The sequence below is a fragment of the Equus przewalskii genome, chromosome 6 (assembly GCF_037783145.1).
Source record: "Equus przewalskii isolate Varuska chromosome 6, EquPr2, whole genome shotgun sequence".
Lineage (NCBI taxonomy): Eukaryota > Metazoa > Chordata > Mammalia > Perissodactyla > Equidae > Equus > Equus przewalskii.
The window spans coordinates 62,322,199-62,466,377 of record NC_091836.1 but is presented as its reverse complement, the minus strand read 5'-3'; the positions used below and the strand labels follow the sequence as shown (position 1 = coordinate 62,466,377).

Sequence of the window (144,179 nt, the reverse complement as noted above, 5' to 3'; positions counted from 1 at the left end):
AAGCATAGGACATGCTGACCTAGGTTAAACTGAATGATAAAAATTCATTGAGTATCTAGATCATTTCCAAATAAGATGATAGAATATTAGAGGTTAGTTATTAAATCTGGTTTATCTACTTCTGGCTTCTTATTACAGAGAAACTAAAGTACGTTTGGGTCTATTAGTAAACATACCTTGTTTTTTATTAAAGGTCATTCTATGAAGTAGTAGTTGTTCTATGGTTCTAGAAATTATTAAAAAGTGTTTATAAATTTGCCAAACCACAGAATGCTAATGTAAAAGATGGTTCATAATTGCTTAGTTTTTTAGTTTTCACTAATGTCTGTATGAGTTGAAAACTCTAATTAATATGTGTAATTAAAGCTACTAAAAATTAATAAGGAAAACGTTTGTATTCAAGGAAAGTAAGATGTAAGTTTTCACTAGAGAAGGTATAAAGAATGGAAGTATTTTTGTTTGTTGGGTTAAGAAAGATAAATTTGTCCTAACATACTAGAAGGGAAGAAGGAAACATGGGACAAATTCTGAGTGTAAAAAGAAAGTTATAGAAGGTTTGTGAAAGAGAAATTTTGAAAGGATTTTTATGTCTGGTAAGGTTGGCTAAGATTGAAGTAAATCCAATTGAGTAAATGAGTTTTAATGTCAAAAATAAGCTGGTGCAGGGGCCAGCCATGTGGCTGACTGGTTAAGTTTGCGTGCTCCGCTTCAGAAGCCCAGGGTTTTGCCAGTTCAGATCCTGGACGTGGACATGGCACCACTCATCAAGCCATGCTGAGGCAGTGTTCCATATAGCACAACCAGAAGGACCAACAACTAGAATATGCAACTATGTACTGGGGGGCCTTGGGGAGAAGAAGTAAAAAAAAAAAAAGCGAACACTGTCAACAGATGTTAGCTCAGGTGCCAATCTTTAAAAAAATAATAATAAGCTAGTGCAAAGATTAAAATTTGTTTTTCTCTCTCAAAAGGATAATTTTCTTGAACTTTTGGTCTGCTCTTGATAAAGAGGTTATAAAAGGTTTTTCTTTATTTTTGAGTAAGTCTACCTAAAAGACAGAAAATTTATGTTTTGTTAAAATAATTTCCTGTGTTCAAAAAGACTGAGGTCTCACTATTAAGGTTTTTTCTTTGAGTATTTTAACTCTTTGCCCTCGACTATTTCTGTTATCACTTTGAATGGATACCTGAACATTGTTTCACAGTGAGTGTTGTTTCCTATCTGAAGGAGTGTTTTAAAACATTTTGATATTTTTGACAAGCCCTCTCCCAAAATATATATATTTTGAAGATATATATTGAATAAAAAATATGCATATGTATTCAAGCCCTGAATAAAGGCTTTCTTTTGACCTGGAAGAAGGAAGAGAATTTTTTTCTGAGGATTTTCAGAGGGCCCCTGAGACTTCTCAAAGAAATTTTCTGTCTCTTCCTATAAGGAGGAAAATACTAAACTAATTAGGCTTATTTTGTCTGTTAAATTACCTGCAAAGCATTGTCAAATAAGTGATGATAAACCTTCTTAGGTGGTATTATGTGGATAAATGTTATTGATATCAATGTATTAAAATTATATAACATTCCTAAAATTCTGATCTGTCCTGGTTGTCAGCCATAATTCTAGTTATTATCTTGAAGTGTTGTGTCACAGAAGTAGCCAAGTTTCTTTGTCAATTGCCCTTTGAGTCTTTTGTCATTTGCAGATAGTTGCTGTTTTACTCTGATGCTTTTTGCTTTTGCAAATATGTTTCATCTTCAGAGAAATTCATGGAAAGGATTCTGACACAGGATTCTAGAATACAGGTTTATGATAAACTTTCAGATCATAAAACTGAACTGGGTAAGAAATTACAGAACTCTAACAGAGAAACTGATGATCTCATGAAACTGCTGATAGAAGATTAAGATCAAGAATCGATTACAGCGGACTGAATGAACTGATGAGGATGATTATAATTTATTATGACTTTTGTTTGAAATACTGTTGATTTTTTGAGGTTTTGTTTTGTTTTCTTGGATTTAACAAAGTCTTTTCTCTTCTCTCATGCTAACCATGACACATCAATTTGATAAGTTACACCTTTGTAAGAAGATTTGAAACTTCTATTTATTTTTCTCCCTACCTGATCCCTCCAGGATTTGGAAACTCTTAATGAGTGAATATTGTTTTCATTGGAATATAGTTATTTGCATAAATTCAATAAGAATCTGTTCTCCTTATAACGGGACACAATTGGAAACATTGGTTATATTACCAAGGATTTGACTGGAATGTCATATTTGAGAGAAAGATACAGTCTGAGATATGACAAGACAGCTTTTGGGGAATAAAGCTTGACTTTCTGGAATAAAGCCACTTGGAAATATTGGTCTGGTACCTTTTTTACGGGGATTCCAGCAATCTTACCTGGTAAATAAGGAAGATCACTTATCTGGCAGGTGCCTGGAACCTCAAAATATTTTGAGGGAACTTGAGAAGAGAGGAATCCACCCAAGTCTGTAGGTATTGCAGGCAAAATCTGGTGACAAGTCCTTGGCTTGGCTTTCCTGGCCTTAAGAGGCCTTTAAAGTTCAATCTGAGATTCATTATAAAAAGTTCCAGCAAAGCATATTTAAAAGAGCCTATATGATCAATTGCTATTCTTGCTGCACTTATGGAAATAATTGGACGAAGTTTTATTGAGACTACACTTATTTTGCAAACCAGTTAATCTTAATTTGGCTAGCTTTTGTAGAAAATGAGGGTGATTTTAGAGAGAAAAATTATGTTTCAGTAGAAGCCATAATACACATTCATGGATATTAGATTCTAGCTCTTCTCTTTACAAGATTCATCTATTACTAATCATAATATCTCCTGTGGTCAACCATCTCTGATACCTGGAAGCTCCCTGGCCACAATCAAACCTTTTCCTTCAACTGTACTGCCCAAATACTAGCTAGATTCACCTTGTCACAGGTGGCTCCTAGACAATAAGTTCCTAAGGTAAGGTCCCCAATCTATTGATACACACAAGATGGACTATATCAAATTTGGGACTGACTGGGATAGACAGCCCAGCACATGTTAATTAGCCCCTAACGGCACTCAATGGTTATGTGGCTCCAACCTATGGCCTTGGCTGCTGCTTGGATGGATTGGATGATGCACCCTAGGCTTCATTTGGATACAAGATAGAACTACTTTTACTATATCTTCTCCTGCCAAGCTACAACAAAGCTGGACCCATTCTGTCTTCCACTGGTATAATCAACTTGCCTCAATTTTCCTTCCCCAATTGGAATCGAAAGTGTCATCTGGTACATGGAAGCCCTAAACAAATTTACCATGAAGGCATTGAACAATACACAACATAGCCTTTTGCTGCTCAATTTAGAAGTATCCCAAATGAGTAAGGCAGTCCTCCAAAACCAAATAGCACTGGATGTCTTGATGGTAGCACAGGGGGGGCACTTGTTCCATTATAAAAACTGAATGTTGTGTCTATATTCCTGATTACCATCAAAATATCTCTGGCCTTCTATCCAATATAAGTCATCAAATCAAATCTATGGCTGACCCTACCCTACCCCTAAATGATTAGTTGGACTCCTGGTGAGGTCCAGGTCTCCAGACTACTATCAAATCTTTATTCATTCGGTTAATCATATTGCTTGTATTTCTTATTAAAATTTGTTGTCTGTTTCATTGTTTGTCTTCCACGTGTCAACATATTTTAGCCTCCTGGGCCACTTCTCATCAAATGATTCTCTCGTCTCCAGAGGATCTGTATATCTTGTCTGCCTTGGACTCTCTGGGTGCAACCTTCCAGTCCACTGAACCTCCTGCCTATACACCTTTGGCCCCCATTTAGGGGCAGCTCTATGAACTTGTACAGCCAGAAGCAGTCATGGAAGATTGACCATCATCCACATCCCCAAAGGATTTCAGGGCCAAAGGGGCTCGGGGGGCATTTTATGATGTGTATCAAGGCTGCCCCAGGAAGAGAAGCCCAAGGCATTCTGGCCTACATGCTGATCTATATCATCCCCTGGGAAGTAAAGGACATCCTGAACTGACTCATATCTAAAGTTATACAACCACACAATAACCAGACCCCACCTGCACTGATACCACTTTAACAACCTTTTTACATGATCTTTCCTTTATCTAGCAAAAATAACTCACATATCCATGCCTTATAAATTTAGCCCTACCCTCCACCCATTGCAGCTCTTCACTGCCCATGGGTCCTGTCCTCATACTAGTCTCTGAATAAAATAGCACTACCACTAGACCTTGAGAGTCCAAGAAATCTTTCTTTTGACTCTTCAGTTCACCGAGCCCACATCACATGTCATTATACATTTCTTAAAGATCACTGAATGAACAACACCAAGAGTGAAGCCCAATGTAGACTCTGGACTCTGGGTAATAATGATGTGTAAATGTAGGTTCATCAGTTGTAACAAATGTACAAACTCTTGTGTAGGATGTTAATAGAATGGGAGGCTGGGGGAGGGGGAATTTAGGGAGTGCTCTGTACCTTTCACTCAATTTTGCTGTAAACTCAAAACTGTTCTAAAAAATAAAGTCTGCTTTTTAAAAATGAACAAAGGATCTAAATATACATTTCTCCAAAGAACATTTACAAATGAACAATAATCATATGAAAAGATGCTCAATATCATTAGCCATAAGGGAAATGCAAATCGAAACCATAATGAGATACAACTTCACACCCATAGAATGGCTATAATCCATCCAAAGAGCAGAAAATACATATTTTTTGGCAAGGATTTGAGGAATTCTAACTCTAAGATACAGCTGGTGAGAATGTTAAATAGTGCAGCAGCTTTGGAAATCAGTCTGGCATTTCCTCAAATTGTTCAACATAGAGTTACCATATATTCAAAAAAATCCATGCCTGTGTATATACCCAAGATAAATGAAAATATATGCCCACATAAAACTTGTCCAAAAATGCTCATAGCAGCATTATTCATAATACCCAAAAAATGGAAACACTCAAATTTATCAATGTATAAATAAAATCACAGCACAGACCCTTAGAACTCTGAAGCAAAGCCCTGCCATCCTCTGAGGATAACTAGTCATCTTTTGGGAAACAGTTTTGGCTTTCTACTAGGGCTTCACAGAGACTGAATGCTTAACCCTGGGTACCATATGACCTGGGCTGCCCATCATGAAGTGGGTGTTGTCTGCCCCGATAAGCCATAAGTTGAACATACATAGTACCACTCCATCATCCAATAGAAATGGTAATAGTGTTCAAAATAGCACTGTAGGAAGATCCTGAACTCCCCTCCTCCCATAAACACATCAAATCTACTGCTATATATGGAAAAATTTCCTCTGAAAAAGAACCCTAAAAACTAGCTGAGCAACTCCTACCCATGGCGTAAACCAGAAAAAACCCACATCGAAGTGGGTAGGAGAGGCTGAGACACAATCTCACCATAAACCTTACCACTAGCACAGTGACCCACAATTGAGAGGGAACTCAAAACCCAGAGCTTCTCCCCGAGGAGCAAAGGATTTGAACCCCACATTGGACATCCTAACTCTTAAGACCTGCACCTGAGAGATGAGCCCCCAAAACATCTGGCTTTGAAAACCAATGGAGCTTACATCCGTGAGACCCACAAAGCTATAACAAACTGAGAAATAGCTCTTAAAGAGCTTTCAGGCTGGGGCTTACTCCAGAGACCAGCATAGAGGAGCCAACTGAGAGGCACCGGGACTTTACATGAAAGAAGTTGATTTGCTTACTCAAAGTATCAGCCTGTGGGGCAGACATCTAATTTAACAACAGCTAAGGGCCTGCTGGAGTACTCTCTGGGGATGGAGGCTGGCAAGTGTCATCTTTGTGGTCTCATTCTGCCTCACTCCAGCTCACTGGTATCTCCTGAAAAGGAGCTTGTACCCTCCTCTGGCACACTGATTTTTGCAGCTGCCACCCAGGAGACACCTCTTGATTGCCTGGCTCTGGTGGCCAGCGGGGCTTATGCTTGCAAGTCCCAGAGGACTATAACCTATGAAGAAAAGAGTTCTTAACTGGTTACCATCCCCAGGGCCCAGCATGAGGCAACAGTCCAAGGAGCCCAGTCTTTATCTGAAAGAGGCCTCTTTCTCTTTCACATAGTCTTCCAAAATGGCTGTACTATTTTCCGTTCCCACTGGCAATGAACGTGCGTTCCTGCTGCTCCACATCTTTGCCAGCATTTGCTGTAACAAGTGTTTCAGATTTCTAATAAGTGTGTAGTGATATCTCATTGTTGTTTTAATTTGCAATTACCTAATAACACACCTTTTCATATGCTTATTTGCCATCTGTATATCTTCTTTGGAGATGTGTCTGTTCAGATATCTTGCCCATGTTTTAGTTTGTTTTCTTATTGTTCAGTTGTAAGAGTTTCTTTACCTATTTTAGATACAATTCGTTTATCAGATATGTGTTTTGCAAATATTTTATCCCACTCTGTGGCTTGTCTTTTGATTCTCTTAACAGCCTCTTTCACAGAGCAGAAGTTCTTAATTTTAATGAACTCCAAATTATCAATATATTCTTTCACAGATCATGCTTTTGGTGTTGTATCTAAAAAGTCATTACCAAACCCAAGGTCATATAGATTTTCTTCTGTTATTTTCTAGAAGTTGTATAGGTTTCTGTATCATAGATACTGTAAAAGCTGTAAGGTCTGTGTCTGAATTTATATTTTTTCATGTGGATGTCCAGTTTCTCCAGGACCATTTGTTGAAAAGACTATCCATTCTTCATTGAATTGCCTTTGCTCCTTTGTCAAAGACCAGTTGGTTATATTTCCATGGATTTATTTTTGGGCTCTCTATTCTGTTCCATTGACCTGTTTATCTGTTCTTCTGCCAATATCTTGATCACTATGGCTTTATGTATGTCTTGAAGTTAGATAGTGACAACGCTCTTTGTTCTTTTTCAGTATTGCTTTGGCTATTCTGGTTCCTATGCTTTTCCATTTAAACTTTAGAATGAGTTTATTGATATCCACAAAATAACTTGCTGGAATTTTGAGGGATTGCATTGAATCTATAGATCAAGTTGGAGAAAACTGACATCTTAATAATATTGTCTTCCTATGCATGAACATAGAATATATTTCCATTTATTTAGACTTTCTTTGATTTCTTTCATCAGAGTTTTGTAGTTTTTCTCATATAGGTCATATACATTTTTTGTTAGGTTTATAGCTACGTATTTCAATTTTTTGGCAGTAATGCAAAGGGTATTGTGTTTTTAATTTCAAATTCCAATTGTTCATTTCTGGTATATTGGAAAGCAATTCATTTTTGTTTTTGTTTTTGTTTGAGGAAGATTATCACTGAGCTAACATCTGCCACCAATCCTCCTCTTTTTACTATGGAAGATTGGCCCTGAGCTAACATCCTCGCCCATCTTCCTCTATTTTATATATAGGATGCCTGCCACAGTATGGCTTCATAAGCAGGGAGTAGGTCTGCACCCAGGATCCAAACCGGCAAACCCCGGGCCGCTGAAGAAGAGCACGCAAACTTAATTGCTGAACCACCAGGCCAGCCCTGATTTTTGTATGTTAATCTTATATCCTGTAACCTTGCTATAATCACTTATTAGTTCCAGGAGTATTTTTGCGGATTCTTTAAGATTTTCTAAATAGACAATCATATCATGTCAAACAAAGATAGTTTTATTTCTTCCTTCCCAATCTGTGTACCTTTTATTTCCTTTTCTTGTCTTATTGGATTAGCTAGGACTTCCAGTACAATGTTGAATAGTAATGGTGAGAGGGGACATCCTTGTCTTCTTCCAAAATCTGATGTTCTCCTCTATTCCTAGTTTGCTGAGAGATTTTTTATGATGAAAGGGTGCTGGATTTTGTTAGATGTTTTTTTCTGCATCTATTGATATGATCATATATGATTTTTCTTCTTTAGCCTCTTGATATGATGAATTATATTAATTGATTTTTGAATGTTGAACCAGTCTTGCATACTGGAATACATCCCATTTGGTCATGGCATATAATTCTTTTTAAATGATGTCTTAACTTTAATCAAGATGATTTATAGGTGATAACAAATTACATTTACATTACATTACATTATTATTGCAATACATTACATTATTACATTTCCTAATATTGGATTTGCCTAGTATTTCTATTGTTAAACCACATGTTATATGATGCATTCATCATTTAATATGGTCATAAATTAAACCTAGTTTATTTTATTAAGGATGTTTCTGTCTAGTGGCAGCAGTGTGAAGGTATTAGAGTGCTTCATATTGGAAAAGAGCATGGCTTTGAAATCAGATTGTCCTTGATCTGAATGCTGACTCCACAATTCAATAGCTATCTGTTCTTCAACGAGTTATTTAATTTGCCTAAGACTTAGTACCTTCCACAAAAGACTGTGGGATTAAATAAGATATTATTTATCATGGCACATGCTGAGCACTTGATTAAGTGCAAGTTTTTATTGATGTTAATATTTCAAGTAAGGTTATACAAATATTTTGTACTCTCCCTTTTCCAGATTTTGGTATCAGAGTTTGGCAGATAAAAATCTCAATGTACAAAAAAACAACACATTTATTTTCTTTACATCATTTTAACTTCAATACCAAGCTTCCATCCAGCTCTACAGACAGAAAATTTAACCTCAGTCATCCTTGGGGTTACCTCTTCCCCAGGTTTGGAAGGTTTTGGAGTCTTACATGGCATCAGGGCTTTGGATGAGCTCCCCAATCATCAGTCATAGGTCATTCTCATTGAGACACAGTTTCATATAACCTGCAGGCCCATTCAAGCCAGAGTCTCTACTCTTTCCAGAAGTACAGAAAAACAGTTAGAAAAATAGGCTCAGGAGCCAGATTCCCCAGGTTCAAATCCTGTCTCCATGCCTTCCAAGCTCTCTGAGCCTCAGTTTCCTCATCTATAAAATTGGGAGAATGATAATACTTAACCAATAGAGTTAATGTGAGAAAGAAATGAATTTCACTATGTAACATTTTCAACAGTACCTGACACTATATGAGTCAGCTATTATTATTTTTAAATTAATTATAGCATAGGAACCTTGGACAAGACTAGGAACTCACTGAAGTTTAGGGATGCAGGGCAAGAGGGAAATTGCCAAGGAACAGAACAGAGTGCCATTGTTCAAGGGACCGAGTCTTCCCATAAATCTTTATCCTTTTCCCAGTCTCCTGGAACCTCTCCTCTCCGCCTTGCTTGTCAAAGGACCCTCTCCCTCGTCCCAACCTCTCAGGACACCTAGCAAGATCCCTTCAGAAAGCTTAGACTTTTGGAAAACAAGAGCCGGAAAAGGAAGATGCAGAGTGCCCTTGCTATCTCTCTTACCACAGATCCTGAGGCAAGAGACACAGGGACTGGCTGCCAGCTTCAAAGGGGGGAAAAATGGGGGTAAATGCAGAGAAAGAAAACACAAACTGACACATCAAATATCTATCCTGATGTAAGAATAAAGCTAGCTTCATAAATGACTCAGGAAAATTTCCCTTTTTTTGTCTTCCTTCTCTTAGCACTGGAAGAGTAGTCATCAAAAGAAATTGCCCATAAAATTATCTGGGTGGGAGAATTTTTTGGAGGCAAATTTCTTACATTTAATAGGCAGAAAACAAAACCAGAGCCTACCTATGTAACTGAAACAAACCACACTATGTCATAGATTTCACATGTGCTGGAAGCAGTTCATGTGTAAAACCATTGATCCAGGAAATCTGGTGTAAAAACGATACCATTATCTCTTTATCAATTATTAAGGAATATGAAGAAGGGAAGATGAAAGAGGAATGGAATTAATATTTGATAAGCAATTAACAGTGCCTCTTACCTTGCTAGGCCTTTTCTATGCAATTCACATCTTTATATACGAGAATGATAGTAGTAAGGTAGGTTATCCTCATTTTATGAATGAGAAAACAGGGTCATTGAGATCACACCAATAGTACATGGAGGAGCTAATATTTAAACCTGGTTCTGATTGACACCTAAATCTATTCTCTTTCTACTACACCTCCATTACTTTATAGCAAATTCATGACAAATATGTGAATCTTCCTCCCAAACTTCATTGTTGCAAACTGAAGTTTTTGTTAGATTTAGCTCTTTGATAAGCCCTAAGCTGAGGGAAGACCTATGTGTTTATGAACATCAGAACCAATTTCAGTACAGAACAAAGGCTTCCTAAAAGTTTCTCTTGAACAAGCTGCATCCTGACTAACCTCAGATGAAGATCTTCTGTATCATGTTGGGAAGTTTTGTTTTATTTTAAATAAAAAAGATTTTATTTTCCTTTTTCTCCCAAATCTCCCCGGTACACAGTTGTGTATTTTAGTTGTGGGTCCTTCCAGTTGTGGCATATGGGATGCCGCCTCAGCATGGCTTGATGAGCGGTGCCATGTCCACGCCCAGGATTCAAACTGGCGAAACCCTGGGCTGCCGAAGCAGATGCGCGAATTTAACCACTCCACCACAGGGTCGGCCCCTCATGTTGGGAAGTTTTTAGGAGGTCATTTTGGAAGTGGATTGCTTAGCTAAACATTTGAGTCTTGCATGCCTCTTTAAAGCAGGTTCATGCACATATTGGCTTGGGACTTTTTACAAACCCCCAAATGTGATGACTCCCCCAAGTTACATCCCAGTAAGAAATTAAGCCTTGTTAATGGGAAAGGAATATCACCCACTTCTATTTTCATGCAAATGGTCTCAGTAGAATAAAAGGGGGACAGTGAAAGTGATGACACTGATCTAATTATCTGCAGGCCAGTATCACCAAGTTCTTGAAAGGAACCCACAGAATGGCTGACACAGGCACACAAAACAGCCAGGAAACAATTGGGACCTTAGCAACATGGCAAAAACTGGCTCCTCTCTGCATAAAGAGCTGCTTTATGAGCATTCCTTGTTATTTTCCATTAAACTCCACCACCTCCCCCAAGAAAGATTGCAGCCCATTTTTAATCGATGCCCCAATGCTCGACAGTCACTGACATGTTCCATTCCAACAACTTCTGCTTTCCAGGTCTGTTATCCACTCACACAATTTCAAGGCCTAGTATTATGAAAATGTAACATATAAGAATAAGACTTCAGTGGATACAGAGCATCAGCATCCAGACAGTGTGGTACTTCACAAACTCTCCTATGATCCTCATAACCACAGAGTGAGGCCAATGTTAAAATCTCCATGTTTAAAATCAGGAAAATGAAATCCAAGGAGATGAAGCCCCTTGATAAAACACTCAAAGCTAGCAAGTAGAAAGAAAGGAGCCCAAAGTTTACGATTCTTTATACTGCACTACATTGCAGCTGTGTTGGTAAGATATCGGCAAAAAAAGGAAATGAGAGGTATGCCCTAAAAAGCAGCATTTAGTGCAATTCAGCAGTTTCCTGGTTTACGCTTTAGTTTCCTGAATCTAGCCTGCTTTACCCAGGTTCCAAGGCCTTCCCAACTTTGCCGAGGAGGCTTCTCTCTCAATGGGATGTGCCCTATCCCACTTCTCTCATCGCTGTCTCCCAACCTGCTGCCAGCTATAGCCCTATTTCAAATCCTGTCGCTGCCTTATCCCCAGCCTCTATTGTCTAAGTATCACTACTGCCTGGTACCAGATAAAAATCTTTGCCGCCTAATACCAGCTCTGATCAAATCAAGTTCATCAGAACCCCTTAGGCTCTTGGCCATCCCCCTCAAGGATCAAACCTACAGACAGCTTAGTTCCTCTAGCCTCCACCTTGCCTAAATCCAGCTCCATCCACTTCTCCAGGGCCTGACACTAAGGTTCCACACCCTGTAGCAGAGGCAGTGTGGGGCAGGCAATGACCATAGGCTCTGGAGTCAGGCAGACAGAACTGGATTTGAATCTCACTATGTGAACCGGACAAGTTATTTCAGCTCTATAAACCTCTATTTTCTTACCTGCCTAAGGAGAATGATACTACATGCCTAGGGAGGAATCAGCATGCAGTGATTATTTAATAAAGGGTAGGTATGCCCACAGTCATAACTTTCAACTGCTATATTTATCAAAATTCTTTCTTTTTTTTTTTAAAGATTGGCACCTAAGCTAACAGCTGTTGCCAGTCTCTCTCTTTTTTTTCTCTGCTTTATCTTCCCAAATCCCCCCCATACATAGTTGTGTATCTTAGTTGCAGGTCCTTCTAGTTGTGGCATGTGGGACGCCACCTCACCATGGCCTGATGAGCGGTGCCATGTCCGCACCCAGGATCCAAACCGGTGGAACCCTGGGCCGCCGCAGCGGAGCACACGAACTGAACCGCTCGGCCACAGGGCCAGCCCCTCAAAATTCTTTCAACTGTTATTTAAGAATAACTTTACATTCAAATTAAATGGTGATAAATTTCCTTACTACCTAAAAATAGCTAACACTTTTTAAGGAGTGAATAAATGACTGAATAAATTATTAAATAATTGAGTGAATCAATCAAACCGTTGGCTATACTTGGTATAAATGAATCAATTCAATTAAACAAATATATATTAAATACTATAATGTCCCAGGCACTATGCTAAGTTCCAGGAAAATACCAGTGAATAAGATAGACAGGATCTTTGTTCTCCTAGAGCTTACAGTCTCCTTCCTTTGGTTTTTGATACAAAATCTACGATGACATTGAACGAACTGGGTTGGAATTATTTGCTTGGGAAGCTGCCTCCTCCACTGGCCTGTGAGCACCATGAAGGTAAAAGCTGCATCTTGATTGTTGGCCTCAGGGCCTGGTAAGGATGAATGACTTCATGTACTAGCCTCATTTCCCATTCCTGACAGAGATCTTACTGTCTCCTCTGGAATTGCCTTATGTGTACACATTCCTGTTTCTCTCCCCCTGACAAAAATCCAGGCAGAAGCCTGCCATAGAATTTACCCCTCAAGATCTGATGGGAGTAGGGGTTTTAGCAAGGGAACATTTTTATACCCAGTTGCAATCTATGGATCCAGAGAGTGAATTTTTAAATATATATATATATATGTTATAGGAAAATGCTGACATTGTGACAGAAAAACAAGTCCAAAATAGTATGTCAACTGAAGAGAGCCAAAGGATCGATGAGAGTCAAATCAGGCAACAGGGAGCAAGAAACAGTGGGTTGGAGGAAGCCCATGGTGATGCCCGAATGAATTCTGGAGACCAAGAGCTGATCCTGCGAGTCCTATTGTATCCTCCCACTATGTATTTGAGTAAGTGGGCCCAGGTTAGCTAAAGGAACAGAATTACACAGACGCTGTTAATCTGTGGAGCTTCAAAACTGTCCCAGCAACCAAAGAAAATTTGGACCAAAACTGAGTAAACTTAAGAGTTTTCCTGACAGGCAAATTAGTTTTACCTTCAGAGACTCAGGACTTGACTAAGAAAATTAATTCAATCAGCTGCACAAACAGGATGTGCCAGGGTTTCTTCACCTTCTTTCCGGTGGTCACAGTTGGAGGAAAGACAGATAATAAGGGCTAACAATAATCTGCGGTTACTTATATAATGGACAGTGAACAGGAAGCCTGAATGCAACTGCCTCACCCCTATCAGAACTTGTAGCTGGAGATCTCGAACCTCTGAGAGCATATCGTTTTCAACTGTTTCACAGAGGAACCCTTCAGAGCAAATGGTGCCCAGCAGGTCATTTCCTAAAGCAGATGGTAGCAGAGCTCCTGTGGTTAGGGTGAGGCTACCAGGTCTGGAAGGCCACCTGCTCAGACTCCTCCTTGTCCCTTGCAGTTGGTAGTGAGGATGGGGGGGCAGGCAGGAAGGGAGAGGTGGGGAAAGGATGAGGAAGTTGTGGTTCATAAAGAGAAAACACAACTGCACAAATGCTGCAGGCATTGGAGATTTGATATTCTTTCAGGGTTTTATATGTCAAAACAATGGCGAGCGAGAATGGTCAGGAATGAATAACTGGCTGCCAGGATCCCCGTTAACCATGGTGATTATCTCCCAGCCAAAGTCAGCAGGCAGCAGACCGATAAGAGTCACATCAGCTCTTCGGCTCACAATTCGTTTAGAGCTTTTTTTTAAATGTGGAAGCCAGTTTATTCAAGATTTCCAAGCGCAGTCTCTAGTCAGCACAGGGGCATTTGTCCCTTATTCCTCATCTTCTCTGACTCCTCAAAACCAGAGAGGAAAATGTGCTAAACCAGCTGGTGCGAAAGGTCTGAGTTCACGCAGAACCTTCTTTCAAAGGATTTGGAAGCAGAAGCCCGTGTAACTGCATTGCCTGTGGCCAAGTATCTTCGGAGCCCCCCTCCCACCACACCCCAGCTTGAGGCAGCTGCTTCCTTGCTGCAGTGGTTGCCACCCCTCAGACTGGAGAAAGGGAAATAAACCATTGCCATTTATCACCTGTCAAAAACTCAGACTCCACTTGTCCTGAACAGCACAGCCAGACACAAAACGGCAACCAGCAGTCAGAGGATAAGAAGGATGTGAAGGCGAGACGAGGGGCCTGTATCCCACCTGCAGGGAAGAAGGCAGGAACCTTAACAGAATGTTCCGCCACTGTCTTCCTGTCCTTGAACTAAATAGGAAGGCAGGCCGATCAATAGGAAGGCCTATGTGAGTCTCTCAGGAATAAACAGCTCTAGCTGAGGGTCTCCCTTCCACCCCTTAACTGTGCGCCTTCTGGAAACTTACTTGATACTTCCAAGGTCTGGTTCCTTCATCAGTAGAGGGAGGATAATATGAACACTTGCCTCAAAGTTTTCGTGAAGGTCAACTAAGAAATGTGACGAGCTTTATGAACTATAAAGCACCGTATATCATCTCACAATCCCCTTGTTGCTGTTCCTTCTCGTGAAGGACCACGTTTGCCCAGTGTGACTGAAGGGCTCCTCGAGAGGCAGCACTGCCGGGACAGCAGCGTGATTAGGTCACCACAGCACTGCAAGGTGTAACAGGAGGCTGCGAAGGTTGACAGGTTGGGGTTCAGTACTGTCTCTTACCAGCTATGTGCCCTTTGACACAGCATTTATCTCTAAGTTTCTGCGTCCTAAGTTTCTGTGTGATGTAGGGCTAAGAGCAAGCACCTCCAAGGTAAAGTTTAAGTGACGTAACGTCTAAAGTGCCCAGCTTATGATGGTGTTAAGTAAAGATAAGCATGATCCTGCTTGTCCAGGTCGCTAAGACAGAACCTCTGGGAATCAGGACTCCTGTAATGGGGATACAAATTTAACAAACTATCATTTCACCTTTTCTTTAATTGTTTCCATCTTCCCCAAAAGTTGCAGGACCAAGAGGACTTCAAATTTTCAACTAAATAGTATCTCTTTCTCTTCTGGTTTAAGAGTCTCTTTTGCATATCTTGGTGTCTTCTGGGTAAATGCTTAGGCTTTTGGCTTTTTCCTCCTTCTTTTGACCCACAGCATCTATGGCACATGGGTCTGTGAGGAGGGAGCTACATAGGTCGGTGACAGCTGGGGAGGAGGGTCCTCATATCTCTTCAGGAAGTTTCTTTCTTTCCTTCTTTCTGTTTTTTTTTTTTTTTTTTTTTGGTGAGGAAGATTGGCCATGAGCTAACATCCATTGCCAATCTTCCTCTTTTTCTTGAGGAAGAGTGGCCTTAAGCTAACATCGTGACCAACTCAGGAAGTTCTTTATGCTTCACCCTCATGTCTGGTCCTGAACCGGTACACATGGAAGTGTTGCTGACCCCATCAAATCTTTTAGAATATCACACCTGTATCTACTTCTCTTAAAGTTCACACTATTGGTCATTTGCCTGTGGTTGCAAAATTCCTATTCCTATCTGATCTTTTCTTTATCTCAACCTCAACTCTGCTAGTCCACCCATCCTCTCAGGCATCTGAGCCCCGTCACCAAGCCAAGCAGAAACCTGAATTCCTTGTATGCTCCTCACAGGCCAGGAACCCAGCAGTGCTCTTATACTGTCTGTCTAGACTATTTCTCAGCCCCTGCTACACTGTACAGCTCCTGCCTCCGGTTAGAGTCAGTGTTAACCCAAATGCACAACTTCTCCTAGAGGCTTAAGCATCCCTAGGCCCTGGACCCAGACCACTAGTTCCAATACTTTCAGCTCCCTCATACCAATCTGAAGACTTCTATGGTACACATACACACACACACACACACACACATGCACACACATACTCCCTCACACACACGCCTCAAGGTTATACCCTAAAAGGGGGGCATTGAGAGCTCTGGAGGCTGTCTGTCTTACTCTTTCTCTTCCCTGGTCTCTCTTCTCCTTCCAAAATTAACAATGCTAAGAGAGGTGGAATTTCTTCAGTCTCCTGAGTCAGAGACTTTCCCTGTGTCCCCTGACTGTTCTCTGAACTATGGTTTATGGGAGTTTTTTAATTATATGTTATAAGTTATTAATGTGTTGAAAAATCAATTTAGTGGGTCCAGACCAGCATTTCTGTAAATGGAACAGAATAGAATTGAACAGAATAGAAAGTATTAGGGGCATCCCCTGAAGTAAGGGCAATACTATTTCCTGAAATTTTTGTTTCAATTTTCTACAAATGTATGTGTGTGCATGGGTTTCTGTTGGGTGTGTGTGTGGTTGTGTGTGTGTGTTGGGTGATGATAAAAAATATATTTCTTACCGTCGATTGTGGTCAAAAAGTCTGAAAACCACTCCGTAAAATTACATGTTCATGTTAAGAAATCTAAGCTTTGCTTTTGATATATAGAGATAGCTTAAGATCTTTAGAAATCTATCTTTTCTTTCAAAAATACCTGACTAAACTATTATCTGACAAAACTATTATCTTCCTAAAGATTCGTGAAAGAATTTAGGTCTGAAATTGAAAGCGAAATAAAGGACACTTTGCTATAGGTAGTATCTGCCCTTCCGATGAAAGATGATGACATTGAGTAAAGAGCTGCAAGGCAACAAACTCATATTAAAATTGAATGGTCCAAAAAGTATGACCCCCAATTTACATTTTAGAAGAACATGTGCACCACCAGCAGGCCTGAACCAGGGAACACACCAAGATTCAACGACATGTTACTTCGTAGTGTTTTGCCAGACATCTCAGAAGCAAAGACATCGTGGCTGACTTACATCCTATCACAAATAGTCTATTTTAATCCAGTGATTATCTTCAGCCAAAATGAGTTATTCATTATTCCTAGAACCAAATTTAGGGGTGGGCCAGCGAGGCCACTTCCCAAGACCCCAATTCATAAGGAGAGCTAAAGCAGGTGTGGATCATATAACATCAACACAGATGGTTTTAAACAAGTGAGAACAACCCAGTTTCACCAAAAAGATCCACCAAGAGAGTCAGAAGAAAGGCTCAGAGCACCTTGTGCTATATAGATGAGAAGAGTGCCTTGGAGTCTGGGTTGATGCAGACAAGACCACTTCTCCCAGAATTCTGTGTTCCTGACGGGACCCTGACTTCTCCCTTCTCCCTCTGCCCAACGCTCACAGCCTCACACCGCTATCTGCCTTGACCCATCAGGGTTAATCTCATTTGGCCTTTATAGCTGTTTAAGTCAGACACCTTTTGGTTAGGGCATCCTCATCTTCTTGGCTCTCATCACCAATTTGGCTCTCTATATCCACTTTTTTGATGCCATCGACCTCAGGAGACGTCCGAGGAAACCCTTCCATTGCATGCCCCTGGAAGTCAGAGCCAATGACCAGCAAATCCCATACATCCTCAATCTTGTACTTTCTCTTTGCTTTCTTGTTCTGATAGAAATCTGACCTCTGGGAGAGGACATTGCTTCCCCAGCAACCCTCTCAAGTGGTTGCTGTTTTATCTCCAAACTCCTTTTACCACAGAGCCCAGGTGGGGTAAATGTTCTCCTTGCCCATTGTGGTGCCTCTTACCCCTTCCGCCCTAAAACTCTCAGCTTTAAATAATATCGCCAGACCATACTACCCACTGCCCCCTCTTTGTTGCTACCATCTACTGACCTTTAATTCATACCTCCTCATTTCTTGGAGGTTGCATCTCACTTTTACTTTTACTTAGTTATAAGTCAGTAATTTCACTGAGACATAATTCCGATAATCATATAGATGTTCCTCCCTATGTCTTGGCTTCTGTGTTTCTTGACTTCATCTCCTCCAGTGATACTGCCCTACACCCCAACCTAGCCACTCATTCCCATAGTCATAGCCTAAACCTTATTATTACCAGTAATTGCAATTTTTACCTAATCTCAGTTCCAAGCATGCCACTTTCTGATCACCACTACCTCTTACCCTTCCAGTTTTAGTATCCCAATTCCAACAAGTCTTTGACCCCACAGAGGCCAACTATCTATAGATCCTAGTCATTTTCACTATCCCCTACTGTAGCACCCCACTGTGGCTTCACTCCCCTCTTTATCCAGCTTATAGTCTACAATCCATCATTATAATTTGTCCCATACTTGCACCTTCAATGATCTTTTCCCTTTCTTGCTTCTTTGTACTGTTCTTGAAAAACTCCAACCTCAGCGAGATTCACCTCTTCACTTCCTCCAGCCTGCACCTGAGCAGCTGAACCTGCCCGGAGGTAAAAGCACAACCATGCTGACTGGCCTGACTTTAAGTTCATGACTCCTAAACTGGAGCAGACCCTTAGAGCTGCTCAGGAATCATCTCCCTGATCCATTCACTCTCTCATTTTCTTAGGTAAGTATTTCATACATTTTCCTCATTTTAAACCTCCATCCCCTCTTCCATCATTGCTTCCTCTTTCACTGAGGAAGTAGAAACAGTCATGTAGAACTTCCAGAAGCTGCATCACCACATTTGCCTCACACATGTGCCCGTGCCCATGCCCACGTTCTCTCCCTTCCCTTCCATTATTAAGAATGGACGGTCTTTACTCCTAGCTAAGGCCACCCTGTCTACCCTTATACTGGATTCTTTTTCCTCTTCCTTAATCAAAGGTATCACTTCAGAAATTTTCTTCTCTCTTTTATATCATTGATTACTATCTCTCTATAAAGTCATCCCCATCTGCATAAAAAGCATCTGAAATTCTTCCATTTATTAAAAAAAACAAATATCTAGATTCCACATCCCATTCCAGCTAGCAACCTATTTTTCTGCTCCCCTTCGTAGCAACTCTTGAAAAGATTTGTCCATGTTCACTTTCTCCAATTCCTCTCTTTCTATTCTCCAGGGAACCCACCTTAAAGAAGAATTCACTCCTACCATTTCATAAATACTGCTCTTACCAAGGTCTTTAGTAATCAATGTTAGCAAATCCAATGACTAATTCTCAGTCATCGTTTTCTTTGCCAGTCAGGAGCATTTGATATATCTGTTTGAGCATTAGATATATACTGTTCTTTCTCAGTCTCCTTTGCTGGTTCCTCCTTCCCTTTCAGACCTTTAAACCCTGGAATACCCCAGGACATAGATCTGCTCTCTGTCGTTCATGTACTCACATCCTTGTCAACTTCTCTAGTCTCATAATTTCAAATATAATAGCCAAGCTGACAATTCTTAAGTTTAAAAGTCCAGTCCAAACTTCTTCCCTGAACTTCAGACTTAAATATCCAACTGCTCAAATAACTCTATTTTGAAGTCTAATAGGCATCTCAAACTTAACCTGTCTGAGGCCAGACTCCTGATCTTCCTTTAAAACCTCTGCTTCCACAGTTTTCTCTATCTCAATTAATGAAAACTCCAACCTTCTGATTTCCCAGATCAAAAACTTTGGAGTCAGCACTGACTTCTTTCCTAATACCAGACATTGAATCCATCAGCAAATTCTGCTGGCTGTATTTTTAAAGTAGCTAAAATCCAACCTGTTCTCCACACCCACATCATAACCTCTTTGGTCCAAGATACCAAACCCGGTTTATTGCAATAAACCTCCTAACCAATGTCCCTATTTCCTCTCTTGACCTCCAGATCTACTCTCCAAACCTTTTAAAACGTGTCAGATTGTGTCACTCCTCTGCTGAAAACCCTCCAGTCCTTCCCATTTCATTGAAAGAGCTAAGCAGCCCCGTAGAGTAAACCATTCTCTATTCTCTGAATTCTGTACGTACCGCTGTAATAACACTTCTCACACTGAACACTAATGAGCTTGTTGACTGGTCTGTCATTGCCCACTCTGTTAATTCCTTGAGGACATGGGTTGTGGGCGTTTTCTTTTTCTTTTCAATTTTGGTATTCCCAGCTTCTAGCACTATGCCTTATACATGGAAGGAGATCCGTAAATATTCATTGAATTTTAACTGCATCTGATCACAGTAGGTCCTCCTAAATACCCAATTTTTCCTGAAGAAAAGTTCCAGGTTTATTCCCAACTAGACTATAAGCTCCATGAGGACAGAGATTGCATCTGCCTCATTCATGGTACCTATCATGATACCTACCACATAGCGGGTGGCAGGTAAATGACTACTGAATGAATGCATGAATGAATGATGCATGAGTAATGAAATAAAGATCCCACACCTCATGCTGACTGCCCTCCACCAAATGCCACTGTCATCTCCAGAACAACTCCCTGTACTTTCCTGAGAGAAGGCTTAGAGTTGTGAACTTCTTTTAGCTGTGCCGAGTTGGCAGAGAGGAGCTGCTAGCCTCGTTTCCCGGGCTCAGCTGGCTGTGCTCCGAGCTCCACGGCTGGCCCTGAGAAGAGCTACCATAGATCACTGCTTCAGTGAAGTGAGCAACACTTGCTTCCGCAAAGAAAATATCTTCTTTATTCACCTTCACCTCAACTCAGGAGAGCTCCCTAGCAGCCAGCTTTGTCCCCAGACTCTTTCTCCTCCATCTCAGGAAGCCAGGAGCCAGAGCCCACTCCCTCTTTTCTGGTGTGTGGTCTGAGTTTCAATTCTGTCTGGCAGACAGTATGGAGGACTCCAGGTCAGCAGGGTCATCAGAATGCTAAGAGGAAATCTGATTGATGAGCAAGTGTCAGCAGGAATGAATGGGAGCCTTAATTAATGACTTCTGCCCTGTTTCAAAGAAAGGTTCCCTTACACCCAGTTCTGTCTTTTCTCTGGAAAAAAAAAATTGGGGTGGGGTAAGGAACTGAGGAAGAAAGAACACCCCTATAATCCAAAGTTTTCTAAACAACATAAAGGAGACTTCAAAGACAGACATGGTCAGTTTTTTATGTGAGAGACTGGTTCAGTGATTCTCTCCTCTCTTTGTTTCCATGGACAGCTAGGCTCCATTCCAAAGCTAAAAAATAAAAGGCCACATTGTTCTGAGGGGAGCTAGCTTTTACAAGAAATTTCCTCCTCACCACTGGGGCACATTAACTGCCTCGGCCCTGGGTGCTCCGGGAGCATTTCTTCCAGAGCTAGCCCAGCAGGCCAGCCTCCCACTCCTGCCCTGCTGACTCTCACCAGAACGGAAGCTTCATCCACTCAGGAGACAGAGAAAACTGACCTGCCTGGTGAAGGATCACAGTCAGGGTGATAAGTGTGGTAACAGAGGTCTGATCAGGGTTCATGTGCACCAAAGAGGCAACATTAGGTTACAGAAGGATTCCTCAAACAGGTGGTGTCTAAACTGAGGTTGCATTCAGGACATTTAGTTAGTAACTCCGCACTGAACATCTGCCATGTGCCTGATCATGGAGCTGGATGATGCAACAGAATATAAAGAGAAAACATTCAAATCACAGCTCACCAAGTCTCTTAAACTCTCTGTTCTTAGAATCCCCACCTCGAAAGTGGATGTCATAATATCTGTTTCCAGGAGTTGCTGAGGAAGTGATGAAATGAGATAAAAAAGATAAAATTCTTATGCAGTACTTGGCACGTAGAAGTTAACCAATAAACGGTAGTTGAGAAAGGAGGAGGGGAGTTAGTCCTTGTCTGGAAGCCCTCCCAGCCTAGTGAGAAGAACAAACATGAAAAACAAGCAATTGCATTGTGTCTTGGTCAGTTTGGGCTGCTATAACAAATTACCATAGACCAGATGGCTTATAAACAACAGAAATTTATTTCCCACACTTCTGCAGGCTGGAAGTCCGAGATCAGGGAGCCAGTGTGGGCAGATTCTTGTGAGAGCCCTGTTCTGTTGCAGACTGCTGGTTTCTTGCTGTGTACTCATTCATGAGGGTTCCACACTCATGACATCATACCTCCCAAAGGCCCCACCTCCTAATACCATCACATTAGGGGTTAGGATTTTAGCATACTGATTTTGGGTAGGGGGGGACACAAACATTCAGACCATTGCATTGTGATATTATGTAATCTACAAGAAATGTGCACAAAATATAAAGTATAGTATACACAGTACAGTAAATCTCAAGGGGAAGTTTCAGCACCGGTTTAATAAAGAGGCCAGATTTATCTGAGTGTTGAAAACCGAGTAACAATTCACCAAGTGAAGGAAGCTTGGAGGATGATCCAAGGAGTGGGCCCAATGAAACTACATCAAGCTGTTACTATGGACTGCATGAGTGGAGATTCAGTAACAGATGGGAGAGACATTGGGATGATAGAAGCAACTAAACTTGGCAATGGATTGGACACTGAGTTGAGGGCAGAGGAAGAAGTCAAAGAAGGCTGATAGTGGATTAGAAGGCATGAAGATTGTGATGCTTCAAATAAATCTTACAAGGAACAAGGCAGAGTTGCTCATCCAGGGCAAAGATGAAAGAGCAAATTGAGTGGATCCACAAATCCAAGACCAATGGGGTAATTTAGATGCTCTCATGCCTCTGGAAGTGATGAGCTGGAGGGAGGACACTTGGCTAATTTTGACCCAGCATCCTTAAATTGTCACAGACCCCACTTCTGTAATTCCATCACCTTTATGAATTCCTGTTGAAACTCTCATCAGATATTCCTCTGGCAACTCTGTCAAGCAGGTGAGCACACGTGCTGTCAGTTTAGAGATAAGAAAGCTAAAACAATGAGCAGCCTTTTACTGAAAAATTATGGGTTTGTTAATTAACTTAATTGACTTATCGGATTGTGTTTGAGTTAAAATTCAGATTCAGTTTGCTGAATTTTGCAAAAACACCTGAATCTAGAAGGTCAAATTGTTTTCCCAATGACAAATCAGGTCTATATAAAGTTAATATGCTATAATTACTTTTTACAGATAGTTGTTTTTGACCACTTGTACTTATTTTTTGACTAGAAAATACATGCACATGATTAAAAAATTTTAAAGGTATGAAAGATTACAATGAAAAGGAAATCTACCTGCCCCTCGGCACCACCATTTATCCTTTCCAGAGCTCACTCCCAGTTTCTTGTGTATCTTTAAAAAGAATATATTGTCTTGCAAAACATGTTCTGCACTAATAAAATCTTGTTTGTTTAGTTCCTTTTATTTACACAAATGATATTATACTATACTCACAGTTCTGTACCTATATTTTTCTCCACTTAGCAATTTATCTCAGACATAGTTCCATATCATTATAGATAGAGTTGTTCTTTCTTTTTCACTATTTTAGCATTACCAAAAAAAATGCTTTATTAAATATTCTGGTATTCTGGTATATAAATATAGGTCACTTTAGAGTTTGTAGAATAAAGTCCAACAAATGGGATTGCAGGAAAAGAGGATGTGTGCAATTTTACTTTTTATAATTATTGCCAAATTGCTCTCTGGTTAACATTCCCACTAGCAATTTATAAAAGTGTCTAATCTCTCTCACCCTCTTCAAGGTAATGTGTTATCAAACATTTTTATCTTTGCCAATCTGGTAGGTAAAAATGATCTCTTATTATGAATGAAGTTGATCATTTTTTCATATACTTAATAGCAACTTGTATTTCCTTATCTTATAAATTCTATATCCTGATTGTTGATGTTTTTCTCAGCGAGTTGAAGATTTTTTTTTATACATTTATTTTGTGCCAGGCACTGTTCTAAGCATGTTACATAAATTAACTCCTTGTTTTCTTAAATGAGGAAATGGAAGCTCAGAGAGTTTTAGTAATTTGCTCAGTGTCACACAACCACAAAGTGGCAGACCTGTATTTGAACATAGGTAGTTGGGCCCCAGAACCTGAGAGTTAGCTAACACAGCAACACAGCTTCTGTGCATTGTACCCCTCTTCTTGATCACATGTCATCCACATGCTTTGTGGCACTACATGAAAGAGGGCACAAATGAATATTCAACCCAGTAGGAAAACCAAAAGAGGAAGAGTAAGACTACTCAGAACAAAAAAGTTGCCTCCCCTTTGGACACCATCAAAAAGGAAGGAGAGAAATTGGGAAATTGGTTTAGAGAAGATCAACCTGTTGCCATCCCACAGTGAGTCATTAGGCCCAGGGTAATTTGCATGCGTCTTGGAGTACCTTGGGGAAGGCTGATAAAAGGAGCTTCATTGATCCAGATATTTTAACAAGGGTCTGGAGGGAACTGGAACCACTGTCTTTTGGAGAATGTACTCCTGTACAGAGCAGCTTTCACTCTGGCCTTTCCCCCCTTCTCCTCTCTCCCCTCTCCCCAACCCACAATCACCAATGCATTTCATAACAAAACAGTTGAGAGCTTTTATTTCCATAGGATGTAGAATTTGGAGAAATTACGTGAATTTCAATCAAGAATAATCTTCCACTTGCCCATCAAGATTGAGAAATCGAGACCCCAAACAGAAGTGACTCTCAGCTCCTTTCCATAGGGGCCAGACCTCAAACCTTTGACACTGGTTCCTACCTCAGTAATTTTTACACTATTGGCGAAATATAATTAAAAACAAAATCTCTTCCCAACCCAGAAAACTTCTCTACAAAGGTTGAAGAGAAAGAAAACAATCTGATTATTGAATAAGGCTATGATCCACATCACAGGCAATTCACTAAGAGATTACAAAGATAGAAAGAAATCCCACCTTTTTAAATAGCTGTGATAGGCTGAATATTTTCCCTTCAAATTCATATGTTGAAGTCCCAACCCCCAGCACCTCAGAATGTGACAATATTTGAAGATAGGGCATTTAAAGAGGTAATTATGTTAAAATGAGGCCATTAGGGAGGGTCCTACTCCAATCTGACTAGTATCCTTATAAGAAGAGGAAATTTGGACACACAAAAAGCCACCAAGGATGCATGTACACAGCAGAAAAACCACATGAGGACACAGTGAGAAGGCAGCCATCTGCAGGTCAAGGAGAGTCCTCAGAAGCAACCAAACCTGCCAACATCTTGATCTTGGACTAGCTCCACAAATGTGAGAAAATAAATTTCTGTTGTTAAGCCACCCAGTCTGTGGTATTTTGTTAGGCCAGCCTTAGTAAACCAATAACCAAGCAGATGCAATCCATTTCATACATGTTCTCAAGATAAACAATAACTAGTCCTCAGGTAAGAGGACCTGTCAGCACCATTTGTCACACAGTAGTTCATCTTAGTTGCACCTGATAATTGAGGTTGCCGTCTGCGTTTGCTAACTGGCTTTATTCAAAGGAAAAATCAATTCAGATCTTTATGAAAGAAGGTAGTTTTACAACTTGGAGCAAGGTACCCACATAAGGTAGGCTCCTATCTTCCCACAGAAGCTGGGAGATAGGGGTGCTATCTCCTTTGATGACCACATTTCAGAGAGAGCTCACAAGATGGATAGTGGTGTCGTTATGCAACAATGTGAATGCACTTAATGCCACTGACCCATGCACTTTAAAATGGTTACAATGATCAATTTCATGTTATATATATGTTACCACAATTAAAAAAAGAGAGAGATGGTTCCCAGGTCCTTGAGAAAGGCATTCCTGGGTTGTAAAACTGGCAAGATGCCTTTTAAAAGATTTACAAGAGTCTCGAAGGGACAGGGAAAGAATTTGTAAGTTTTCTAAGGAAAATTCTGCAAGAAAAAGGAGGAAGAGAAGGCTCTTGTCTTACTCTCAACAGGGAGAATTAAACCTCTTATTTTTAATTTATATTTGCCCTTGCAATCTAAATATTATTCCCTAATTTTATACTTAAGGAAACTGATGCCCAGAAATGATGAAAGAACTTGCCCATGGTCACACAGTTGGTGAATGGCAAAGGTTGGACTTGAACTCAGGTGTCCTGACATCCAGGCTAGAGACAAGAAAGCCCCTACACCTGTATCTGGAGATGCAGCATCTTATCTTGCAGCTCACTGCCTGTCTGCTGTGCATGGTAAGAAGGCAATGTCCTTTGGCAGCATCTGTGTGACTGGAGTCAATACAACAACTCCTCTCAGTTTGAGCCAAACACAAACTACCAAGAAGCTTCTCCAGGACCCTCACTCTCTGCTTCGAGGGGAAGGAGAGTGAGGAGGCAAGCAGTATCTGGCCATAGCTTTTAGGGAAGTTCCTCTGCCTCCCTATCTAATCTGTCTTGGCTTGGACAGATGGTATAAATTCTGTACTTCCCATCTGCATCTAGGCCAAGGAAAAGTCCTGTGAAGGCAGCGTGGAGGAAGCAAAGTATGAGGGGGTTAGAGGAGAAAATCCTGATGCTAGGCCCAATGTGGTACCATCTCCAAGAGCCTGGATTATATTGTTCTAAGCACTAACAATAACAGTGACTACATTTCTATAGCACTTAAGGGTTTCCAAAATACTGTAAAACTATTTTTATCATCATAACAACCTTCTGAGTGAAAAAGGAAGGCTTTCATACACACCCAACACCTTTCCCTTCCCCTAACACACACACACACACCACTTAATCCTCTAGTCAAAAATACACACAGACATATTTTCCCCCCACTCCTCATCCTATCTTTCTTTCTTTAAAAATTCCTCAGGACATTCAGGAAGTCAACCAAGATGGAGACATAAAGGGCTCCTGAACTCTCTTCATCCCATGGATGCTCCAAAAATACAGCTAAACACAGATCAATTCTCTCTGGAAAAAATCCAGAAACTAGCTGAGCAACACTTACGCATCAGGCAAAAATACCCATATCAAAACAGATAGGAAAGGTTGAAACACACTCTTGCCATAGAATTCACCCCCAACACAGTGCCAAGCATTTGAGAGGGAACTCCCAACTCCTACTTCTTCCTGAGGTGCAAAGGGTTTGAATCCCGCATTTACTGCTCTAACTTTTAAGACTCACCTGAGAGAAGGGCTCCCAAAACATCTAGTTCTGAAAGCCAATGGGACTTGTGTTCAAGGCTCCCACAGGACTATAGCAGACAGAGAAGAAATTCTTAATGAGTGCACAAGCACTAACTGCAGCTTATACCCCAGGGCTCAGCACAGAGGGAGCAGGCAAAAATGCCTATCTCTCAGTCTTTCCCTGAAAGTAGTCCATCTGCATACTTGAAAGCTGCTGCCTGAGGGTCAGGCTTCTAATTTAGCACAAACCTACAGGCTTTCTGGGATCATTCCTAGGGACTGGGGAAGCTGGTGGACACCTCCTCTACCTTCTCCTTCTAGCCTATTCCAAGTTGCCAGTATCTCCCTGGAAGAAGCCTGTACACATATCTGTGCACCGGCTTTGTGGCCATCACCCAAGGGATGGGTCCCTAGATTGCCTGGCTCTGATAGCCAATGAGGCCTCCTTTCATGAGTCCCATAGGACTGCAGCAAACAAAGAAGTAGTTCTCAACCAGCTATTCTGCCAGGGGTCAGCACAGAGGAAGCAGGCTAGATGAAGCAGAGAAAGGATAAGCAAACTCAAAGACAGGGCAGTAGAATTCATCCCATCAGAGGAGAAAAAAGAATGAAAAAGAGTGAACATAGCTTAAGGGACTTATGGATGACATCATGTAGTCCATGGTCCCTCAGGTGGACCAATATATGCATTATAGAGGTCCCACAAGGAGAAGAAAGACAAAAAGGGTGAGAAAGCCCATTTAAAGAAATAATGGCTGAAAACTTCCCTAATCTGGAGAAGGAAAGAGACATCCAGATCTAGGCAGCCCAGAGAGTATCAAATAAGATAGAAGAGACCCACAGCAAGACATATTATAATTAAGTTGTCAAAAGTTAAAGAAAAGGAGAGAATCTTAAAAGCAGGAAAAGAAAAGCAACTTGTTGTATACAAGGGAATACCCACCCTTCCCTAAGACTATCAACAGATTTTTCAGCAGAAACTTTGCAGGCCAGATGGGAGTAGCACAATATATTCAAGATGCTGAAAGAAAAAAGCCTACCAACCAAAATTATTCTACCCAGCAAAGCTGTCCTTCATAATTGAAGGAGAGATAAAGAGTGTCCAGAAAAGCAAAAGCTAAAAGAGCTCATTACCACTAAACAGAACTCACAAGAAATGCTAAAGGGAATTCTTCAGGCTGAAATGAAAGGATGCTAATTATTACAAGGAAAACAAATGAAAGTATAAAACTCACTGGTAAAAGTAAATGTATAGTTAAATTTAGACTACTCTCATGCTGTAATGGTGGTAGGTAAATCAATTCTAACTCTAAAACACAAACGTATAAAAAAAACTTTACAATAGTTCATTAATGGATACACAATGTAAAAGATGTAAATTGTGACATTGAAAACATAAAATGTAGGAGAGGAGTGTAAAAATGTAGAGCCTTTGTATGTGTTCAAAGTTAAACTGTTATCAGCTAAAAATAGGTGGCTATAAATATACGATGTTTTATGTAAGCCTTATGGTAACCACAAAGCGAAACCTACAGCAGATTCACAAAGGATAAAAGAAAAGAATCAAAGCATACCACTACCAAAAATCATCATATCACAAAGGAAGAGAGCAAGAAAGGAATAAAGGAAAAAAGGAATTACAAAACAGCTAGAAAACCATTAACAAAATGGCAATAGTAAGTCCATACCTATAAATAATTACTTTAAATGTAAGGGACTAAATTTTCCAGTCGAAAGACATAGAGTGGCTGAATGGATAAAAAAACAAGATCTAACTATATGTTGCCTACAAGAGACTCACTTCAGCTTTAAGGAAATACATTGAGTGAAAGTGAAGGTATGCAAAAAGATCTTCCACACAAATGGAAACCAAAAGAAAGCAGGGATAGCCATTAACAGACTTTAAATCAAAGACTGTAACAAGAGAAAAACAAGGTTATTATATAATAATAAAGGGGTCAATTCATCAAGAGGATATAACAATTGCAAATATATATGCACCCAACATCAGAGCAACTAAATATATAAAGCAAACATTAACAGATCTGAAGGGACAAATAGACAACAACATGACACTGTTAGGAAGAAAAGAAAATTACCGGTCAACATCCCTTATGCACATAGATGTGAAAATCCTCAACAAAATTTTACCACACTGAATTCAACAATGCATTAAAAGGATCATACACCATGATCAAGTGGGATTTATTCCTGGCGTGCAAGGATGGTTCCACATCCACACATCAATCAAGTGATACATCACATTAATAAAATGAAAGATAAAAATCACATGATCATCTCAATGGATGCAGAAAAAGCATCTGACAAAATTCAACATCTATTCATGATAAAAACTCTCAACAAAATGGGTAGAGGCAATGTACCTCAACATAATAAAGGCAATATATGACAAGTCCACAGCTAACAACATACTCAACAGTGAAATGCTGAAAGTTTTTCCTTTAAGATCAGAAACAAGACAAGGATGTCCATTCTCACCACTTTCATTTAACATAGTATTGGAAGTCCTAGCCAGAACAATTACGGAGGGAAAAAGAAATAAAACACATCCAAATCAGAAAGAAAGAAGTAAAACTCTCACTATTTGCAGATAGCATGATTTTATACATAGAAAGTCATAAAGACTCCACCAAAAGACTGTTAGAACTAATCAACAAATTCAGTAAATTTGAAGGATACAAAATCAACATACAAAAATCAGTTGCATTTTCAAACAGTAAAAACAAACTATCAGACAGAGAAATTAAGAAAACAATCCCCTTTACAACAGCATCAAAACAATAAAATACTTAGGAATAAATTTAACCGTGGAGGTCAAAGATCTATACACTGAAAACTATAAGACACTGATGAAAGACATTGAAGATACAAATAAATGGAAAAATATTCCATGCTCATGGATCGGAAGAATTAATATTATTAAAATGTCCATACTATTCAAAGCAATCTACAGATTCAATGTAATATCTATCAAACTTCCAATGGCATTTTTCACAGAAATAGAACAAACAATCCTAAAGTTTGTATGGAATCACAAAAGACCGAAAAGATAGCCAAAGCAATCTTGAGAAAGAAAAATACTGGAGGCATCACACTTCCTGATTTCAAAATATATTACAAAGCTACAGTAATCAAAACACTACGGTGCTAGCATAAAAACAAGTATATCAACCAGTGGAATAGAATAGAAAGCCCAGAAATAAACTCATACATTTACAATAAATTATCTTCAACGAGGGTGCCAAAAATACGCAATGGAGAAAGAACAGTCTCTTCAATAAATGGTGCTGAGAAAACTGGATGGCCACATGCAAAAAGAATGAAATGGGACCTCTATTTTATAACATACACTAAAACCAACTCAAAATGGATAAAAGATTTAAATGTAAGACCTGAAACTGTTAAACAACTAGAAGTAAACATAGGGAAAAATTTTCTCGACGTTGGCTTTAGCAATGATTTCTTGAATATGACAACAAAAGCAAAGGCAACAAAAGCAAAAATAAAAAAGTGGGACTATATCAAGGTAAAAAGCTTCTACATAGTAAAGGAAATAATCAACAAAGCGAAAAGGTAATCCACGGAATGAGAGAAAATATTCGCAAATTATAAGACTAATAAAGGATTAATATCCAAAATATGTAAGGGACTCCTACAACTCAGTAGCAAAAAAGGCAAATTTAAAAAGTGGCAAAAGTTCTGAATAACCAGTTCTCCAAAAGGAAGAGAAAAAATATTTAAAGATCATAATAAGGAGTTCAATTATAACAAAAGCCATAGAGACATGATGCTTGGCAACCTTCCTCAACAAAGGCCCCCCAAGAAAATTAAGTCCTACAGAAAATATTTTGAATGACTTTTTTAAAAATTCTCTTAAGGATGGTACATAGCTAGGACCATTTCTAGATGCAATGGAAAAAAGTTAATTCACTGCACACGATGGATACTTTTAGCATTGGGGTGTAATTCCCTCGTGAAATACATGAGAAAGGCTTGAATAGAGAGCCTGAGGAAGAGGGATCGGTCAAGAAGGAAGCCTGGGTTTCAGTCATGGGACTTGAAAAGCTGGGAGTTTTATTTACTGAAACAAGAAGCACAGTACCCGCCCCCCCCCCGCCACCCCGCCTGCACTCCCCACCCCAGGTGCAGAAAGTTCTGCCACATGTAGAGTGCTATTTCTTGAACTTCCTGCCCAATCTGCCTGAATGTCTGACAGACAGAATCACTCCTCATGTCCCCAAAACAAGTTCTCATTTTCCATTTACCCAGATGCCCTCTCTAGCCTCCGTTGACTGGACTTTACCCTGGAGATGACAGAAAGTGTTTTGTAATCATCTCTTCACGGGCAAGATCTAGGCAGACCTATCTCTGCAATCTCGCCTAGTGCCTGCCACGGGGCAGGTGCTCCATACATATTGAGTGATGATTAGGAATGCATTCATGATAACTAAACCATTTGGGACTTTTAAGCAAGAAAGTGATTTAAGACTTATATTTAAAAGGATTACTCTTGCTGCAGAGTGCAGAATCTCCTAGAGCAGTTTTTCTCAACCTTGACACTAGTGATATTTGAACAGGTTAATTCTTTCTTGGGGGTGGGGGAGTGTCCTGTGCATTGTAGGGTGTTGGGCAGCATCCCTGGCCTCCACCCACTAAGTACCTGTAGCTCTCCCCTCCCTAATTATGACATCCAAAATGTCTCTCCAGACATTGGCAATGTTCTCCAGGAAGCAAAATTGCCCCTCGATGAAAACCACTGTCCTAGAGGTAAAAGAAGATGAAAGATCAGTCAGGAGGCTATTCACTAGATAATGTTATAAGAGGAAGGATGGAAGTGCACTCACATTGATAGAAAATGTCTACTGTGTACTGGGCACTTTACATATATTATCATATTTTAAAGAGGGATATCGGATAAGAAAGCCCCATTCCCATACCAACTGCCCCCTGAAATTCCTTTAGGGTTACCTGAGGTTAAGCTCCCAAATGATTAAACCCTAGAACAGACATCATCACTTTCTCTTGATTTGAGCTCAGTGAAGCCTAATTCCCACGCCATGTCAAAGAGGAGTGTTTGACATTGCTCCCTGGATATTAATTTAAGTTATTCTGGGGAGGACTCAAAATCACTTTCCAGCCAGCTCCAAGGGGGAACAGGGCAGAGGTTCTTTGGCACAAGCTGGTCAAACTCCCTCCAGGACATGGGTGTCTTATTCCTTCGCCCAAGTCCTCGGCTACGCTTAGGGACCCTCTCCCTGGGGACCACAGAACAGCTAGGCTAAGAGCTGAATGCTGGAGCTGGCTGGTTTTGTTGGTGAGGTCCAGCTCAGATGGCCCTGGCAGGTGCCTCTACACTTACTCAGCAGCCTGGGGACTTGGTTTGCTCTTCTCTGCTCCCATCAACGCCTGCTGGTTGCTGCTGGTATTAATAACATGAGCAGCAGGAAGCTTTGTACCAGAATTGGGGCTGTCTGGATAATTATCTAGTGGCCCAGGACCAGTCGGTAAATTACTCTGTGACCTGGGAATTCAGCAGGTTACCACCATCACTCAGGTCTGCTCACTTTATTGCTCTCCCCTCCTGCTGCACTGACATTTAATTGTCTAGTTTACATTCAGAGCATCGATTTCATGCTGCTTTGTTTTCTGTCTTAGAGGTGAGAAGTAGCCCCTTTGGGGAGACTGGTTTCAGGTCAGCGGATGGCCATAGTGACATGAGGTGGGAGAATACTGGGAGTTTTTGTTTTCTGCAATCATTTAGCGTGCCTCCAGCTTATAAGCACCTGCTCTCTGTGGCACTCCCAAATATATTTCAGTCTCTTTTGTCAGAGTTGTGACACTCTCTACTAAACTGCCTGTATATGTAACCTTGTATATTGGGGAAGGGAAGGTCAGAAAAACAAATCTCTTGTCACTCCCACTGCACACACTACACTTCGGCTATACCAAATGGTAATAGCACATTCAAGTTAATTTTCCCACACGCAGTGGTCTCTCTCCTTGGCGTATTTGCATAAACTATTCCCTTTATCTAGAGCACTCTTTGCCCTCCTCTTCTTCACACTCTTAGTCATCTTTCAGGTCTTATCTTAGATGTCACTCTCTTCCCAGGAAGCATTTCCTCACTCATCCAGAACATAGTCAGGTTACTCATGCCTCTTCTGGACTGCCACAGCATCCTCTTCCTTACTATATGACTAATTCCAGTTGGTTGCAACTACCTGTTTTCTTGCCTGTCCTTTCTTTCAGATTGTGAGCTCAGTGAGAACAAGAACTAGCCACATTTGTACCAGGTCCCCAATTAAAGTAGCCAAAGAAAATTAATAAATAGACGTAGAAAGCTATCCCCTAAATTTACCTTCCAGGCAAACTGGATTCCCAGCTTCAGTTCAGCCAAGAAACTCACTTACATATCCAACACCACTCTCCGGAAAAGAGCCGAGATGAAGTTTCCCAGTGGGAAACTTTAGCTAAGGACTTTATTCCCATTCCCTGGAATTATCTACTGCATCTCTTCCTCTTTTCAAGTCACCAATTTCTACAAATGCACCTGGAGTTAATCCTGTAACTCATTTAATGTCTACTTTAACTCCATAATCCATCTAAAAAACACAAATACTCCTGGCTCAGCTGTTTAAACTTCTTTATAACCTTGATTAAGATATTTATATGCATTCAGCCTTGATTTCCTCCCACACAGAATGAGTTCACGATCTTTTACCTGCCTTTCATCCTGAAAGCTTTCTGATTCTAAAATTTGAAGTATATTTTATGATTCTGCACCATAAAGGTACGAACAGTTCCCAATTTGCTGCACAACCCTTTTTGACAAACAGAATATAAATCAAGTAATTAATTAAAATATAAATTTACCCACGTTTTTCACAAAAGTACAGTGTGAGAGGCGACAACCTGGTTCCTCCTTACTCTTCCGACTTGCCCCACTCCACTACTAATCACACACTGCTTCTAGTTCCTCTCTGCACAAATGCTTTTCTAGCCAGTGTGCTTTAACTTATGCTATTTCATCTGCCTGGCCTGCCCTTTCTCCTCTGTACACCTGGAAAACTTCTAATTCTGTTTTGAAATCCAGCTATGATTAACTCCTCTAGGAAGTCTTCCTTGACCTGAGATGCAGCACAGCACAATGAGGGAGAGTTTAGACTGCAAAGTCTGACAGATCTGGGACTCTCATTTGGTCCACCACTTACTGTGGAAACGTGACTTAATTGATCCGACTGAGCCTCAGCCTTGTCTGTGAAATAGGCATAACAGTTCCTACCTCCTAGGGCTATAAGGATCGAATGAGATAACTTAAGTAAAGCATTTGGCTCAGCTCTTGGCAAATAATAAGCACTGTATGAGATTTAGCTATTATTATTGACCCTAAGTTAGAATTAATCACTTGTGATGCACATTTATCAAGCTGAATTTTACATGCCTGCCTCCCCTACAAGGTTGTGATCTCCTTAAAGTTCAGAAACTTCTTCATATCTGTATTCCCAGAACTGTGCACAATGCCCAACACATAGTAAGTAGCCAACAAATGTTTTGTTGAGTTAAATTGAATACAGGGGGCTGGCCCCATGGCCGAGCAGTTAAGTTGGTGCACTCTGTGCCAGTGGCCCAGAGTTTCGCCAGTTCAGATCCTGGGCGCGGACATGGCACCAGTCATCAGGCCTTGCTAAGGTGGCATCCCACATAGCACAACTAGAAGGACCTACAGCTAGAATATACAACTATGTACTGGGGGCTTTGGGGAGAAGAAGAAGGGAAAAAAAAAAAGAAAGATTGGCAACAGTTGTTAGCTCAGGTGCCAATCTTAAAAAAAAATTGAATTATACATTTAGAAGACTATTCTTTATAGGAACAAGAATTAAAATAAAACTTTAAATAAAGTAAGATAAAATAAAAATAAAAGGGTACAACATGTTGCCTGATAGTGTTCTAGATCTGCTGTGACACATCCATGTTCATATTTTCACTTTGGTGCTCACAGTGAATTTATGTTGCAGGTACTGTCATCCCCAGTTCACAAAGGAGAGATCAGCCTCAGAAGGATTTACATTTGGCCCAAAGTTACAGAGCAAGTTGCAGAACTCAACTCTGTATCACTTTCCCCCTCTTACTCTTTCCTTGCCCACCCACCACAAAAGAAGCAGCTGAGCCTCTCAAAACTCAGGTGTAAGATTTCAAGCTTGCACAAGTGATCCCTTACCCAGCACCCAATGAAAGCAGGAGCCAGGAATGGGGCTGCCATTCCTGGGGACTAGAGCCCTCGCTTCTCCACATGCCATGGAGAAAGCAGGCATGCGCTGTACATCTTGCCCTCACTCAGAGGAGATGCTTGGTTTCTGGCAATGATTTGGGCTCCTCTAGTCTTTTCCTGTGCTTTTGAGCAGCTGAGAAGGTGAAGCGTAAGGGTATCAAAAGCTACAAACAGTCCCTACCTCTGGAGACAGGCATTTACTAGAAGAAAGGACGGACCAATGGCTTCCCAGAGCATTGTTCAGCCACATTAGAGAAAGGATTAAGCAGATACATTCAGCTATTCTAACAGATTCTCTTTAAGCCTTGAATAGCCTCTCACACTCACTCAGATAATCACATTAGTTTTGTCATTAAAAGATCCCTTTTATAGAAAGTACCTAAACCGCTTAAACCACCCAGAGAGGTTGCATACATTATCAAACACCAAGACAAACAAAAGAGATTTTTCTGTTCCACATCTCAGTTCTCCTTATTCCTTAAAAAATTTGGGAAATCGAGGTAGAAATGATTTTGCAAATGGACAGTGGCAGGACAGCAATTTTCACTCCTTTCTTCCCTTGGCAAATCCTCAGCAATCGGAACTGGGAAGCCTGGAAAACTTCTTCACCATTGGGGCCAGCAGAAAACAAAGGTTAAGACAGAGATGAAGACAGCAAGGCAAGGAGGAGGGTAGAAAGAAGTGGGCTTGCCTCTCTGCCACAGGAAATTGCATTTGGAAATACGGAACAGTAGAAAAGCACCGGATTTGGGATCAGACAACTGCTGCTTACTACATCTGTGGCTGTGGTTGGGGTAAAAGAGTCATTTCATTTCTCTTGGCCTCATGGCCCTCCTTTATAAAATAGGGGTAATACTGCCTTGCCTCCCGCCCAGGGTTGTTGAGGGGCTCAAATGAGAAGAGGCAGGCAGCAGAGTTCTGAGGTCTATAAAGTATGACTTAAGTATGAGAGGGAGGTTTCCTTGGCTATTTTTTATAGCCCCCATAATGATAGGAGCTATGTCTGTTTTTTTCACAGGAACATGATTGGTGCCTAACTCTTGGTATACAATGGGTGGTTAATAACTTTTTTTTTTTTTATGAATAGTGCTTTTATTGCCTTTCTTACCAATCCCCATCTACCCTGCAAACTCCCATGTTTCAAATCTCAGTTCAAATGTTACTTCTCCTTTAAAGCCTTCCTCAGATCTTCGGAATGAATTCCTCACTTTTGCCTTCACACTCCCATAGCATCCTGAATGCACCACAAATTCTAAGCCCAATGTATTTAATCTCACATTCTGACTGTCTCTCCTCATTAACACTGAGCTTCTTGAAAACAACTGGGCTTTGCCTTTTTATTCTTACTACCTACCACTGTACCTGCATAGGGTTACCAATCAATAAATGTTTGAATGAATGATAAATGAACAAATGATCCAAAGCATTGGGGTTATTTGGCCCAAGGAAGAGAAATTCAAGGAGTAACTTAAGAATTGGTCTCCAAAATAAAAGTTGTTAAATTTTAGAGAAGAGCCTGTCTGTGCTAAACATTGTGCTGCTGTGTTGTTTAGAGTGTAAGGGTATGGGATGAATTGAATGAACAATCAATTTTACATTTCCTTTGCTGGGTAATACTTGAGGAAAAGGTCTTAAGTCACAATGGAGAAGATTTAGGGTAGATATCAACACTATTGCCATTTGGGGCCAGACAACTCTTTGTTGCAGGAGGCTGTCCTTTCATTGCAGGATGTTTAGCAGAATCCCTGGTGTCTACTCAGTAGATTTCAGTATCAACCACCCCTCACTCCAAGCAATAATGTCTCCAGACATTGCCAATTGTCCCTTGGGGCGCAAAAGTACTGCCAGTTGAAAACCACTGGCTTAGACCTAAAATCTAAAGAGTAAACTCTCACAGGTGAAGGTTTTGTGGCATCAAAAAAAGGAGACAAAAGAGATGACGGTTCCATGAGTTCCTTAAATATAAAGCAGATAAGTATCTTACTGATTTATATTGTACCTTCCATTCTGAAGGCAGGTAGAAGTAACATGATGGTAACATATGAAATGTCTTCTGTCAACTGTAAGGGAGATTTCTGAAACAGAAATAGTCCAATAGCCTTTATTGATGAGAAAAGGAAGCCATTTATCAAATCATCTGGCTACTTCTACAGTGTTGCACTTATTCAAGGACATTTATTGTATACCTTCAGTGTCACAGCATTTTATATAACACCTGAGCAAAGTTTCATTTAAAGATTAATACCTTGGACTTATTGATTGACGGTTTTCTGTAAACCTTTGTTTGGCTATTTGCCTCTAGATTTCAGGAGCTACAAAACAAAGAAAAACAGTTAAAACCACTCCACCAAAGCCATAGAGGAAGTTTGGTAACAGATGCAAACATCTCTGCAGTAGAAGAGGCACCTGACTCCTTGTCTTGGTTCTGCCTCCACATGACCGGTGAGCTACCACTGGCCCCATAGTAAACCTGTGAGCCAAGTAGGGTGATAGTAAATTCAGGTGTCTGAAGTACTTCCTTTGTATTATAAAACATCATACCTCCCAACTATCTACTAAGGCATTTAAATTGGCCAAGAAACATCTATCTGGAAAAATTTTGGGTGAGAGAGTTCCTCCAGATACTGTAAAATCCATTTCTAGATTAAGCCAGATCAGCAAAGGAAAATACATCAGTAGTATATTTCATTAGTTCATTATAGAATCATTGTTACACTTAGGTGTTACGACTTTCCTCTATACTGAAGGATCATATAAGGTGAATACAGTGAAACTTAGCAATATCTGTAGAGAAGTTGAAGGTCTCATTCATTATACCTTATCCTGTTCTGAGGCTCTTTCAGGAAGTTCCTGACTGAGCTTCTCCAGGTTGACTGGTGTGATTTTATCCTATGCACAGTGTGAGCTGTTTAACTGACTTTGTTTTCCTCTTTGCAGATGGCTGCTAGAAAGCTTAGAGCCAAGTTTTCTTGGCCCCTATCTTCAGAATATTATGGCAGCATTTCCCAATGAATGTTTGGCAGAGCACTAGTTCCTCAAATGTTGTTGAAAAAAGGTTCTGGATCAAATAAGTTTGAGAAATGTTGCATTCTTGTTGATTCACAATGCACGTGGCACATCAAAGGTTTGAGAGATTCTGTATTAAAAGATAACCTGTTTAAATTTATTTCAACCATGTTCAAACATTTTGATCAGGTACACCTTTTTTATGTAACACCCACTAATATCTGGCCTTACCAGCAATCGCTGGAAACTATTTGATAAACGCTGCTTTATGGTTTGCATTCCTAGATCCATTTTACATCTCTATCCCTTTCAAATCTGTTCTGTCCCACTCACACTATGTTTAATATATACCTTTAGCTCATCTGAAATCCTTTCAGAAAAGAGATGTGACAAAAATAAATAAATGAATAATAAACATGTTAGCTGTATGACCTTGGGCAAGTAACTTTCACACTCCAGGCCTGAGTTTCTTATTAAAGATGTTAGCTGTGTTAAACACACATGTAGAACTAATTGATCCCAAGATTGCTTTTCAGCTCTGCTATTGTAAGCTTCCATCCTCCCATCTCCATTATTGGAAAAATCTACTGGAACCAGACCCTTCTTCAACCCCTTGAGTTGAAAAGTGGCTTCAGAGAAATCTACCCACTCGAATGGCTCTGTTTCTACTCAGTATTCTGTTCCCACCTAACATCAAGGCAGAGTTACATTCAGACCCCTGGGCAAAGAGTGCCAGGCTGATAGAGTGGGAGGAGGAGCCAAGAGCACATGCAGTTGAAGAGAGTGTAAATCAGGAAGTCCAAGTTCTAGAGGTATTGAGTACTAGGTGATTCCCTTCCCAGAATCCGGGAAAGTCAAGGGCAGGAGGTCACGTGAGCACATCAGAGGTATGAAAAGTGCTTGGCTATGGAGACAGATGGATACAAAGATTGGCCTTTCCACCTTGAAATGTATCCATTCATATAAATTTATGAAGGGCCTACTGAGACCTGGCTGCCAGGCCCCAAGCTAGGTGCTAATTACTAGAAGGAATGAGACACAGTCCCTACTCTCAGAGAGCTTGTTCTTCCTGAAAAGAAGGTGAGAATATTTAGCAAAATATTATAGTTTAGAGTATGTGTACTAAACTAGAGATGGTCAGGCACTATTTAAAATACTGGAGATGTAGAGATGAACAAGACAGATAATCCCCACCCTGGTGGTATTTACATTCTAGCTGACAGGCTAGGTGTGAACCTTTTCCTGAGAGAGCATAGATGAGGAAACCATTCCCTTTAGGAAAGCTGAGAAAGACTACACAAGGGAGGTAATCAAGTTGATCTGAGCTTTGAAAGATGCACATAAGTTTGCCAGTGAAAACATATTGAAGGGTAGTGCTGAGAAAGAAATATTAGAGGAACAGTATTTTAGAATGATGGGAGGTTTGATGTGGTTGAAGTGCAGGGTAGTAGGAAAGTGAAAAGTGGCAGTAAGAATGGGAAATGAGTGCAGAGAGGTAGATCCCAATTTAAGCAAAGGCTGTACCAGGGCTCAAGTGGTGGGTTGATCAGTAGAGTCATTATGTACTACAGCTGTATGAGAATTAGGATGTTTGGGGATTTATTAGGAATGTATCATGGTAGGTACAGTACAGTAACAGCTCCTGAAGTTTATTTCCTGAACACTAGTTCCTTGAGCTCACATCGCATGCTTGGATCACCATCTATTTATCATGTCTCTCCAGCCCAGACTGGGCTCCAGATCTTTACATCCAAAAGCCCTACTTGACAGCTAGTTCCACTTGGTTACTTCAAAAGTGCATAAAACTCAACATGACAAAATTGAACTGAACTCATAATCTTCCTGCTAAACCTGATCACCTTCTAGTGTTCCCTTTCCACTGTATGTATTTCACTGGAATCGATCCAAGTGCACAAGCCAGAAGTCATCATTCTTGATACCTGCCCAATTCATATCTCATATAGAGCCCATCACCAAATCCCACTGACATTCTTTACTAAATCTCTCTCAAGTTCAGCCACTTCTCATTTCCACCTCTACCACCCTAGTCAAAGCTTCATATCTTTCTCCTACTAGAGTGTAAACCTTATTAAAACAGATACTGTGCTTGCTTTTTCACCACTGTTTTCTTCAGATTCCAGAACAATACCTTATACCTTATAGATGTTCTGTAAGGGTAGGAAAATTTGCATTCTCAATTATTATTGTGGAGAATCACAACACATATTTACCGATTAAAAAACAACTACTATTTAACTTTGTTTAACCCAATATTTTCCAAACTTTCTTAACTATGGGCTTACTGGGCTCCAGATCTTTACATCCAATAACCCTACTTGGCATTGGCATTTTGTTGGACACCAGTGTTCCAAGAAACACTGTGTGATAGATATATATTGAGCTGCCCGAACTGCTCCTCTCCATCTTAAAAGTTTATCTCTGAAGCCATGTTTTTACGACCTTGTCCCTTCCTAACCACCTGAGAGTTGGGGGATTGCAAGGTGGTGCAGCCTTAGGGTCCTGAGGATACCATTCTGGGAAGTCATCACGGGCCTTGTGAAAGCACTGAAGCTAGTCTACAGAGAATGAAGCAGCCATGGGAAGAGAAGCCATGGGCAAGGTTCCCACACTCATATGGGATCAGGACGGACAACAGGAGTGAGGTGAACTGGAGGGGCATGCCCTGTCTGAAAAAATTCAAATTCAGAACCCTTTCAACTAGTGCTTCTCAAAGTGTGATTCCCCAGCATAACCTGGGAACTTGTTAGAAATGTAACTTCCCAGGATCCACCCCAAGACACATTACAAACTCTGGGGTGGGGCTCAGCAATCACTGTTTTAACAAGCCCTTCAGGTAATTCTGATGACATGCACACTTCAGATTGCTAGCCAAACTATAAACTTCTGAGGGACAAATCTCACCCACAGGCTGACAACTGATGACTTCTGCTGAAAGTGACAGAAACAGAAAGTAGCAGCCTTGACTTTTAATGACTTTCCAGAGCCCAGTTCCATTCCCTCAAGACTTCTAATAGCCCAAGTCCTGGAGGTATTCTTGCAAAGTTTCAAAAATTCTCTCCTCTGTTTAAGCTGGTTTGGTGAGGTTTTGTTGCTTGAATCCAAATGAAGATTAAACCACACCAATAAAATGAAAACAACAACAACAACAATCAAACCTGGATTCAAAGGCTGGTTCTGGCAAAAATGAACTATGAGGCCTTAGACAAGTCCCTTCTCTCTGGGCCACACAGCCATCACAAATGATGTGGTTGGAGTGGATGATATCTGACGTGCCTTCATTCTCTAACATACTAGACGAGATATTGGCTCCTCTGGATAATCTTTTGACGCTACAGATTCCTCAGGAAAATCCCTAAATTTCTTTAGTTCTACTCATTTGACTCCAGGTAGTTAAGGTAACAAAAACAGAAAATAAAAAACATCCCATCTCTCTGTCTCTCCTCCTGGGTCTTTCAAAGCATCATCTGTTAATTAGAGGGATGCTTTAAATAATAAGGTTTAAGTTTCAACTCTTTTTTTCAATTTAAAATTAAATTTTAGCATATTATAATTAGGCTAACTAGTTATGGTTGCTGTTTTTCATGAAATGTACATAGAAAAACATGTATATAGGACCAAAGTATACTTGCAGAAAATGTCATTTTTTGGCAACTTTTCCCCTCACAAAAATGCAACTCGTCCAAACAATCAACATTAAGTGATGTGGCAAGTATTTTAAAGATTTTAAGCAAGTAGAAAGGTGTCAAGGAAAATACCCTAAAATAAACAGTAAGAATATCCTCTATTAAGCCCATAAACCCTACATTATATAACTTCTTAGTTGACAAAGAATAAAAACTAGTATTGCTTTGACCCTTAAATTCCCACCCCAGCAGACTTTTCTCCAATGCCGAAATGAAAATAGTGACCGAATGTTTTGATGGACAACTCATTAAAATGAAAACTGAAGGCTTCTGAAAGCAAAGATTTTCTGTATCTCCCAGATGTCAGGGAAATAGTTCAGTCTCCTACAGAAGAATGAACTTTATATCTATATATCTGCACTTTAAAAAAATAAATGCTTTAGAAATGATCAAGCTCAAGGTACAGTTTTTAAAAAACAGAAAATGTTCCCGAGGCTGGGTGATGAAAAAAAATTTATTGAGAGAAAATAAAAAGAAACAAGGGAGAAGAAATCTTTCAACAGAGTAGAAACTGTTAGTCTCTCTCTGTGCGCCTGAAAGGTTTTGATCCAACTCTATTTGTTATCCTAGAAAAGCTCTTCTGAAGAAAAGTCTCAGTGTAAGAACTGCTTGAAAGAAGCCAACCCCTTGGAAATAGGAACAGCTCGGCCATTTATTAATGTCAAATATGCTGCCTGCATGAATTAGTCAGCTTGTCTTTTGGAAGCCATACAGAAAAGTTCTCGTGCACCTGCCTCTTAGTGTCCTGACACTTCTGGCTTTAATGACAGCAGCAGCAACCACCAGAAAATAAAATTTAAAAAACAAAATGCCAAACATAACTGCATTCTACCTTCTGAATAGGAGATTCATCAGTTTTTCAAGGCTTCTTACTGAAGTATTATCAGTGACTATAGCATATAAAAACTTGCTCTGATGTAAAAGGAAAAGCAAAACAGAGTCATTTTCCTAAACTGGTAAAGTGAAACCAAATTACCACAAAACTGACCTCAGAAACAAAGAGAAATGGAGCAGAAAAAGGCCAGATTTCTTACTGGCAGTACCACAGTGGCAAATATCCCAGAACTAAGAAAAGCTGCCAAGTAGAAGAGAGAAAATTAAAGGACTTTCCAAAAACAGCCAGGCCCAGTGCACACAGCATTCTCAACAGCTGGAGTGAGCTTCAGAAGCAACACACAGGTATAAGGTCCAGCCTTATTCTTTATTTACAGCATAGTTCAAAGCAATTAAATCAAGTACAAAAGAAATGGCTTCCATTTCCTGGACTGGCATTGGACATCCTTCCTACCAGCTGCAATTACATCATTTTTATCTATGTTCAGCTTTTCCTTTTGGGAGGACAGGGGTGGAGAGTGACAAATGGGCCAAAGAAACTTCAACCTCAAAATGAAGAGAAATCCTGCTTTCAGAGAAACAAAAGAAGTGACTCTCCCTCTTGTGAAAGGCAGTTGGGAACTCTGCTCCAGTTGTGAGGGCCACTAATGCTGTGGGAAAGCTGTCATGAAGAGATTCTTCCTGGAGGTGGCACAAAGATGGCGAGGACCTAGGGTGTGGGATGGCTGCTGTTGCCACCATCACCCTCTTTTCTATCTCAACCTTCACCTCGCCACATCTACTGATAAACAAAGGAAAGTAATTACATGTAGAAAACCAAAGTGAATGGGAATGTGAGTGAAATCAACATAAAACAAACTGAAAATGATCAAAAGTTGCTCAGTGCTTCTTTCTCAGGCTGGCGTAGAAATTTTTGATCCACTGCTTCATGTATCTAACTTCCAGGGAGCGGGCTAACAGCACAGACGTGGGATCAAAGGCATTGTTGGCTCGGAGATCTAGATGATGGGCCCCCTCTGGGATGGTAATCGCAACCAAGGTGTCTGTGACGTTCTCAGTTACTCCACCTCCTGACCAGGGGTCTAGGTCACCATTGCTAAGTGAGGGAAAGAAAAAAAATATGATTGTTAGTTTTCCATATCTACACCCAGATAAGATAGGAGAAATCTATTGTATGTATAAAATCTAAAATTATAAGCTTATAACCTGAGGATTTGATCTGAGGATCTAATCTGTCATATAGAAAGGTGCTTCATATTGGAGTTTTAAAATATTTCTGCAACCAGGCACAAGAAACAGGACAAGAGAAGACTGAAGGTGGCGCCTCATGAATCAAACCAGACGGTACTGGGACTTGGAACTTAGAAGCCTGAATTCCAATCCCGGCTTCATCACTCCAAAGCCATATAATCTTACACAAGTTATCTGACTCAGTTTCCTCACCTGTACAATAGAGATAACAAGGCCTACCTCATAAGGTTGTTGTAAGGGTTAAACCAGATGATACATGTGATGTACTTAATAAGCACAAGTGTTAGGCTCACTGGAGTCCCTCAGTCAACCGGGTTTCTTTCTTTCCTAGGACCCAACTATCAAAGTGATAAAGAAAAGTTCCCATATTTAAAAATGCTAATTATCTCTTAGCTCTTAAAAGAAAAAAAGAAAACACGTACTTTTTTTTTTAAATAATACTTCCCTCTTAGTACAGTACTTTGGAAAACAATGTGGTAGAAATGAAAAAATTTCCCTGAATCTGGAATCAGAAAATTTGGAAATTACTCAAAGATCCTCATTCTCATTTTGTATTAGCTTCACAGTTAAGGCAATGCTATTAGGTTATTAGTCTTGGCTGGTTCACACAACACATTTCAGAATGATGTAAACAAGATCAGTCATTGAACTAGGCTATTGAGTTTAGCTGAGTAAAAAACCAATAAAACCACAGACAGCATCCGTAATAATATTTGTTAATAGCTTTACTGAGATATAATTCACCTACTACAAAATTCTCCCATTTAAAATGTACAATTCAATGTTTTTTAGTATATTCAGAGTTGTGTAATCATCACCACAACCAATTTTAGAACATTTCGTCACCCCAAAAAGAAATTCATACTCATTGACAGGCAATCCCCATTCCCCTCCTCCACACTCCATTACTCTCAGCCCCAGGCTACCACTAATCTACTTTCTGTCTCTATGCCATACAAATGGAATTATACAATATGTGGTCTTTTGTGATTGGCTTCTTTCACTTTGGCATAATGTTTTCAAGTTTCATCCATGTTGGAGCATGTATCACTACAGTATTCCTTTTTATGGCCAAATAATATTCCATGTATGGATATGCCACATTTTATTCATCCATTCATCAGATGCACACCTGTGCTGTTTCCACTTTTCGGTTGCTATGAATATCACTCCTATGAGCATTCGTGTACAATGTTTTGTATGAATGCATGTCTTCATCTCTCTGAGGTATATGCCTACGAATGGAATCTCTGGTACATGTGGTGAACTAACTTTTGATGAACTGCTAAACTGGTTTCCAAAGTGGCTGCATCATTTACATTCCCACCAGCAACTATGAGGGTTCCGATTTCTCTGTATCCTCGCCAATACTTATTATCTGTTGTTTTGATTATAGCCATCCTATGTAGGTGTGAAACAGTCTCATTATGGTTTTGATTTCCATTTCCTAAATGACTGATGGTGTTGAGTATTTTTTCATGTACTGATTGGCTATTTGTATATCTTTGAAAAAGTGTCTATTCAGATATTTGCCCATTTTTAAATTGGGTTATCAATTAAATCATTTGATCCATTTTGAGTTAATTTTTTTGTATGATATGAAACAGGGATCCAACTTCATTCTTTTGCATGTGAATACTTAGTTTTCCCAGGACCTTTTCTTAGAAAAAACTATTCTTTCCCCAATGAATTGTCTTGGCACTCTTGTCTGAAAATCAATTGATCATACACATAAAGGTTGACTTTCAGACTGTCAGTTCTCTTCCACTGATCTATATGTCTCTTTTTGTCAGTATCACACTGCATTGATTATGGCAGCTTTAAAGTAAGTTTGAAACCAGGAAGTATGAGTTCCTCAAGTCTGTTCTTCCTTTTCAAGATTGCTTTGGCTATTCTGGGTCCCTTGTATCTTTATACGAATTTTAAGATCAGCTTGTCAATTTCTATAAAAAAGCCAGCTGGGATTTTGATAGGGATTGCACCGAATCTGTAGACCCATTTGTGGAGTATTGACATCTTAACACTGTTACTATTTCCACAAGAACATGAAATGTCTTTCCATTTATTTACATCTTTCATTGATTCCAACAATGTTTTGTAGTTTTTGGTGTACATGCCTTGTACTTCTTTTATTAAACTTATTCCTAAGTATTTTATTCTTGATGTTATTGTAAATCAAATTGCTCCCTAGTATTATTAACTCCACACATACAGAGACTGGTTTAGAGTTTACAAAGCCTTTCACATTTGACCATTATAACAACCCTATGAGGTAGGTTTAATTACAACTTCTTTATAGATGAGAAAACTAATGCCCAGAGAAGTTAAAAGCCTTGCCCAAATCATTCAGCCAGAAATGGCAAATCTGAGAGAGAAACTCAGGTCTTGTAACCCTAGTCCAATGCTCAATTTTATACTTCACTGCATTGCTTAGACACATGCTTGCTATTGGAAATCAACAGCACAAACCCTCTTGACTTGTGTGGTGCAGAGTAAGAAGAGCATGAGCTTTGGGATCAGACATACCTGGGTTCCAGTCCCAGGTCTGCCTCTCATCTTTCTAAACTTATGGAAGCTTAAATTCCTCAGGATAAAATAGGGACTGAAATACCTGGATTTAAGTACCTGGCCCATGGCAGGTATTAGATCACTTTCTCCCTCTATGGCTCTCCTTGGTTTATCTTTATCTACATATCACTTGAAATCACTTACAGAACATTTTTACATGTATTCTGACATTTGTATAATGCACATTTCATTTTGTTGATATTGTTACAAAGCCTGAAATAACAAATCTTGAAGGTCCCATTATCAGATAAATGAAATTATTCCCATAATTTGCATAATCACAAAAAACCCACTCATCTATGAGTACAATCTATACACAGATGACTACCAAATAATATCTCTAGCTAGGACCTTTCCCCTAAACTTCAGAATCAAACTCAACTGTCTATTTGACATTTTTATATGGAAGTCTAACCAGACGTCTCAAATTCACCAGGTCTAAAACAGAGCTCTTCATACTCCCCAACTCCCAACCAGCTCCTCCCACTATCTTCCCAATCCCTTTTAATGGCAACCCTATCCTTCTAGTGGGCTCAAGCCAAAAAGTTTAATGTCACTATTTAATCTTCTCTTTCTTTCACACCCAATCAGTCAACAAATCCAGTCAGCCATAAATTGAAATATATCCAGAATTTGAACACTTCTCACCACCTCTGCTGCCACCACTCTAGTCCAAATCAACATTATCTCAAGACTGAACAGCCTTTTAACTGATTTTCCTGCTTCTACTCTTGTTTCCCTACAATCTAATATGAACGGGGCAGCCAATTTTATCCTGTTAAAACGTGAATCAGATTATGTCACTCCTCTGCCTAAGACACTTCAAGCTTTCCCGTCTCATTCAGAGTTAAAAACAACATCCTCACTAGGATCTACAAGTCTCTACATGATCTGGACCCTCTGCTGCCTCTCTGATTCCATCTCCTGCTATTCTCTCTCTCATTAACTCCACTCCAGCCTCACTGACCCCCTTACTGTACCCAGGGAGGGCATACTGGGGATATTTACATCTCAACGCCTTTGCCCTTGCTGACTCCTCTGGAGTGTTCTTACCTCACCAAACTCATGGCTAGCTAGCTGCTTCTGTCACCGCCCAAGGGGGGTCATCTGCCTGCTGCAAGACATGCCAATAGTCAACAGGTAAGGTGGCAAGAAAGAAAGGGTTTTATTACAGCTTGCTAGCAAAGGCGAAGACGGGTGACTAATGTCCAAAAGAACCACCTTATAGAACAAAGACTACAGGCCAGTTATATAGGAGGTTGGTCTCTCGGTGGGTGAGGCATCTGGTCTGCAGGTAGGGGCAGATATCTGGTCTTAGTTTCTGGTAATCTTTTGTTTCACTACTTATGTATCAAGGGCCAGAGCAATGCTGTATACCCAGATCTTTCAGTTGTCATTGATGATGGCTATCAGCATAGAATCTCTCCCCAGGGTCATCACATTCCCAAGGAACTCAAAAGAACAAAGTTATCAACTTATTGCAGCTGGGAGGGGCCATAAAATCTACAGAGCATGTATATCTCCTGGAGGGTGCATATCCAACTGGGTTAATCAGAGGTCATTCAAAATTACAATATGGTTTCTTTTCTACAATATGGCTTCCCTTACTTCAACCTTGTGTTGAGCTGGTATCACTTCTTCCAGATCATTTTTCAAAAGTCACCCCTTACTAAGGTCTTCCTTGGTCACATCTAAAATTTCAAACCTCCCTCTGCCCCGAGAAATTTCATAGGCCTCTTCTCTGGTTTATTTTTTCTCCTTAGCACTTAACTTCTTCTGACGTGTTTATAGGTGCTATCTTGTTTACTGGCTATCTCTCAAACTAGAACTCCTCAAGGGCAGGGATTTTTGTCTATTTTGTTTATTACTGTATCCTCAGTGCCTGGCACACAGTAGGAGCCACACAAATATTTAGTGAATGAATGAAAAAAGAATGTAAGTGCCTAGTTGTCCGTGGCCTTATACCAGATGCCCTACACAAAAAAAGGTCTCTAAATACATGTATGCAAGTTCAGGAACACGTAAATCACTTCAGAACTTTTTACATAGGAAAGCAGATGATATAAATGATTAATATAAATATAGAAAGACTGACCTTTAGCTGTGTAGTAGTGACAAGAACAACGAGCTAGTCAGCAGATTTAAGTTTTACTCCCTTACTAGTCACATGACTTTGGGTAAGTCACCTGACCTCTTTGAACCTCAATTCCCATGTATATTACCCCCTAAAATTTTTTAAAGATAATGCCTCACCCACAAAGAGATATTATGAGACCCAAGTTAAATAATATATGTGGTAAGGTATAAACCATAAAATATTATGGTATAAACTATAAAATACCACACCAATGTGCAGTATTATTATAACTATTATTATATCCTGTAAGCAAGAAAACTGTTAGGACTTCTGAGAGGTAAATGAATCATGGAAAGAGATGTGAAAGCAATCCCCATAGAAATTTGCTCAGAAAACTAATGCAATCCATTTTTTCTAGGTAAATGTACAAATTAAATGAGAAAATAATCATTTAGTTACATTAAATATATGTGTGTTTGAAATACAAGTTTAAATTCCCTGTTCTATTTTCACAATTTTCTTTACAAAAACAATTCAATTGTAACTTAACATCATTCTTGAAAAAAAATCACTCCAAAAATTTACTTTTTTGGCTTTGTTAAAAACAAAAGGGAAAACTCACATGCAAAACAGGATCCTTAGTTTTCAACCACCAGACAAGTTTTTAAAGTAAACTACACAAGGGGTTGAATTCTCTTAAGTGAACAAATAAATAGCCTTTATCATTATTCCAATTTGACAGGACCAACCGAGATAGGAAACTCCATTATTTGCAAAACAAAAAAGCCATCCCAACAGCTACATAATAAGCAAACTGCATTTGATTTAAAAGGTCATCTGAATCAGCCTAGTGGCTTAGCAACAGTGTTTGGAGTTGCTGAGAGACCTAAGATGCACATGGACTTGAATTTCTTGGTCCTGGACTTTGTGAAAGCTAAACCAGTCACTGGGAAATTTACAAAAAAAAAAAAAAAATACTGGCTTTCATGAGAGAATCTAGATGCCTAGATAAAATTCCCTACAGCTAGCCTCACTTAATTGCTGGCAACAATCAATTTGCCTGAGAAATGTTAAACTAACCAGCTTCTCAGGGACTCCCTTTTGGATTTATATTTAAATAACTGAGAAGGACCATTGGCAAGATAATTTCTAACCAATTGGAGTCGAGAGAAAAAAGTAATTCTTTCCAACAAAACCACTGTGGAACTTAAAAAACTGCTAAAATGGAACTATTAATAGCTACAATTTATTAAGCCTTCATTCATTCAGTAAATATTTACTGTATGCCTAATATGTGTCAGGCACTAATTAGGCATAGGAGATTCAGTACCAACAGACAAAATCTCTGACCCCACAGTGTTCACTTCCATGATACTCTATCTACTCCTTGAAATAACCCTGTTAGGTAGTCATCATTTCTAATTGATATAAATCAGTAATTTGGCCTAAGGCCATGCAGCTAATTCGGTGAAGAAGCAAAACAGCACCCAGGTGTCCCTGCCTTCAAAGTCCAAGCTCCTAACAGGCAAGTCTCCACTCCAACCATTACAGTGTGATCTTGCCAATCGGAAAAGCACTCACACTTAGATTTGCGTGAGGCAACCTAAGGAGAGAAGCATGAACATAAAGATACTTTCTACACGGTTTCTTGGACATTTCTTTCTCATCGACCAGAAATGTTTTCTAACTGGTAGCCACTAAGTAGACAGTACAGACACCTGAGGCTGCTCCTTTACTTTGGGAACACGCTTTCTTCAGAAACACAGGAGAATTTTGAATTTTTAAATAACTTAAAAGTTGACTTGCCACTGCAAAAAGATAAACCAGCATCTTCACATAGTCCTGCCTTTAAACTTTCACATGCCTCTGAAGCCTTCCTGAGCTTTGTATTTCAATCCTCATCCTTATCAACACACACATTTATGGAGCATCCATTATGTGCCAGTCACTGTAGCAGGTGCTACAGCATAAAGATGATTAAGACAAAGTCTCTGCCATTGGAGAAGTTCACAATCTCATGGAGCAGACAGAAACAGGAACAGATAATTTCCACACAGAATGCTAAGTGACAGTCACAGACCCCAGGGGAGCTAAGGGAGTAGGGGAAACCTAACCTCCCTGGAGGAGTCAGGCAAGGTTTCTTGGAGGATGCCTGAGTCTTAAGAAAAAGAGAAAAAGAAGAAGGAACAGGACATTCAGGGACAAATAGTTTCCTGTGGCTAGAACATAAAATGCAAGGCAGAGCATGTACTTTTATTTATTCATTCAAAACATATTTTTTGAGTATATACATTTGCCAGGTCTCAGCCAAGTATTTCACTGGGTTAACTCTTTTAAGCATCACAACAACTCTATAGGATGAGCATTATTACTAATCTCATTTTACAGAGAGAAAACCGAAGATCAATGAGCTTAAGTAATTTTACTTAAGACAGCTCATTTTACCTTTGCACAGCTCTGTATGAGATGGACTGCCTCCATAAAGGAAGCCATAGGCATGAGCCTACAAAAGCTGGGTAGGGCTGTTGAGGACAGGACCTTGTGGACATCACTCATTCATAGGGTCACCAGGAGTCGGAGCTGACTTGACAGCATGTAACAACAGCTCTGTTAGAAAGACCCTTCTTACACTGAGCTAAAAATTTTTTAACACTGAGCTGTAATTTCCACCTACTGGCTTCAGTTCTATTCCCCAAACTTTTCTTATAAAATGTGTCCCCATCCCCAATGATGACGATGATGGTTATTTTGATAGCAAGAGGAAAATAATATAAGACAAATCAATAACTAAAATATTTATCTATAACAATTGAATCCAATAAAAAAGGACAACGTATTTGACAAAAACTCATATATTAAAACCTTCATACAACAAGAATTTAAAGACCCCACTTTATAGTTCAACTTGAACTTCAGTTTTGTAAGGTCAAAGCAAGGAAAATGAGCTTAAAGCGTCAGCATGCTACAGAATTCCATAAAAATACTATATAGAGATAAGCTCCTAAACAAAAACAAGACGGGCCAGCCCCAAGGCGGAGTGGTTAAGTTCGTGCGCTCCACTTTGGCAGCCCGGGGTTTTCGCCAGTTCAGATCCTGGGTGCAGACATAGCACTGCTCAGCAGACCATGTTGAGGCAGCGTCTCACACAGCACAACCAGGGGCACTCACAACTAGAATATACACCTATGTACTGGGGGGCTTTGGGAGAAGGAGACGAAGAAGAAAAAAAAAGAAGATTGGCAACAGATGTTAGTTCAGGTGCCAATCTTTAAAAAAAAAGAAAAACAAGAAATTGACAAAGTACTTCCTCCTCTGACGAAACAAAGATGAGCTTAGAGACCTAAGGCTTGTATTTAAGCCTTTTTCAGTCCTTTCACACTTTCCTGATTTCAAACACCCTATTTTGGCAGTTTCCTTAAATACCCTAAATAGATTTATTTGCTCAAATGTCACTTTATAAGGCTGAGCTGAAGAGCACAGTTTTGAGGAATCCTACTGAGGACAAGAAAAACAATTTAAGGAAATTAAACAAAAAGAATCTTTAAGTTTTCCATTAAAGTGTCTCACATTTTATTTGGGGCAGGCACCCTGCTGGGTGAGAAAACAGCATGAATCCAATAAGACAGAGGCCCTTTTGCAAAGCAGGCAGAGCCACGAGCCTAAACCCAGAGAATGATCCTTCAGTCAGAACAGCACTCCTCACTTCTAAAAGCTATGCGGCCATGTCCGCAAAGCCACATTTGACTCTTGCTTAGAGCAGCTCTTAAAAGAATGAGACTTAAAATTTCAACAGTAGCTCCAGGTTAAGAGGCAATGTATGAGATCTCTCTAGTATTTGGATACAGATATGGGGAAATTTTTTAATAAACTCGTTGCTATCTTAATAGCTGATAAGCTAATGTTCAAGCTAAAACCTAGAAATTTTGAAGTCGTAATCAGATATACATAGAGTCTACTCAGTTAACTCCGATGTGAACCAATATCAAATATGCCACTCCTAAAGGAGCAGTGTAACCTAGAAGAATAAACATGGGTTTTGCAGTCAGACAAGCCAAGGTTGAAATCTAGCTTTCATCACTTAGTAACTAAAACAAAGCTGGATGAACTTTGGCAAGTGACTGAGCACCGTGACCTTCACTTTCCTCCTCAGTAAAAAGGAACTATAATATACCACTACTTCACAGGGTTGTGAGGATTCAGTTAGGCGATTTATTTAAAGTGCCTCATATAGCACCTGGAACACAACAGAGTGGGCACTTCAAAAGCATTCATTGAATAAATACCAAAAATGTTTATTATAAATACAACAATAACGAAAGCAAAGCAAATTGAGAAGAAATGATGCTTCATTTTGTGGAGAGACTTTTTTAAAATACTTTAATTTTGTCACTGTTGTTTTTAAACCTTTAAGCATGTTGGTAATACAGTATAAAATCACATCTCTTCTCAGCATCCTCTGTCTTTCAAAGGGTAGGAAAACATGATGGATACTAGTGTTGTATTCTATACTGTTTTATTATCCAGCATTTTCCTGGTTCTATTTTCTCAGCTATTCTACAAACCTCTCCAACAACCAAAGTTTTTCTCTAGACCAGCAAAAACTCACCTGAAAATGATGTTGGTGTGTGAACTGATGTTTTTGCCTCCATACATAGTAGTGATCCAGGAAGGTCTTGGTCTCACACCCCACTGTTTAAAACAGTCATCAGAAAATTCCTTCAAGTTCCATGAGTGAGGTTCAAACATGTCATCAATACCATTAGTACAAAAGGGCATGACCATTTCTGTGCAAGCCTGAAAAAAGAAATCAGAAGAGAATCCAATGAGAAAATGAAGCACAGAGAAGTTAGATAAATTGTTCAAGGTCATATAGGTAGTAAGTAGCAAAGCCAGGGTTTGAACTCAGGCAGTCTGGCTTCAGAGCCCTTCCTCTTTACCTCTATGCCATTCCACCTCTCATATTCCTGGAAAGGCTTGGATGAAAAGTCACAGAAGTTAAGGCCATATATTCCTTCTTTGTAAACTGCTTTCTTTCACATCTATTATCATATTTAATCCTCAAAACAACTCTGGAGGAAAGTATTACAGTAGTAGTAGTCTCATTGTACAGATAAAGGAACGAAGGCTCAGAAAAAGTCAAGGTAGACCCCCCTTCTTTTATGTGTCCATAAAATGCTTCCTTTATAGGACTTCTCGAGATCTATTGTAATATTAGTTTGGTTATCTATCTTTTTCACCAAGCTATATTTGATGGCGAGATCACATCTTATTTATCTTTGTTTCTTTGGAACCTAGAAGGGTGCCTGACACCTGGTAAGTACTCAGAATATATTTGGTAGTGATTAAATACACGAATGAACGAATGAATGAATGAGGAAATTTATCCATGGTCTCACAGCATAAAGTAACAGAGCCCAGATCTGAATCCAGGTTAGATGACAAAATCTTGTGAACTCTCTGTTACAGCACAACCATTATCAGTGAAAAGGAAGTTCCACTTAGGGGAATTACACACACTTACCTGATAGCTCCAACCCAGGGATCCCAGACTTCTAGTTGCTGTCTCTGACATATTCAGGCATTTCACCTGGCCTGAATAATTGTAATACACATTCAGAGCTTGGAAAATATTCTCCAGCAACTGTGGATCAGATACATTGGGATTTTTCAAATACTGGCATACTACCTGTCATTTTAGAGAGAGAAAAGGGGGAAAAGTCAGATTATAAATATAAAATCAAAATTTTATAAAACAAAGAAAAAATATGATTTTGATTTGATCATAAAACAATCTAAAGCATCTTACTCCATTGCTTGACAACTTCTATCTCTTGAGTATAATCCCCTTCATAAATGAATAAACCTTTTAAATTACTCCCCACACTCTAGAAGTAAACCAAAATTATCCGCATGGTATGCAAAGTCCTCCTTACCTACCACTCTAGCCTCATCGTCTGCGGCCTTTGCTCTAGCCTAGTAAAACCATTTCCCCCACACGGAGCTCCTTCCCTCCTCTGTGCCTTTGCTTAGCCTGGAATGCCCTTTTCCTGCTCTCCCATTCGACTAATGTCTGGCAAACACCAACCCATCTTTCACAAAACTCAGCTCAAGTATCATCTTCTCTATGAGGCCATTGTTGTCTATGCCCTCAAGTTGGGAAAACCTAAATCACTCCCTTCTTTGTGCCTCCACTATACTCTTGCCTATTTCTATCAGAGCTCCTACAACACTGTACTGCGCTCATTTCATTCCAGAATGTTTCCCTCAGCACTTAGCAAAGTACCAGGCAACTAACTGTTTACTGAATCAATGATTAAATTTTTAGGAAAATAAGAAATTTATAAAATTTCTTATGGAAAAACTACACCAAGCTCCAACATCTGTGGTGTGTGATAAGAAGCACATCAGACAGCTCCCCAGCTTCCTGATACTCCAATCACTAGACTATAATCAGTGCCTGAAATTCTAGTACTAAAAATCCCAGGCAATACTCAAGGTTGGGAGTGAAGGCAGTGACTACACAGGGGCATGGGGAACTTTCAGGGGTACGGAAATACTCTATATATTCATAGGGGTCTGGGTTACACAACAAACAGTACACTTACAATCTGTGCATTTCACTATATGTAAATTTTACCTCAAAAAATATCATACACAAATATTGAACTCTAGCTAATGATGTTAAAGCTAAAGTATTTAGGAGGAAGTGTATTGATGTCTGCAACTTACTTTGAAATGTATTTAAAAAAAAGAAGGAATGAAGGATAGATAGAAGGATGAATAGGTAAATATATATGTGATGTCAAATATAGAAAAATATTATTTATAGAATTTAAGTGGTAGGTTTATGAGTGTTCACTATCCAATTATTTCAACTTTTCTGTGTTTGAAATTTTTCACAAGAAAATGGGGAAAAAAATCACAGGCAATGGAATCATAACTGAATAACAACAACAACAATAGCTACTGATCATTGTGCTCTGGGTTTACAACCGTCACATCATTTAATCCTCAAACAAGCCTATCAGATATATTATTGCTCACTATTTACATGAAGAAATTGATTCTTAGGTTAAATCACTTTATTCAAGGTCATCCAGCTAGTAAATGGTAGGACCTACCTTCAACCCCAAGTCTCTCTGGTTTTGAAATATACATCTTTTCCATTATGCTACACAGCTTAGGTAGTATCCCCTTGTAAAACTGCAAATAGCCCAAATGGCAAGGCAAACACATTAGGTTTGCTTCCTCTATTAACATCTTGACACAAATTCAGTGATCTGGTCCTTTCTCATTTCACATGGAAAAGATATATACAACAGGCAAGTTCTGACAAAAAAGAGATAAGTCCAGAGAAGAAGGAGACAGGAAAGAAAGAGCCCAGTTACCCTCACTTCAGAGAAAGATTCTGGGCAGCAGAAGCAACAAGCCTGGGCTGAGGATGTGCTCCCAGTCAGGAAAAGAGGACACTGAGAGAGAAGGTGAGCGACCATAAGCAAATCCAGCCTCTCTTCACAGTTTTGCTTAGGATCAGCTTCCAGCAACACCTTCCTGAAAAAAAGGCAAGCTTGAAAAGACAGAGAAAGTGAGTCACAGGGAAAATTCAATGCCTCTCCCCAAATGTGTTTGGCACAACAATATTTCTATGGTACTTTGTGAAAAAAAGGTTTCACAGCAAAATAATTTTAGGAAATCTATTAGCAAATGGGGACAGTTCTCTTGACTGCAGGATTTCTCAGAGCTAAACTGCAACATGACTTTCCAAAAGGGAGACAGAGTGTGCATTATTCTCAATAAATTTCTGGAAATGCTGAGTGAGAAAAGTCAGAAATGAAGACGTCCAAATAACTGGAGATGCCTTAAAGAAGTAATGTTAGGTCATAAGAATATGGGGGGGTATAGGGCTTAGAGTACACATAAAGAAACAGAATTGAGCTAAACTGAGAACTTCACAAACTATAAAGCCTAAAGCAATAAGGAAATGCAAGTTGAAGATAAAAGGCAATACAGTGTTTTACACTCTGACAACTCTTGAGTATTCGTGGTAAATCAAAAAAATGCCTAACTGCATAGCACTCTTCACAGAAAATGTTCCTAAGAAGTCTGCCAATGAGAAATACTCAAGAAAATATGGAAATCAAGAACCAATCACAGAATTTATTCAACTATCTATTGCCAACAGTTGATCAGCACTTTCCTGAATGTGGACACCAACAGTGGACACAGTTCCTTCAAAGTGCAGCATAAAGCTATGAAGCAGACCCATGGAACGCAGAGAAGAGCACTCAAGCACAGCATGGTAGATGAGGCAGGGTGACAATGCAAGCTGGGCAGGGTGGAAAAGGGGGAGCTGATGTGCAGTAACTAACAAGTGGCCTAAAACTCTAGAAAATAGCAGCAAGTAGGTGTGACTCACACACTGGCATCAGATCTCCTCTCAGAGCTACAACACTGGGCCTCTGTCAGGCAAAGAAAAGGAGTCCTCATGAATAGCCATCTCTGTAAATAGCAGTTACTGTCACTCCTTAAAAGATACAAGCGTGGCTGGGGACTGGCACCGGCTGACAGTTCTTGGGCTTCGGCAGCCCCAGTTACACAGACAGAACATCATGGTCAGAAACTTGGCCGCTGCTGTTGGAAATTCCATGTCCAGATTAAGGGCAATCCTGAGCCTACTGTCCTCTCTGAAGTCAGAGCACCCTTGGAGTAGTGGATCCAGTTCTGAGCATCACACTTTAGGAGGGACACTGACCAACATGAGAAAATCCAGAGGCGGGCAATCAGGATGGGGAGTTAAGGAATAGTTCAATAAACCCAACAATTGGCCATTTGTACCATTCCCAATCTTTCATTATTACATATAAGGTCACAATAAATATCCTTGGGGCTAAATCTTTACATATACCCTTAACTGTTTTCTTGAGATAAATTCTTAGAGGAATTACTGGTTCAAAGGAAATAAATATTTTTAAGGGCTTTGATACATCCTATGAAACTGCCTTATAGAAAGGAAGCACCAATTTATAATTCTACCAGTTCACTAGACAAAAGGCCTGAAAAATAGCACTTAAAACTTGTTTGCAAAATATTTGCAAATTTACTAAGCGAATTTTGTCATTTTAGGTGGTTCTAAAGTTACTTTCTAACTCAAAGATTCTGTGAGTCCATGAATCATCCTCTAGCATAAAAAAACACAATCTCTGTGAATCTCTATGCATTTCCTTAACAATTCTGGTAACAAAGAAAGAAGTTTTCCAAAAAATACTGAAGTCATACTAGCAAAACCTCAGTTTTCCCATGCTTATTCCCATGCTTATTCAAAGACTGCAGTAATTCAAAAGGAGATATTCATGTACTTTTATTAAAGATCTGTAAGATGCACAAAACATTTATGTGAATGTTAAGTTTAACTATGTAAAACTGCCATGTTTATAAGTCAAACAGTCAAATATCAGTATATTTGGTTCAACCTCATATAATACTCACTTCAGCTTAGGCCTGATAATTTGCAGTTATTACCCACTTGACGAGGGCAAGCACTTGGTCTGTTGATTGTTCACTTAGGGGCTGTGATCTAATCAGACAACAAGCAAAGAGTCCCTGCCAACCACTTCCATCCAAAATACTCAACACCGAAGTAGCCCCTGTACTATACTTTCTATTTATTTTGCGGACACTAACAAACAGTCTTCTAAACAATTTCTATATAAGGCATAGCATTCCTACTTATGCCATAAACTCACGATACGGGGGCAGCTGAGGCTGCTAGTACAAATACTGAATGTTCCTTGAGGTCAGGTACTTTCTTACAATGACTCGTGGAGAAACATAATGACCATCCCCATTTCACAGAGGAGGAAACAAGATCAGACACATCTGGCTACAGATACACAATTTAAAAACTATGAATATAGGTTCTGAATCCAGACTTTGGCAACAAAGTCCTGGTATAACAATCTGTCTCCTTAATATTATATAACAATAACAGCTACTGTTATTATTATTATATAACTAGCATTGACTTAGTGCTTACTATACACCGGGTTCTATTAAATCTTCACAATGACCCTAATAAACGTTACAATTACTATCATTCCCATTTTGCAGATAAGGAAATTAAAGCACAGAGAGGTTAAGAAACTTGCCCAAAGCCACACAGCCGGAAAGTGGCTGAGCTGAGATTCAAATGCAGACTCACTATGAAGCTTCCATTTGTAACCACCACACTGCACATCCTCAACTTTGAGGTTATAGTGTAAGAGACAAATAACAACACAAAGAGTGCTTAAATATACCTGTAGTCTCATGCTTAATTTTTTAAACAAATATTGTTTTTATTCTTAAATTGTTTTTATATATTTCTAAGTTTCTTTTAGGTAAAAACTTAGGTAGAAGGGATTCTGTGGCAATATAAAATCATAAAACTTTTTTATTATGTAATCCAACAGTAGAGTAATATGAGGCTCAAGAATCACATAAAATTGACTGATTTAATTCACTTTCTATTTCCTAGAACGAAGGTGAACATTCAGGAAAAACTGAAAAAGAACATTAGAAGCCCACTTTAATAATTCTGGTTTTAAAGAGTCTAGAAATTGTGGACATAGCAGAACATTCCAACCTTAGTACCAAACTCATCAGCTCTGCACCCAAATACTTAGGTTCTGCCCTTTGACCCCATGTACACTAGAGAAAGATAATGATTTGTTTAAAAGCTTAAGTGTCCTCTACCTATGAGAATAAGCATTTGAATAAGAGAAACAAAAAGGAAGCAAAAAAAATTTTTTTAAGAAAGAGGACAGAAGATAGGTTTAAAAAAAAAAGACCAATCTCCTCTCAAAGAGTATGGTCCATCCACATTAGAGAAAGGATTAAGCAGATACATTCAGCTTTTCTAACAGATTTTCTTTCACTAAGGTTTCAATACCCCTCTCACACTCACTCAGATAATCACATTAGTTTTGTCATTAAAAGCTCCCTTTTCATAGGATGCACCTAAACCGCTTAAACCACCCAGAGAGGTCGCATACATTATCAAACACCAAGACAAACGGAAGAGATTTTCCTCCTTATGTCTTATTATTTCACACTATCTATCTGAATGTTCAGAAGCCTAAGCCAAAAGATTTGGTGAGCTATCAGCTAAAAAATGATTCCAAAATAAACAAACTCTACAGTATCCTTTAAAACTGCTCTTTAAGCTAAAAAGAGGTCTAGTTGTTTTTATGCTGACAGAGCAGTCAAATGACAGAGGGATTTTCTATTTTCCTTTTCTCTTCTTCCTTGTGTTCTATCAGCCAAGTCCATGATTATTTCTGCATGAATGTTGCAGCTTCTGTTAACAGTAAACAAAAGCAAATGGAGTCTGATCGTGCAAAGACCAAAGACAAATTAAAAAGAACGATACTTGAGTTGACACGGAAAATGGCATTCAGTCGCTGCCTATGCATCCTTCAGAACTGTGCACGGTCCAGGAAGAATTGGAAATCACCTGCTTTTTTCATAACCCAACTGCTACATATTATATCACCATCCTAAGCCTGAGTTACAGACTCAGAAAAGGACGGCTGTTTGTCAGCCCTTTAAAAAGGAGGAAGTGTATCAGAGGGAGGAGGAGTCCTGGTTAAATGGAACTATCCAAGTGAAAGAGCGGTCCCCAACTGTGCAGTGTTCCAGGGATTAGTGGGCTGGGAGAACAGAGAGGGGGTCAAGAAAGGAGAAAAAGAATGAACAGTGAAAGAAAGTGATCTGAAGCTACAAGTTTGAGAGGGAGACATGTCGTGGAAAAATTCTGAAATCAGATAGGATGAAACTGGAGATGGATGTAGGTAATGGAAGTTTCTCAATCAAGAGGCAAAGAGAGATTACTTTTAGTGAGATGTAGGCAGGAAACAGAATCATATATATATATATTATAAGTAATCAAGAATTCCTTAATATGTCAAAAGAAAGGATGAAGTCAGTAAGAAATGACTGAAGAAAACAACAAGAACTAGTCCTGGCTAAAAGAAGTAAAAGGTGATTGTGAGGCAAAGCCACGAAGTTATTTTGCCTTAAAAATAGACTTTTATAATGTATATATACAAAAGGTAAAAGAAGGATTACACTAAATCAAAACAGATGACAAAATGTTTGAGATATACTCCATTGGTTTTGACTGTTTATTTAGGAGAGAGAAAGGGCAGAATATTTATTTACATTTAAGACTCAACCACAAACTATCTCAAAAGGAACGTTAAAGAAGTGGGAGAAAACCAAAGTTAGACTGTTCACTGTTCAAAATCATAAACAAAACAACATTAAGCTGTATTCCTCTGGCTTTTTTTCTAAATCAGGGGGTTGGCAAACTACAGCCCCCAGGCCAAATCCAGCCTACTGCCTGTTTTATAAATAAAGCATTACTGGAATACAGTCATCCTCATTCATTTATATATTGTCTATGGCAACCTTCTTGCTATAGCTGCAGAGCTGAGTAACTGTGACACAAACTGGACAGCCCACAAAGCCTAAAATCTTTACCCTTTAGTCCTTTACAGATACTCTGCCAACCCCTCTTCTAAATAACAGGGGAGTTCCCTGTATGTTTTTATCACCTGACGAGTCATTTGTTCTTCAAATGGGCACAAAGATGCAAAGGTAATTCTCACTTTGTACACAGAGTACCATTAAATCTGGTAACTATCACACTGTGGCTAGGAATCCACCCAAACCTTCAATCAAGTCTTCTCCTAATCCAGGACAGTGTGGCAGAAGATCATAATTCTCTTAACAATGGCAGACCTAAGTTCAAATCCCACTTCTGCCACCTATTAGTGGAGCTTCAATATCCTCTCCATAAAACTAGGATTATACCTCTTTTTCCCACAGTATTTTTGTGAGGATTAAATGAGATAGTGTATATGAAAGTGCTTTGGAAATAGCAAAATAATATAGAAGGATAATGCGTTATTAGCACATGGACATTTATGGAGAGTAACTGGTTTTGATTTACTTTTTTCTCACTATTTTGATCCAGGTTTTCTTTCCATGAAAGACAGCCACTCTTTTAAATAACTTCGTGTTGTCAAAATTCAATTTAATTAAATACACATTTACCTTTGGCCTGCTATGTGCAAGACACCCACTAGTCATTCTACTTTTTGGATGCAGAAAAACATCTCTAATAGCAAATGACCTTGTTCCATTTGGGTTACAGAGTTTTAAGCAAGGTGTGCATTTAATGGTTCAAAAGGACAGCTACATTAAAAGTACTTTTGAAAGCTACTTCTCATTACCAATTCTATTTATATTTCCAGCACTCATTCTAGTTGTAAAGTCAGTTTTATTCTCTAAACTTAATTACCTTCAAGTTGGCCAGCCTTTGTGTTTTTTTTTTAATTGAGTTATTGATAGGTTACAATCTTGTGAAATTTCAATTGTACATTAATGTTTGTCAGTCATGTTGTAGGTGCACCACTTCACCCTTTGTGCCCACCCCAACCCCACCTTTCCCCTGGTATCCACTAAACTGTTCTTAGTTCATAATTTTAAATTCCTCATATGAGTGGAGTCATACACAGATTATCTTTCTCTCGCTGGCTTATTTCACTTAACATAATTCTCTCAAGGTCCATCCATGTTATTGCAAATGGAATGATTTTGTTCTGTTTTGCAGCTGAGTAGTATTCCATTGTATATATGTACCACATCTTCTTTATCCATTCGTCTGTTGCTGGACACTTAGGTTGCTTCCACGTCTTGGCTATTGTAAACAGTGCTGCAATGAACATTGGGGTGCACAGGACTTTTGGGATTGCTGACTTCAAGCTCTTTGGATAAATACCCAGTAGTGGGATGGCTGGATCGTATGGTAGTTCTATTTTTAATTTTTTGAGGAATCTCCATACTGTTTTCCATAGTGGCTGCACCAGTTTGCATTCCCACCAGCAGTGTATGAGGGTTCCTTTTTCTCCGCAACTTCTCCAACATTTGTTGCTATTAGTTTCAGATATTTTTGTCATTCTAACGGGTGTAAGGTGATATCTTAGTGTAGTTTTGATTTGCATTTCCCTGATGATCAGCGATGATGAGCATCTTTTCATGTGCCTATTGGCCATCAGTATATCTTCTCTGGAGAAATGTCTGTTCATGTCTCCAGCCCATTTTTTGATTGGGTTGTTTGATGTTTTGTTGTTGAGTTGCGAGAGTTCTTTATATATTATGGATATTAAGCCTTTGTCAGATATATGACTTGCAAATATTTTTTCCCAGTTAGTGGATTGTTTTTTTGTTTCAATCCTGTTTTCATTTGCCTTGAAGAAGCTCTTTAATCTGATGAAGTCCCATTTGTTTATTCTTTCTATTGTTTCCCTTCTCTGAGAAGGCATGGTGTCTGAAAAGATCCTTTTACTACTGATGTCAAAGAGTGTACTGCCTACGTTTTCTTCCAGAAGCCTTATGGTTTCAGGTCTCACCTTTAGATCTTTAATCCATTTTGAGTTTATTTTGGTGAATGGTGAAAAAGAATGGTCAATTTTCATTCTTTTACATGTGGCTTTCCAGTTTTCCCAGCACCATTTGTTGAAAAGACCTTTTTTCTCCATTGTATGCCCTCAGCTCCTTTGTCAAAGATAAGCTGTCCATAGATGGGTGGTTTTATTTCTGGGCTTTCAATTCTGTTCCATTGATCTGTGCACCTGTTTTTGTACCAGTACCATGCTGTTTTGATTACTGTAGCTTTGTAGTACGTTTTGAAGTCAGGGATTGTGATGCCTCCCGTTTTGTTCTTTTTTCTCAGGATTGCTTTAGAAATTCGGGGTCTTTTGTTGCCCCATATGAATTTTAGGATTCTTTGTTCTAATTCTGTAAAGAATGTCATTGGGATTCTGATTGGGATGGCGTTGAATCTGTAGATTGCTTTAGGTAGAATGGACATTTTAACTATGTTTATTCTTCCAATCCATGTACATGGAATGTCTTTCCATCTCCTTATGTCGTCATCCAATTCTCTCAGAAAGGCCTTGTAATTTTCATTATATAGGTCCTTCACTTCCTTAGTTAAATTTACCCCAAGGTATTTTATTCTTTTTGTTGCGATTGTGAATGGTATTGTATTCTTGAGTTCTTTTTCTGTTGGTTCATTACTGGAGTATACAAATGCTACTGATTTATGCAAATTGATTTTATACCCTGCAACTTTGCTGTAGTTGTTGATTACTTCTAACAGTTTTCCAATGGATTCTTTGGGGTTTTCTATATATAAGATCATGTCCTCTGCAAACAGCGAGAGTTTCACTTCTTCCCTCCCTATTTGGATTCCTTTTATTCCTTTTTCTTGCCTGATTGGTTGGCCAGCCTTTGTTTTTAAAATTAAGAGGACTGGTCTTTACAAAGGAATGCTTAACAAGAGCCTACACAATAAACAATTTTGGCATGAAAAGAACCCTAAAATTTATGGTGTAATGTGTCCTTACACTTTCCAGAGTGTTTTCACTTCCAATATTTTATTTGATCCTCAGAAAATAAACCCTATCAAGTACGTACGTATCGTTATCTCGTTCTGCAGAGGAAGATGTGGAGGCTTGGGGAAGAAGAGTGCCTTGCTCAAGATTGCACATCTAGTAAATGGTAGTTCTGGATCAGACCTTCGCCTTCAGGATGCAAGTCAGTGCTCTTTCCACTCCACCTTGCTGCATGGGGATCACCCATTTATGATGTGTGTAGCACTTAGAATGTGTTAGCAGTTGACTAAATACAGTTGCCACTTATTAAGCATTGACCGTGTATTACATAGCTCTATGTGTCTTATATATATCACAAAGATTAAATAACTTGTGTATGCAAAGTGTACAGTACAGGACTTGGTACAGAGTAATTATTCCATTAACAGCAACTACTGGTTTTATTTCTAATTCATATAACTCTGTAACCTACACATTTTATCTCCATTATTCAAATGAGGAAACTGAGGTTCAGAACAATTAAGTAACATGCCCAAGGTTGAGGAACCAGAAAGTGACAGAAGCCAGGATTCCAGCCAAGACTGACTAACTCCAGAGCCCTTATGTCACTGGGACTTCCTCTGATGCTGAAAGTCAGAGAATACACACACAAAAATGAGAAATACGTTATTAAAAGTAATGAAAGGACATTTTCCTCTTACCTTGATCGGCCAAGCAGGCAAAGGCTGTAAAAAGTTAGACTCGTAAGGGTAGTCCACCATTGCCAGATTTACCCAGGTTTCAGTGATCCAGTCTTTCAAGTGCTCGACATCCTGAGAATTTGTTAATGGGCTGCATAAGCGAAGGGCTTCAGAAAGCCAGTGCAAGCCAGGGCCTGAGAAAAGAATCACATTGTTAGAATATAAAAGGCACTACTCAACAGAAGGCTTTGCAGATAATTTATTCTTCACTTGGTATTTTAGAAAACTCAACCTTCTACCATATCTTCAAGAATACTTTTTCAACATTCAACAAAATATTTTTAGAGCAACTGGATAATCCCATAATAGACAAGTTGCCTATCCTCGTGGAGCTTACCAGAATTATTCCCCCTTTAAAGATAACATTAGAATAAATAAACAAACAAATGGAACACTATAGAGCAATGAGAATGCATAAACTACAGCTAAATAAAACAAATGGATGCAGCCAACAAACACAGCATTGAGCAAAAGACAGTAGACAAAAAAATACACAGTATGCAATTCCAATTACTAAAAAATTCAAGAGCAAAATTAATCTATGATTCTAGAAATTAGGAGAATGATTAGCCCGGGAGGTGCAGAGGTAGTGACTGGGAAGGGCACAAGAGGATTTCTTGATCTGAATGCTGATTACGCAACATATTTCCTTTGTGAAAGTTCATCAAGCTATGTACTTTAATTTGTGTGCCTTTCTGTATGTTATACTTAAATAAAAAGTTTACTAAAGAAGTGGGAAGTGTTGAATTTAACAAGTGAAAGATTAAAAAATCCATGATTCTATTGTTTTATTTAAAGCTTACCCGTACTTGTGAGTCGTCTAATGGCATCCCAGGACCTGCGGATGCTCTCTGAACAATTTGGGCCACTTTTCCTAAAATCTGCAGTTACAATCTCCATAAATACACCACAAGGTACCAAATCCTCAAACTGCCAGATGGGGGCAGAGGATGCAAGAGCTCTAAACAGTAAGAAAAACAAAGAAGGAAAAAAAGAAAAAAATGTAACTCAATGAATTAACGTTCTAAAATTGAAACTGATACTGAACAAAAATGGTAAGAAAAATAATGGAACTCAATGAGATAGAAACTAGAAATCTCAGTACAATAGAATGGAACGTTTTACCCAAAACAAATCTCTAGATTTGCCTTGACAATCATTAAGAAGTGTTCATGTCAAACATAAATGCATTTACCCAACCAACATATGAGGATATTTCATCCTGAACCAGGCTGCAAGCATGCCACCGTAAGAGCCCCCTAGGGCAATGACAGGTTGATTTTTAGCTCCTGGGACTGTTCTTTTCAAGTGTTTGATTAACTTTGCAAAATCGGCCAGAGCTTGTTCTGATGTCAGAAAATTCAAGTGTGTGGAATCCTAAAGAAAAATAACAAAGAACATGGATATAAATGTGCACATAACAGCAGCTTAGGCATAGCACAGATCCTGAAAAAAGCCAGAGTCAGATAAGCTCTTCTCCAAATAGAATTTCTAGGCAATTGAGTTAAAATGCCAGATCAGAGAAATAGCAATGCTGATTTAAACCACTCAAGAAAAAGCGATTTTAAGTTTGTGGGAAGAACATAATGTATTTTGCATTCAAATGCAATTTCTATTAAACGCTATTTACCAAAGACCTTGTTGAGGTTATAGAAAGAGCAGAAACAAAGTAAGCAATATTTAACAGCAAATGTGATGATATACAATACTAAGCTTAAGAGACAACTACTATATTAGAACTTTTATTTCAGATCTTGACACATTTAAAATGGCTACCATATGGGCAAAGGTAAACTAAATCCTGTGGAAAATTGAAGTAAGAATCCTCAGTAAAAATAAAATTCATCCTTCCTCATCAGAAAGATTATTATTATGCCTGATATACCAACAACTGGAACAAATTAGCATGCCTGTTGTAAATAACTATAGAATTGGAATTTAAAAAAAAAAAAAAAAACCTATGCAACTACTATTTCCAGGGATTGGAAAACAGGCAACACAAGACATTGATCCCTGAAGTAAGTTCCATGATCATTTAGCTCTCCGCCTAGGGAGAGTTTCCTTCTTGCAATGTAGGAAGCTGGAGCTCAAACAGAGTCCTGCTGAGTTGAGGAGGCTAATGAAGTGTCTCCCTTTAAAAGGTGAAGCCTAATTCCTCTCCCTTTGAACTTGGACTGGACTTAGTGACTTGGTTCTAAAGAACAGAATGTGGCAAAAGTGATGATAGTGACTTTCAATGTTAGGTCATAAAAAACACTGCAGTTTCCACCTTGCTCTCTTGGCTTGCCAACTTGGAGGGAATTCAGCCACCATGTCATGAGGCCACACAAGCAGGCTTTTGGAGAAGCCCAGGAGGAGACAAAGTGAAGCCTCTTGCCAACACCCAGCACCAGTTTGTCACTCTTGTGGATCCTCCAGCCCCAGTCAAGCCTTTAGATGACTGCAGCACCAGCTAACACCTTAACCTCATGAGACCCCTAAAACAGAACCACCTAGCTGAGCCACTCTTAATTCTTTACCCACAGGAATTGTGGGATAATGTTATTGTCATTTTAAGCCACCAAGGTTTGAGGTATAATTGTGACGAAGCAACAGATAACTAATATAGCCACATACCTATATTAGGCTATCCTGTTTGATCCTCACGCTTTGGTCTCACTCCTTCTATCGTGTGGCACATTCCAGAATCACATAGTTCCCACCTTTCCTATGTATGTCATCTAATCTTTTAGCCTTCCCTTTATCCAAGATGTATGCTTTCTGACTTCCTAGCTCCTGTCACTACTCTTTACTTCTAGTTTTCATGGCACTATGTGTAGTTGAATGCAAGTTTATTTCTCTTCCTCACATAATATTTGTAATATCCCTTATACTACTGACAAATTTTGTGAGCACATGAAAGAAAAAAAGCATATCAAAGAGAGCCCTTAGATCTATTTTGCTAACAAAGTATGAACCACAGGGACCTAGAAGAGATTAGGTTTCTATCTGCAACAAGCTGACTGCTTACCAGTGGTTTTAGGATCTGTCAACTCCTCTAATCAGAAAATTATGAAAAAGAAAAAGCTAAAGAATAGTTTCCCATGCAGCCCAATAAATATCCGCAAATTGTGTTGCTTTTCATTTAGAACACATGGACTTTTAAATTTATTTTATTTATTTATAAGATGAGATAATAAAACCTCTGAGAACAAAAGTAAAAACTCCTTCCTAAACAGGCAGCCTAGAAAACGACTGATCCCAAGTTCTTCTAACTCAAAGTTACCCAAAAGCATGGTGTGTATGATGGTGATGCGTATGATGATCTTAGGTAGTGCACAAACATTTTTGAATTTAATACTTATTGTTTTATTTTAATGTAATTTAGAAAAATTAACTAGTACATAAAGCCCTTGTTAAGATAATGCTGTTTGAAAAGTGAGCTGTTTAGAGAAAAATATTAAGTAAATAATAGTACAGATAGCAAATCCATACAGCCAGAATCACAAGGGAAGCACATGAGTGAGTCAGTTTAGGAAAAAGTGTCCTGGTTTATCAACGTAGAGTCTGTGGTCAAGGCCAAAGCTCCTTGTGAGAACAGGAAAGGCCAGAGGGAAATCCAAGTGGCCAGCTGGCCTCACTGAATCATAGAGATTATGCGTCCTCATTTTGATCATCGTATTTTATTGAAAAACACCTTATTAAACAAACATTTGTGTGTTCATTATATTTTTTCCAGTGTTAGACCCAATAATTTAAGCGTATAATTTATAAAACAGAATTGTTTACTGACATTTCTGAAACAATGAAAAGTCCCCTCCACCTTCTTCAGCCTTATCACACTGAATTAAAAATGGATTAACATTAGAAATTATAATAATATGGTTTTTAAAAGCTTCAGTCTGTTCAAATCGTATATAAAAGGAAAGATTAAATACAAATTATTGAAATTTCAGGCAGTTCAAGTTAAAGCTATCATTCCTTTCTCACAGTGGAACACGTAATTAGAAAATGCTCTAAACTTAAAAAAAAAAAACTTTTAAACTTAAAAGTAAAAAGTATATTTACCTTGAATGAGTTGGCACCAAAGGGTAGGGACTCTCCATAGTATCGATGTTCAGCAAACACCAACATAGCTTTCAGTTCCTCAGCCATATCCCACATGAACCCCTTGGAAGAAAAGGATTCATTCACAGGATAAAATTAGGATGTGAAAAAAGTCATCAAACCTTTTTACAATTCATATGAAATGGATGTTAAAACAGACCAAAGAGCTCTCTGAGGAGCTGCACAATTTATATTTGTTCTACAGATAAACGATATAATGGCTGTTTCATTGTTATACATCAATCTCACACTGTATTAGAGTGAAACAGCTAAAAATAAGCTCAAGCTGCCCATCCACTAGTCATTCCAACTCTTTGTATTGACACTCTAGTCCTAGAATCAACATTATGTCTAAATAGTCTTCAAATTGTACTATGTACCAAATATTCTAGGAAAGAGCCAATGATATCTAAGTTGGACACCTACTCATAGGTATTTACAACATAAAAGAGAAAATAGTACAAATAAGCATACCGGACTCTCCCTTGGGTTTTATATTAATCTTATTTACTTGAAAATAAATAGTAGCTAACAACAGCTAATATTAATTGAGTATTTACAATGTCAGGCATTGTTCTAAACACTTTACATGGATTAATTCACTTAATTATCATGACAATCTAAGAGATAGGCACTTTGATTATCCCCATTTTACAGGCAAGGACACTGAAGCACAAGAGTATAAATAACCCGTGACAGTCACACAGTTAGAAAGTGGTAGCACCAAGATTCAAACACAGGCTCTCTGGCTCCAGAGCACAATCTTCAGGTGCTGTTAGATCCCCTTACTCCCACACCTAAGGCTGCTCATCAATTGCCTCATTTTTTCACTCACCTCAGTTGTGCCCTCAGAATGCTTCTCAACAAAGCATTCCACGTAGCCAACATCAATCAGATTTAGATTTAGCACAGATTAAAACTGACATTCCTAGTGTACTGTTGCTTTTTTTTTTTGAGGAATATTAGCCCTGAGCTAACTACTGCCAATCCTCCTCTTTTTGCTGAAGAAGACTGGCCCTGAGCTAACATCCAGGCCCATCTTCCTCTACTTTATATGTGGGACGCCTACCACAGCATGGCTTTTGCCTAGTGGTGCCATGTCCACACCCAAGATCTGAATCGGCGAACCCTGGGCCACCAAGAAGCGGAATGTGTGAACTTAACCGCTGCGCCACCAGGCCAGCCCCATGTACTGTTGCTTTTTAATGAGCTGCTCCTCCCTAACAAGGACAATGAACATCTGAAAATTTTTGTTTGTTTTGATTAAATAAACGAACAATTAAGAGCTGTATGCATGTGAGGATGGAGACTTTAACCTGATATCTGTGATGGTTTCAATAAACCCCACTTTCTCTCTTAACACCTTGCTCATTCCCTGCCATTTATCTACAGATCCTGTAACACGCAGCTCAAGCAAGCCCTCTACCTGTCCCACCTTGGCAGTGCCAATCACTCCTACCTCTCAACACCACTGTGCTAGGTATAGATCTCTATTACTGTGCTGCAATATTTGTTTACACATGTGTCTTAGCCTACCAGAATATGAGCTTTTTAAGGGTAAGGACCATCCATCAAAATAGCCAGACTTCTGTGGTTTACCTCAGGGTTTGAGATGTACCATTTTAATTAAACTGATTCACATTGTAATAAATAATTATTTGCCTGCATCTATTTCAGGGGTATTTTTCAAAAGGGTCCATAGAATATAATAACATTTAATAACATTATTGTACCAGCATTGTTCTAAGTTCCTCATTCTTATTTAGTCCTCACAACAACTCTATGTACTAGATATTATTACTATACTCATTTAACAGATGAGAAAACTAAGGCACAGAATAAGAAACTTGCCCAAAGTAACACAGCATAGTGGTAAACCAGAATTCAAACCTTATCAGCCTGTCTGAAGTCTTCACTCTTGACTACTATACTATACTGCCTCTTAATGAATGAACATCCAGAACATGTGAATATACAACCGGAACATTTTAGTATGTAAAGGAAGGTGTCTAGGGTTGGGAAAATGTCAAGACCTGTCCTTGTAGGATCTGCCTCTAGCAAGTTCTCTGGACCTTTCCTACACTGAGTAGCTCTTCCTTCCTACCACTCCTGAGGTCAGAGATTCCCCCACAAGTCTTCAGTATGCTGCAGTGCCTGTCAAAGCAGCAGGGTCTGGTGGAGGAAGCTGCCAGAAAATAACTGGACAGAAGCTGCCCTATGCCCTTGGCATAAAAGAAAAGTCACACAAGAAAGGAAAAGGGAGACAAGGCAGCCTCAGTTGTTTCCCAGAATAACAGAGCAAGAATCTGATGGAAAATAAGTCCTGGTTTCATTTGTCATTGATCTAAGAGAAACAGAGATCTTGGGATATCATTTCTCAGGGAATTATTTTCAACTAATATATTTAGACTCTTAACATTCCTAAGGAAATAATCAGAAATGTGGAAGTCAATAACACACTATAATTGGGTTCATATTTTTGCTTTCAATTCAGTTCAGTTTAACAAACCTTTGCTGAGACCTCCTGAATCCCAGGCACCACGCCAGACATTGGCAGTAGAGAAAATATGATTCAGTCTCCACTTTAGGGTCATTCACAGACTAGCTTTTTGGTTGATTTTCCAGCCATAGCTCTGACATATTAAAATGGAAAAATTTCTTCCTTTCAGGTGTCTTTCTAAACTAAGTTTTGTTAATGGATTTAAGTATTATTACAAAAGATGATAGAAAATATAGGCAGGCAAGCAAGCTGAAAGCTATGCTATTTTTTTACCCTCACAAATAAAAGAAAAATGGTAGAACAGGTAAGCTAAATTAAAACACAGCTCCAACTTTACCTTTGTCCATTCCTATTTGACAATCAGTCTTGCTTTTTTATTTACATTGCCTTCATTTAGGTTTTATCAACAAATACTCACTGAGCACCTACTATATGCCCAGCACAGTCCTGTACTCTGAGAATACAACACTGAACAAACATACAAAAATTCCTGCCCTTGTGTTTAGAGACCATTCTAGAGGCCATAATAATAATAAAAAAAATTATAGGCAAAACATTCCTATGCCCATTTCCCTCATATCTTGTTCACTCTAGAAATAAGCTGGGATTTTAAAATCTTTTAAAATTCAATTGTCCAAAAACAGTATTTCACTCTTTTCATGTGTCTTTAAGCCTGAACAGGCAAGTTTACTGGGCATCTATATTGATTCTTTTGTGAATTGCCTATTTATGTACTTTTGCTGTTTTTCCATTATTAGCGAGTTTATCTTTTCGTTACTTTTTAAAGAACCTCACAATTAAGTACAGTAATACTGGTCATGTATACTGCAAAACATTTTTCCCAGTTTATCATAATAAAAGTCAAATTGAGCACAGGAACTTCACAAATCTGTACATACCGTATTATTGCAAAACCAGGTAATGTCCCCTTCATTACCAGTGTAGAAAAGTATTGACCCACCATCTTTCTTCCAGTGTTTATCAGCTATTAGGTACCGCTGCTTAAAAGTTTTATCAGTATTAAATCCAAAATGATCAACCTACGATAAAAGCAAAAGAGACAAGATATATTACAAAGGAAAGTAATTAAATGAGATCAACATAAAAGTAATTAAATTTATTCTTCCATTAAAATTAACCTATGGTACAAAAATAATCATAAAAATTTTAAACTTCATTTAGTTTTATTAGCAGTAGTAATATTGATACTCTTATTTTGAAATTATTTTCTTTATTGTAAGATAAAGAAATGCTACTGGCAGTCAAGATTTTCAGTGTAAGAACAAAGATACAGTTATAAAATCAAGTAACCACTTAAAAACACAATAATGTTAAAACTCAACTGGAAATAGTGATACAAACTCAGTATTTTTTAAAATACAGATTCCTTCCTATCTGAATTTTCATTATCCAAACCTTCAATATCAAAATTCAAGAACTAAACAGACGACTGAAAAGATCTAGTAACACTGTCACCCCACTAACAATTGACATTCCAAGTGCCAGGATTTTGGTGTCTAATACCATGCCCCACTAAAAGGAACTAGGGCTTGTTAGTGAAGTGGCTGACTGACAGTTGGGACAAGGAATCTACAAGATAAACCTATGCATCCATCTATACCACAAAGCAAGGAAGTTCTGAAAAATTAGTGGAGTTATATCTAATGGACATAGAAGCCAACTACAAGGGACTATCATTGGCTAAAGGGTTGATAAACTGAACATAAAACAAACTGAACACAAAAGAATAATGTCTGTAGTTGACTGAAACATTCAATTCATGAAAATCCATTAGTCCATAAGGATATCAAAAAAGAGAAAGCAAGAAAACTATTCATTTGCCACCATTTAACTTGTCTATTAAACCAACTCCCTACTTTGAAACTGGGAATAAAAAAGTAAAGAATTCAACATTTAACCTGCTTTTCCACCAGAAGTGTATTTCAGGGTACCAAATAGTCCCAGCTGATAAAAAAGAGCTCTATTTAATCAAATGTTAGCTAATGTAGAAGAAATGACAGACTTAAAAAAATGATAGTTTTGCAAACTCTAAAGAAGTTACTGATTCAGGCAAGAATTACTAAATGGTGTTAAAAGAAGTAGGCGAATGGATGACAGAGAAATAAACATTCATATTAGTGCCAAAGTAATACCACAGAGAATACTCTTTCGTCACAAGGGGAAAATGTAACTTTACAATGGAAGGATCAGGCTGTCATCATCTTAGTCTAAGGATCAAAGTTAGCATCACTAACAGTGGGGCAGGCAGGGATTATGTATTTCCTCATGTGGTACAACATGAAGCACATATCACCTATGATATCTTCTTGCCAAAAATGTTCAACTTATATCTTAGTCCAGCCTTTAGATCTAATTTCCAGTTTCCAGTAAATACACAGGGTAGAAGAACAAGCTGAAGATACTCAGAAGAGGCAGTCAGACAAATCCAAAGGTGGGACATTTTACAAGACAATGACTTGTAACTGCAAGGCAATGTCATGAAAAGAAGACTGTTTTAGATTAAATAAATTTTAAGGAACATAATAACCAGATGTAATGCATGATTCCACATTGTATCCTGGCTTGAATAAACAATATCTAAATGAGAATTTAGGGACAATTAGGCTAATTTGAATATGGATTAGATGATATTAAGGACTTAATTTTGCTAGGAATGATCATATTATTCTGGCTAGATAAGAAAATGCTTTTATTTATTACAGCTGTACAATGAAGGATTTAGAGATAGCCTAACATGCTGTCCGTAGTTTACTCAAAAATGCTTCAGCATAGGGGCCAGCCCGGTGGCGCAGCGGTTAAATTCGCACATTCTGCTTTGGCAGCCCCAGGTTTGTCAGTTCGGATCCCAGGTGTGGACCTACACACTGCTTGGCAAGCCATGCTGTGGCAAGCGTCCTACATATAAAGGAGAGGAAGATGGGCACAGATGTTAGCTCAGGGCCAGGCTTCCTCAGCAAAAAGAGCGGGATTGGCGGCAGATGTTAGCTCAGGGCTAACCTTCCCCAAAAAAAATTCTTCAGCATAAAAAAGTAAAACAAATTTAAAGGAATAAAATTTAATCTATCCTGAAAGAGACAAAACACACAGGACCCAGACTTTGCAAAGCAGCTTATATAAAACATGTTAAAAAAAAGATTAAAATGACAATAATTTTAAGCTTAAATTGAACTTTAAATATTTTTTGAGATTGTTTTTGCCCTTTACTTAATAAACTCATCATCTAAACTATAATTATCAAATCCTATAACATGGTAAGATTCATGTACAACTATCTGAATTTACAGAGTTATAGAGTTCCTGGGGGCTGAATTCCCCAGTCTTTGGAGGGACAGGAGTGAGAATGTAGACACAGGTTGATCCAGTGCTGCTCCAGCCTCCCTGGGGCAGGAGTTGGTTCTGACCTAAACCAGACCCTGCAAGAGTTCCCTAGGTCATTCTAAAACAGATGGGACTTCCCATACCCAGCTCCATCTACACACACACTTCACATTCATACCACAGATACCAAAATGCAAGCTTCTCAAAACTGCATCTACCTGCATACTTCCTGATGTCTATGATCACCACCATACATAGCCCTAAAATGTAAGCTACTCTAATCCAAATACCGCCTACCTTTCTGGAAAATAAGCAGTTTGTATGGAGCAGGTATATAATAATAATGTCCATGTACTAAAAGTCTTCCCCATTATATATATTAATTCACTCAATCACTCATTCAACGAGTGTCTATTAAAAGGCCAACTACTTTTTCTGGGCCAAGTAGTAAGCTAAGCAACAGGATAAAGAGTTAGCTGAGCCACAACCTTTACATTTAACTTAAACTAATTCAACTATACCCACTCAGCCTAAAAATAAAAGCAGGAGAGACGAACAATAAAGAGAAGATAGGCAAGTGATTCTGCCTGCTTCCATTCAATAAGTACGGTGGTTCTCCATGTGAGGTTCCTGGAAGAGGGCATCCCCAAGGGACCTGTTAGAAATGTAAACTCTCTGGCTGAATCCCAAACTACTGAGTCAGAAACTGTGGGGGAAGAACTCAGTAATTTGTGTTTTAACAAGCCCTCCAGGTGATTCTAAAGTTTTGAGAAACAATGAGTTAGCATAAGCCCCAAAATAAGACATGAATCTGCTATTCCTTCTCTTGATCTAGGTTTCAGAATACCTCTAATAACTGGAAGCATCTCACCATGCTGAGTGAGACTCTGGGGTTAAAAGATGTGAATTACCACCAACGTGGCCCCCAAATACAAGCCAACTGCATCATTTGAAGCTCAACAGGAAAAATTATGATTTGTTGCAACAAGGGAGGAAAGACCGGCTGCGCTGGACTTAAAAAAAGGAAGCACACGGTTCTCTAACAAGACGCCTTCCCATGGGATTCTCAAAGAGAATTCTGCCAAGGTGATTTTTACCCTGCCCACTGACTTCAGAACCCAGCCTTCTTGTAAAATGAGATACTGCTGTACTGTTTAAAAGCAGCTCACAAAGAAACACATTCCAATAATCCAGTCAAAAGCTTTCAAATTTGAAAACATGAGTATATGTTTATATGTATTATGTTAAACATAAATGGTAAAAAATTCTTGCCAGAGGAAAAGCTTCCATCTGGAACAACAAGGGCCACAAGAACTTCAGAACTGGAGAAAGCCAAACTTCCTTGCATGGCCACTCTCAGGGCACTCCTGCTCCTGGTGATCATCTCTAATTGTTTAGATTAGGGGAAAGAGGAAGAAACCCCGGTAGGGTAGAAAGAAAGCAGGTTTGAGAGTTAACAGATCTGAACTTGAATCTCTACCGTCACTGGCCTGAGGCAAGTTACTTAACCTCTCGGAGATTCGATGTCTTCCTATATGAAATAAGGATGAAAAGATATAATTCAAAGTATTGCTGTGAGGATTAGAGAAAATGTACCTAAAGTACCAGGCATAGAGCCTGATACATCATAAGTGCTTGATAAATGTTAGTTCTCCTCTCCAACTCATTTGCACACCAATGCTAATCACGGAGTACTCAGAAGGGGTAAACGAGGTGGAGAGATGATGAAGAGCTTCACAGAATTACAGTACCCTTAGAATGTCAAAATCTCCTATTTTTTGAGTGTTTCACCTAAATATTAAACACTTGGAAATAGGAAGTGAAATCTCCTTTGCAAAATATTAATTTACAGAATTTTCTTGGCCCCTTCCTATCACCAAGGATATCAACTTCCGGCTACATAACTGTAGACAGTGTCCAATACCTAATGGCCTGGCAGACTAGGAGGATTGTGCCCTCTGCTGTTGAGAACTGAGACCTGCACACTGATTCCAGCTCTGCACACCTGAATAAAGAGATTTTTATAAGTAACACAAACAGGGACAACGGCCTTAGAAACCATTTGATCTGTGTTGTTCAACTGAAGAAACTGGGCTCAAAGAGCTCAAAATATTTGGCCAAGGTCAAAAGTCAGAGGTAGAGCTGGAGTTTTTAATTATATTTGCAATTTGGTTTATTGAAATAACTACAATAAATAATAGTTCTGGGAGCCAGCCCTATGGCATAGTGGTTAAGTTTGGCACGCTGTGCTTCAGTGGCAGCCTGGGTTCGCAGGTTTGGGTCCTGGGCACAGATCTACACCATTCATCAGCCATGCTGTGGCAGCATCCCACATACAACAGAGGAAGATTGGCAACAGATGTTAGCTCCAGGCAAATCTTCCTCAGCAAAAAATGACAATAACAATAATAACAATAGTTCTATAAAAGCAACACCTCCATGACCTCAAAAAGGAAACACACCTCTAGTCACACACAGTAGTTCTTTCTAGAATGTGGCCCAAGAAGTCTCAAGAGACGCTTCCCTCCTTCACCTTGTAGAGGAGAAAGAGATCCATGAGAACGGGTAGGCAAGAAGGAACAAAAAGAACATCCTTTAAATAAAGTCTATTGTGGCAAAAATAACTATTTAGACTTTAAAACTGCTCAAAAAATGAAGTTTATATCCAGAAAAGCCTGTAAGAACATTACATCTGTTAGATACAGTTTTGGTGGCAATTTGGGGGCAGTGTGTGGGGTGGGCGGGGGGGACAGATGGATAACACAGAGTACCTACTATGTGCCTGGCACCTTGCTGGTACTTTCCACAGATCACCTCATCATCCTCCCAATCACCCTCAGGGGGCACTTTTTCATTACATCCTCTTACAATAAGGCTGTTGAAACTCAAAGAGGTCAGATAACTTGCCAAGGTAACATAACTAATAAATAAAAGTCAAATACAATTCTTTTTCACGTGCTTTTACTCCCTACCTAATCCTACCTCCAACAAAACCGTCTGCTTTTGTCACTATAACATGCTACTGCAGATAGGGCTGACAACAATATTCAACCTTCGGCAGGGGACACTCCAGTATATTTCTCCTGGAAAATGAAGGACATATCCTCCAGCCATTTACTAACAGTTAACTGAAGAATACATGGGATATTAGTCTTTTTACTGACCTGACTCAATAATTGTTATATACTATTATTTTTAACTCATTTAATTAGGCCACTAATAAAAAACAAAATCACAATGGCTCTTACTTAGTAGCCTTTAGTTTTAGAAAACTGAGTATACAGCTGGTTTTATTTATGCATCCAGATATACGATAATAGCTAATTGAAATCTTACTAAAGATACTCAGAGATAGACAGGACAAAAAAAAAGGACTCGCTCCTCCAATAAATCAAAGCACCTAGAAAGAGGGCGCTCTAGTTTCCAATTCTAATCCAGAGATGCTAAAATGAAGTAAGACCCTCTTCCTTTCATTTGATATATGTGTTCTATATTAATTTTGGAATTGTGGCATTACATTGTTAGAGTTCCTAAATGGAGACTGACATTGTTTCTGAGTAACCTTGATCTCCCCTGAGAGATAGACACCTTTATGTTGGAAGGACATGAGTTCTCAAAGCAGGAACCAAAACCTGGAAGGAAGGTGAGGTTTACGCAGGCCCTAGGTCTATAGTTGGAGAAAGGTGGATGTCTACAAGTGGAGTCCTGCTAAGTTAAGTTGTCCCTCACACAGAAGTAGCCCCAGAGCTAGGACAAGATGGGAGAGCAAGCCATATCTTACGAGTCAGATCATGGGTGACTCCCATTTATTTCCACTGCATAATGTCAGGACGATTCAATAATCTCGCTTAAATGTTCTACCTTTGCTCATCTGTACTATGAAGATACCAGGAAGGACTGGAGACTAAATTTGAATTAAAGAATTAAAAGGGAAACAGTATCCCTGAGGATAATGTGGTGGTAACAAGGGAAATGATCACAAGTCCCTCTAAGAGGAAGGTGAATATAAGAAATAGAATTGTCCTTCCCTTTCCACAGGGGTGCTCCCTTCACTGCCAACCTTAGCAGCTCTAGTTTCCATTTTAACAAGGAAGGTGGAAGTTTCTTCAGATATAGCCTTCAAAGGAAATCATTGTTATGTAGTAAGACACTTCTTCACACACCCTTCTGTCCAAATTAACCAGGAGAGAGAACTGTATTCCCTCCTATACTTTTCTGGTAACCTGTCCCTAATGTTAAAAAGGAGATTCTTAGAAATAAATTATTTATTTAGAGAGAAAATGATGAAGGGCAAAGGGAAAAAAAGGAGCAATATTGGAGAGTCCACCGTGGAAAAAGTTTGGCTATCGAGCCTCCTATGCTTATAAATGGATAATTAGAAAGGTAAGAACCCAACAGCTACCACAGTGTCCCTGTGCAAGACAGATACTTTATAATAATTATTAAATGAACGCAGTTCAAATCTTCTAAATCAGTGGTTCCCCACATTTCTAGGTATGAGGTCCCCTTGCTAATGTTAAAATTTTCATAAACATATTTTATTTTAGTAGCCAGCACTTGAGAAAACATACAAGAGAAGCTATTATAAATTCAATACTGATATAAATTAATATCACAACAGCATCTAAATACATTTGAAAAAATATTATATGTTTGGTAGGAAAATGGATTCAAATACCTTCTCCAAGAACTACATGCAGTGCTCAGTAACCCCCCTTTCTGTGACCAAGGACTGTGGGGCCCAGAGGGGGAATTACATTCTAAGTTACCAAAATTTGATGAAATCAAAATACTCTCTGCTCTACTGCTAAAACAAAGGTGGATATTCTGCCCTTGAAAACACCTAAAATGTTTCAATAAATCAAGAAATAACACGTTTTGTCAAACAACAGTTAAGTGTTTCATCAGATAAAGATTCTGTCACTACCTGTTAGCTAAACAACTCTGTGAAAGCACTACATGATCAATAACTTCCAACGGCTTCAGGAAGCTTTGTACCACTAGAATTACCCGGTCACAGCTTAAGCTCTCAAATTAGAGATAAAGTACCACTGTGATTATGAAATACAGAAATTTTAGGAACTACTACACCATCAGAGGGCGCTGTTGTATAAGAAGTAAAGTGGGAAAGATCGTTAAATTTTAAATATTAGATTCACAAAATTTTAGGACAAGAAGGGGACTTAGATCTTAAGTTAAAATTCTTAATTAAAAAAATAGATACAGAGATGCCAATTATTTTAAATCTTTCTTTTTTAAATGAAGATATATTCACATAATTTAAGCATTCATCACTCTTCTTTTTAAAGTCAGGGTTCAAAATTCCTGCTGTTAGAAGTCAGAATAGTGTTTACTCTTTCAGGGGAAAAGTGACTCAAAAAGAGAATGGGGATTCTGGAGTTAGGATGGCACATTTGTCTATATGTATAATAGGATAATTAACACATAGATTTGTAAACGTTTAAGATTTTAAGAGGTATGTATAATTTTATAATGTGCATGTGATGTTTACATTTCTATTTCACTATAGTCATATGTAAATTATATGACACTAAATCAATCTATATTAAATTTTTCTTTCATTTAAAAATATATATGGAGTACTCATTAAATGTTAGACATTGAGGAAAATGAACTGAGTAAGAAACAATTCCATCTCTGCAGTTTTGAATCTAACAAAAGTGATGAACACACACCAACAAACAATCGCATGATGGTGTGGTTAAGTTCTATAGACAAAGTGCTACGGGAGCTCAGAAGAGGAAGTTACCAGCCCGCCTGAGGGAATGATGGAAGGCTGCGCCAAGGAGGTGATATCTGACCTGAACCCTGAAGAGTAGCAAGAATTTTTCCAGGTACACAAGAGATAGAGGAGCTTTTCAAGTAAATGGAGCATGATGAACTGTGCAGAACAAACATATTAAGAAACTGTCATGTTTTTCATGGCAGGAAGTATACAGTTTATGAGGGTAAGAGATGGGAGATGAGATTAGATTCATCAGGCTGCCACCAGATGTAGACATCAAAATCTTTCTATAAACAGAAACCTAAGTGAAATCTGAGATTGCCTCTCTAAACCAACAGTGAATGCAATCAGTCCACTAGAAATAGAGCCTTAATGATGCAGAGACTTCTGTTATTTTGTCCACTGCTAAATCCCCAGTGACTAGAATAAAGTCTGGCACGTAGGAGACGACCAATGAATATATAAAGAATGAATGAACGTGTGTATACATCCTAGCTCTGCAATTGGTATAAAAACAGACCCAACACAGCTTCAGAGAACAGCATAATTCAATGCAATGAGAACGGAAATCAAAGTTCCCAAGACGAAGTTTGTGGAGTTCATTCATTGCTCGGGTCTGTTACTGGCTTTGGAAGAGTTGCAAAACGCCGTAGTTGGATGTGCCTTTTGCCCAGTGACAAATCACGTGCCTACGAAAGAACACACAAGCACAAAATCTAAAACCAACTCATAACAGTTTAACTTTATCCAGGCTGCTGAGGAAAGAGGAACTGCATGCTCTCTGCTTGGGGGAGAAATAGGAAGATAAATAACTAACTACAAATTAATACAGACAGGGGCCGGCCCCGTGGCTGAGTGGTTAAGTTCACGCACTTTGCCTCAGCGGCCCGGGGTTTCTCCAGTTTGGATCCTGGGCAGGGACATGGCACCACTCATCAGACCATACTGAGGCAGCATCCCACATACCACAACTAGAAGGACCTACAACTAGAATATACCACTATGTACTGGGGGGCTTTGAGAAGAAGAAGAAGGAGAAAAAAGATTGGCAACAGATGTTAGCTCAGGTGCCAATCTTTAAAAAGAAAACAATTAATACAGACAAAAGACCAGCATCTCGGGGGAGGGGCATAGGAAGGACTAACCAGCATTTTACTGAAGTATATAAACTAAAATATACCTGACCTTTTGACAACGTTATAGTCACAATTTTTAGGGCTGGAAAGGACTTAAAGCTGTGGCTCTCAGGCAGTACACAGTTATTTAACCTGAATGACAGCTTCCTGTAAAACGTGCATCATAACAGCTCAATCAACAGCATACTAGTGTTCAGTAATCCCAAATGTGTTGCAAAATGTCGATTTGATCAATATGTAAAATAGATTTTTAGAACAACAGAGTTTTATGAAGAAGGAAGAAACACGGCAGAGATATAATCTCCAAGAGCAAAAAGTGATTAGAGGGAATACTTGAGACACCAGGTGAGAGGGGGATTTCACGATGCAGGGAGAGTCTGAAGAGGCGGGAGGGAATGGAGCACAGATGGAGGATTTGACTTGGACAAGAGGAGGAACCCTTCCTCCATCAAGAAAAAGATGGGTGCAGAAAGAGTTACATTTCTAGGTGGAAAGGAAGAAAACTGAAGGGGTTTTAGTTAAAAATAATACCTTAGTTTTTTAATCAGTGAAGTAAGAGGCAAGGCTATCTATCTATCAAAAGAGAGTAAAAGAACACAGTGTGGCAATGATTTGAAAACAGAGGTAAAAGTCTGACATGGAAGAAGGAACAGATGCTTAAGCCTCCAGAGGGTCCCTGAGGTTGGAGGCTGAATTTGCAGGCACAGCTTGCCTAGTTGCAGGTTTGCTTCAGCAGAAATCCACAACCCAGGGTTAGGAGTAGAGAAGTTTGATGGCTGGATAAAACTAGGATGGGAATTACATAAAGAGGCTGTGACAGGACAGGAGGCAAGAGAGTTGAGGTCATCCCTGATCTCCATGCAAACATGAATTCCCAGAGCCATGAGGTCCTCTCCACCACTGACAAATGCTCCCAAAGTCTGATGGCTGACTTGCAAGAGAATCTGAACTAAGTTATATTTATTCTATTTTAAAGAGTGAAAAATATTGCCAGATATTCATATACACATTATGTAAGCATTTCAGTGGTAATCTTACAAAAATTACATAATATTGTGTATTATCAAATAAAGCTTTACAGATTTGTATTCTCCTGTTTTGTTAAATATAACATGAGGTATCACTAATGTTTTTCTTCCTTTATACTCTACTGTTCTGAGTGCTTCTGAATATGCAAAATATTCTCTTTATAACACTATTATAATCACATACCATGCCAGATCTTCTGAGAGATGGGGGCTGGTATCTGGTATAATGTAAAAAGATAAAGATACCACTCCAACCCCCAAAAAGGCAAAACCATGCTTCTTTACATACAGAAGTACAGACCTGTGATGTATGTAACCTATAATCCGATCTTCCACACTACCCCTTCTCTGAAGGGCCAGTCCTCCTACAGAGGGCTGTGATGACTTCCCAAATCTTTTCTTCTCTGATTGAGCAACCCTAGTTCTTACCTAGTTCATTCTAATCCAGTTACACTCCCTCTCACAGAGGTGTGCCCAGAACTGAATACGATGCATAAAATGTGCCCTGATGAAGTGCCTTGCTCACCACTGGTCAGAAATAAATAGCTTGTGAGTATGTTTACAGATACTGTTCCACTAGCGCAGCCTACCTTAAATTGAGAGTCAGAGAAGGTCTACCAGGTTAAATAGTGCCCCCCAAAATTCACATCCTTCCTGGAACCTTAGAATGTGTCTTTATTTGGAAATAGGCTCACTGCAGATGTAATTAGTTAAGATAAGGTCATAGCGGAGTAGGGCAGGCCCTCAATCCAATATAACTGGTATCCTTATAAGAGAAGACACAGATAGAGAGTGGAATGTCATGTGAAGATACAGATGTACAAAAGAAAGAAGGCCATGTGATGACAGAAGGAGACACTGGAATTCTGCAGCTTCAAGCCAAGGAACGCCAGCAACCACTAGAAGCTATGACTTGGACATGGAACAGATTCCCCCTCGGAGCCCCCCAAGAAGGAACCAATCTTGCCGACACCTTGATTTTGAACTCTGGCCTCCAGAACTATGAGAAAATAAATTTCTGTTGTTTTAAGGCTCCCAGTTTATGGTATTTTGTCACAACAGCCCTAAGAAACCAACACAGAAAGTCTCTCCATGGAGCAGGCATTGAAAGTGAAGTCTGAAGGAGGCAGCCAGGGGAAGAACTCTAGAAAGAAGGAACAGAAAATACAAAAGCCACAGGCCAGAAAGGGCTTGGCTTGCTGTACAAACAGAAAGGAGACCAGAATTTCTGGACCATGGTGAACAGGAAGCAGTGGTATGAGATGACGCTTAGGGCTGGATAGGACATGGTAGGGAGTTTAAATTTAACATTAAGAGCAATGGGGCGGCCAGTTCCATGGCCAAGTGCTTAAGTTCACAAGCTCCGCTTCAGAACCCAAGGGTTCACCAGTTCGGATCCTGGGCATGGACTAACACAACGCTCATTAAGCCTTGCTGTGGCAGAATCCCATATAGAAGAGCTAGACTGACTCAAAACTAGGATACACAACCATGTGCTGAGAGTTTGGGAAGAAGAAAAAAACAAAAGAGGAAGATTGGCAACAGATGTTAGCTCAGGGCCAATCTTCCTCATACACACACAAAAAAGGAGCAATGGGAAACCTTAAAAAAGTTTAGGACTTGTTCTGATCTCTGTTTTAAAAAGATCATTTGGGCTGTTCTGTGGAGGCTGGCCTGGAGAAGGAGATGGTAAAGAAAAAGAGAAAGAATAAACAGAAGGCTACTGAAGGGTTCAGTGAGAGATCATGGCAACATAATAAGCTAGGTTTCAAACCCAAGTCTCTCTTCAGTTGCTACATATATAACACAGATAACAACGTTCACTTTCCAAAATTGTAATATACCCAGGAAAGATCACAATGAAGAAGGACCCAGCATATGTCATCAGCAGTATTCGAATAGCAGCAATCAACAAAAAGAAGTCTTTCAAACAGCTGTAACCACCACTACCACCCTTTAATAACTCATTCAGCACTGACCCTGACCTGGTTACCTCAGCTAAATTAATAAACTGGTTTTTTTAAGTAGCACATAAAAACTAGATACTATAACATAATACCAAAATGAATCTCCTCCTCCCCAACAGAATATTTTCTGCCCATTACACTGTGAAAACCATTGAAACAGAAAATCTACAATATTCTCTTCTAAGAGATTGCTTTAAAATGAATTATTTTTATTACATTGACTAATATACAATTTTAAAGGCTTTTAGCATTCTGAAAAATTAAACTTACAAAATCCTCACATGAAGAGCATCCACAAAAGGAAACAACTAAAAAAGAAGCTGCGTGAGCTTCTTCCTCCTGGGGAACTCCAACATCAAATTTTCAGTCCTGGTTTCACTATAAAACGGCCTCCAGAGATTTTTTATCATCAACTTAAAAATACACTCTATAGACTACTCATTGTTCTCAGCATTCATCCGGTCTGAATGATAAGAGCACTGTAAAAAGATAAAGGAAGGGAAAAGGATATCCTCAACTGAAACCAAAAAGCTCAGAACAATGACAGCAAGTTCAAACACGACCGAGTTGCTTCTTTGATTACTTTCAGGTGCTTTTGCCACTGCGTCACCATCTTGTATAGCAATTTCCCAGCCCTAATAGGATGTGCAGAGAAATGACAATCAGTGGCTATAGTCATTCATTCATATAACAGGCATTTTTTGAGTGCTTACCATGGGATAAGTGTTAGAGATACAAAAGTGGACAAGCCAGATATGGTCACTGCCCTCATAGTGCTTACAGTATAACGAAAGAAACAGATGACAAAAGAGCAAATACACAAATAAACACTCAGAAACTGTAACAGTGCAGGTATGATTCTGAGAGAGAATAACAGAGGTAGACCTAATTTTAATAGGGAGGTCAGAGAAGGGTGTCAGAACAGGCAATAAATAAGCCTTTAATCTCCACAGCCTTCTAGTTAGGTATGTCAAGTATGTGAAAAGGCTAAGGGGATTCTACTCAACACCACTTCCTACACGTACCATTCCTTGGTCCTCCTGCCCTCTTTGTGCTTCCATGATAATTTTAATTCTATTATAGAGCTTTTCAAATGTAGTCCTGCCCTGTAGTTATTTACGTATACATGTCATATACCTGTTATACTATTATTAACCCCAAGACTAAAGTGACTCTAGATAAGAGGCATAGATATAAGAAACTACTGATCAAATCAGGTGTATTATTCCCATCTGCCTTACATGAATCATGTAAGGGCTGCACTAACAGCTAAATGTACATTCTCTCATTTGTTCTTCACAGAACACATGAAGCGGAGAGGCTGAATTTTTCCCACCACGCCATACTGCCTCCCCTTTCTTGCTCATATCTGAACCCCAACAGCACAAAGCACAACAGGCACGTGACTTGTTCATCAATGATTACTGAGTTGAACTGAGTAGAAAAAGTGAGAAGTGTAATGTGACAACAGAAGACCAAGTGACCTAGGCTGCACTTGGACCACACTGGTTAACTCTGCTCTGGGCCCTTGGGGCCACCAGTGAGACTCTGTTAGCCTCAGGAAATGTGAACAGATCCTAAAATTATCAAGTTAAAATCCAACTCAACTTTGAAAGGGTAGAAGAGTGGTAAACACAGAGGTGACTATGATTAATATTGATTCTCCCTAGCAAGAACAAGGCCCTTTCATCCTCCCACCAATTCCTGAGTGCCTACTGCATGTGCTTGGCTACACTAGATACAAGGCTAAAAGGCATAGACTTTGCTCTCAAAGAGGCCACAGTCTAGTGGAGATTAGCAAGCACAGAAACTATTTCTACACAAGGGATGCACACTATGAATGCGGGTAAGCACAGATGTTTGTTATGGAAGCAAAGAGGAGATGCAACCCAACTAACTGGTGGGACAGGCGGCTGCAGTGAAGCAAACTCGGAGAAGCTGATAATGCCTGTACCAAGACCCTGCCCACCTCTTTTCCAACATCATCTTCTACCACTTTCCCCTCTCATACTTCATAATTCAGAAATACTGTAGACATAGAATACTTTCTCAAGTCTCCAGGTTGCTGCATATGAATTTCCCCATCTGGAATACCCTCCTCCCTCACGTCATTACAGAAAACTCCTACCTCATCCTGCATCCATCCAAGCGTTGTCCCCTCCATCAAGCTTTCCAAGACAACCCCAGGCCCAGGAGAGAGTACTCCTTCTCCAGTGGAAAGAGTCCAGCTTTGTAGCCGGACAGTCTTGAACTGAAATGCTGATTGTGCCACTTTCCAGTTAGGTGAATTCCAGCAAATTTTTTCAGAGCTCTGAACCTCAGTTGCCTCATCTGTAAAAGGGGCTACTAATATCTTCCCTACAAGGTTGCAAGGATTCAAGGCAATGTGTATATAAATCCTTTACCATAGTAAAGGCTCAAAATTTACTGAATTATAGCAAATACTCCTTGATGATTGATAGCCATTTATAGCAAATACTCCTTGCTGATTGATAGCCATCAATAATTTTACCTTGTGGTATTAAAAAAAAACCATAAAAGTACATTACAACCATATGGATGTTTTCACAACATTTGGCATTTGACCCCGGGCAACCTGAAAAGCAGTTTGATGATATTTTCCCCAGGGACAAGTCAGTCCTCATAAAGGCAGTAAAAATAATGTAAGGTAACCTTTACATAAAGAATCTTCTATAAGGGAAAAGAGCTGCCACAAAGAATATAACCAAGAAGAAGTGTGCCTCAAAGGCTTATTACATTTAAAAAAAAATCTATGGAAAACAAACGGCATGTTCTGAGGGGAATTCCTCAGGAGTAATAATTATAGTCTGCCAACATTACTTACTATAGGACACTGCCTCCCTTTAAAACTATAATTCAAGCAGCCTACAATGAGAAGATAATTACAACTAATCGCAAGTGATGTTTCCATCCCACGGCTAGTACCTCTTAGACCTCCCCACTTTAAAAATAGTCTTTTTTTGTTTGTCCCCAGAATGGATGAGTATTAAACAACAAATAAATCTTCTCCCTTATGGTATCCTCCTTTGTCGTTAGTGTTTAGAAATATAATCCAAGTCAGGAAACCTCAAGTAAAAGCCCTGATATCAAACAAGCACATAAACACTGCGAAGGAAAATAAGATGGTGAATGAATAAAGAGGAAACGAATGTATCTTATTTCCACCTGCCCTTGGTGGGTGGGGGAACAACTCTAAATGGAATGATTGAACTATCAAGGGAAAATCTATCAGACTACTAAGAGATACCTAAGTCCCTTCCCCAAACAGAACCATCTTACTATAATAGAAGTAGTTTTCATTGTGCAATTCTCCTTCCTCTGAACTCTCATGCTATATACCTCTTTGCAATATTTCACACTCACTCTATAGCAAAGATTTTTGTTTCCAGGTCTTACCTCTCCTTTACAAAGGAACACTCATCTTTGTAAAGCCATGTAGTCTACATTGATGTTTTATAAAATGAAGGTTGTGATTCATTAGTGGGTTATAAACTCAATTTAGTGCATGATAATCAGCTTTGCTCTTTAACAAAATTGCACACTATTCAGCAACCTAGCTACAGAATTTAAAATTATGTCTATCAGAAAATTTGAAAAATCTAAATGCCCTGAATCATTATGCCCCTGTGGGTGTATTAATTCTAGGGCATGTGTGCTTTCTACTTGAAGGATAACTACCTGTTAAATCACATTCCAAGATGTAATTACTTCAGAAAATAAGAGCCATTTCACCAATAGAGCACAGGTAACAGCCAAATGAATGCTATAGACAGTAAGTACTAGGGAGCCCAGGGAAGGATAACTCATGCTAGGCTGGGTCAGTTGGGGAAGGTTTCCCTGAGGATGTGGGATTTAAGCAGGACCCAGTAAGGCCTGGATTGGAAAAGAGGAGAGAAGGAAGAAAAACCATAGTACCAGCTGGCCTAGACTGAGGCTGAAAGAACAGAGGGAGTGAAGAGGCTATTGTAATAGTCTAGCTTGGAATTTTATGGGCCTGTACCCATATATAGATGGTAACCCTGGGAGTGTAAAGGAAGGGGCAGAAACTAGGGAGGAATCATGGAAAGGTCTTGTTGATCGATTGGATTTTGGTGTGGAGGTGAAGGTGAGAGAATCAGATGTTTCCAAAGTATTCTATCCTGGGTGACCAGGAGGAGAGTAGTGCCATTAACAGTAATGTGAACAAGATCAAAGAAGTTTTAGAAGGGAGGGTTATGTAATAACATCAATATTTGCTATAGAAGTTTAACTTGCTTTGAACACCTATACCTCTGAGTTGCACTTAGGAATCCATATGAGGGATACTAAGTAGTATAAGCAGTACCTTATTCTTAAGGCACTCATTACGTGGCAGAATCAAGGCTGATACTCAGCCAGTTCCTAAAATATTGAAAAACTTCCATACCAGTTGGAAAATAATTACCGTAGCACCTTGAGTGATGCCCACCCCCTCTCTATGCCTACCTGCCCCACTGCCTCAGTCCCTTCTCCAGACCTCCAGATCTAAAGAATTAACCTACGGCACTGCAGAGGCCTCAGCTCTGTGACCAGCTCTGTTCTGATAGGGCAGTGTCTATGCCATATTGGCAGTAACTAGGCAAAATATAATAAAATCAAGTGCTAACAGCATTCAGAAGAGGGAGTAATCACTTCAACCTGGGCCAGTTATTCAAAGACCTGCTGAGGGTGTACACTAGGATACACTGATGGTTGTATCCTCAGGCTGCCCAGTCTAATGGGGACACCAACATATCAACAAATCATTGCAATCCAGGGTAGTACCACAGAAGAAGTATCTATAGGGCACAATAGGAGGCACAAAGGGGACAGGAGTCAATTACCCAGCCTGTGGGAGAGAAGCAAAGCAGTCCTATAAAATTTCATAGAGAAGTTGATGCAAGACCTGGGCAGTGAAGGATGAACAAGAGTTTGCTAGGCAGAGAAAGGAGGAAGAAAAACCATTCCAAGCAGAGAGATACCAGCACTGTATGAGCCACATCCCAGCATAGTGTGTACAAAACAATGAGCTGGGCAATGTGTAATGCCTCGCACACAGTGTCAATAATAAAGAACAATACATAATAAATATTAGAGAGTTCTTCCTAGCAGATTTACTCCTCTGATTATGTTTTTAAGGGTTGATCCTAAAATTCATTTGCTTGGTCTAAGCCTACACTAGCTGAGCAAAGGATAGGTCAGTCAAGATATCCTGGGAGGCATGGGGTCAGTCAATTTGGAATTTAAAAATGAAATATATGGAATCTGCAGATCAACTAGAGGTGCCTGCACTTGTTAGATATGTGTAAGCAAAGATGAGGGAAGTACAGTGCTGTGGTCTCCCATATCCACAGATGAGTGAGACCCAAGGTTGCTGCCATTGAGGAAATCACAGAGACGTACTCAGCAAATATGAACTCTCTTCACTTTTACAGTGTGATCATTTTCTAGAAATTAGGCTTCACAAAAAGGCAGACAAAAAGCTTGTTTTGGTCTGCACTGGCTGCATTGGTCATTGTCATTTAAAGCCATTTGTTCAACAGAAAGGAAGCATGGACGCCAAGGAGAAGGGAGTCATCACCGCTGCTTTCCAAAATTGTTGTATGTGCTGCTCCTTCAAAGGAAGAAGCCATCAGTGCTCAGGAAGCGACAGAGGTTTCCGACAGTTTTAAAGGATAGCGTCTGCAGTGTGACCCGTGGTTCAAACTGCATAAAAATAAAAATTCACTGACAAATGATAACAACTACTTCCTCACTTTCCTATCTGTTGAATCAGAGTCATTGTTTGGGTTATAGTTCCTTGTCTAAATTAGGTTATTAAATCACAGTGATGCTGGCCAAACATGCTAGTCATACACCATGAGGAAAACTTATTAAAAATGCCAATTGTGTCTCAAGGCTTAAACACACCCACACATGCACTTTTGCACTAATAAAATCTAACCAGTACCAAAGGCATCTATCAAAAACTTTGGGTTTTTTCCTCCTAAAAACCACAAATGTTCTATAATATAGTGGAAAGAGAAAGGAATTTGACGACAGATCTGAGTTTGAGTGCCAATTCTGCCATCTATTAGAGCTAGTTACTTTATGCCTTGTTTTCTTATGGGAAAAATGAAAAAACTAATACCTATCTCAGAGGGGTCTTGTAATGATTAAGTTGGATAATACACGCATGCAAGTGCCCAGTAAGAGCCTGCAGGAAGTGAGGACTTGATGTATTACTAATATATTTTTATAGTGTATTACTAGCATGCACCTCCCAAGTCTGAAACCACTACCAAACAAACATACAAACATACACAATGATATATGTTAAGTGTTTAATACTGCCACTTATGAGGAAGAAATTATGATATAAAACTTTAGCAATTTGTTCTGTGTTCACTTAAAAAAAAACATGCATGACCACGCAAAGTAAAATTAAGAAAAAAATTTGCAGCTATCTTGGGACTGATGACAGTAACAGGGCAATGACTTGGTGACAGTGAGAGGCTTTCATACACCAAATATGATGTGGTCTGGTATGTGAGAAGCTTTAGCTTTTGTGACTTTCTGTCCAATTACAAGTCACCAGTGGTGTGACAGTGCAATATACCTTTAGTACACATTCATCACTATATAAATTACATAGCTCTGAGGAAAGGCACATATTGCAGAAATAAAACATGATAACTTTGGGTATCTTATTTATAAAGAATTTAAAAATAATCTATAATAACACTTTGATCACTTCATATGGTGAAGATTATAAATCCACATCTCAAAGGACTGAGAAGGCAGGATAATATTACAATCATGGTTCAACAGCAAGGCTTCTCATCAAAGTAGTTAAAGAGATTAGCTGCAATTTTCAGTCTAATATCTTTTAAAATAATAACACTTTATTAAACAGAAGAATAGTACTATTATTCTAAACACAGTGCTAAAAGATGAGATCAGTATCCAGGCTTTTAAAGAAAACAAAAATACCCAGGTACAGTTAGCTGGACTTGACTCCCTAATCCAGGGGCTGGTAGACTTTCAAAAGCAGAGTGCCAAACAGGTGACCTCTGTTCCTTTGAGTTATTGGTCAGGAGGGGGACATGCAAGGACTTCTGCAAGTGGAGTGGAAGATGAACATTTGGCAGCGAGTAGTCCATGCAGCATAGATTAGGGACATTTACGTGAACTCTTATTAACTTATTCCAAGACAAATTCTGTACATAGACTGTTGGGAAAGCTTAAAATGAGTGAAAGAATTCACTAACAGAATTAGGGTAAGCTATACTGAGCACCAAGCTTAAGGCAACAAAGTTCTAAAGTAGTGACCTCACTCCTGCCTCACCAATTTAGTCTCCTCCTTTATTCTCTTGGAGAGGACCTTTTTGTGACCATCAATGGAAGTCTCTTAACATCCTTTATTCTAGAATGTATAGAGCCACCCAAAAACATCTCATAGTCCATTTTATCTTAGAAGGTTTCATAATCCCTTCTGTGCCCAACAAAGTTCCCATTCATTTAAAGCTCTTCTTTCTATAACACAAAGCCAAAGTCAGAAGAAAATTCTACACTGTTGAAACTTCCAATATGATTTTTTTGCTCTCCAAAATTACCCAACCTAGTGTTAGAAAAAGAATTGAGATTCCTCTTATTCCTCAACTTTATTACTATCTAATGTGGATTTCCTTAATAAAAGTGACTTTCGCAACTATCTCTAAACTAGGCCATGAATTACAAAATCTTCTGTCTAATCCAGAAATACAGCTAGTACAGAGGTGACATGGAGTAAGGATTTGATGTCAACAGAGCTCCGTTTATATCCTGGTGCTTTCAATGATCAAGCTATGTGATCACAGTTATATTACTTCACCTCTGAGCCCTTCATTCTTCTATAAAAAAAGATGTACCTCCCTGCAGGGTGAAAAACATATTAGGAGCACTTATGCAGTACATGTCACGAGGTGAATTCATCTACTCTGGTCAACAGAGCAGTGCTCTGCCCCACACCACTTCAACACCAAGCTATATGCTTAAAGTCAATGAAAGCTTCAGAGAAGGAATAGCCACACTATGAGTGTGTAAATGGAAATAGTGACAATACTGACCTCACAGTGTTGAGGGCCCATCTCCTGCCTCATCATCTCTGACTCCTTATCCCAGTCTTACTGACCTCCTTTTAGTTCCTTCAACATAGCCTGCTCTTTCCTAACTTAGGATCTTGTACACGATACACCCTCCACCTGGACAGAAATCTCAATCATCTCCCTTCTCCTGGCTAATTCCTACCCAGCTTTCTGGACTCTTCTTTAACACCATTGCTGCCTAGAGGATTCTCTAATACCCAAGACTTAGGACTCTATTGTAGATCCCACAACAAACTACTTCCTTAAAGCACACATCACACTTGCAATTTCTTGTCACTATCCTCTTTCCCACTAACCCGTAAACTTCATGAGGTCTGTCTTTGCTTTCCACTTATCCCCAGATACTAACACAGTGTATGGCACATAGGAAGAGTTCAACAAATATTTGATGAATGAATATATAACTGTGCTGCTTTACTACATAAATGTAAGATATTATATCAGCTATAATACTGCTATGATACTTCACTGTATCACATAACCAAATTGCAGAGCTACTCAAAGAAAGCTCCTAAAGAAATCTGCCTTTTCCTAACCGTTGTGGGCAGCCCTCACTATATGAGCAGCAAGAAAGAGAATATCATGAGCTTGACAGAGACAGCAGCTGCTCCTCTCCAGTTGCAGCACTGCAGGGCAACTTGGAACTAACTGACACGTAAATAATAGATACTAAGGATTTACAAATATACAGTTTCTTGGCCTCTGTTTGCAAATGAAAAACCAAAATCATAAAAAGAACCACCTTTACTTTCACTGATAAACACGGGCAGTTCACAATTGCCACAGAAGCGGCTGTTAAGGAGACTTTTTTTTTGAATTTATTTTTTTCCTTTTTCTCCCCAAAGCCCCCGGGTACACAGTTGTATATTCTTCGTTGTGGGTCCTTCTAGTTGTGGCATGTGGGACGCTGCCTCAGTGCGGTTTGATGAGCAGTGCCATGTCCGCACCCAGGATTCGAACCAACGAAACACTGGGCCACCTGCAGCGGAGTGCGCGAACTTAACCACTCGGCCACGGGGCCAGCCCCAAGGAGACATTTTTTATAACATGTTCATTCTTCACCCTCCCCCTAGCCCTTACCCAGACACAAAACAAAGAAACAACAGAAACCGCTGCACTCCCTCGCATGACTCTTTCTCTGTAGATACACTGGGCGAAGGGTCAGCACGGACAACTAGCCACAGCTTCCAGATCATCAAAACAAGAGATGAGAACAAGAAGGTCTGTTTTTATTTGCCTGACATTCTACCGTGTTCCCCAAAAGCATTTTAGTGGGAACCAAGTTTCTATACCCTTCCTCTCCCTACTACACACACAGTCCACACACACACACACACACACACACACACACACACACCTTCCTTACCTCAATATGTAGGGAAGCAGGAAAAGGGAAAGGGGGAAGACATAGATTCAATAAACATTTGTGAAGACAATCAGTAAAACAATGTGCAGTATGCTACGGAGGAGTACGGATACTTACAAGACAGGGTTCTTGCTTTAAAAAGGGACTAAGACAAGAGTACAAAAGATTGCAACACAAGGCTTGAGTAAGGCACATGCCATGAGAGAAGTATAAAGAAAGATCTGACCGATCACACACTTTCTGGGAGATTAAGAAATGGCTCCAGGAGAAGGCAGTGTCTGAGATGGGGCTTAAAAGATATATGGGATTGATAAACAAGGGAAGGCCATGGGAAAGGCAGTCTAGGCAAAAGGAACAACGTGGACTAAGGTATAGAAACAGGAAAGGAATGAGCATGTGTGGAGAACAGATAGCAAACTAGAAAGGTGGGAAGGCCTTGAATGCTACGGGATTTTGTTCTTAACAAAGCAAACAATAAGGAATCATTGCAGGTTCTGAGCAGAGAGTGGTGTGACTGGAGGAGAGGGGACTAATGTGACCCATGGGGACTGCAGTAGAGGAGGAACTGCAGGTAGCAAGGAGGACTAGTTAAAAGACTCTTCCAATCCATGGAAGGCAGTGATAGGGCTCACAACAGAGGATGAAAGCCATAAGTAAAAATAACGGATCTACTCTGAGGATGGAATCTACCCAACCTGGTAATTACAAGAGGTACAGGAGAAAGAAAAGCCAAAAATAACTGACATTTGAAGCTTTAGGGCCTTAATACTTTCTGTTCCCTCTCTGATCCAGTGTCCCTTCCTCAAAGAAATCTTCCTGAGATAAAGCCTTTCCCATCCGCTGTACCCCATACTGACACATACATATCACCTTGCTTCCTTGCCCTCCTCCAAAGCAATCATTACAGTCCATAATTATCTCATTTATTTAATGTTTATTTGTTTATTATCTACTTATTTCCTAGTCAGAAAATAAACTTCACATGAGCAGTCCATCTGCTGTCTCCACAAGCATGCCTGGCATATATGTAGACCCTCAATAAATATTTTTTAATGATAATAGTGCCCCCATGAGAAAGCTGGACCGAGTCATCACCTAACAAGATGAGTTCGGTTTTGAGTCAGACCTACAAAACCTCCAAGTAGAAACATCAGGAGACAGACTGAGATAGTGATTAAAACACTTAACACTCAGTGCCTCAGTTTCTCCATCAATAAATTGAGGATGGTAGTACCAAGACCGCATTAGGTCACTTTGAGAATTAATGAGCCAATATGTGTAAAGTGTTTAGAACACTGTCTAGTACATAGTAAGAGCTTGACAAATATTACCTATTATTATTACTAGGATTATTGTTGGAGAAATGGGTCAAAGAGAGAGGGGGAGAGAAGGAGAGAGAAACCTACAACTATGGACTTGGGAAGGATCTGCTAAGTGGCCCTGAGAGGAACCATGAGCTCTTATCTTTGAAAAGCAGACAGATCAGAGGGGCTGGAGACTTAGGGAAAATACAAGCTCTGGTCCTATTTAAGTGACCCTAATCCTGCCCCTCTCTTTGACACAGGTACAAATTCCTCTGGAAACCTTTCTTTCCTTTCCTCTCCCCCTCTTCTCCTCTTCAATTCAGTAAAATCTTAGGTTGAAATGGGGTAGAACAGAGCATTGTTCTATTTTTCTCCCATCTCCACGCAAATCAGTTCTTCATCCTTGCCCAGCTCTGTACAGAACACAAGGATGTAAAATACTTAAGGAAAAGATGTTAAAGCAGCCATGGCTAGGCAGCAAAAGAGGAACACAAGCAGTCCAAGAGTTTACCCGGAGGCATGGGGCTAGGTGACAGTCTGGAGTCGGAAGGCCCAGGTTCTGATGCTGCCACATACTGCCTATTTGAGCCAGGACAGGCCAACTGCTTTTTTCAATGGAGTATAAAACAATGCAGGTTCATTATAGACAATTTGAAAAATACAGAAAACTATAAAGAATAAAATGAAACATCACCCATACTTTTCCACCAGTTAATATTTTAGTATATTTTCTTTGTGCAGCTATAAACATATTTTAAACATATTTGACCCTGTCATGTGGTAGTTGATTTCTCTCTCAAACCTCTCCCACCACTGGGACTGAAGGTGGCCTAGGTATTCTCATCATTCCTAATTCTCCCTCCCTCTTCCCCAACCCATTGCTTCTAAATATTATGTCATCAAAGTATACCACCCACTACTCTTGCTACAATCATCTACTGACAGCTGCTTCACTTTCCCTCATGCCTTGAAGATTTTAGCTCCTTGTTTACTGTCACTCCAACATAACTCTTTTCGAAATTCTCAGTGATTTCAATATCCTGGCTCCTTAATTCCTGTTTCTCCTCTCCTCCAATGACCTTGTCCTCCACCTACCCTGGTCATTAAACCATGGTCAAACCCTAGATCTTGTCAGTCCCAGTAACCGTAATCCCGCCATACCCTCAATTTCAAGTATTCTACTTGCTCTTATCTTTCCAGCTCACTCCCTCTACTACTATGATTCCCCAAATCCTTCAACCTCCTACTATCCACCCTTCCACTGTCCCTCAACCCATCCTCACTCCCCTCCTTACTTGGTTTAAATTCCATAGCCCACGAGTAGAATCACTCCCTTGCATACACCCCTCAGCCCCCACATCTCTCTCTTTCTTTCACTCATTTGGCAAAAAACGCAATCCTGGTTAAAAACAACTCTCCACCAACTCCACATCCATACCCAAGAAACTGAATGTAGCTGGAAAAACATATAGCCATGTCATGTGGTTTTACTAACTTGCATGAGACTTCAAAACTGCCCTGCCATCAAATTCTATTTCCCTAGTCCATTTACTTTCCTTCTCTGCTAGAGGAGTATTTACATTGTCTCTCTTCCTCTTTGTCCTCATCCTCTACTACTCTCTCCCTTAGGCACAACCCTGTGGCCACATTGCTTTAAAAGGCGTTCTTGTATTAGCCCTGCCACTAACTCATGTTGTTACCTTGGGCAAGGTGCAGTTGCTCCCACCAGGCATGCACCTACCTCCAGGTTTTTATACTTGTTCTTCCCTACGCTTTGAATGCTTTTCCCCCCATGCCTAGAATAGTGCCTAGCACATAGTAGGTACTTAATAAAAACTGAGTAATGAATTTGGAAACAAATTGTACATTCATTTTCTATTTTGTTTCCATTTATCATTAACTCATGAACATTTCCCTACATTGTCAGATATACTTAAAGGCCATTATTTTTAAGGGCTAATAATATTTCATTATATGGATATATCACAAATCATTTACAATTTGGGACTGAAAAACCAGGAGATTTACAAGTTGGATATTTTGGATGTTTCCTCTTTTGATCTTTTCTGAACCTCAGAAGCCTCACCTCTAAAAATGAGAATGATATCTACCTCACAGGATTGTTGTAAAGATTGAATGCATAACATAAACAGATACAGACATCAGTTTTGTTACCACTGCTTACAACACAGAGGCATCATGATGTCAACTGAAAGATCATAAAACTTGAAAGCAACAGATTAAAATGTAACTCACAATATTGTTCCCTAACAGCTTGATGAAGACACTTAAACTCTACGAACCTAAATTAAATCAGCTATTTTTAAAAGTGATTACAATAATTAAAAACAGATATGTAAAAGAGTTTAGCATATTATCTGGCCCAGATTAGATAATCAGTAAACGTTAACTCATTCACTGCTCATACACAATAACTAGGACTTTTCTTAAACTGTGAACCAGAAGCAAAAAGACTTTTATAAATTCCCCAATAACATACATACCATCAATGCAGAATTTTCCTTTTTGATGAACAATTATCCAACACTTAAAAGCAAATCTAAGATTTTTTATATAAATCTCTATATGTATTTTGTTTCTTTCATATAAAAAAGACACGGAAAAGGGGCCAGCCCAGTGGCACAGTGGTTAAGTCTGCATGTTCCGCGTCTCAGAGGCCCAGGGTTCGCCGGTTCGGATCCCAGGTGTGGACATGGCACCGCTCGGCAAAAGCCATGCTGTGGTAGGCGTCCCACATATAAAGTAGAGGAAGATGGGCATGGATGTTAGCTCAAGGCCACTCTTCCTCAGCAAAAAGAGGAGGATTGGCAGTAGTTAGCTCAGGGCTAATCTTCCTCAAAAAAAAAAAAAGAAAAGACACATAAAACAATTATTTTTAATTACTGAATAACATATGAATAAATACACTCATTTTTTTAATCACATGCTTCAATGTGTGAATGTGTGTATATCTATCTATCTATCTATCTATCTATGGCAGGGCAGTGAACTATAACGATGATGATAAGTTGAGCAAGAAACCATTAAGTAGACCAATCTCACTTCAGGGATATTTTTTTGAAGCAATCTCTGAGTTACAGCCATATAAATGCCAAGAAATTACAAATTTATCAGTTCTTTCTCATTTTTTTCAGATACACATTTGAGTATATACAATTGCAAGAGTCAACAAGTACAATGTGAGGTTCTCCAGGATGTAATCATCTCTGCCTCCCCAGGACCTAGTCCAGGGCCTGACATACAAAAGGAACTGGATGAACCCTGAGTAGGTGGATGGGTGTATGAGTATGGTAGCCATTAGTGCTATATCTCCTTCTGGGCACTTCAAATTCAATACTTTTCTTCTTCCCATCCTGTGGTTAGATGCAGCAATTTAACCTGTTCTGGCCAATGAAGTGAGAAAGAAAGTGAGATGTCTCATATCCAGGCTGGAGCATTTATACGCTAGCACAAATCCTTCCATGTTCTTCTTCCACTCTACAGTGATCATGAAAGCACATGTTGAAAGAAAACCTCTATCAGTCACTCAATCTCTAAGTGAATGTAATGAGCAGAACCCTCTGCTTACCCCAATGGAAATACAATATCAGTCACAAATTTCTGAAATAAGTCACTTAAATTTTAGAGTTTTGGGGCTGGCCCCGTGGCCGAGTGGTTAAGTTCGCGCGCTCCGCTGCAGGCGGCCCAGTGTTTCGTCGGTTCGAATCCTGGGCGCGGACATGGCACTGCTCGTCGGACCACGCTGAGGCAGCGTCCCACATGCCACAACTAGAGGAACCCACAACGAAGAATACACAACTATGTACCGGGGGTGTTTGGGGAGAAAAAGGAAAAAATAAAATCTTTAAAAAAAAAAAAAAAAATTTTAGAGTTTTGTTACAACAGCATAAGTTAGCTTATCCTGTCTAGCACAACAAGCCAGGTAATGACATTTATTTTAGAACTAGAAACTTATGAGTTTATTTTCAGAAAAACAAAATGGTACAGATAAGCAGTTTATCTTGAACACATAACTTAACCTCTCTGTATGAAGTTCTCTCACCTAGAAAGTGGAACAGTAATAGCGTCTACCTCATCGGACAGCTATAGGGATTAAGTAAGTCAATGTTCATTAAGTACTTAGCAGAGCGCTTAGGGTATATAAAGCTTTCAATAAATGGTAGCAGATTATTGTTATTATTAACGCATTAGACACGTACGCACTGCATATTTCAGTTTACTCTCCCACCTCTCACTCCTTATTCATTTTAATTTATAGCCAATCTTTTCCATCCAAAAAATCTTTATTAAGAACTACTATGCAAAGGGAACCATGCAAGGCACTAGGAATCAAGACAAATAAGATAAAGACATATTGTCAACGATTCTTCTTTCTTCAATCTACCCATAACCAAGCAAACTTAAAAATCATAAACATAAATACAATGCTCTATGTTATAAATATTGTGCAGTGGTAGAGTGGCATGATTTTTAATTTAAAACACTTCACATGATATGAGTCTATGTCTTACTCAAAATTGAGATGGAAAAAGTGTCTAGGTCTGATCTACCAAAGGCAATTAATGTTAGGGCAAAAAACAGAACTTGTGCTTACATCCCCACTGTTCCTAATACAGTCTCCTGTGACAAGAGGCACTCAGTAAACAGAATTACAGATGCATCAGAGATCAGCAGATCCAATCCTCTTATGTTACATATTAGGACACTGAGATCTAGAGTTAAGCAACTTGCCCAAAGTAACAACATGAGTTAGTGGCAGGGCTAATACGAGAACCTAAACTCTGAAAATGTTTTAAGTGCCTAAAGCACAATGTTCCTGCAATATCCTGACAGAGAGATATAACATGACAATGCAAAATCTAAAATTAATTTTTACTGTGAAATTACATTTTAGAATTAACTAGTAATACATTCAAAACTCTACAATCAGAAAGACTGTGTTAGATTTAGTATGATCATCAAAAAGAGAAGGCATTTAGGGGGCTGGCCCCGTGGCTGAGAGGTTAAGTTCGCGTGCTCCGCTGCAGGCGGCCCAGTGTTTCGTTGGTCCGAATCCTGGGCGCGGACATGGCACTGCTCATCAAACCACGCTGAGGCAGCGTCCCACATGCCACAACTAGAAGGACCCACAATGAAGAATATACAACTATGTACCGGGGGGCTTTGGGGAGAAAAAGGAAAAAATTAAATCTTTAAAAAAAAAGAGAGAGAAGGCATTTGGAAAAACCTAAAAGGATACATTCATTATCATATTTTCCCCTCCACAATTGACTAAAACTCAAAATAGTATACAAAAAAAATAGAAATAGCTTCATATGACTTTCTGTATGTATCAGTCTTGTGTGAAAGAAAATTATTTCAAACAAGGAAAAAAGTTAAATTTCTATGCCTTACTTACAAGTATTAAATTACATCCCACTGATAAAAAGGCACATATGTACTATTTATGTAATGGAAAAGAGTTCACACAGATTTCCATTCTTTCCAGAATAACTATTTTAGGTATGATAAGGGATGATTTAAGTGCTTTATTCTGACTGGAGAGGAGTTAAGTTAAAGCCACACACATTAAAAAACTGCAGGATAAAATAAAAATAAATCTACCATTTATTGAGTGTCTACCAAGTGATATAAACTGTGCTAAATAAACACTTTACACATACCAGTTTATTTCACAACAAATGTGTGGGATGAGTAGTATAATTATCCCCATTTTGCTGATTATAAAAATGGAAGCTCAGAGTAACTTGTCTGAAGGTATTCAGGTAGAAGTAGAAACATAACTCATTCTCAAACCTCTATGGCAGTCAAGCTCTATCAAGTTCCTGACCTTCCATAATATAGATCCAGGTCAATTCATCTAAGGAATGGACTACATGATCTCCAAGACCCCTTCTGACAATGATTCTGTGAGAAAAACCAGAAATCAGTTCAGAATTTACATAATATTTGTGACGGTATACTCCAGTTCTAAGGCGAAGGCCAGCAGTAGATGAACCAATAAGAGGAGAAGAGGGAAAAAGTAAGAAGAAGAAGAGGAGGAGGAGAAAGAGCAATAGGCCTTTGCAAGGGGCCCAAGACCGCTACGTTTTACTAGACATCAGGGACACCATGACAAGAGTGGGAAGGGGGAACCTAGAACAGGAGTTGAAAGTAGAACCGTAAGAGATGTACATAAATCAAAAGAGCTTAGCCCACTGGTGTGATTGCCTCACAGCATACAAGGAAGGAGCTGTGGGAAGGCCTTGCCGCAGCCGGGGACCATGAGCTCAACGCTGGGCTAAGACGCAGAGTTCTAACATAAACACTGGTCAGCAGTTAAAGAGGAAGAGTTGAGTATAGGTGACTGACCACTAGGTTTCTAGAAGAGGCATTACTGCAACTGTCATGCATGCGGATGAATCTGAAATGTATGACACTCTGGAGAGTGTGGTTCTAGGACAGTATGGGGAAGGAACCAGCAGTTATGCCATCAAGTTCTTTAAGTTCCTACCACGTTCCAGGCAGTGAGCACGTGCTTTCATGTGTTACCATATTTAACCCTCACAACAACATTGGTAGATGTGATAGTTAATTTTACATGTCAACTTGCTGGGCCACGGTGCCCAGATATTTGGCCAAATATTCTGAATGTTTCTGTGAAGGTGTTTTTTGGATGAGATTAACATTTAAATCAGTAGTCTCTGAGTAAAACAGATTTATCTTCCATAATGTGAGTAGGCCTCATTTAATCAGGTGAAGGCTTAAATAGCACAAAAGACTGACCTCTCCTGAGCAAGAAGGAATTCTGCAGGCAGTGCCTTTGGACTCAAATTGCAACTCTTCCCTGAGTCTCCAGCCTGCCAGCTTACCCTGCAGATTTTAGATTTATCAAGCCTCCACAATCATATGAGCGAATTCCTTAAAATAAATCAGTCTCTCTCCAAGGAGAAAGAGATATACACACACACACAGACACATCCTATTGGTTCTGTTTCTCTAGAGAACCCCGACTAATACAGTAGATATTATTCTCTATTTCACCCCTGAGGAAGACGATGGCCTGAAAGGACCCATTCTCTTTCCTCAGGACTCACAGTCTTATCTGAGGGGCTGGGGTGGGAGGTGGAGGGTAAGCAGAAGCAGAGAAACTTTGTAACCACAGGCCACCCATCCCAAGGAGCTCTTTACAACACTGGCATCACACATGCACCCAGAGCCTTGAAGTGCCCAAGTGATATACTATCCTTTGTCTAGTCTCCTGATTCAGTTATTCTGGATAAAAGAAATCAAATATTCCTACTAAATCAACCATTTGAAGATTTCTAAAGAAGAGAAAAAATAATTGGTAAAGACAGGAAGTAAAAAATGAAAAGTAAACAAAAAATGATTTATGTCAATTAAATGATGGTAGACTTTGCTTCATTTAGGCTTTCTTTGGATAGTCATTCATTCACTCCCTCAACAAATATTAATCTTGTGCTTTATATTTTTTATGGGTTCTTCTGGGTAGTGGAGGGTGCCACCTGGCTGGGGGATACATACAAAATAGTAAGCGTGCAGAGTGAAAAAAGACCAACTAAGTTGCTCTAAATTTAAGAAGATTTCACAGAAGAGGTAACATTTCAGCTGGGATAGAAGTATGAGTTTAACTAGTGGAGAAGAGGGATGGTACTCTAGATAGAATTTCTGACACAGCAACATTCAACTGAGTCTGTGTTGCTAAAAGTGTATGTGTGTGTTGGGGGGCAGGGGGCAAGTGGGGCTTATGGCACGATACGAAGCTGGAAAGGCCAGCTGGGGTTATGCAGTGGGGAACAATGCCAAGGAGTTTGACCTTTATCCTGCAAGTCATCAGAGTTATGAAGGATTTCTCAGCAGGAGAGGGATAGGGCCACGGGCTAAACTTTTTACAGAGACCATTCATGGAGCTTATGTGCATATAAGGACAGCTGGGAATAGCTTAGCCAGCTGGACAGATATAACCACAGATAAAGAAAATCATTATAAAGTTTGATAAAAATTAAACCTCAAATAAAAACTGAGCCTTACAGTTATAATAATAATATTTAATATTAAAAGGCATAAAAAGTATTTCACGTGCTCTAACTAAAAAAATTAAAGTTGGTTTACACATACATAGTCAGTCCCAACTAAAAATCTACAGTCCAGAAATTAGCTACTATATAACCATTATATGCAATAAATACATATACGAAGTTTTTCTTAAAAAACAAAATAAAACTCAATTGTAATTGATGTAAGGAAAATTATTATTATGGTAATAAACATACAAGTGGAATCTGTCCTAATATATTAACTAAATGTAAGCCAGAAGGGTAAAGGTGGCTGAGTAAAGCCAAACAGATTTTGCAAATCACCAAAAATGGAAAAAGAACTGACCTTAAATTATATTTCTAAAGAGCAAAGTGATCAAGAAAAGAATTTACAGTGAAGGAATATAAATTTGGCACTAAGAGATCATCTGGTCTCTTCTACCCCTTCGTTCCCCCCTTTTCTGCTGATAGTTCTCTCTTTTTCATCATTCCTAAAGGGATTTTAGAGACACTCGTTTGGATAGTTTCCCTTCAGTTTTACTACAGCAATCAAACTCTGCAAACAGTCGTAAACAGAATCCCAGTAGATAAAACAGATACAGGCATATAGCTCAGGCTGAAAGAGGTCAGGGAGAAAGGGGGTACTAGAGCACCCTGACGTGGCTTCAGCTTGGGCCTTCACCCACCATCCCTCTGAGACAGCTCCCCAAAGAGCCCTTAATTTTCCTCAGTAAAATGTAAAACACATTGGTCCTCGTCCAAATCTCTCAATTTACAAATGAGGAAACTGTAGCCTAGAGAGTTAATTTAAGTGAGTTGCCTGAGAAAAATACCCATTTCCTGGTAACTCTGCTACAACTAAAATGCTTTCTCTTCCTCATAAACTCTAATTTAAATTTCTGGGTTAAAAACCATTTCCTACATGTTATTCTACAAATTCATGCCATCCCTCTATCCCAAATTCCTATTCAAAATTCCTATAGATCAGTAACCATCAATTTAATAAGTGCCTACTTGAGGCCAGATACTCTGCTAGGGACATGTCATCTGCTCTCATTTAAACATCACCAAATCCTCAGATCAAGAAACTGGGATCAGAGAAGTACTGTGACTTATCCAAGGTCACAGAACTAGCAGAGTGGCATCCTGGTCTATCTGACTCCTAAAGCCAAATCTTAGATTCTTGCACTCTCTAATCCCAATCTTTCCCAAATCTTTGTTTACACGGAGATTTTTACATGTTTACACAGGCTCCTAGAAATACAGAACTGTAAGAGAACCTGTCATTTCACACAGCATGGACTTTTCCATCCAGGCCTGTTGGGAATCCCTTATGCTAAGGCCAAGCACAAAGGCATCAAACCTATCTTAAACCTCTAAACTCAAGCTTCAGAGCCATGGAGATGCTAAACCCCCACCCCCGCTCCCACCCTCAAATCTTGACATACTCCTACAACTTCCTTTACAAGCATGGCTACATATATATTGTCCTATGCAGAAAAGGGAAGGTTAAAAACTCTTAATAAAAGGATTAAAAATCAACTTTGAGCTGAACATGAAATGACAGGTTGGCATTTTAAGTTTAATAAATATTAGATATTATCTAATAAGATTGGAAATTTGTATTTAGGGGCTGTTTTTGGACAAAGGATGACTGTCACCACGGAGCAGGGACCAGAGCTGGCATTAAATAATTTGAATTTGGTGGGAGGTGAAAGGAATTTGGATTAGGGCATTCTCTAGGAGGAGGAGTTGAAGTGACTGTTGTGGCCAACTGCTGAAGACAGTGTGGAGCCAGGGTTGATATTAAATTACTGATAACGGGAGGAGAGATTTTAAACAGAACGGGGACTTAGGGCCACCATCTGGAAACTGTGAGCCAAAGACCGGACAAGTCCTAGGCATCAGGGGTCTGAAATTCCTGGTGGGCTCCCGTGCCTGGGGTCCCGTCGGTTGGGCTGGGGACTGAGAAGCCCTAGTCCCTCCCGCCCACCCGCCTTACCTTTTGTTGGATGTAGTGAATCGAGTACTTTATGTCTATAGCGGGGCGGGATGTTAATCTGGTTGACAAGTGCAGGTTGCTGAGGGCCTTCAGGGCCGGCGGTACGGGGATGGGGGCCCCGGGCGTCAGGAAAGCGAGGAGCAGGAGCAGAAGGGCGCGGCGCTCCATGGCTCAGGTTGGCGGCTGCAGTCTGAGTGGGAAGGAGACCGGCAGATGCAGGCAGCTTGAGCAGGGTCCAGCCCGCAGCTCCGCCTGCCGCAGACAGGCTCCTCCCCAAGGAAACCCAAAGCCACCACGCCCCTCAGTAACGCCGCCTAAACCCAAGTCACCCAAGCCACAGCGCCCCCGTCTCCAGCCCAGGGAACGCCGCATTTCATTTCCCTGTCGTGCCACCCCCTATTTAGAGTCCACCTACATTGTAGTCACACTTCAAGTCTGCCCTTATCATCCCCAGGGCCTCCTACTGACAGCCGAATCCCGTCCTATACAGCATCCAAGCCTACCTTTCCGCCTGTTCACCCTAAATCTCCGCCTGCATCGTCACCACCAAATCCAGCCCTGTCCGACTCAATTCCATTGCCACACCCCTTGCCCTCTGCAAATCGCATAGAATAGTAATAATAACTACCATGACAATTTAGTGATCGTTCACTACATGTCACTGGGCATAATGGCACACACATTATCTCATCTAACTGAACCATCACAGCATCTCATGCGTCGTGTATGATTGTTGTTCCCATTTATAGATGAGGAAACTGAGGCTCGGAGAGGCGCAGAGGCTTGCACTGGGTCATTCAGACAGGAGGGTATTCAGACTGGAGTACGGCTTCGCAGACCGCTCGGTGTGGCTCCTTGCACCGCCCCTCGAGTATGTCAGCCTGATCACCTCCTACGGTAGTCCGTCAGTGGTTCACTCCAAATCTCCGTCTGGCTTGCCAAACCCATCCCTTACGGAGGTCGCCTGGGGCCCACTCAGGCCGCGAATCTCCCTCGGACCCGTCCTTGCTAGGTTACGCCCCCTTTCTTCTCCCGGCACCCAGGAGCCCGCTGCAGGCCCTGCCTCCGCCCTCCTCCCGCCCCCGCCCCGGGCCGAGCCCTTTCCGTCTTCTCCGCTCCGCCAACCCCCTCACCCAGCTTCCACGCCTCTTCCAGTCGCCCCGCTGAACCCCAGTCCGAGGGGCGCTCCCGCCGGCTGCTATGCCTTCCCGGGAGCTCTACGCCCAGCTGTCTCAGCGCTGCCCCAAAAACAGCTTTAGAGACTGTCCTACTGCTCCACCAGTCGAGGAAGAACATTCCCCAAGCCCAGGCTTTACCCCAAGTCTAATGAAAATGGTGGTTCCCCATGCTCAGAATCTCGCGGCGGCGCGTCTTCTGATTGGCTCTGAGGAAACACGGCCAAAGCGTCACTTCCGGCGGAAGGGGACGCGGGAGATTCGATTGGAGGGCGCTGGGCTTGCGGCTGAGTCTTGCCAGCTGAGTGCCGGAGCTTCGCCCGGGCAGGGTCCCGGCCCTCTGCCTCAGGTGAGGAGCTGCGGGGAGAGGTTCTTGGGGGGCGCAAGGGCTGGACACTCCTAATGAGGCCTTCAGCTTTATTATGAATGAGACTCAGAGCATTATACGTTGTTTTTCCAAGGGTGGGTCTTTTCTGTCAAAGGAAGGCCATGAAGGGAGAAGAGGAAAAAGGCCGATCATTTTCGTTTTAGACAGTGGTGTTGCAATCGCTGCGCGAGCGTTTATTGAACATTTACTGTGGCATCCAGCTAGACATGGGTGAGCATCTGGAGCCGGAATACGGAGAAGAAAAGGTGCTACTCCAGCTTTGGAGGAGCTCAGAGATGCACATTCAGCTGGCTGCCATGCCGAATAATTATGTGCTCAAAAGGGGTCTTTCCCAAACTGCATGGATGGCCCAAAGGGAAAAGTGCTTAATGGAGCGGTGTGCTCAAACCAGAAACTTGAAAGTTTTCTAGATTCCTTCCTTCTCTCTCACATCCAGCCACTCATACCAGCCTCTGGAATATCTCAAATCCGTACATTTCTCGCCACTTTTACTGTCATTACTTTGGTTCAGCACCATGACTGCTACAGAGCTATGATGGGAGGCTCCTAGATGGTTCTCCTTCTTTTAGTCTTGTTTCTTTCCAATCCAGTCTCCACATGGCCAGGCTGATAAAGCGCAAATCTTATCATGCCATTTCCCCGTGTAAAACCTTTCCATCGTTCCTGTGTGCCCCCAGGTTTAAGTCTAAACTCCTTAACTTGGTTTCCAGGGCCCTTTCTGTCTGGCCTTTGCCTACCTCTCCAGCTTTGTTCTTCACCACTCTAGACCTGGGCTCCAGCTGTTACAGAATGTCTTTTTGAGTTCCTCAACTGCACCATCATCCCTCACCTCCAGACCTCTTCTGACCTGGTCCCCAGCCTGGCTAATTCTCACTCATTCCTTAGGTCTCTGTTTATGAAGACTTTTAAGTCAGGAAGACTTTCCTGACCCTGCAGGATAGAGTCACAAAGCACCCAGTAGTTAGTTTATTCATTCTGCAGATAGTTTCTAAGTGCCTCCCTCCTCTGTGCCAAGAATTCCTAGATGCTGGAATAACAGTGGTGAACAAGATAGACAGAATCCTGTCCTAATGAAACTTAAACCTTGTATGGGTGGACTTAAGAATAACAGGAGAACCTACTTGAGTTAGGTTGGTCTCTGAGGAGTTGACACTTAAATTGAGGCCTAAAAGATAAGAGTGATCCAGCCATGCAAGAGAGAAAAGGAAGGACATCCCAGAGTGAATCAATTTGCAAAGGCCCTGAGTCAGGAAAGAGCTTGGCATCTTAATGTTGAGAACCTAGGAAAAGACCAGTCTTGCTGGAAAAGATTCAGAAAGGACAGTTGTATGAGAGGTGGGCAGGGAGCTAATCTCACAGTTACAAGACTAATGCAGCACCATAAGCAGGAGATGATGGCAGTTTGGATTAAAGTGGTGGTATGATACATAGAGGGGGAAGTAAATGATGGTTTTTAGATATGGAAATAGACTCAAGGACTTACTGATGGGTATAATGTGGGACTTGAGGAAAAGAGTCATCAAGGATGACTCCTAGATATCTGGCCTGATTTGCTGGTTGGTGAGTAGTGCCATTTACTGAGATGGAGAAAACTGCAAGTAAAGAGGTTTGAGAGGAAACTAAGAATTCAAGTTTTGTACCTACTAAACCTTGAGATGTCTATGAGACGTCATATATAGTTGGCTTTCAGGTAAGCATTGAGATATGGAAGTCTGAAGCTTGCAAATATTGTGTGTACCTTTGTGTCACTTCATTGGTAGTTATATATTGTCTGTCTTAGCCAATAGATTATAAATTCCTTGAACTCAAGAGCCTGTTTTTCTTTCTGTAACCGTGTGGCCCTCCCCATCCCTAGAATAGAACTTTACCTGTCATAAATGCAATGGACAAACTGTGTTGCACTCACTAAGATTATCTGAGTAACGTTTTAAAAATGTTTTTCACCAGTATTTCTTGAAACAAAAGAGGTTTTGTCCCTTTGGTTTTTTTAATTTGATTTTCTGTCTCCTGCCTGCCTCTCCCTTTTCTAGAATTTTCATGTTAATGTCAGTAAATCATTTATCAGAGACTTGTTATGACTGCCTTTAGAAAAATTATACAAAGTATGTGACCTTGGAAGACACCATTAGATAATTTTAAGAAAACAACTCAAAATAGCCACCCTTCCCATAACTGAGGACTCTTGGCCTGTAAACTATGGAACAGAAAATCTGAAAGCAACAAAGTGACAAAGATTTTCTTGCAAAGCAAGAACAGTGTAGGAGGAATGAAGAAAGGGAGAATAGTTAGTCATATCTCTTTTGCCGTATGTCGTTAGAACTGGGGACTAGTTTTTTAAAGGAGTGATTTCATCCTTTGGCCACAGCCTTGGGAAAAATGCAAATAATTTAAGTGTGAAGCTTGAACAAACAATGTAATGGACTAGAAAGACTGATGAACTACCATCAGAAGGCATGAATTCCAGACCTGATTCCACCTGCTTCTTGACCTTGAATTAGTTAATTTCTCTAAGTGGATCAGATAATGATGTAAAAGCACTTTGAGAACCATAAAGCCTGCAAAAGAAATTATGAGCCCAACCGGATTACAAACTTCATTAAAATAGGATCCACATCTTGCACTTCTCCATCTTCTCTTCATCACCCTCCCCATAAGCCAATTCACATTCCTTAATTAATTTTTTCTCCATGATCTAACATTTAATAAGAATTATTCCAGATTTTCTAATCTAGCTCAAATGAGAAAAAAGTGTGTTGGTGTGAGTACATACATGGGCATGGTTTTTCATAGACTATTAAGGTGCCTTCTAAGAACTTGGTAATGAGGGAGTTAAGCTGAAAAGCCACCAGATAATAGGATTAGAGCAAAGAATTACAAGGTAATATGAAAGAGACTGAAATGCTCTCAGGCTTTAAGATTTAGCTATGACCGTGTTAATCACAAGTGTTGCTCACCATCAGACAGCCCCAGTGGCTAGGCAAGTGGTTTTCCAGTGTGGGCAACATAAGCATTATCTGAGAACTTGTGAGACATGCAAATTCTTGGGCCCTCATCCCAGACTTACTGAACCAAACTCTGAAATTGGGGCCCAGAAATCTGTGTTTTATCAAGCCCTTCTGGTGATTTTGACGCACACTGAAGTTTGAAAAACACTTGGCTAGTATGAAAATAGGATGCAGGGGTGGAAATCAATGAGCTTATATATCTGGGCCCATTGACAAAACCTTCTTTAGTGTGAAAAGGATGCATCAGCTATATTAGCCTGATTCCGTTAAATATTTGGTTTACCTTACGCCCTTTCCTCAAGCAGCGTTACAATTTGGCTTAACATGTAGTTATACCCAAAAGAAAAATATAGGCTCAAGATATGTCCCTTCCTTGTGATGATACTTTTTCATGGTAAATTAGGAAAGCATCTTTGGATTCTGGTTTAGCTCCCCATATGACTTGACTAGGAGAGAAAGCAAGTATTCTAGAGTATTCCATGTTAAATTAAAAATGCTCTATAACGTGTCCACCTGTACCCCTCATATTTTAATGTGTAAGTCTATCAGAGTCTTCATTCCTGGTTATTGACTTGGATAATCTCTGGGCCTTCAAAACAAAAGCAAACTGAGACCCTAATTAGTTCCCATCAACCTACGGTAACATTTACACTTTTCTCCGTCTCCATCTCAACAACCTTGTTTCTACTTTTATGTGTGAGAGGTGAAGAGGACCCAAGGTTTTCTCTGTTATTGCTAAGTTCCCTGCTCAGTATTTTTATTATATTTATTGATTTTTCTAATTATAAAAGTAATTTATAAAATATTGTAAATATATGAAGAAAATAAAAATCACCTTTAATGTGACAACTCTGAGAGAAAATACTTTTCAAAAAAAGATTTATGTGTTTTCCTAACTATCCTCCTCTCTCTCCCCATCCCTCTAAACTAAGACTAGCTCAGTCCCGTTGTTATGTTTTCTCATGGTATTACCTACATTTCCTTTATAGAATTTGCCACAAAATCAGTTAAATTTTTTTGTGATTATCAGTTTAATATCTGTCTCTTCCACCAGACTGGAAGTCTAGTGACCTTATCTCTTTTATCCATCACTTATGTTATCCCCAATGCCTGGTATTTAGCAGCTGTGCAATAAATAACTGATAAGTAAATATACTGAGCTTATTAAATTGGAATGTGGTTTGCTGACTATGATGGAGCTGAAAGAAATGTAATACTATATCACCATCCTTCCCAATAAAATTGAGAAGAAAGATAAATTGCAAGAGATACCACGTTGGAATTGTTCCCAAGTCTGTTGCTATATTTTCCTAACTTTAGTATTTACTCCTTCCTGATGCTTCATTCAGTTATGCCTCAAACATGAATTCACCATGCTGCAAGGCAAGCAGTAGAGAGGGAGACAAAAGAAACTAAATGACAAGTTCCATAAAGGAAATACCATGGAAACAGCACAGGGAATAACTAACAGTAACTGCCTGAAGAGTATTATTGCATTTTGGTCCACCAGATGATGAATGGGAAGTCTTTTTGCCATTTTCTAAAGTTTGCCAGTTGAAATACAAATAGTAAAAATAGTTAAATGACCTTTTTCATTTCAATTCTCAAATTTGCCATTGTTATAAATAGTTTTCTAGAGATAGTTATTTGATCCACTAGAGGGCAATAAAACCTTAAATAAAGACGATTTAACCAACCTACCTTTAAAAATATAGCAGTTAGTGCTTGGACAATTTGGAAATTAATCTCAAATATCTCTGCATATGTAAATTTTTCATTTATTGATGAGTTGTCTGCCCAATTAATAAACATTTTAGGACAGGAAATATCTTATTTTTTATTGTTTTCCTCGTGGCACTTAGCACAGTGTCCTAGTCATCTTACAGGTTTAATCCCTTGCCTAAAGTTTGAGTGTGATAACAATTGTGTAAAGAATGTGATCTGGTGAATGTCCATATAGTTGTGGTACAATATAAAATTCTGTTTTAGAGCCCTAAAGAAGATAATCTCTGCTCATAATAGGACCACAATTAAGAAAAAAATTGGAAATGAGGATAAAATGTAAATAATGATTAAAATAAGTTTTAAATATGAAACTACTCTGTACACTCTAATGCATATACAAATATAAAATTATTTTGGTAAAATTGTATTTTATATTTAATGGTATATGGTAAAACAGGCTTAGGAAGAAGAAAGCTGAAAATCAGGAAGAAAGATAATAGTTGAAGTTCAGGCTGACAATTTTTGAGCTTGGCACTGGGAGTATAAAATGATGGTCCTTCTATGATCTTATTCTGGTTCCAGAAATACCTGTTAAACAGATGAGTTTACTATAATGTGGTAAGTGATAAATTAGGAAGTAGGGTCACTTAACCTGGGACAGCTTCCTGGGGATGGAGACCCCCTACGAAGGATCTTATAGAAGAATAAGCATTAGCCAGGAGAGTGAAGGAAGATTTTAGACAGAGTAAAGAGTGAAAAAAAGCAAAGGCACAGAAATGTGAAACATATTGTGGTGGGGGAGTATTTGGGGGTAGGGAGGGGAACGGGGAACACAACTCAGATTACTTTTGTGTTCTTGTTAGCTGGCGCATAAAGAACAAGGAGGAGAATCGAGAAAAGGCATTAGGGGGAATAAAACCAAATAGAAAATAGAATAGAATAGACGCAAAAAACAAACGGTAGGACTATAGAAGTGCAGTAGCATAAGATGTAGGAAAAACAAAAAGCCATCCTCTTTTTGTTAATAAAGTCTTTCTTAAGGGAGCTTTAAATGAAAAAGGAGAAAAATCCTATAATATGTCATATACCTACTCTGTTATAAAAGCTTTCTTAAATTGCAAGATTTTGCTTATAGTTTTCATTTAGTCAATGACTGTTTATTGAGCACTTAATAGATGCCAAGCACTGGGGCTATAGTAGAGCACAAGATAGATAGATAGATAGATAGCATAAGATAGGCCCCTGTCTTCATGAACCTTTCAGACTAGCAGAAGTAGAACAAACAAAAATATATCAGATGATACATGCATTTTCACGGTTGCGTATATCACAAAAATGATTAGTACCACAAAGGAATAAATTAGGTGATATCATAGAAACGAAGAGGAAGCTGTGTCTACTTGAGATAAAGTGGTGATCTCTGAGGGGTAACATTAGAGTTAAAGGTTGAAGGATGAGAATGAGCCAGGCATTTGAAGAACTAAGGGAAGAACATTCTAGGCAAAGAGAAAGGTAAGCACAAAAGCCCGAGAAGAGAAATCGTTAGGTGTGTTTGAGGAGCAGAAAGAATTCTGGCTTGGCTTGAAATGCATTGATTAAGGGGGAGGTGGTCCAAAGTGAGGTCAAGGAGGAGGGGCTAGATGACCCAGGGCCTCATGGGTCAGGGTAAAGAACTGAGGCTTCATTCTAAATAGCAAGAATTTAAGCAGGGAAGAAATGACGTTTTCAGGAGGGAGCTTTGCCTTATTTTATGTCCGCTTGCTCGTAGGTAGGTATACCAGCATGTTACACACTACTTCAAACTGGATTTTAGAGATGTAGAGGGAAGATGGCTTTGCTGACATACATTCCATCATCTGTTGAGTTGGCAAGAAACTTGAGGTTAGTAGCACTAATAATGGCAATGTTCTGTGACCTTTCTTTCTGCCTTCACCTTGTGTCCTATATCACCTATTCTGCCTTGCCTTTGAGACTACCATGTGGCCTAAGATGTCAACCAAATCTAGAAATAAGTATCTGTATTTGGTAGAACCTTATTAGTCATGCATACCTAAGGGTCTCAAAACAAAGATAACAATAAAGAATTAGGCAGGGGCCGGCTCCGTGGTCGAGTGGTTAAGTTTGCCCGCTCCGCCGCGGCGGCCCAGGGTTCGGATCCTGGGCGCGGACATGGCACTGCTCCTCAGGCCACGTTGAGGCGGCGTCCCACATCCCACAACTAGAAGAACCTGAAACTAAGATATACAACTGTGTATAGGGCGAGTTTGGGGAGATAAAGCAGAAAAAAAAAAAGATTGGCAACAGTTGTTAGCCCAGGTGCCAATCTTTAAGGAAAAAAAAAAGAATTAGGCAGGGTTAGTTTATTTTTTCTATGCTCCCTTTAATAACAGATTAGTGATTTATATAAATCTGTTTATCTTTCATCTTTGCAAATTTCTGTCTTACTGCCTTGGGGGCAAGATTTTATTTTCACAGAAATATTATTTTGACTGATGGATAGGCTTCCTATCACTTTCAGATCTCCTTTCCATAGTTACCATATTTGTAAAGTCACAGTCATCCTTAGGAAGAGCTATACGTAAAAGATTGTATTATGATTTTTAAACCGATAACTTCTACTTTGTCAAAATTTGCTGATGCCAATCTCAGAAACAGTTCCACCGCTTTCAGAAATTGAAAGCTTTTGCCATGAGTTTACAAATGAAAATTTATTGACATAGCTTTATCTTGAACATGTACAGAGACTATTTCAGCACAATTATGTTATGCTGTAAATAAGCTAATCAGTTTTTAAATTTTGATAAACCACCATTTGAATTTTTAAAAACAAAGCATAAAAGAGAACAACATTGCTATTTTATTGCTTCACATCTCTGATGTGTTTTTTACAAGGATCTTAAAGCACTTTGAACTCTCCTTTGACAGTGCAGCATTTTGATTTTTCTGTTTGCAAAATCTGAATTGTGTTTTGTTTTTTCTTCAAGCTATATAAAAATGTGCACACGGAAATCCGTTAAAGTGATTTTTTTCAGCTAAAAAGAACCATTTTCCACCAATTTAGTTTCTTTAAAAGATTCACGTAAGTTCATTTAAGTTCCCTTCTATTAATGGTAGAAGCAAGTCCTATTCTTATGAAGACACAAGAGAAGCTAAATGTTGTCTTTCTTGAATTACTGGGATGGAGCATTTGTTTGAACTTCTGTTCTAAATCTTACTATAAATACTTTTAATTAAGCGGGAAAAGAAAAATAGTTTTTTGATAAATTAACACTTATTGCAAAAGACGTCTATTGGCTTTACAGTAGAGGTTAAGTAGTTTTCCTAAGAAGTGAATTAGGCACATACAGTTAAAGATTTGCCACTCATCCCATGGCTGTTTTGTTTTACATTCATCCCATCGCTATTTTGTTTTGCAGGCCACGGTGAGAGCACATGAATAGAAGAAGAAAATTTCTTCTTGCCTCAGTTCTTGCTCTCCAGAATTCGAGTTTTGTATATCCTTCATGTCAAAAGTGCTTCTCTCGGGTAATCCTGGTCTCCAAAAGGTAAAAGTAAAGCCTGTAAACATGAGAGGGGAAATTCAAGTGTACATCACTGTAGATTTCCTATGCCTCAAAGGCAAGTAGGATTAAATTCACCATACTAGGACATAAGATTCTCTTGGGTTGGTTCTTCTGTAAATCCTAGAATAAAATTGCCTGGTAATCCTCTATTACTAGAGGGAAGTCTCAGGTTACCTTTAAGTCTTTGCTAAGTACCTGCTTCAGAGAAGAAAAATAACTTCTTAAAGATTAAGTCCCAATCCTGATGCAAAAACTTAGCCTGCTTCTGGGATATCCCTGGAAATAGTATAGGGGTTTTCTATTTGTTGTTGGTTTATTTTTGCATGGTCCCCAGATTATTTTTTAAAATAAATAAATAAACTCCTTGAGAATAGGGACTATGTTATAGTGATCTCTGTATTCAGCAGCAGCTTGAACAGGGCTTGGCACATAATACTTTATTATGGTGCTCAGATGCAGGCCAAGTATACCCGAGAGCCTAAGATTCTTCTCTGATCTTTAGAGTACAAAGTGAGGGGGGTTAGGGTTGGAGTTCCTTAAGAGCGCTCTCTGCCTGGAGGAGAGGATAAGGATATCTAGTAAGTACCTAGTAGTATGTAAGTAAGATAGTAGGCCACCGATGTTCTTAGCTGTTCTTTTTGTCTAGTTAGCATTGAATGAGGAGGAGTTGGCAGTTCCAGCCCACATCTAGACTCTAAGTCATCCTTCCAGTGGTTATCCTTGTCCCTTTATGAAGCCATTCTCTCAAGTACTCATTTGTAAACTCTGAGAGAACGACCCTGTTTGTGTTACTCGTCATTAAATCTTCAGCATCCAGCCTAGGGTCTAGTCCATAGAAAATATGCAACAAATGTTTGTTAAATGAAAGAATAAATGACAATATGGTAGTGTCTTAGGTGCACCCATTTTCAGGTTGCTACCTATTATTTGAAAATACTAAAACCCAGGGGCTATCTGCCTTTGATCAGGATCTATTCTTAGAAGCAGTGTGGTGTAATAGAACAATTTCAAGCTTCAGAGAACACAACAGGGTTGCAGATAGGCTCTGCACTTGCTAATTTTATGATCTCGGGCAAGACACTTAACTTCTGTGAACCTAATTACTCACTTCTAAAGTGGGATACTAATACCCACAATACGAGATAATTGTAGAGTTAGAGGTAATGACAATACATGACATATAGTGGGATTTCAAAAATGGTAGCTGTTATTATTACAAATCTATTAGAAATGTACTTTACCTATTGCAGTGTATCATGGTGATTAAAAAGCATAATTCTCTGGAGCCAAATTCCCTGGGTTCAAATCCTAACCCTGCCATTTATAGCTGTATAGCCTTGGGCAAGTCACTTAGATTATCTGTCTAGGCTTCAAAATGGGGAAGGTAATATCTGCCTGATGGGGTTGTTTTATGAATCTAATGAGTTAATGTATGTGAGATGCTTAGAACATTGTGTGATACATACTTGGTAATATATAGATGTGAACTATTTTTAAAACTCTGGATTTTTTTCCTAAGTCATTTCTTTTAAAGATAATCTGCAACAAAAACTGAGGTCAGACAATACTGTCATTGTTACCTGTGTAGACTGGTAATAACAATAGATAATATTAATGAATGTTTACCATATGTGACGCAGTATGCTAGGAGCTTTGTAAGCAATATATCTTTTAATACAACAGTGCTATGAGGTGATGCTATTGTTAATATTAACCTTCAAAAGAGAAAATTAAAGCTCAGAAAAGTTAAGTAATTTACCCCAGATCACACAGCCTGCTAGTTAGTGGCAGAAACATATTCAGGCGTAAACAGTCTGGCTGCTGTCTATAATCATAATCACTGTATTGGCTCCAAATTAGCAGTGATTTGTATCGAGAATCATATCTCCCTCTCTCTTTCCCAGAGTTTAAGATGCCCCGGGAAAGGGGAGCTCTGACTGGACCATTTAGGTACATAAAACCCACAGCGCTTGGTCCTTGCCTGTGAAAACATAGTCCACAGAAATATAACCTATTCTCTATATATGTTACATTGACAGGACACAAAAAAATCTATCCCCATAATTTCTGATGCTTATCTTTTCTGTTATTACTGCTTTCCTTTTTTCTTACTTGGAATCACTTGTAAACCAACACAGGAAACAAATTCCTCACCTTCTTTTCCCCACTGCTACAGCACAGCAGGTTTATAACAGAGGAATGCCACACTCTGTTCTTGCAGAAGATTTTAGAGACACCAAAGAGCGAAAAGTCTTATGTCTAAAGATTTCACTGAACCCTAACTCGTTAGCAACAACCACCATAATAGGTGTTTTGCATTTTATGGAGTTAAATTTTTTATTTTTTTAACCTCCAAGGTTAGAACAGTGGTGGTTTTCAAATGACATTCTGCAGAGCCTTAGGGCTCCCTGGAGGTGCTTCTAGAGGGACAGAGGGATTAGAGAAGTAATAGCGGAAATTAGAGAATACTAGGTAGGGCTCTGGGACCCCCACTTGAGTTCCAGCAAGAGCTCCATTGAAAGCTCTTGTTGAAAGAGTTCCAAGTTAGATTTCACTTGAAAAGAGATTACATGACATAAAGATGCAGACATACAAATATAAAAAAAATATGTATAAGAAGTTTGGTCCTTCATGTGAGAAGATGATCATATTTACACATATATAAAGGTATACATATGTGTGTATATATATATGTGGGTATGATCATCTTTTCACATGAAGGACCAAACTAACTTGTATGTATGTGTGATCTTATATATATATGACTGTGTGTGTGTATGTGTACTCCCAAGTTATAAGCAAGGGAAGGGACTTATTTGTCCAGATAAGCTATCCACCCAGCCCAAACAGATGTAAATCGCCCTTCTTGGTGACTTAATGGGACTTACAGTCCCTTTAGTCCGGAAATCTGTCTTTGACACTAAGAACTTTCTCTCCCTATCTTAACACGGGAATCGTAGCTATGTACCTGTCCTCTCCCCTATCCCCCAAATACCCAGAACGTTTGTATCACTTATTTAAACAAGTCCAACTGAATTTCACACACATAGATGATAGTTTTCTCCTTTTTTGGGGAGAAGTGTTATGTGAAGTCTTGGAGATACATTTTTTAAAAAATATTTTTCATTGCTTTGTATACATTCAATTTAACCTGGGACTGTAAACTTGGAAGGGACATTATTTAATCATCTATTCTGGGTATTCTTAACTTGGAGTCTGTGGATAAGTTATAGGTGTATATGAATCCTCCAATCCCCAAAGTATGTAAAATACTGTGTTATGGTTGCATGTCTATTCTTCTCAGAGAGTGAGTCCATTGCTTTCATCAGGTTTTCAAAGGATTTCAAGATCAAGAAAACACTAAGAATCACTAATCTCATCAATTTTTCTACTTCTGGACTAAATATAAGTATACAAATCTAGAAAAATAAATGAAACTGTATTTTAACTGGGATCAAACAAAAAAGGTAGCAAACTATGAGTATTATTTCAGATAGATCCTTTCATAGGCTCCTTGAGGTCAAAACTATTTTCATAATAATTGTAAAGCATTGTTCGCCATTTTACTCTCATTCTCTTAAAAGTGCACAGTGGAGTTTTCCAGAGGCTACATGACATGTGATAGCACAACAGATTGAGCAGAGAAGGAGATGTGAGAACCAGCTGTCTTTATTAAGCCAGGTGTTAAAGAGATTTGCAAAATGTAAAACAATGCCACTCTTTTCGCACTTTTTTTTTTGTTTTGGAACACATAGTTATTTTTCATAAAAATAAGTTCTTTTTGTTAACCATATAGTGGGTCTATTATCTTTAATGAATTAATAAACATTTTTTAGATTCCTCAATTTTAATTTCTCACTTTCATTTAATTTCTCACATATAGTTAAAAGTATAGATAGATGTTACCCACATAGACAAAAGCTCTTTGGGGTTCTTTATAGTTTTTAAGAGTATAAAGGGTCCTGAGACCAAACAATTTGAAAACTGCTATTTCGTACTATGACATTTTGGAAAATAGGGGTGCCTCCAGAAGTTATATCAGGGGACTGTGATTTGAATGTGTTTTCTCCACCCTTGCTTCTGAGAATGTGGTCTGAGGAACAGCTGCTTCAGCATCACCTGGGAGCTTGTTAGAAATGCAGAATCTTGGGCCTTGTCCCAGACTTAATGAATCAGAATCTTCATTTTAACAAGATCCCCAGATGATTTGTATGCATATTGAACTTTGAGAAGCTCTGATCTATATTACTCCATATTATCATTTATTTATTTCAATCCAGCCTTATTCCCAAAAGGATTAAAGGAAACTATGTAAATAAATACCTTTATTATACATATATATTATATTAAAGTATGTACTTACTGTGTATATGCATTAATTCCAAAAGACCTAGTTTTTGTTAGGCTGTCATTGATATTTTCTATTTGCAAGACGGTTCATTAGTAGCCATATTGTTCTTATAGTTGTCATAAGACATCATACAGGAAAAAAACTCCAGGCTAGGAATCAAAGACCTTGGATTTGGGTCATAAAATTCACTGTCGCCTTGGGCAAAAATTCACCCCAATTACTCCATTTCTAAATGGAGGTAAATGTCTTGTTATCAGAATGAAATAATGTATATTAAAAACATTTGTAAATTGCAAAATGCTGATGCATATTAATTATCCTAAGATTTTCTAAGAATCCTATATTAGACCTGAATGCATTATTAATATATAATCTTTAAAGAAGTTCTAATATATATTTAACAAGTTCATTTCACTAGAGCTTGGTACTAATGAAGTATTTATCCCCAAGTGAGTCAATTGCCTTCACTTTATTCTATGGCCAGACTACAGCACAAACTCCAACAGATTTGGGTAAGATTATATGAATTGATTGGCACAGATCCATCCTCAGTGTGACAAGAAAAAAATAATTAGCGCAGATCTAATGATGGTGAATCAGCAACTTCTTATATGAAGGATTAACCTTTGTTCAAAATAGTCGCCTTTTGAGCTATGGATTTTAGGCTCCCTCTAGTGGCTGTCTGGCAGCAATCAAATTTATACAACTATCTTCAACATTACTTTCTGTTTGCATCAAATCCTAGGACTAATCATTACCATAGGATGTTTTAAGGAGTTAGTTTGGTAAACTAAGAGCGTGAAAGATGGATATCAGAGTTAAAAGATATTGCAAACAACCAGAAAGGTGAGAAACATTAAGTAGAAGCAATAGTAATCATTACAATATTTAATATAATTATGAGAGAGAAGCAGACTAACTGATTAATTTGGAAGATATGCACTAGATCATTTCTTTACTTTCTTTTCTTAGACTTTGTCTCATTTTATCCTTCTTCACCCTTGGATTTTACAGATGAGGAAATCGAGGTTTAAGGGATTCAGTAATTATTCCAAGACCACACAGCTGACACTTGACAGTAGAGTTACACTTGGCACACAGTAGTTTTTGACAAGAAAGCCTTTGGTCATAATTACATATTGTCTTAAAAACAAGTTAAAATGTTTCATACCTAATTTTTGTAATCTAGTAACTTCTCAGCATATTCCAGGGAATTAAAGAAAGTAAAGTTATAATGGTGAGAAAAATATAACTAGGTATTTTGTATATAAATATTTATTACATGTGTCAAGATTATGCATTATTCTCGACAGACGTTTTTCTCTTAACAGAAGATAGACCTTAAATTTCAGGTCTTCTGTTGGTGTGGTACTCACTTCCTTATGTTAGTTTGCCCCCCAACCCCAGACATAATATGCCTCAATATGTAAATGATGATTTAGCTACCCAATAAGGACATACCTCCCTCTCCCTCTGTCTCTGTCTCTGTCTCTCTCTCTCTCTCTCTCTCTCTCTCTCTCTCACACACACACACACAGTTTTCTATCAGTTTGGTGCTACTTAATTTAAATCAGTAAAGGTAGCTCTTAGGAAATTCAAAAGAGGTTGATCTGAAATAGTTTAAGAGGAATGTAAGTTGTGTAGGTACATTTGTACACAAAATATTATCTTTAATGTTTACTTTTCCAAATTTGTTTTGTATCATACAAAAAAAAATTAGTGAACATCTCTTTACACTTTTTTTCTCCACTTTCTCAGGTCTAATTGTCCAAAATGTGGCTTTACTGGTGAGGCTGAAAATGTCAGTTACAGATATAAACTTTCTTTAAAAGTTGCGGAATCAAACAAATTATTTGGCATTACTGTATTTGGAAGCTGCTTAGATGCATTTTTTGGTCTTACAGCCACTGGTTTGCACAGGTAAGAATATTTAAAGCATTTTTTTCCCTAGCTACTCCTTTTAGTATATCAGTAAAATTTGAAGATATGTGTTTTTAAGGTCATAGGCATTTAGTAAAAAGATGATCACTCAACCTCAGATCATCAGTTCCTTTCAAAAGTAATCAAATGAGAAAGAGAAAGTTGTTTATTTCCTGAATATATATTGTGGTGTTAAACCAGGCTCCTTTTATTCAGGCCAACTAAGCTGTAGTTAGAATATTAAATTACAACACTCTAATCCAAGTTAGAGAAATATAGAATAAGAAAGTAAGATCCTTTCAAACTGAAGGATTATCCAAATTGAGGTTAGCATTCAAGTGGCTAACGTCCCTTGAGGCAGAAGAAGCTATTTGTGGGAATATTTGCATATCAGAAGTTGAAATTTTGTCATTTCTCTCACTTGCGTTGCAACTTCATCTGCACAGTTTGACCTATTATGGTGTGGTCCTGAGAATGCACGGATGTATAATAAGCAACTGAAACTTTATCTCTCCCTCAGGCTTCTGTCCTCCTCCCCTTGACAGGAAATCTCTGTCCCTCTCCTTGTAGTTGAGAGCAAACTGTTTTGAAGAAAGAGGCAGCAGTGGGACCACAGGCAGGATTGTCAGGGAAGAGGAAAGACTTCCATCTGCTTTGAAGAGAAGGGCTAGAGATCCCGCCATTAATCCCACTGCACATTCAGAATAATAGCTGGGCCTGATTCCTAGGCAGCATCTACTTTATTCACACTTGATCAATTGTTTTTGCCTTTCTAGGCTATCAGAAACTAGAGGGAACAAAACGCCAAGCTCTTACAGTCACTTTTTTTCTCTAAAAATAATTCAAACGATTCATGCCACAGTTTCAAACTAATTGTATCTTGTGACTTTATGGCAAGTTAAAACTTCAAAGCTTATCTCTTCACATTTTTTTATTTTCTTTCCAATCAAGATACATTCAAGATCCTAAAGAAATTCCAGAAACACTGGACAGTGATACAACTCAGAACCTGTTAACTAAAGCAGTGGAAACTTGCTTTCTTGGACAAAGCTTTATTTTTGGAGTTACGGTAATTGAGACTAGCTTTCTCTTTCATATTCTGTTAACATTTCCATTGTGATGAAATGATTTGAATTCTCTAAATAGTTTTTAGGTGTCATAAACATGAAAGCCTGTAGAAGCACTTTAAGCTGTATAAAAATAGGCTATAGGTGATCTGTTACAATATCATATGTGACAACTTCCTCTTGCAAAAGTCAGAAAAGCCCAGTTTAAATGCTTTCAGAGCTTTAAAAATCTAAATTTATTATGAATTTGGAGTGTTAGATATTTTGTTTTAATATTTGGTGTTTGTTTTACCCTCCAAACTTTGTTCAAATTCTGTAGTAAAACTTTTCCTCAACTCTCTAGCTTTTTAATTTTATCGTCTATTAAAGGAGAAGGAGGGAACTAATACCGAAGGCAAAGTATCTGAGTATTGATAACTCTTAGAATAGGTTAGAGAGGATGGTCTTAAATAATTATGAAAGTGACTGTAGAAAAAGTGAAAAGAATGTACTGACTCTGAAGGAGTAATTGTTTTCTGTCTTGTCTATGCTGAAGGGAGCAAATGGAAATTTTGTCGACATTGGAATCAGGTTTTAAAAAGGGGAGTAGAGGGGCCTGGCCCTGTGGCCGAGTGGTTAAGTCCGTGTGCTCCGCTTCAGCAGCCCAGGGTTTCGCTGGTTCGAATCCTGGGCGCGGACATGGCACCAGTCATCAGGCCATGCTGAGGCTGCATCCCACATGCCACAACTAGAAGGACCCACAACTAAAAAAAAAGCAAAAAATATACAACTGTCTGCTGGGGGGCTTTGGGGTGAAAAAGGAAAAATAAAATCTTAAAAAAAGAGAGAATAGAGAACTCCAGTTGCAACTGAACAGTGAGAAAAACCCAAAGAGAAGGTGAAACTAGGAGCTCCAGAGCTTTCGTTTGTAAAAATCTTAGACAATTCCTTCTCTTTTTCTTTTGTTTTTTAACAAGTGAGAACATTCCCTTAAACATTCAAAGCTTACAGACACTGATGAGAAATATAGTTACCGTTTATTGAGCAACGACTGTTTGCTAAGCACTGTGGTTTTCTATGTGTTGTTGCTCATACGATAATCCTGCACTTTTATCCTTATTTTATAAACAAGAAAACTAAGGCTCAGAGAGGTTAAATAACTTGTGCAAAGTCCCAACACTAGTAAATGTTAGAAGCAGGATTTGAAGACAAGTCTCTTTACTCCAAGGTTTACTTCTTTTACGTATGCTACTCTGCCTATAACATTAGAGGAATTGAAATTTGGGGGTGGGATTATAGTTGTATCTGTTTTAACCTTTTAAATCCCTGTTTCTCATTCGAGTCAAAGGAACAAAATTTTATTTTCATTTAAATTCATTCACTTCTTTCACAGAATTTTGAAAACCAACATGGGCAAGGTTCAGATTCCTGTAACTTCTTACATCAGTGTCCTGACCGCAGGAGAGAAGTTAAAGGGCTGGTGGCTTGCCAGATGGTTTTACCAGACCCAGGTGTTGCAGGCTTCACTGTCATTGACTATTTCCGTCAGCTTTTGCAGCATTCTGATTTCAGGAAGCTTCACGGTGGCTACCAGACACCTAATAGCTCAACACACTCAAGTAGTGATCTCATTAGCATATGTGGCCCTGACAGCAGTTCTTGTTTTTTCGAGTCCCATGGCAGAGATAATTTTTCAAGATTCTGGCAGCTATCACTTGAACTCACTTCCTCTGTTTCACAACTAACAGGTGATGATGATTTTTCAGCTTCAGAACAAAACAAGGCCATTGCTACTCTTCCCCAGAACAGAAAGTACATCTCTTTTGCAGAGGCCACTGGTTCCACTAGCTTCCATGATGCCATAGAAGGTTCCTGGGGCCTTGTTTCATATATGGATAGAAAGAGTACAACACAAAAGTTGGGTGAAGAACTTGGCTTACAAGCTAATCAGCCAAGTGCAGTTCACAGCAGTCATCATGAAATTGGAGTTACTGACTCTAATTTATCCCCTTTGAAAATGCAAGAGCCCTTTGAGCCAAGTAATACGAAATCTTTCCACAGTGCAGTTGAAATTAAAACTAGGTATTCTCAGCATGAGCTAACATGTCACCAGCATCATGATGTAGATGCCCACCCTAGCCTTCAGGAGAGATCTACATGTCGTCCACCTTCATCACTCAGAGTCGAAGAGATAGCTGGTGGCTCCCAGGATTGTGACCCCGAGGTTTGGGATGATCTGCCATTCTCTGAAAGCTTAAACAAGTTTCTGGCAGTTATCGAAAGTGAGATTGCTATAATTCCGACAGATGCCAGTAGTAGGAAACGTCACATAAATAATGATGTTGATAAATTACATGCAGACCACAGCACGTTATCTGTGACTCCCCAGAGAACTACTGGAGCCTTGCATACACCACCTATAGCTTTAAGATCCTCACAAACAGCAGTCAAAGCAAACTCTGGCAAAGATAACTTCCTTTCCAACTGTGAAACAAATTCAAGTCTTCGTGTTCAAAAGGAGCCACAACCAGATAACACAGCAGAGGCTGTTTCTATAAGTAGTAATGGAAGAGATATTTCTGAATATTTTCTACCAAACACTTGTCTGTCGGCTCTGTTACCATCTTCCAAAGGTTTAAGAACAACAATTTCTCGTAAGACGTCTCCCAGAATTCTGCCACATAGGGCTGAAATTTCACTTAAGCTCAATACTTCAGAGAGTGAGCATTCTTGTCTCAATATCAAATATTTTAATGGATATGGAGAAAAATCACTTTCAGAAGTGAGTGAAAAGTTGACAACTTTCTGTTGTAGGAGATATTATGATGTTTCTGAACTTTGCAACTTAGAAAATAAACAATATAGTAGGTGGCCAAAGAACCAAGGTGACAGTTTCACAATTTGCAGGAAACTTACATATCCCTTAGAAGCTCTCTGCAGTAGTCCAAGTAGAAGTACAGATACATTGAAAGAAATGCCTTATGGACAAATCAATAATAACTTAACACAGAACTATTCTACTCGTCATGAAAGTAGCTACAATGCTTCTGCTGATCTCTTTGATGATAGTGCTAAAGAAATGGACTTTGCAATAGAAATTACAAAGAAATCACAGGATATTTTGTTACAACAGGGAAAATCTTTGGCAGAAAATCATCATACAGAATCTGATTTCTCACTGAGATCACTTTCTGAAAACTCTGGCCAGTCTTCACAAAAATTTTCCTTGCAAAACATGTCTGCCTCTATGTTTTTGAGAACGTGCTCCTCTCCACCTCGTTTTCAGTCAGATTCAGAATGTGATTTTGAAGATAGCCAAGACTTTGTTCCATGTTCACAGTCAACTCCAGTTGCAGGATTCCACCAAACAAGAATTCTTGGGATAAAAGGAGCTTTCAAAAAATTACCTACCTTTTATTCAGATCTTGATGCTAACTATAAAAAAACAAGGGTTTCCTCTGAAAATGATGCACAGCAAGCCACCTCTAGCTGTCCAAAAAATATAAGAACACCCAGCCAGAAATCCAGAAGCCCTATTATATCTGGCATTACACAACCAGAGGTTTTCAACAACTGTCCTAGTGCTGAGTGCCTTGAAACTGATATTGATGAATGGGTCCCTCCCACCACAAAAAAAGTATTTCTTTCAGATATGCTTGGATTCCAAGCCATAGGTCTAAGGAAATGCTCTGCTGCCTGTAACTCTCCTGATCAAAAAGAGTTACCAAGAAAGAAACTGAAGTATGTCAAACAAAGAACTGATAAATGTTTAATTAAGAAAGAGTTAAATTTGAAGAATATATTTCCAACAGTCGTTACAAAACAGAAAACTCCTAACTATGGCAGTACAAGTTCAGGCTGGATTTCTAAAGAGTCAATTTTGGGATGTGGTTCTTGTTCAGGAGTTAAATGTAGCCTTCCATTTTCAGAAAATTGGCCATCTTCAGTACCTGAAACTAAAAGTGCTTGGTCTCCTGAATTGTTTTCATAAAAAGTCACCTGAACCCAACTGCTGAATTTTAAAAGATAAGTCTGGGTCCAGCCCTGGTGGCCTAGAGATTAAATTCAGCACGCTCTGCTTCAGCAAGCCAGGTTCGGTTCCTGGGTGCGAAGCTACACTGTTCTGTTAGCATCCATGCTATGCTGTGGCCCACATAGTAAAAAAATAGAGGAAGATTGGCACAGATGTTAGCTTAGGGCAAATCTTCCTCAGCAAAAAAAAAAGTAAAAATAAATAAAAGACAAGTCTGTTTGGAAACGTTTGCCTCCGGTGGCATGGAAAGCATTCTTACCAATTAGAACGCTTGAAGGGACACAAATAGAAAAGAGGTGCTGTTGTGCCTTTTATATTTATATTGTTGTAAAGCCAGTGTTTTTCCCAGTGTTTTATCCAGAATACTCTGATTCAAATAATTTGGCACTTTATCTTATATTGATTGTACTTTAGTAATATTGTTAATTTTGCTTGTTAAAAGTAATTGTTAGAATCACATGCACGTTCAGAAATAAAGCCTTTGCAAACCAAAACCTAAAGTCTTATTTGTTTAGCTCAGCTCAGCTCAGGAAATACCTGCTATGTATTAGGCCAACTACTGTGCTGAGTTTGTGATATCAAGCTACAAGATCATTGATCTCAAAAGATTTTAGTCTACTGGGTATAGAACAGACCGTTTCACTACAGGGGAGCAAATGCAATGATCGAAGTTTTTAATTGGTTATTACAAACATTTATGTTGCTATGGGGACAGAGTAGAAAAGCAGCTAACCCAGCAGCACCTGTGGGCTGCTGATAAGAGGAAAGGTCCTCATTTAAAAACTTACTATTTAGAGTTAAATGTAAGACTGTCACTGTTTTCTTTAATAAGTTCACTGAGTGCTTACCACATGCCAGACACGGTACTAGGTGCTGGGAACCACAAGATGAAAGCTGAGCCCCTTCCCTCAAGAAACTCTCAGTCTAGGAGAGTAAACAGCAATTAGTATCTGGTAAGTACTATGATAGGAGAGAAGCTGGAAGTGCTAAGAGGAGCAGTGTCTAGACACTCAAGTCCTTAGCAGCACCTCAGCTGCACCCTCTGAAATCTTTTACGTAGCTCTGGTCAGCTCCCTTTGCCATTTCCCACACCAGCTGTTCCCCATCTTCCTTCTCTTCATGCCACTGACCTACTGCTACTCTCCTTGCCTCCTACTTCATGGAGAAGATTGAGATTCCCTCCACTTCCCACGCTCATACCTACCCACTTGTCTATACCTGTACTCACAGCTTCTTTCCGCTAATCTCAAAAAATAATGCACACCTTCTGTTTAGCGCAAATCTTTCTATTTGGGCTGTAGTTCAATTACACCCATCTTTACCTTCTCACTCTACTGGCTCCCTTCCTCTCCCCAATTTTTTTTTTTTTTTTAAATGTTATGATAGGTTACAACCTTGTGAGATTTCAGTTGTACATTATTGTTAGTCATGTTGTGGGTACACCTCTTCCCCCTTTGTGCCCTCCCCCCACCCCCCCTTTTCCCTGGTAACCACCGATCAGATCTCCTTGTCAATATGTTAACTTCCACCTATGAGTGGAGTCATGTAGAGTTCGTCTTTCTCTGACTGGCTTATTTCGCTTAACATAATACCCTCGAGGTCCATCCACGTTGCTGCGAATGGGCCAATTTTGTCTTTTTTTATGGCTGAGTAGTATTCCATTGTGTGTATATACCATATCTTCTTCATCCAATCATCAGTTTCTGGGCATGTAGGTTGGTTCCACGTCTTGGCTATTGTAAATAATGCTGCAATGAACATAGGGGTGCAAGGGACTCTTGGGATTTCTGATTTCAGGTTCTTAGGATAGATACCCAGTAATGGGATGGCTGGGTCACAGGGTATTTCTATTTTTAGCTTTTTGAGAAATCTCCATACTGTTTTCCATAGTGGCTGTACCAGTTTGCATTCCCACCAACAGTGTATGAGGGTTCCTTTTTCTCCACAACCTCTCCAACATTTGTCGCTCTTGGTTTTGGATGTTTTTGCCAATCTAATGGGTGTTCCCCAATTTTTTATTTTGAAAATTTACACACAGACAAGTGGAAAGAATAGTCAAATGGGATAGCATCTGTACATGCCACCTAGCTCCAATCATTTTTAACATTTTGCCTTTTCTGTATGTGTGTGTGTACTTTCAGTGTGTCTGTACAGATATGTATAGTTGTTTTTGCTGAACCATTTGAAGGTAAGCTGCAGATAGGACGTTTCACCCATAAATACTTCAACAGAAATTTCCTTAAAATAATGACTTTCTTCTATATAATTACAATATCACTATCACACCGAAAAATAACAGTAGTTCTCCAATATCATCTAATATTCAGTCCATATTCAGATTATTTCTACTTGTCCATAAATTGTCTTATAATTGTTAATGTTGTTTAACCAGGATTTCATTAAGTTTTATCCATGGTGTTTGGTTATATCTTTTGTCTCTTTTTCTAGAACTTCACCTCTTATTCTCTGCCACATTGACTTTATGAAAAAAATCAGACCATTGTTTTATAGAATGTCCCACATTTTAGATTTGTGTATTTATTTATTTATAATATCAGTACCTGTTTCTATCCCCCAGTATTTCCTGTTAATAAGGTCTAAAGACTTGATAAGATTCAGGGTTTGGGCAGAGATATTTCATAAGTATGTTGTGTACTTCATATTGTATCACATTAGGAGACACAATGTCAAATTGTTCCACTATTAGTATGCTAAATTAAATTCTTTGGTTAAGATGTTACCCATAAGAGCTCTCCATTGTGGGGGTGCTTTGTTTTACTTTTTATGAGTAAAGAGCAAGTTACCTACCAGTGGTGTTGAATAAGTTTCCCTTTCCATCACTGTATACCCAAGAATTTTTATTTTTTCTATGATTTGAGTCAACTACATTCATTCTTTTTGATGGTCTGTGTAATGTTCCTTGCTACCTTCCTGCTAGCTACTCTTGTTCATAGCCAAGCTCCTTTAAAAAATTGTCGCTGTCAACTTTTATACCATTCACTATTTACCTTGCTGCAATCTGTTCTCTCTCCCCTACCTCCAGTGGCTGTAGTGTCAGTGGTTTTCTACCCCTCAATCCAATGGATCTGTCATTCTGTATTTATTTGATCACTTCCAAGGTACTATTCTCATGGTTTCTGGTTTCTCATAGTTCTGCCCTGCTTTGCTCATGGCTGCCCACAGGGCAAATATTTTTCACAGGACCATTGTCTATATAAACAATTTGATTTAAAAATGTATTACAAAATTCATGGGCCCAAGTAAGATAAAATGACTTGTCAATGAAGATTTAGAACAATGGGTAGAGAGAAGGTGTGTGTTTATTCCCCAATCAGTGCACATATAGATTCTTTATAGGATATGGGCACCATTTCTTCCTCTGCCCTAGGAAATAGTCCCTTCAGGTTCTTTATTGTCAAATGTGCCATTCCTGGCTAAATTCATATCTCCCACTGTGATAAAAGAGTAGTAATGCTGTTAGTATTCACAATGCCATGACTCTTTTGAACCTGTTTGTAGTGAACTATACAGACCTTGGCCTCTACAGTTTCCATTTATTTAATGCTGGTTACATCATTATGATGATTCTGTGTCTATTGTGCCACTGTGAGTACTGGCTTCCAGTGACTCAAAGGTTACTGTGCTTCATTGGTGATTACCAGAAATGCAAGTCTTACCCAGAGTATGCAGGAAAATGTGAATAATAAATTTATTTTCTCGTCATATTATGTTTTCCATTTGGACTTTTTGAGCATAAACATAGAACACATAGTCCAACCATGTCTTCTCCTGAACTTTTTAGGCTGTAATTACTGCATTCCTAGACCGTGATCTTTTGGCAACACCGGGGAAACACAGGCAAGAGGCCCATGCGTGGAGCAAGAAGAGCATTTTCATTTGTGCGAGGAATGTCCATTTCTTCATCAGTATAACTTAAGTCCAAACCTGGAGAGCACAATGTCACTATCATTGGAAACGAGAGGACATTGATTGGAAGGGCCGTTGGCTTTGTGGAGCACAGTTTTAAAAGGTCTCAGATGAAGTGGGCCTGGCCTGACACAAGGTGCAGAACCTGCAGAGGTGGGTAGGGTTATCTCCCTGGTGCCAGTGGTGGGAGGTGAACAGGGTAAAGAACAATGCCAGCACCCTCACAAGCATGGGGGTCTACACCAGAGGCAGCACCACAGTTGGAACACAGACCAGTGAGAGCTAATGCACAGCCCCACACACACAACACAATCCCCAGGTCAATGGTGAGATTTGGTGACCCAGAACCCTGAATTCATCTTGTATGTAATATGAGAGTCACCTAAAAGCATGAAACACCATTCTGGCAGACCAATTTGATCCACACCAATCATGGGTTAGAGAGTAGGAGAGTGCCTCAAAGGGGAGAGATGGCACCTGTCCTAGGCACCAAAACGTGACCTAGAAAATTTCAAGAGAGGCACTTCTGGCGACTAGACCCCACGTGGGACCAAATCCAGGCTCAGGGTGCCTTGCTTTGCCCCAGGAACTAGAGGAGGATTTAGACAGTCTTGAAGAAGGCAATCTAAAGCACAAATCTACCTGCAACATGGGGGCCGAGGGCTGGGTTCTTGCTTACTCTGGTCTCAGAGGTACTGTCTGATCATCTCCCCTTATTGTCCTGACCGCCTCCTTATTTGCTGGCCTTTTAAAGGATGGTGCCTCTTAGTGTTCTATTAATTGGCCCTTCTATGTGTACTGTTTGGTTGAATTCATCCACTTATCTACAGTTGCTACCCATAAACTGTTTAATCCAAAGTCTATCTTCTACCTAGACTTTATCCTGAGACCAAACTTGTACGTTAGTGTTTTTCTTATCGTTCAGGTTAAAATGTTCTCTAATTTCCATGTGGTTTCTTTGACCCATGGGTTTTTTACAAATGTGTTTCTTGATTTCCAAACATAGAAGATTTTTTCTAGCCATCTCTTTGTGAGTGATTTTTACCTAAACTACATTGTGGTCAGAAAACTTATTCTGTATTATCTCAATCCTTTGAAATTTGCTGAGAGTTGTTTTGTGGCCCAATCTATAGTCAGTTTTTGTAAATGTTCCATGTGGGCTTGAAAAGAACATGTATTCTGCAGTTATTAGGCACAGAATTTTATGTTTGTGTATTAGATATGTTAACCATGTTCAAATTGTGTGTATCTATACTGATTTTCCCTCTGTTCTATCACTTATTGAAAGAGGGATTTTAAAATGTCCCTCGGATGATTGTGGATGTGTATATTTCTCCTTTTAGTTATGTCAACTTTTATTTTATTTTGAGGCTATATTATTAGATACAAATTCAATCTTGTCATATCTTCCTGATGGACCGAAAACTTCATTATGAAAGTCCTGTTTCATCACTATTAATGCTTTTTGTCCTAAAATCTAATTACTGTACTATATTAACTTTATTTTGGTTAGTATTTGCAAGAGGGTTTGTTCTTAATTTCTTTTTCAGTCTGTCTCTATCTTTGTGTCTTAGATGTGCTCCTTATAATCCTCATTTAGTTGGGTTTTGTTTTGTTGTCCAGTTTGACAATATTTTTCCTCTAACGAGAACATTTAGTCCATTAACAATTAATGTAGGGGCCAGCCCCATGGCCGAGTGGTCAAGTTCATACGCTCCACTTCAGCAGCCCAGGGTTTCACTGGTTCGGATCCTGGGCACGGATGTGGCACCACTCATCAAGCCATGCTGAGGCGGCACCCACATGCCAAAACTAGAAGGACCCACAACAAAAAAATACACAACTATGTACCCGGGGGCTTTGGGGAGAAAAAGGGAAAAAAATAAAATCTTTAAAAAAAATTAATGTAATAATTAAAATACACATATATTTGGGTTTATCATATTTCATACTTCCTATTTATCCTTCCTAGTCAATGTTTCCTTTCTTCTCCTTTATTTCTTTTTCTGTTGATTACTTTTTAAAATTCCTGTTTTTCTTTGCCCTAGTTTGGAAGTTAAATGCTGTTTCTTGTTGTTTTTACCCTAGGAATTGCAACATACCTGCTTAGTTTATCAAAGTATAAAGCTAATCAATGCTTATAATCCTTTTCCAAAGACCTTAAATATTTTTTATCCCTCTACCCTTCTCTTGAATTACATTTGTCATAAGTTTTGATTCTCTGTTTTTAACCCCACTGTTTCTACAGTCCATTTTTTACTTTTGCTTTTTGTCTTTGTGTTTTTTAGATTTACCCACATATTTGCCATTTGCTTTGCTCTTCAATTTATCTTGTATCCAAGACCCTCTATCACTTTCCTTTGACCTGAAATATATCCTTCAGAATTTCTTTTGTTGAGATTCTCTTGGTGGAAAACTCAGTTTTTGTTTATTTGCTTGCTTGCTTATTTATGTATTTGTTTGGAAATGTCTTTATTTCACCCTCAATCTTGAAAGATATTTCCTCTGGCTATAGAATTCTAAGTTAGGAATTATTTTCTTCCCACTCACAGTGCCATTCATCTGTCCCTAGTTCTGGTTGCTGTTGGGAAGTCAGCTGTCTCCCTAACTGCCTTTTCTTTGAAAGTAATCTGGTATTTTTTTTCTGGATAGTTTTGTTCTCTTTGTCTTTAGTGTTGCTCAGTTCTACTAATGATGTGTTGAGATATGGAGTTCTTTTTATTATTCCTCTCGAGATTCACTAAGTTTACTGAATCTGTGGATAAGCGCCTTTTATCAATTCTGAAAAACTCTCAGCCATAATCTTTTCAAATACTGCCTCTATTCTCCCCCTCCTCCCCTTCTAGAATTCTAATTAAACGTGTTAGACATTGTCACTCCATCTTCCATGTCTCTTACCTTTCCTTGATGTTTTTCCATCTTTATATCTGTTTGTGCTGGATTCAGTATGATTTTTTTTACCTCTTCAGCTGTGTCTAATGTACTTTTCTACCTATCCATTGAGTTTTTATTTCAAAAATTATATTTTTCATTTCTGAAAGCTAGATTTGGTGGGGTTTCTTTTCAAATTTGCTGTATCACATCTCCAAGTTTTCTGTTTCCTGCAGACATTTTCCAGTTTGTCTGGTGCTGCTTTAACACAGTGAGCATAGCTGTTTTATATTGTTTGACAGTTCCAGTAAGTCAAGTCTTGATAGGTCCCTATTGTTGTATTTTTTTTCTGCTGGTTCTCACTCATGGTGCCATGTTTCCTTGTGGGCTTAGTTTAGCCAGAGCTGCTTATTTTCTTTGGAAAATTATTTACGAGCATTCTTTGAGGCCCAGGAAAGTGTTTGTTTTCTGGGGAGGATTTCTCTTGGCTTCTGCCAAGCGTCTGGCAGCACTACCAATCTAAAAGCACCAAAACTGAGTTCACAGTTTGAGGGTTTTTAGATCCACCAAATGAGGTGAATTTGGGTTGCTAAACTATAAATGGGACAGTTTATAACTTCTTAGGGACTGTTTTCTTCCACCGCTACTGAGGGTTTGTATCTGACACTGAGGACTTCCAAGGTCCCACCTTAATGGGCAATTCCTAATCCTATTAAATTCCTTACCATAAGCTAGTCCTGGTCTTTATCTTCTGTCCCCCATGTCCCACATGACAATGAAACCTGGGTTAAGATTGTCCCCTGAGCATTTTCTTCATCTTTTATGGCTGAATAATATTTGTGAGTATATCACAATATATGACATGCCATGAATTATCATTGAATAATAAATATCCCAGGATTTTTACTCTTTTTAGATGATAAAGATCCACCCCCAAAGTTGCAACTACCTTTATTAGCCTGTTAAAACAGTCATTAATTCCTAAATATTGAATCTCATCAATTTTTAGCACTTTCCACCTGGAGGGGACCTAGGAAATCCTCTAAATCAGTGGTTCTCATCCAGGAGCTGCTCATTTAGATCACCTTGGACCTTTTAAAACCATAGTGATACCTGGGTCTCAAGCCAAAGCAAATTTTTCAGAATTTGTGGGGGTAATCCTACACATCAATCATTTTTGAAACTCTTTAGGTGGTACTAATGTAAAGCCAAGCTGTAAAAAGCACTGGTCTAAACCTCATAAATGTGAAAACTGAGACCCAGAGATGCTAAGTCTTGCCATAGATCACATTCACATAACATATGGTTGAGGTTTATAAGTGAGGTACCCTAACTCATAATCCAGGGCTCTATTACCCCATTCTGCCTCCTTTGTTGTTAAATGTTAAATAAAGACTAGAAACAACATTTCTTTTAATTCAAAAATTCATACATCAAACATCAAGTATTTTCTGTGTACTTGGCTCTGATGATGGAATAATTAAACAGAAAGAGACACTATGGAAACTTGAGATTGGGAAAAGAGCTAATCGGAACTATAAAGGTTATCTAGTTAGCATTTGTTCTTTAAAGTTCATATTGAAATCATCACTAGTCTAGATCTTCTACCTAAGGTCCCACAAAATGTTTTATTTAGGATTTAATATCAGGGGAAAAAACCTGTCTCATTAAAATTGATATGGTTAGTTATTTTTTAATAACAAGAACTGTGTTATGGACTGTTTATCCTTTTCCTTATAAGGACTCCCAAGCCAAATATGATGTTTGGTTATAGCCACTGTATTGGTCCTTATGGTTCACTCCCTCCTTTTAAGTGATCTGAATTTTATTTCAATTTTTTTTACATTAATATTGTGGTATGAGTGCCCTTTATTATAAAAATGCCTTAGATCATTTTTGAAAGGAAATGAAGTAAATGTTTATATATAAATTTTGTTTGTTTGTTTGTTTTTAAAGATTTTATTTTTTCCTTTTTCTCCTCAAAGCCCCCCAGGACATAGTTGTATATTCTTCGTTGTGGGTCCTTCTAGTTGTGGTATGTGGGACGCTGCCTCAGCGTGGTGTGATGAGCAGTGCCATGTCCGCGCCCAGGATTCGAACCAACGAAACACTGGGCCGCCTGCAGCAGAGCACGCGAACTTAACCACTCAGCCACGGGGCCAGCCCCTATATATAAATTTCAAAACCTATTCCAGCCATAATTCACTGAGATTGCTACCATTTAATGAGTAAAATATATGTAAACTGCTGTTTTTTATTTTCCTAAGGAAAACATAAAATATAGACTGCTAAATTTATCTAAAGGAAAAGTTTGAGATGCTTAGTTTTCTACATCAGCATTATTTTTATAGATTTTCTTTGAAAATCTATATTTATTATAAATCTATATCTATAATTATCAGTTCTGAAAGTCATATCTATACCTATTAGATGACTGATTATGCATAGGTACCAGAATCTTATGTGGTGTTGTGGCCAACCAGACTTTTCTTTTAGTTGCTGATCTTTAAAGGGTTGATAACCATTTCTTGGGCACATAGTTGTGTGGCACACCCTGTGTTAGCTTCTATCATTTATTAGAATATTCAAAAAATTATTTATTGAGTTCCGGAATGTACCTGGCCCTGTGCTAGTTTTAAGATAACTGCCCTCAAGAAGTTCACACTGTAATAGATGATGTATATGTTATATCATTTAACCCTCATACAATCCTGTGAAATAGACATTATCTCCTTAGCCTTTACTTTATCTGTAAGACAGAAATAATACTTCGCAAAGCTAATGTGAGAATTAAATAAGATAATGACTGTGAACATGGTTCCTGCCATTAAATTCAGTGTTCTTTCCACACCACCACACCTGCCAGTAACAGAATTTTCTTTTTGCTTCCACCTTGGATACCAGTTTGAATTGGCATCTGCTCTGTGGTCACAATACCTTTACCCAATTCCAATTCCTCACCTCCACCACGGCCTTTCCCTAGCTTTCTCCCTCTATTAAAATTCGATCCTTTTCTGACCCCCTGTGTCCCCCTTGCAGCCCAAAGCATTTTTTGAAAAGATGCCTTATCACTAATATATTTTTTTTTAAAGATTGGCACCTGAGCTAACAACTGTTGCCAATCTTTTTTTTTTTTTCCTGCTTTATCTCTGCAAATCCCCCCAGTATACAGTCGTATATCTTAGTTTCAGGTCCTTCTAGTTGTGGCATGTGGGACGCCGCCTCAACATGGCCTGATGAGCGGTGCCATGTCCGTGCCCAGGATCCGAACCAGCGAAACCCTGGGCTGCCACAGCAGAGGTACAAACTTAACCACTCGGCCTCGGGGCCAGCCCCTCACTGATATATTTTTGATGGCAACATAATTGGTATGAATTCTATGGAAGACAATTTGGCATTACCTATGAAAATTTTAAATCCATGTGCCCTTTTAAAAGCAGCAATTCCACTTCTAGGAAGTTATCCTAAAAATATATATAAGGAAATGTAAAAGAAAGCTATTTCATACAGCATTGTTTGCAATAGCAAAATAGTGAAACAAATATCCATCAACATGTATAAATGATTTTATATGTGTCGAATATTGCTAGAATGCTACACAAAAAACAGTGGAAAAAGTATAGATCACAGTATATGGTATTTAAAAAATATATAAAAAATGCATATTCACAGAGATACATACACACAGAGACATATACATGTATATCTTTTATGAGTTCATAATAACATGGTAAAAATTAGTCACCTTCAAACAAGGAAGAGAATCAATTCATTGTCTTGAAAACTGATAAAAACAAGGAAAGAATTAAACATTTATCTTTTCTTATATGAACTGTACCATTGGATAATAAAATAGATGAGGGGAAGTTCTCCTTATAAAAATACTCCAACTAATACATTTCATAATTGATAGAAATGGAATATCACCATTTTGTAAACCTTAATGAATAATGAATGTACTCACTGAGCATTGATGGCTGCTAACATTCCAAAAAGGGACAAGAAGATATTATATACTTCCTAATGAAAGAATATATCACTTTCTTTAATCTTGCCAAAAGGATTGAAACTGAGTCTATTTATGCCTCTGTATCTCACTGTCAATTTGCAAAATATACAATTGAGAAAAGAAATGTGGACCTGCATCATAAAAATGAAGTTAGCAAAGTAGACTATGGAAAACTGCGTGTCAAATAGCCCATGTTCTTCAATAGACGATTGTAAGGAAAGGAAAGAGATGGAGAAGGAACCTGTAAATAGTGTGAAAGTCACATGAAATTTTTTTGTAAATGGGCAAGACTAAACTCTAGTGCCTTGAGATGCACACTTGGGTGTGTCACTTCATTGATTACTATGAAAGTCAAAATAGCAGTTTCTTTGAGAAGGAAAGGAGATTCAGGGATGGTTGGCAAAATTATATTTTTTGACTCAAATACAAAGGTCTTTATAATAGTTTCTTAAATGATACATTTGTTTTTCTGCTTTCATGTTTTAGTTTATATTAAAATGTTTCTTAGGGGCCGGCCCAGTGGCATAGTGGTTAAGTTCACACATTCCGCTTCGGCAGCCTGGGGTTCACCGGTTCAGATCCCAGGTGTGGACCTATGCACCACTTGTCAGGCCATGCAGTGGCAGGCGTCCCACATAACATAGAGGAAGATGGGCACAGATGTTAGCTCAGTGACCGTCTTCCTCAGCAAAAAGAGGAGAGTTGGCAAAGGTTAGCTCAGGGCTAATCTTCCTCAAAAAAAAAAAAATGTTTTTCAAATAATTGAAAAGAATGTAAGTATGTACATTGTAATGAGGGAAGTAAATGGCACTGACATGTGGAGCTCCTCTCTCTGTGCCAGTCCTCTTAGGTATTTTACATACTTTGTTACTTACTCCTTACAAGCAATCTGTGAAGACTGAGGAAGATAATCAGCCCTGTAAACTCTAAAACTGAGTTTACAGAGGTCAAGCAACTCATGCAAGGCCAAGTCCATATCACTAATTAGTGGCAGAGCCAAAGCTCTGCCTTTTCCAATATATACTGCACTGCCTCTCATGAGGCTTAGGGGAATGCTGCATGAGCCCCCATCTCTCAGGCTAGACATTTCCCTGTGAGACACCTTCCTTCTTGTTGACCAATGGCTGAAACTACTTAAATAATTTAAGGTCAAGCCTAGGTTAAGTATTCTGTAGTGTTTTTGTCTGATCCATCACTTGCACTTTCAGTCTAAAGTAATTTGTGATGTAATAAGAGAAAATTATCTCTAAGGGAGAGAAATAATCTCACCTGTAAAAATCTTGCCTTTGGGGCTGGCCCCGTGGCCAAGTGGTTAAGTTCGCACGCTCCGCTGCAGGCGGCCCAGTGTTTCGTTGGTTCGAATCCTGGGCACGGACATGGCACTGCTCATCAAACCACGCTGAGGCAGCGTCCCACATGCCACAACTAGAAGGACCCACAACGAAGAATATACAACTATGTACTGGGGGGCTTTGGGAGAAAAAGGAAAAAAATAAAATCTTTAAAAAAAAAAAATCTTGCCTTTTCCCTAATAAAATTCAGTCTATTCCCTGCAGTTCCCGTTAGCTGCCAAGCTGAATTGTATGACAGCTTGGCCTGCCTCCCTTCCTCACAGCTCCTTCACTGCCTGAATCATTTTCTGCTGACTAACTAGAGGCACTAGCTCTGCCAAGAGCCAACTGTTTGTCCATCCCTTGCCTGCCTTGAGTGGGAAATGATAACTCATGACACTGCAAACCCCAGGGCTGACCAGTGGCTTTTTCATTTTGTCTCCAGTAACTACAAGGGCTCAGGGCCTGGGTCAGTAGACACAACAGCGCCTATAATCAGATCCAGGTGCTGTATACAGTGGCTATTGATTATGACTCCAGTAATTACAAAATCAACCAACCAAAAGCATCATGAAAATAGGTATTACCTAAGATAGCTAGAACAGAGAGCTAAAAATCAGCGGTGGCTGGAGAAACATTTTCCCACTCTTTGAAGATCTAAACTTAAGTTACGTGTGTTTGGTAACACAGCCATATTTCAGCAGGCCTTAACAAGATTGCTTGTCTCATGGTTGCAGTTTGGCTGGTGCCAGATGAAGGGATTGATTAAGAGAATTTGAACAAATATTAATTTGAACAAGTTGAGTGAACATGCTTAAGTTAACCGGAGTCAATAAATGCCATTGACAATGTATTACAACTCTCCTTGATCTTGGGGTTTTGCTTTCTTATATAACAAAGGAGAAGTGGATATGGTTACTCGGATAGTAAACCTGTAACTCTGAGTTGCAAATCACCCCAATTAACTAGACACCATCTACTGTAGACTGAATGTTGTGTCCCCACAAAATTTGTATATTGAAATCTAATCCCCATGTGATGGTATTTGGAGGTGGGGCCTTTGGGAGGTGATTAGGTCATGAGGGCAAAGTCCTCATGAATGGGATTACTGCCCTTGTAAAAGAGGTCACAGAGAGCTCCCTCACTCCTTCTGCTCTGTAAGGACACAGCAAAAAGACGCCATCTATGAACCAGGAAGCAGGTTCTAACTAGACATTGAATCTATAAGCAGCTTGATCTCGGACTTCTCATCCTGCAGAACTGTGAGGAAAAAATTTCTGGTGATTGTCAGGCACCCAGACTATGGTATCTTGTTATAGCAGCCTGAGAAAACTAAGACACCATCTCTCAGTGGCCTGCTAGGTGACTAATTTTTTATTTCATATACATAGTATTACCAATTGTTGTGAGCCTAATATATGCCACACACTATGGCACTTTACTTGTGCTATTTCATTTAATCCTCAGAATAGCACTGTGTAGTAGGTTGTATTAGCTCAGTTTTAGAGAAGAGAAAACTGAAACAGATAAAATAACTTGTTCAAGGTCACAACCAGTATATGATAGAGCTAGAGTTCAAACATAGGTCTTTTGTTTATAAAGTCATGTTCTTCCCACAAATGCTAAAGCCTACCCTAATATCTATTCTCTGCTTCCTCCTTTGCAATAAAATCCATATTTTAATCAGGGGAGCAATATGCCCTGTTGAAATACTATATTTTCTAATCTTTCTTGCAGGCCAAGTTCCAGCCAGAGAGATAGAAATGCAAATGTTGTGTGGAACTTCCAAGTCCCCTTATAATGAAGGGGTCAGGCCCTTCTTCCTCCCTCCTTCTTTCTCCTTTCTTTCTGCTCCTGGGACTGGGACATGATGGCTTGGGCTCTAGCAGCCTACTTGGACAATAAGTTGTCTTGAAAAAAGAGGCCAAAGTAAGAGATAGCCCAGGTCACTGAGGACGTCATGAGACCACACTACTAGCCACTGACAACATCACAGGACCACAATGCTAGTCCCAGGCTCCCAACCTCTAGACTGCTTTCACATGAGGAAAAGAAACCCTGTCTTGTTTTCTTTGTTTTTTTAAATTATATACAGCCAAATAATCCTATCCAATATGCCACATGTATCCATATTCCACCCACATTTTGCCTTGCACAATTTTCTAAAGCCAAATAATTCTGCTCTCAACGACCCATTGATTAGTAAAAACAGCTGTCTGTGGCTCCAGGTTGTTAGCATTAACGCTAAAAAAAAAGTCCAAAGAGAACTAACATTTGTATGCCTTCTATTTGTTAGGCCCCCGTATATATTATCTCATATTCTTCACATTCTCTATCTCACTCTTCAGTCACCTACGTGCCCATAGACCCTGCATTCCCTCCTGCTCATTTATATGAAGTGTCTTGGGATATGTAAAGTCAATCCTTCCCCTTGTGCACTCAGGAAAACCACTCCAGATATTGTCTTCCTCTCTCCTGTATCATGAATCACTCCATGATTATTCCTATCAGCAGTGGCATGTACTGCTTTAAAAAAAAAAAAAGAAACAACTCTTTTTTGGCCTCACATTCCTCTCAATACCCCTTATTAGCAAAAACTCCTTAAAAGAGTTTATTCTATAACCACCATCCATTTACTCTCTTCTAATTTTCCTAAACCCATGCAAGACATTCTTTCATCCCCATCACTCCAATAAAATAACTCTTTCAACATCACCAATGACCTTCATATTCCTAAATTTGTGGTTATCTCTTAGTCCTCGTCTTTCTTAATTGATTACCAGCATCTGACACAGTTGAATCACAGCGTCTTTGAAATACTTCCTTCACTAGGCTTACAGATCACCACTCTTTGTTTTCTTCCTATTTCACTGGTCATGTGTTCTGTCTTCACTGCTGGTTTTATCCCTGACTAAATGTTGGAATGCCCCAGGGTCCAGTCCTCAGGCCTCTTCTCCACTTATGCTCACTTCCTTGGTGATGCCAAACAGTTTCACGACTTTCAAGATGATCTCTACGCTATTGACTCCAAAATCTCTATCTCCAGCCTGATCTCTTCCCAAATTTCAGACACACACACACACACACACACACACACACGTATACATACAACCGCCAGCTCACTATCTCTATTTGAAAATCCAGTGGATATCTCAAACTCGACAGGTCCTAAACCAAACTCCTGGTTCACCCTACCCGCCATAACTACTCCTTCTACAGTGTTTTCCATGTGAACAAATGTCAATATAACACTGCCAGTTGTTTAAGCCAAAAACTTCATGGTCATCCTCGACTCCTCTTTCTCTACATATAAACCATGAGCAAGACCTGGAGGCTCTATCCTTAAAATATATACAGAATCCATGTTTAAGAATATTACATTATTTAAAACTTTTTAGCTTTGATCATGATGTTGTTCTTAAAACTCTTATCTTTTAATGATACATACTAAAATATTGCTAGACAAAACTAAGTGACATGTGGGCCTTGCTTCAAATTAAAACAGAATGGAGAAAATAAGTGGGAATATAGAAGAAACAAGATTGACCATGAGGGGCTGGCCCAGTGGTGTAGTGATTAACTTCCTGTGCCCCGCTTCAGTGGCCCAGGGTTCAGATCCTGAAGCTAATATAATGTTATATGTCAATTATATCTCAATTTTTTAAAGTTAAATAAAATATAGCCAGAATATGAGCACTTCCCACAATCTGCACACCTATCTTATGGCCCAAGTCACCTTCATTCACCTGGATCATAGCAGCCATCCCCTAAATGGTCTCCCTGCTTCTCCCTGTGCCCTTTCTTAGTCTCCCCTCCACACAGCAGCAGAGTAATCCTGTTAAAATAAGTCAGATCACTACTCAAAACCCTCTAAGGGCAGCCCTCTCACTCAGTAAAAACCAAAGTCTTTGCAAGGGCCTCCTTGCTATGATCTATGCCGCCACGCCCCTCAAACCTCCTCTACCCTTTGCCCCTCACTCATTTGTTTTGTTTAGCTGGAATCCTTTTGCCTTAAGGCCTTTGGATATTCTGTTCCCTCTGCCTAGAACACTTTTCACCAAGATGTGTACACCATTCCCCCTCTCACCTCCTTCAGATCTGTTTTCAAATGACACATTATCAGTGAGGCCTTCCCTTGACCGCCTTGCCTGAAACATCGACACTCCACCATTGCTGCTTCTCTCCCTTGCCCTGATTTATTTTCTCCACAGTAATTATCACCACCTGACATTACTATGTATTTTCTACTCCTCTATGGCAGGGGTAGAAAGTAAGTTTTCATTTTTTTCACTGCTATAGTTTTAGTGACTAGGACACTGCTTGGCACATAGTAGGTGTTTCATAAATAAATGAAGGCCAGCATTGGGATTCGCATTTTATAATGAGTAAAGTGAGATAAAAAGAAGTTAACTCACTTGCCCAAAGTAGTACAGACACTTTGGCCTAAAGCCTTTGTATTCTTTGTTCCTTTTGCCTAGAATGCTTTTCATGCTCACAGCAGGATCTTAATCTTTGTCTTCCTACAAAACGGGTGTACTTTCTACTCCAGCTGCTGAAAGCACTTCACAAGGTTCCAACGAGGATTAAATGTGAATATGAGCATCGATAAACTTTGTAGAATGTTAGGCCCTATATACAGTTGTTAGTTCTTGTGGTTTAAACTCTAAGATCAAAGTCAGAAAGACTAGCCTGTTTCTTCAAGCTTATTTTTATCTAGATGTGAAAATACAACTATTCTCTGGGAAGCCTGAATAAATTCCAGGTATGAAAATTAAGGTAGGATAGATAATATGTGGTTTCCTGCAAGTGATGGAAATAAGGTATTTCAGTTCCTGAAATATTCAGAGGTGAGCACCTGGCCAAAAGTACAAGCACATAATTGTGGTTTAAACATAGCCCAGGTTTCATCTCTCAGCTGCAGATGTGTTTGGGGTATACAGAAAGCATATATCAGGTATAGTCTGCCAGTTAGCAGACGTGCAATAATTGAGTCAACTAATGATAGTGATCCACAAAGTTTTTCAAAACACTGATTCGCAATTTGCCAAGGAATTGTGTATCTGAAGCATTGCATTGCCCAAATGAGCAGCACAGTGATCTAAACATTTAGATATTTGGGGAATAAACCACATTTATGTTTTTCTTCCAGTGATCTGTAATGATTTGTTCATGAATAAGCATTTAAAAATTCTATTCATTCGCAATTTATCCTGTTTAACTAATGGAAAAAACCAATGTGC

General features: G+C 39.2%; 2 protein-coding genes across 10 annotated transcripts; one reads left to right on the top strand and one right to left on the bottom strand.

Moving 5' to 3' along the window:
- Positions 1-43,192: 43,192 nt before the first annotated feature.
- Positions 43,193-107,003, bottom strand: PRCP (prolylcarboxypeptidase). 6 transcript variants are annotated; one of them, XM_070623989.1, is made up of 10 exons: positions 106,912-107,003; positions 105,596-105,785; positions 72,406-72,546; positions 68,968-69,069; positions 66,116-66,297; positions 65,724-65,881; positions 64,882-65,054; positions 54,262-54,426; positions 53,347-53,534; positions 43,193-43,940 (listed from the first exon to the last, which is right to left on the bottom strand). In XM_070623989.1, exons 2-10 carry the CDS (start codon positions 105,761-105,763, stop codon positions 43,724-43,726), a joined length of 1,494 nt encoding a protein of 497 aa, XP_070480090.1. In that variant the 5' UTR covers positions 105,764-105,785; positions 106,912-107,003; the 3' UTR covers positions 43,193-43,723. The 6 variants fall into 6 exon arrangements, with proteins under 6 accessions (XP_070480090.1, XP_070480091.1, XP_070480092.1 ...); XM_070623990.1 differs by having other exon boundaries at positions 106,729-106,971; XM_070623991.1 differs by having other exon boundaries at positions 106,224-106,928.
- DDIAS (DNA damage induced apoptosis suppressor) lies at positions 106,753-127,295 on the top strand. 4 transcript variants are annotated; one of them, XM_008538996.2, is made up of 7 exons: positions 106,768-107,119; positions 113,657-113,769; positions 114,873-114,967; positions 115,305-115,433; positions 121,561-121,722; positions 122,674-122,791; positions 124,162-127,295. In XM_008538996.2, the coding sequence occupies exons 4-7, from the start codon at positions 115,321-115,323 to the stop codon at positions 126,757-126,759; spliced, it is 2,991 nt and encodes a 996-aa protein (XP_008537218.2). In that variant the 5' UTR covers positions 106,768-107,119; positions 113,657-113,769; positions 114,873-114,967; positions 115,305-115,320; the 3' UTR covers positions 126,760-127,295. The 4 variants fall into 4 exon arrangements, with proteins under 4 accessions (XP_070480089.1, XP_008537218.2, XP_008537210.2 ...); XM_008538988.2 differs by lacking the exon at positions 114,873-114,967 and having other exon boundaries at positions 106,984-107,119; XM_070623987.1 differs by lacking the exon at positions 114,873-114,967 and having other exon boundaries at positions 107,007-107,119; positions 113,661-113,769.
- The last annotated feature ends 16,884 nt before the right edge of the window (positions 127,296-144,179 follow it).

Bases quoted from the DNA above. Each gene is read 5' to 3' on its own strand.
- PRCP (XM_070623989.1), bottom strand. From the start codon at position 105,763: ATGGAGCGCCGCGCCCTTCTGCTCCTGCTCCTCGCTTTCCTGACGCCC. The intron at 66,298-68,967 runs GTAAATATACTT...ATTTTTCTTTAG, and splicing joins TTGGTGCCAACTCATTCAAG to GATTCCACACACTTGAATTT. The intron at 54,427-64,881 runs GTAAGAGGAAAA...CTAAAATGACAG, and splicing joins TGCCTGCTTGGCCGATCAAG to GTAGTATGCCAGTATTTGAA.
- DDIAS (XM_070623988.1), top strand. From the start codon at position 115,321: ATGAATAGAAGAAGAAAATTTCTTCTTGCCTCAGTTCTTGCTCTCCAG. The intron at 115,434-121,560 runs GTAAAAGTAAAG...CCACTTTCTCAG, and splicing joins GTAATCCTGGTCTCCAAAAG to GTCTAATTGTCCAAAATGTG. The intron at 122,792-124,161 runs GTAATTGAGACT...CTTCTTTCACAG, and splicing joins GCTTTATTTTTGGAGTTACG to AATTTTGAAAACCAACATGG.